This window comes from Ambystoma mexicanum, chromosome 7p (assembly GCF_040938575.1).
Source record: "Ambystoma mexicanum isolate Mex_15411 chromosome 7p, UKY_AmexF1_1, whole genome shotgun sequence".
Lineage (NCBI taxonomy): Eukaryota > Metazoa > Chordata > Amphibia > Caudata > Ambystomatidae > Ambystoma > Ambystoma mexicanum.
The window spans coordinates 917537313-917681491 of record NC_090939.1 but is presented as its reverse complement, the minus strand read 5'-3'; the positions used below and the strand labels follow the sequence as shown (position 1 = coordinate 917681491).

Here is a 144179-nt window from a genome sequence, read left to right as displayed (position 1 = left end):
CTCAGGCTTTTCACACAACCCATTCGAGTCCTCTCTTGGCCCACTATGGACCCAGGTTGAAACGTTTAGCATTTGAATTGGAGAACAGGGGCATAATTCCGGGAGGGGCAGTCTGCATCTTGAAATGTCCCACTTGTCATGATATTTGGGCGTTCATAGGTCCCACATTCCCTTGCTGATATTGCCTTTGAAGTCTAATTGGACATTAGTTCTTCCAATGACCCTCCTGTTTACAGTAATTGCAGAATAAGGTGTTCGGTGCCATGGCTGTTGGAGCTGGTTGCTTCTGCCACCCTCCAGCCCCTGCTGATCATGTGTTCCCCATGCCCAGTGCTGGTCAAACTGCCCCCACGGTCGTTGTTGTTGCTGCAGTCCAATATATCCTCCTTGCTGATTCTGCTGCACCTGTTGTCCCGACTGGCCTCCACCCCTGTCCCGGTTCCTCTATGTGCCCCCCTTTCGTGCCTGGTTCACAGTGTTTTGTGCCATTTCCTGAAGCTGTCCCTGCACTTGTCCCTGAAGGCATTTGTAGCATCATAGGTTTATTCCAAAACTTATTTCTTCTGCTCCTAGCACATGACTCAATGACTCAATGGTTTGCCACTGCCACCAGATCAGTCAATGGCCTGGTCTGCCAGCTTATACACACGTTTTTTGAGCTGTGCTTGGACCTTAGTTAAGAGGTCTGGTTTGGTAATACAAGAGTGTTGAGTGTATACCACCTGTAACCTGTCTACGTAATCAGCGGGAGATTTGCCTTTATTCAGTTTATAGATTGATATTTTAGCCAAATCCATCTTTCTGGGACATACCTCTGTAACCGCCATCACTATTCTTTCTCTTGCCTGAACCAGGTCATCCCTTCTGCCTGGTTCGAGACTGGCTATGCCACTCATTCCATCAACCGATGCCTCACCTCCAGTGGGATCACTATTCTCATACGTTTAATTATATCTGCCCGCAATGGGTTAGAACACTGCAGACCTGTCTGCAGGTCCTCCACAAATCATTGGGGCTCTTCCCTGATATTAGGGAACTCTTTTGTCAATGACTTGAGGTCACCGGGTGTCCAGGGAACATGCACAGTAGTTGTTGCTCTCCTTCATCATGACCAGATGGTACCTGCCTGAGGGGGAGCAAGAACATTTAACGAATCCTTTCCAAACACTGTACCTCCTCTCATAATAGAAGGAGCATATGAGGGAGGTGCACAGACAGGCACCTTCCCTATTGTATGAACCTGCTCACTCGGTGTCCACGGGTGGAGAGTACTTGAGGTGACATCTCTACAAGGAGTGCTTCTCCTTATCCTAAATCCTATCTTGCTCCCGCAAGTGGTCTTATACTTGTGAAAAAAATTTAAGTATATCTTCCGGCGTTTCACTATTCTGATTTGCCTGCTCACCACCTCCTTCTCTTTTCCTGCCGCTGCTTCCTCGGGTATCTGGGGGCACAAGTGAATTACCTTATCTATTTCCCTTTTGGTTTCTCTTATTTTTCTCCTCAATCGGTCACTAACGTTCCACAGTTCCTTAATTTTACTGTCATTTCTCCTAGACGTTGCTTGATCCAGCCACATGCAAATGTTCCCCACTGTTCTGGCAATATCTTTGTAGCCTCTGCATACAGAGCACTGAGCTTATGCCCCTTGGAACGTGCATTTGATTTCTGAGTCCAAATAACCGGACAAACTCAAGAAGATGGCAAGTTACTGTTTTATTAACAATGATCTAAAACAAGGAGGTTACAACGAACATCAACTGACGTACGCTCAGTCTCTCAAAGATGTCCACACAAAATACCCTTCATATACTCCATTATACATCAGAGTGACGTCATACTATGTGGCAATAGTGAAAAACCAATCAAGGGTCGGGATAGGTTAATGGAAACATCTAGATATACAATCAAATAGGAGCTAGGATTGTTATTGGCTTACCTTTATCAGGTGGACAACTTATGCCTACCTCTTCAAACATGTCATTTAAGAAAAAATAGTTACACCAGTTTCATTGGTCTTCTAAGCTATAAAGGTCCTTTGTTATACAGACGAATACAATTGGTTGGCGCAATTGTGCCATGTCTGTAACATTTGGTACATTTAGCAGCACTGAGCTTATGGCCCTTTAGTAATGTGCATGCAATGGATGGGATCGCAGAGTAATTCTGAGTCCAAATAATCGAACCAACTCAGGGAGATGGCAAAGATACCGTTTTATTAACAATTATCTACAACAGGGAGGTTACAATGGACATCAACGGACGTTACTCAGGCTCTTGACGATTTTCTCCTAAAAACATCTGTATATGCAAAAAATACATCAAAAGCGATGTCATACTGCGTGGCAAATAATAGAAAACGTATCAAGGGTTGGGTTTGGCTAAGGGAACCATCTAAATATACTTTCTAAAGGGACAAGGATTGTGATTGGCTGCTCACTGTCAGGTAGACAACTTATGCGTACCTCTAAAACATGTCATCTTTAACACTGTTAAGTACACAGTTCATCATTAGTCTTCACACTTCGTTATATGGCCATCTACAATTGGTTAGCATGCTCGTGCCATGACTGGAACATTCGGTTCACTTAGCAGCATGTAAGCTCAGACTCAGGTGCCAGGAGGTGGACTTGACTTTACCGCCCCACCCAATTAGCCCAACATCTCTCATTACCCATTCCTTCTGCCATGAAGATTGTCTTTGAACTTGGCCTTGTAAAGTATCCTTGTCTGTGGGAATATATGGGAGCGCAGGAGTGCAGGCTCTCACTGTGGTTGTTCTAGAACTCCAAGCTCAGCTCTATTTTCATCCTTGGCTCACGTGACAGGAGACCACGATTTGGTCCATTTATTTAACAAGGGATGATTCATCCTTTGCACATTCACTGCTTTCAAGAATAGATAACCGACCTTGGATGCTTCAGTTTTGATACCAGGCCAGACAGCCTCGGCAGGCGCTTACATGATCTCAGCTTATTCTTGCTGCGACACAGTTGTCGGCCTTTCCTCTCCATGGGTCTGGGCTTATTGAATTCATGACACCGACGTCCAGCTCCTATACAATGGCGGCTTCGCCTGCAGTCTATTCACTACATATATATCCAGCTTCTATGATGACTTAGTCTACTTGCGTTTCAGCATCTGCACACTTATTGATTGGTTGATTCTCTGCAGCACTTCGCATACACGCAATCTTCTTTTCACATATGAAAGTGTACTCGATTCTTAGCTTTGTCATCAGTTTCTGTAAGATCCATGCATTCTCCTCAGCCAGTATTCTCAGGGCATCACGCATGTTTCGTGTGACATCACTAGCTTTTGTCTTCGCTGTTTTTCATATTCCTTCAGGCAGTTCCTCCTTCAGATTGTTGTCTCTTCGGGAATACATTCGACAGGATTTTCTCAGTGGATACCTTCTTTCGAATATCCGCTGCTGTATTGGCACAACTGCTGGTGTCAAACATGGCACGATCTCAGAACTCCAACATATCGGATGTAGGGGGGGGCAGACTTTCCTTCAGAAGCATCTAACTGCTCCTCTACAGCATGTAAGCCAAGACTCAGGTGCAGGGAGCTAGAACTTGAAGCTACATCACCACCCAATTAGCCCAGCATCTCTCATCACCCATGCTTTCTGCCATGCAATTGTCTTTGTACTTGGCCTTGCAGAGTATTCTCGTCATGGGAATGCACAGGAGTGAAGGCACTTGCTATCGTTTCTCGAACTCCAACTTCAAACTCTATTTCCATTCTTGTTCACGTGACAAGAGACCATGATTTGGTCCATTCTGCAGCTTTTAAATGCTTTAAACAAATCAAATTTGGCATCCTTTGCATTCTTTCTTACTCTTTAATGTGGGAGCATTCATCCTCTGCACACTCGTTCTTCTCCAGAGTAGATAGCTGACCTCCATTTCTAGGATCCTGACTTCAGGCCAGACAGCCTACCACGCAGCTCCACTAGCCTGCTATTCTACTGTGACACAGTTTCTCGTTCATTCTTAATGATTCCTTGGCTTATTATTTCATGATACCAATGTCCAGTTTCTATACAATGATGGCTTTCCCTGCATTCTATTGACTACTCATAGCTAGCCTATACAATGACTTGATCTATCTTGTGTTTCAGCATCTGTACATTTATCAAGCTTCCTTTTTCTGCTGCACTTTGTTAACGTGTAATCTTCTTCTTTTCCATTCTACTTTGATAGTTCACTCAATTCTGTACTTCGTCATTTGTCCTCTCGAACCCATACATTATCTTCATTCAGTATCTCAGGATGTCGTGCACACTTTCTTATGGTGTCATCAGTTCATTTTTCTTAGCTCTTTCTCATATTCCTTCAGGGAGTTACTCCTGTAGGCTGTCATCAACTCAAGGGGACATTCAATAGGGTTGTCTCAATGGATATTTCAATGCTTGCTGCGTTATTGGCACGACAGCTGGTGTCAGACAAGGCACAGTCTTATGTATCCAATACATAGGAGGTAGGGGGCGGGATCTCCAGCAGATGTTTACATCTGCTCCTGTACAGCCCTTCTGAGGGCTCCCAGTTTGTCAAAATTGATCGTCCCTTCAATCAGGAATTTAGTATGCTTGCTACATTGTGTCACAAAATGCCAAGACTCCAGTTAATAATGAGTTCTACTACTGAATTGTTTAAACATATAATGAGTGGGGGACCCCATTGGGGGTTCCTCCACCTGTTTGGATTGCCATTTCCCCATTTTCCTTTCCATATTTAGTTCAGCATTTGCACATCACTTGCCTTGTTACCCGGGTGCCCCTGTTCCACTTGTTCTTTGACTCTACTCCTTTGCAGTCCTGAGAAGGGAGGTATTTACTTTTAACAACCAGAAATACTGCAGAGTGGTCCTGGCAGGGATAAGGACTCTCACCATCCAATTACTCGTATTTCCCTATTTATTTTTGGGCTTCAACCCTATTTACCTATATCCTTTATACCCCACATGTGTTACCTCCTTTTTCCTAACTGTAACCAGCACTCGTGTGTCATACACATTCTAGGGGTCTCGTACTCTGTTAAGTATCCTCCCCACTAGGCTCAGTACCTACCCACGATATTTTACCATATTACTCTCATGGTAAAAGAAAGACATTACTAAACGACCCACTGCAATAACACAGGAAATTTGTGATGACCAGTGCCAAATACCCTGCCCAGAACCACCATCCCATTTCAGAGTATATCCCAAAAATGCCCCACTCCGAGTTGTCCATCCTCTTAACTGAAACAGGACACTCAAATCCCTGTGCAGTCCTGCATGCACATGCATCAGCCTCAGTATCCTCCTCTGGGCAAAAACCCTTTGATATTTTTAAATGTAGGTCTCCTACCTTTGTATCCTGAATGCTCATAGGGGTGCTCGAAGGAGGCCCTGGGGAACCGTGGGCTCGCAGCACTGGCCGACAGTCTGAGTCACGGTCACCATCTATCCAACCGAGAAAAGAAAAGACTTAGAAGTCTTGTAAAGAATAGACCAATTTGGTTCCATTTATTAGACTTGCAGGTGAGCATATAGACAGCATCCCTTCCTGTCCAACCACCCAAGCCAGCTCACTTGCCCTTGTATTTCCTCAGTAGTCAGACCCCATCCAGAACAGATGTCTGTAAAGATTATCTAAGAAATCAGATTTGGTATTTATTAGAGCACCAACTCTGAAACATAAGCTATGTCCTTCTTTCCTCAAACCTGTTGAGAGACCAGAAATGTGGCTTAGGTATAAACTGAAGGGGTTTTTCAAATGTGGTAAATGTAGGATGTGCAAGTTTGCGAGAGAATGTAAAGAGGTGAAGATTAACATCAAACAATTGCTGGTGATTAATAGATTCATTAATTGCAAGAGTAAATGTGTTGTGTATGCAATTATATGTCCTTGTGGACTGTACTATACTGGAGGCACAATCCGAGAATGTAGGGTTCGGATTAGGGAACATCTGTTTGCCTTGAACAAGGAAGACCCAAGGTTACCACTATCGGCACATTGTGTTCGGCATCACCAGTTGGAGAGTAAAGAAGATCTGAGATTCATGGGCTTTCTAACTATACCTGGCAATCCAAGAAGGGGTGATAGAGAGAATGTACTCAGGAAAGCAGAAGCACAACTTATTTGTAAACATAGAACAGTCACACATGGTCTTAATTTATTTATTTATTTGTATATAGTTCTAAAAGAACTTTTACAAAACATTTAATCACAGTTCAACCATATACAATACTCATTAAAATCATAAATATGAAATATTTTCTTAATAAAATCACATATCACAAATACTCAATAGTATGCATCAACAGTGACGGAAATAATTTCAGAAATCATTTTTCAGTTTCTACCTGCAATTTTGGCCATTTGCAGGAGGCCATCGCCAGTTGCAAATGAAAATTTATCACATACCATAAAACATCTTTCCATAAAATAATAAATAGTATACAAATTAAAATCCTTTAAAAGTACATTTGATATAGCAAAGTATGGGTGGGTTTTCTCCACACTTACAGTATATTATTTTCATTACCCTAAGTACGGGTTAACAGGAGGTAAACGCTCTCAGACTATACACCAAAAACTATAGACTGCAATATGTGCACTTTCAGTTTCCGTATTCAGACAATAATTCCACAAGGTGTCTTCTTTAATTGAATCGTCACGTGATACCATATGTCCTATTACATTCATATAATCCGTACTCATGGTTGGGCACTCTGTTAGCAGATGTTTAGCCATCTCCAACATCCCTGATAGTTTACAGAGACGACAGATTCTATCCTCAAGTGGAATGCCCAAAAATGCACCCAATACAGCCAGCGTAGGCAGATGATTGGTTCTCAGCCTTAAACTGAAACTCTGTACCGATAAGTTTGGTGGGCATTGTCTCAGATATCTCTGAGGTTTCAAATAATTATGTACCACCAATGACACCTCACAGTGGCTTCTAATCGTGGCCAAATGTGTATAATTATTAACCCAGTTGCGTTGACTAACTTTATGCCTAAGAATACGTCTCAGGCATTAAAAGGTAGTCCCTCAAGAGAAATCGGGGTACCAATTAATAGCCCCATATGTTCTACGTACCAATATGTCAAACTAGCATTTCCCACTGGATTGGGCAGAAATACTGAGCCCCAGCAGTGTAAGTAGGTGGCATTTAGGAAGCGCATACATTTTAATGTGAAAAACACCCCTTCTAATGAGCAACTTGCTCTTGAGAGACTCAAGCCCTAATTCTAGTCTAAGATATTCCATAGGGATGGTCTTGCGCAATCTCAGTATGGATTTCCAAAATGCTCCCTCTAATACTCCCAACCATCGAAGATCTCTCATGGCCAGGGGTTCTAGCCCATAGAGAACCATAGGGTAGAAGCATTGCTTATAGAGGGTAAGGATTCCCACCATAGAAAGTCCTGGAGTATTTCTAGCGAAATTACAAATTAGATGGGTCATATGCTTAGCCTTAACTGTATTCATATACACTATGTAGGCATAAGCCCTGCTGGGGCTCATGTCAAGGCACAAGTATGGATATGATGCCACATATTTGAGCTTCTCCAAAGAGGTCTGAAAATCAAGGAAGTGCACCTTTTTTGATGTAACAGCCATAATCTTTGTTTTCCCCATATTTACGTGCCTCTCATTTACAGTTGTATATCTTATAAGAGATTCAAACATAGCTTTAGCTCCCATGAACGTATAATTAAACATAACCAAATCATCGGCATACAGAGTGCAGGAGATGGAGCCACCCCGCACCATTGGGCAGCATCCCCTGACGGCCGCAAGCCAAGACGGGAGATTGGCTGTAAAAAGGTTATAGAGCAATGGTGCAATAGTGCAGCCCTGCTTCACACCTTTCATAATGGGGACTGGCTTAGATAGACCCCCCCCTCTTCATTCATCCTAACTCAGGCTTGGGTATTTTGGTGCAGACCTCTTAAAACCTCAAAAATCCAAGACGGCACTCATATTCAAGTAATTTCTCCCACAGCCTGGATCTGTTGACTCCATCAAAAGCTGCTTTGAAGTCCACAAACATAATATACAACGTACACCCACCTGTTTTCAGGGTCCTGCTAATCAAGTAATACAGAATTCTTAGGTTATGATTGGTACAGCGATCAGGTCTAAACTCGGTCTGCATAAAAGGTCATATATTTTCCTTGTCTACCCAGGCTTGCAACTCCCTAAGGGCCAATGTTGAGAAGATTTTCCCCGAAAAGTCCAACAATGATAAAAGCCTATAATTTTCTGGCAAAAGATGGTCGCCTTTCTTATAAAAAGGCAAAAGAATCGAGTGTTGGCACGACTCGGGAATCATTTGCATCTGACACACCCTCTCAAATAAAATTCTTAATATACAGGCCCAGATGACAGGGTCATGCTTCAAAGTAATTTTTGCAAGGCCATTTGGGGCCGGATTCCCTAGAATTCCTAAGGCTCAGGATTAGCCGATATATATCCTCTTCATCAAATATCAAGGGCCAACACCCCGACACAAGCACTGGGGGTATTGCTGGCTCAACCTCAACACTTTGCTTATGAATATAGAGCAGCCAATCATTCTCTCGGATGGGGTTGAGCCAGTGTGTATTTCTATCCTCCTTTGCCATTGCTAGCACATCCCATATTTTCTTATGGATCGCCCCACTGAGTGCAATAAACATTTCTTGCCAGCTGGCATTAAGGGTAGAATGTTTCCACCTTTTGAGCCAACCTACCGTTTCTTAACCATGAAGGTACGCCTAGCCAACTCCCGGCCTAATAGCCTGGAGTTGCGTGCTTGCCGTATTTATCTTCGCATAACTCTTTTAGCATCTCTAATAGTGATATCATACTGGTCTATAACATACATATTTCTGCCCTTTATTACTAGCAGCAGCGACTTCGGGTGCCATAGTACCAATCCACTGCTCAATTTCAGTGCCACTCATGCGTTCCATTATTAGAAAATTGGATTCACACAGTCCGGCCAGACTTACATCTATTCGCTGTAAATTCCTTCCAGACCACCAGATACAATTACCGGCATGATTTTTGTAAAAGTTAGTACAATGACTTCCCACAAGTCTAGCATACTGCAAGTCAATACACAATGCTAAAATATCATGATCACTAATCTCCATATGGTGCACTTTTAATTCTGTGATCACAAGCAAAAGGCATTATTGCCAAAGTAATAGTCTAAAGTGGCTTTGCACTTGTTTCCCCGCCAAGTAGAACGCCCCGTTATGTAGCAGACAGTTCTGCCATTCAACATAAACAAACCCAATTGGTGGAAGAACTCCGCCCAGATCTTCCCCTTATGGTTACCACAACCATGGGTCATAACACCATTTTTAAAAACGTTGCTATATGATTCACATGCATTTACATCTGTACACTTTGCATTCAAATCCCCGCCCAATATAATCATATAACCGGTATTTTCCCCTGCACTGGCCAAGAAGACTCCAGGGCTAATTGAACTTCGTCCAACACTTTAGTAGTGGGAGGTATATAAACATTAGCCACCAATGTTTTCCAGCCTGTCTCCGGCCCATCTTGCCACACCTCAACAGCCAATAGGTTTTCTACAGCTGTGGTACATACCATCTGGCAAGAGTGGAAACAATGGGTGACTCCAATTATAAGACCCCCAAAGGGTCTACCCTTGGGACTCTTTTTCGCCATCACTTGGTATATGTGATAACCCTATACATGTAGGGCACTGTTCAACCAAATTTCTTGGAGCATAAAAATGTCATAGCACATAAGAGTTGCCAGTGAGCCATTCTTACAAAAAAGGTGGATAAAGCCCAGTGTTTTCCAACTGGCAATGTTAATCGGTCACTGTGTCCTGTCTTGTAGTAGCTCAGCGGGCACTTCCATGCCCCCCCCCCAAGTAGCTGTTTTATATTCCAATCTTTGGACCTCCTGACACTTAATAATTATCTGCGATTCTCTTGGTAGGTCATGCCACAAGGCCTTCTCCTTATTTGTGGGACACCACCTCTGGTGGCACACTGTTCATTTCAGGCCCATATTGAATAGAACTTTTGAATTAGCATATAGTAAGGAAACAGTTGAAGGAGAGGTAAATTCTATCAATGCCCAGTTTGTACTGCTCCCCCATGTCGGGAGTGTTATTTTAAGCATATCATCTGATGTGATGGCAGACAACCAGGGTACTGCAGCTGAAAGCTTCAATAAAGCCAACCTAATTAAGAATGGGCTAGATTCTGTAGGGTTAATCTCATCTAACCTTATCATTGCCCCCAGTCTAAGTTGGCCTATGGTACCAATGTGGTTAACCGCTGTCGGAGCTCCAATGTCTTCTCCCCTCCTTTATCCACCAAACTTGGTTATCCCAGGGCCCACCAGGGTCACACAGTCAGTGGGTGGGAAATTCAAAGCTTCTGATCTGGCATTCCCACTGATTTTATTAAATTGTCCACCAGATCCTGGAATTGATGCTTCTCCCAAATAGTATAACTCACAAGGACAGAGTCAGTTATGTGGCTCTTTATATGTTTAGAAGGCCCTAGGACCTGAACACCCCGTTCCTGGGTCAGATCCAAACTTTTTGACTTCACAGCTCCTGAGCGCGCCCACTTATCAATTGGGCCATGGAGGGCCACCACACGTTAGATCCATCACCCTGTATTCTAGTAATCAGGGTAGGCATTTTCAAAGTTTTCAATATTCCACCAGTTGGAGGCAGACCTCGCAACCCAGGTGGAGTAAAGGGGCCGTCCTATTATTAGGTTGTAGAGCATTCTCTTGAACCTCAGTAATAGGTGATTTAATCACTGAAATTTCAGCGCATATGGCATCCAGTGCATCATCCTCAGATACAGGTACAATGTTTACTGAATCCTGAGACTTCCATGTAACGTCTAAGCTATCAGGAATCTGAATTGCCCCGCTTGAAATATCCAGTGGCATGTCAAGCTTAGCCTTAGCCGACTGTTTTGTGCTCCTGTTTAATCTTCGATGCTCAGAATTCCTTATAGGCACAAGCATTGCCAAAGATGGAGTAGTTATTGGTTGATTTATCTGAGGCCGTAATAGGCCATTAGGCTCCAATACTCTACACTTCATGGTGTGTAGTATACGTTGGTCAGAGGTGACTACTGTACATAAGGCAAACACTGCTTCGGTTTTTGCATGTAACTCTGGTAATAAATCAGAATGTGGTCCCTCTTCTTCTGGTTCCCTGGGGGATGAGAAATAAGCTTGGCGGGCACTACCTTGTGCTCAAATCTCATCACCGGGTGACATCAGGGCATCTAAATTAGGACTGGCAGAGATATTTAAAGGTGTTGCAGTTTCCTTGCTGTAAGAGTCACTCCCAGTGATTTCCATCTTATGCTTTTGCAAAGATTTAGCAAAGACCCATTGTTATCCAGCGAATGCTGTGACCGGGAAAGCAGAAGGTCTTGAACAGACTTCATAGGAGCCTCATCCACAGGCAAAGCACTCGGTACTAAATCAGAACCCTGATCCTTATCAGGTTTAACTGTAGGGTTCTGAAAATGTTTAATTGAAGTATCGTTATATACAAAATAGGATTGGATGTGGAGCCCCACCAACTGGCAGCTGCATCATATGGTTGTCCTATGAATCCCGCAATTGTTGTTCCTCGCGCTGAGCACGTCTCCTGCGTTCCAGGAGTTGGCACTGATGCAGGCTGCATCTCGTGGCTGGGTCCGGTGACAGTAGGGAGAGATATGTACATAATGCACATACTACACATCTCCCCTCCTTAACTTTCCCTTTTAGTAACAAAAGGTCTACATTGAGGTCTTTCCACATGCTCCATGTTCCCACACAAAATCTCTCATGTGGCGAGGATTGCAAATGATCCTTCCTCCCTTTGACTTGCATGAAGAATCTGGTTTAGGTTTTGGCAAGGAGGTTTTTGACAAGCTTTTCTCATGTATCACATCTCTGACACACTCCTCATTATCTCCAACACCCTCACCACTACCCACATTTCTTAGATGTCCATGTCCATGATATTTTGGTGTACTTACTCCATGTGATTTCACCACCTATACTCTCTCCATGTTCTAGATCCTTCCATCCTCAACCCTTACTGCATGCCTGAAAACTTCAACCACACCAAAAGGTTTTGACCATTTGCACGGACCATCCCTCAAAACAGGTGGAAGTTTGATCCTCACAAATCCTCCAACTGTCGGATATGCTCCTTTATTTTTACCACTTATGGATTTGTCATGAGCTCTTTTGTTTTTTCACTGCATTGTCCTAATGTTCTCACATGCATCCCCAAAATCCTTCCTCACAACAGTCATTCTTTTCATCCAGGGTGGAGTCAACTTGGTGTTAGCCTTGTGACCTCTACTCAATTCGAAAGGGGATAACCCTGTTGTACAATGTGGTGTGAAACGGTGAGCATTTATTTTCTGCTTGACAGCTTCTTCCCATTTCAACCCATTGGCCCATGCCTATCGTATGGCATTGTAGGGGAGGACTGGTCCAAGAGACCCCCCTCGCCTGCGTCTTCTCCCCAGGTGAGGGCTATGGCTCATTAGGCGTCCCCTCATGCCACCCGGGCCCAGGTGGTAGAGGGTTCACCTGTTGAAGACATTGCCCACACGTATTGATGCCCACATATATTGAATTTAGCTAGGCCCAGAAACCATTTTGTCCATCAAAGATGGTGTGAGCTCAGCGCACTGTAGCGCGGCCCCCACCCTTGGAAAGTTTCAATTATCCCTGTTGCCGCAGCTCCCTGGCAGATCCGCTGTAAGCACGTTCCCACGAGCAGGACGGACATGAGCTAGCATAAAATACTAACACTGTAACATTTCACCGTCCGCAGCGTATAACTGCTCCCAGAATGACCCGGTCGGCAAGGCCTGGGTGGTGGGAAGGTCTGTAGAATGATCATCCGATGGAAGCAGAAAGGTACTCAAATATAAATGTAAAAACTACTTGGTGTATCCTCTCCATACAAACCACTCATACTAAAGAAACCTGTAGAATTGTCCTGTTGGTGCACATAACACCAGCCATGAAGGACCCGCACCCCTGCAGGGGTGTGCAAATGACAAAAGCATTCCGGGGGAATGGCCCTTAGATGTATCATTAGAAACCGTACACCCCGCGGTCCCGCGCCATAACTGAACTAATGCTGCTAGAGTACACAAGAAAACGAGTGTAACCATACAGGGGGCACATGTGAAGGGTGTGCGAGAAGGCACTCGTCACGCGTGTATGTTTAAAGCCCCCTGCGTGCCGCCACCGTCATACGGTGGCGGTTCATTTTTTGTGTGCTTCACCAACCGTAATGCTACCTCACTTACTGCAAGATATATATGCATATGTTAAATACCGTAATTGTTGAAATATAGTGTACTAATAAGGTGCTCAGACTGAATATAATTGAAATGCCTTCAGCGAAGTGAAATGTGTGTTCTCAAGTGATTCAAACAAACATTATAAAGTGTTCTAGTGATTGTGATGTTTTCACCTCCAAAAACCGGCAACACGCGAGGAAGATACCTTTGCAAATATGTGCAAGGCCATTCCCCTCCCACCCTGCGAAGACTGCCAAAAATATGAGAACAGAGGCCCGCGCCGCGCTGCCCCACCTCCCCCAACTAGACTGGAGCCACTTCATAGATGCATAGCCCCCTTCTGCAGCACCCAAGGCCACGGGCCGCCACCTGCATTATTTACAGCACAGCAGTAAACCTCTGCCTGAACCCACACTTCCAAAGGCGCCCCCTCGTAAACCCCACAACCCACCAGATCATCCTAGACTTATGGCCCTGTGCAATCAGGACACCCAACACTGTGGCAACACACAGTGGCACATTTATAACCACATCTAACAAGACAGAGAGGCTTGTACCGCCCGTCCCATGCCCCGAAGCTTAGCCCCTCAACCTATGGCTCCGGTCAACAGGACGCTGGTAACCATGCCCTGATGAATGACCATTAGACCCCTCACAAGGTGCATTCCTCCCGTGTTGCATTAACCTGTAGAATAACCTATTGGAAGATTTACTAAAAGAAGATAATATCGCAATGACTGAATGACTGCGGTGTGCATGGCCTAGGGCAAATAAGTCAGGAAAAGACATTCATCTCTGACACTAGCCGCGATGGCATGACAACACCGCCCGGATGAACTCTGCCAACCTGCCTGGCCCAGCCCAACCCACGAGGCTGACCAGTGACGTTCTTCAGCCACGGCCAACCACATCGCAGCAGCACCTATAGCTAGTCATCGCCACCCAATCCCATTGAACTTGTGCCCCCTATAGTATGTAGGTTCTTATGACGTTTTTTGTAAATATATACGCCTGTCTTTGCTATTGTCAGACAGAGCGCTCTCGAAGTTTGCAGAGTTCTTTGCATGCCATATTCTGATTGATAAACTCCCATTTAAGCTCACCCGCACTCTGTCTTGGCCTTATTCCCTACTTGGGAGAGTCCTTCATTGTCTCTCATTGCGGGGAGGATCGTGCCTGCTGGGGGACGCTTGCCTTCAATGGTGACCCCGAAAGCGTGATTATTACTATTATTTTTTTCCTGATCTAACGTTACCGTCCCCTTTTGGCACGAGAATCTCCGGTCGAAAAGGGATACGCACGGTGAGCCGGCTCCGGGAGGCTGGCCGCCAACGGCGACCGGTACACTAAGAAGTGCGCACTCAAAAGAGAGGGGGTACGGGATCCCAGTTGAAAAATCCCCTTTGAGTACCGCTCGCCGGAGCCGGGACTGACTGTTGAGCTGACGCCGACACTGCCTGGACGGACCCAGTTTCGGAGACTATCGGTTCAAGACGGGCACGTGAGTACCGAGTGCGAGCGATTGTAAAGGGAGTGGGGTAAGAAGTGTAGGACAGGGAACAAAGAGGGGGTACGCAGATCTACTAAGGATCATTCTAAAATTTCCTTGCTTTTTCTTTGCATATGGCCATTAGGATTAAGAGGTGAATAAGAGATAAAAGTGACGGGAACCTAGCTCCGAAAGGGGGTGGAAGGCAGCGCCGCATAGTGCTATCTTGACTAGTACTGGGAATATATGAATAAGTGGAATATAAGATAAAAAGTGTCCAGCAAAAGGGGGCACTGAGAATATATTAGAGACCGCTATTACTTCTTTTCTTTTCTTTAAGGTTAGGGGGAAAATAAAAGTGAGATTAGTACAAAACTCAGGGGGAAAGTAAAAGGGAGAGAGTTCTACTACATGAGGGAACAGCAGACCAATACACATATATATATATACGCATCCATATATCGGAATAAGAAGGATAGGGACATCCGGCTAGGGAGGAAAGGGAGGGCAGCTTGAATTGTGAACAGAGTGTTACTGGGAGGTGTGTGCACCTCGTATGTGTCAGACGACAAGTTGACGTTGTAAATGTGTAAAATGGCTATAACTGTATAAAAATGGAATGGTCATGGTAAGTGTGACCGGATAAGACCTTTTTTTTTAAGAGAAAAACGACAAGGGGGAGTGAGTGTGTGTCTATTTGATTTCCGGATTGATGTGGTCAACATAACTGATGGTTTGCTCTTGTATGTGCCCCCCAAAGAGAAGAGAATAGCGACTGTGTACAGCCAGTGTGTATTGCGCAGGGAGGGAGTACACACACAGATAGAAACAAGCATTAGGAGAATACACAAGATGGGGGCCGAAACACCCTTATCGCACATTTGTAAGAACTTACCAGGCTACGCGGAGCGAATTAAGAAATATCATGACCAATGGGTAACTGAGTTAAAGGGAGAGGGGTTACCTCAGATTTGGCCCGAGGGAGGGTCATTTGATAAAAGTGTTCTGGATACGGTGGCCACATGCATTTTTCTAAGGTACAAGGGGAAGCAGTTGCAAAATAGGAGAGAAGTATTAGATCTTTGGAGGTTATTTGAGGAGATACCACCACCTAAAGCGCCAGTGTTAAATCCTGACCTCCCGTCCACCACCGACAATCCACTGATGATACAGAAAGATGTTAACGAATTATCAAGTGTAACGCCACCAATAGAGGTAATAAGTTTGTACCCGATATTAAACAAGCCTGTGCCCGCAGAAGGGTACAGTGACCCCGCTTACGTACCTCCCCCGACAACTACTACACCCCACCGGCCCACGGCACCCCCGCCATATGAAAGCACAAGGGAGCGAGCCCAGGCAGGTACACAAAGGGTGGACATAGAGAAGCTCACAGACGATTTACAATCAAGACTTTCCATAGCAAAAGATGAGCTCTCAAGGATAAAAGATATATGCGAGCAAACAGCATTGAGTGCAATTAGATCAGGGCGCACGTCTAGAGCGCAAGGTGAAAACAGAAAAGCCGAAGAGGGGTGGAAAAAGGGCGAGATCCTGTTCAGAATTGAAGTAGAGCCGACACGAATAATAGAAGTAGGGACACGAGAGGGAGATGTTGATAATGAAGAAAGGCTTGTGGGGGACAGAGAGGAATTACTATGTGATATAAGGGACGATTTAGAAGAAAGCGACAGGTTGAGTATGGCAATGGGAGGGGGAAGCGAGGGGGGGGAAGGTACAGGTTCAATGAGAACGTTGGACGATGAGTGGACGGGGCGATTAAGGAACAGGGTGGGGAAAATGGCATCACTGGGAACATCAGCAGCTAAAACGGGTCCAGATGGAACAACAAAAGGAAGGCTACAGCTCCCATTCTTACATAGGGGAGGAGGGAGGCCTAACTATATCCCATGGGCCCAAATGGATAAAGCCAATTTATTAAAGCTATTGCCCCCGTTGTCAGGAGGAGCGAGTAAGTGGATATACGCCTTTGAGAAGCACACTGCCGGGGTACCCCTAGCAATAGGAGACGTGAAGAGCTTGCTCGTATCAGCAGTGGGGGATCAGGCCGAGAGAGTATGGGTCAAGGCCGGTTTCCCGGGAGTAACATTAGACTGCGACCGCCATGACGGAGCCTCCTTTAACACAGTGCGTGCAAGGGTGTGGGATGCCTTGCGGGAAACATTTCCAGATACGCCAGACTTACAGTCAGTAATGCAGTGTACAATGAATGATGGGGAGGAGGCTATGGATTACATTTTTCGGGTCCAAGAGATGTGGAGAGCAGAAACGGGCACGCCCTGGTACCAATCGACGTCTTTATTTTATTTTATTATAAAAAGAGGGCTCCCCAAAGAAGTGCAAAAGGCGCTCGATAAGATAGCTGGTATTGAAGCAAAGGGGTGGCCTGAGATCCAAAGCATAATAGTACACCATTGTAAGAGAATAAAAGAACGGGAGAAGGAGGTGGCGCAGAAGAGATTGGCAGACGAAGCAAAACTAGTGCAGACCAAGTTGGTGAAGGTCGCAGCGGCTGTAGCCGCACTCCCCCACAGCAGGGAGGGAGACGAGGAGGAGGAGGGGCTGACGGCAATACAAGGAAGAGTGGCAACTAATTGGGTAGGAGCAGGACAGCGGCAGTGGAACGAGCAGGAACAAGGTGGAGGTCCGCAGTGGCAAGAGTGGACCCCTCGAGGGGGACGAGGTGGGTACAGGGGTCGAAGAGGAGGTGGACCGGGATACGGAGGAATGGGGGGAAATGGATGGCAGGGCCCTAGAGGTGCACAAGGGAGTTACTGGAACTGCGGAAGATGGGGGCATTACTCTAGGGAGTGCAGAGCCAGACCCAACAATGGGTTCCAAGAGGCAGAACAATACGGGCACCCCCACCCGGGGAGCCCATATGGTCTTCCAATGGGACAGCAACAACAGAGAAACCCAGGCCAAGGTAATAATGAGCAGCAGCAGGGGCATCAGTATAGAACACAGACCCACCCACAAAATAATGACAATATGCAGTACACGCCAGGCAACCCTTTCGCTACAACAACGAACGGGGCCCCCGCACCAGCACCCTACAATGGCATGTCAGTAGTTTCCGGAAGTGTCTTCAATCAGGGGGGGGCGATGAGACACCCCGCATAGGACAGCCCACAGAGAACACTTGCGTGTCCAGTTCTATCTACAACCTACAATGCAGCAGAGGAACCATTGGTAGGGGCGCAGATAGGAGACAAGCAGTTCATATTCATGGTTGATTCGGGAGCGGAGAAATCATGTATCAGGGAGGGCCGGTTCCCGTTATCTAACAGGAAGTTAGAGACGCAGGGGTTCTCTGGGGCTGTAATTGAAGTTCCTTACACAGAAGCATTGGATGTAACAGTGGGGGGTAAAACTGTAAAGACACCCTTACTGTATTACGAACATTCACCAATACATTTATTAGGAAGAGATCTCCTGAGTAAACTTAACATGACCATATCATTCACTGAGAGAGGTATAGTGTGCTCTACGCCCGGGATATGCCCCTTGCGTGCAATGTTGGTAGTGCAAGCCTACACAACCACACTGGAAGTACGAGGATTGCCAGTAGATGAGGAAATGTTCATCGAAGGGCTAAAGACATTGGCCCTCATAATCCCAGAGCTAAGAAGAATGGACTGGAGGATTCCAGCGGAGTTCCTCTTCTGCCCCATAGTGTGCCCCGACACAGCACCAGGATCAGTGGTATCATTAGACTTGCACGCTGTACAGGTATCAACAAAAAGGATCGCGGTGATTGGAGTGGATAGGGAAGGATGTGAGTGGCGTACAGTACTCTGTACAAATGCCAACATCGCCCTACGAGAGGTAACAGATGAGGATCTGTTTTCAGACACAGAAGGGGATGGTGAGATAGTAATGGAAATAGCGATGCCCTGTGACATTTCGATTCAAGCCAGGGAAACCCCCGTCCAACTGATGGCAGTGGTAGGAGCACCGCCGTCATTCTTTGATGACGACATGAGGCTCGTACCAAATACTTTGTGGACAACAGGCCCCATGATGTAGGGCTGTTGCATGGAGTACAACCTGTGGTAATAAAACTAAAGCAAGGAGCGATTTTGCCCCGAGTGAAACAGTATCCATTGTCCCGTGAGGCTGAAGAAGGGATAAAAGAGACCATCGATGCACTACTAGCACAAGGGATAATAGTGCCTTCAACCTCCCCATGTAACACATGTATTTATCCAATCAAAAAAGCAAAAGGAGGGTCTTGGAGGATGATACAGGACTTACGCCCCCTAAACGATGTAATTCAGAAAGAGTTCCCTCTGGTCCCGAACCCTGCATCCATATTATGCAGCATCCCGAAGCAGGCATCACATTTCACAGTAGTAGACTTGAAAAACGCTTTTTTCTCAATACCCCTGGCTGAAGAGAGTAGATACCTTACAGCATTCACACTGGGGGGTAAAAGGTATGAACACTGCAGACTACCACAGGGATACTGTGAGAGCCCGAGCATATTCAACCGCATACTGCATGAAGACTTGGGAAACCTATCAGTTGAGAGTACGATTATTCAGTACGTAGACGATTTGCTAGTGTGTGCACGAGACGAAGAAACATGCAGAAGGGATTCAACAACACTCCTGACTCTATTGGCCAACAAGGGGTACAAGGTAGACAAAGGGAAGCTACAGTACTGCATGACAGAGGTCTTATACTTGGGACAACTAATATCAAAAGATGGAAAGAGAATAATTCCGACAGGGTAGAAGCTATAAGATCAGTAGGAGAACCCGCAACAGTGAAAGACATGCAGAAATTCTTGGGGATGTGCAATTATTGCCGCGCATGGATATTAGACTATGAAGCATACACGAGACCCCTCCTACAAGCACTCAAGGAAGCACAACAGGAGAACAAAAAAATAGAATGATCAGAAGAAATGAGCACATCATTTCAAGCATTAAAAGAGCTAATTTCAAGCGCTCCAGTGCTAGCAAACCCTGATTATGAACGCAAATTTTACCTATTCTCACACTGCAAGGGAACACTGATGACAGCTGTACTGACACAAAAGACGTCCTTAGGACACAAGCCATTGGCTTACTATAGTGGTACTTTGGATGCCGTAATGCAAGGTCGTTTCGCGTGCGAGCAATCACTCGCTGCAGCCGCGTTCGCGATTGAGAAAAGTGCCACAATAGTAATGGGTTGCCCTGTGACATTGTTTGTGGAACATTCATTATTTGCAATACTTGAGAGGTCAAAAAGCACACTGACAACACAGCGGGCGACAGCCTACGAGATTATATTGTCTAGCGCCAACATCCATGTGGTGAGATGCAAGACAGTGAACCCAGCCACATTCATTACAGAAGCATGCACATTAGAGGACATGCAGGACCACGATTGCGCGACCTACACAGGAGAAAGAGGGGAGGACACAGTGGTGTGTGAGAATGCTCTGAGCGAGGGGGAAGTGTACTTTGTGGATGGGTCTGCATCGATTGATGTGGACACGGGAGAAAAACATGTCGGCATGGCAGTGGTGAGGCTAGAAGACGGTGAGTATGAGACATTAGTGCAGTACCGCCTCCCATCACATTACTCCGCACAAGCAGCAGGACTGATTGCGCTCATAGAAGCACTACATGCAGCAAAGGGTTGCGCAGTGACAATATACACAGGCTCAGCTTACATGACGACGACAATACATGGAGGTCTAGCAAGATGGGGGCGGAGGGGATTTCGGCGGGCAGACGGAACACCAGTACAGCATGCAGAATTGTTGAAAGAGTTAATTGAGGCCCTACAAAACCCTACTGCAGTAGCAATAGTTAAGTGCCAAGCACATACATCCAACACAGACGTTGTGTCTTTAGGAAACGCGGCAGCGGACGCTGCCGCCAAGGAGGCTTCCTATTTTCAGAAATATGAAGCAGGTGAGTACATGGTACAGCACAAGACAAACGAAGAGCCCCCAGAAGGGTACAACATGATGCCCATATCTCAAATACTAGAATTGCAGGACGAGGCTAGTGAAGACGAAAAATTGATGTGGACAAAACGTGGGTGCAGCAAGTCGGGAACAGACTTACTGTGGCGGCAAAATAACTCAGGGAAGGTAGTAATGCCAATGAAGTTACTAGAAATTGCGTTCCAACAACTACACTTCCCTGCACATAATACCAAACAGCACATTGCAGCCGAAATACAAGAAGAATGGTACGTGCCCTGTCTTCAGGAGCACATATCTCGATTAGCAATGGAATGCACAACATGTCAGATCTACAATTCAGGAATGACATTACGCACAATCCGGGGAACAATTCCAAAACCAATTGGCCCATTCAGGGAGCTGCATATTGATTATGCAGACATGGGGGAAAGGTGTAATGGCGCACGGTACATGATCGTGGTTGTGTGCCCATTCTCAAGGTGGGTGGAAGCAGGTCCGTGTGCACGACCTGATGCCAAAAGCGCTGCAAAGTTCCTAGTGAGGGAAGTGTTCCCTCGCTGGGGAATCTGTGACGTGATTCGCTCAGACAACGGCACACACTTTGTGAATGAACTTTTCAAAGAAGTGACAACATTATTGGGAATAAAACATAAATTGTGTTCGATTTACCATCCCCAAAGTAATGGCGTAGTAGAAAAGATGAACGGACTGTTAAAGGGCAGGTTATCAAAACTATGCTTTTCATTGAAGAAGAATTGGATTTACTGTCTGCCCCTTGCACTATTTGAACTAAGAAATCAGCCGAGTAAAGATCACCATTTGTCCCCGCACGAAATAGTGACTGGGAGACGAATGCACACAGCACACTCTCCACTGCGCGAACACTCAGATGGCCAAAGGAGCGCCGCGATATTGGGAGAAGAATTCACAGACTATTTGAAAAAATTGACCAGGGCAGCGCGCGCAATAGCAAAGCAGCTCTCCCCACCTTTCACTAGGGAGGAGGGGAACATAACAGGGTCTGTCACAGAGCCTGAGCAACAGCTACAGCTAATGCCGGGTGAGCTGATTTATGTCAGGAGTTTCGTGCGTCGATGGAATGCACCACGGTTCCACGGCCCATACGAAGTAGTGTTCTGCACGCCCACAGCTGTAAAAGTGAAGGGCTTGAGGTACTGGATACACTTGACAGATGTGCGAAAAGCATATAGCAATGTGCGAGAGGAGACAGATGAGGAGGCACAGACAACAGCAACAGATGCAATTGAACAGAATGTATGAAAATTAACTTGTATATGTGCGTCAGCGATGAACATAAATGGGGAAGAAACTGATAAAAGTATACCTGTATATTAGAGTTATATGTGATTAATAAAGTGATCAAATTATGACATGTCGACACCCTTATCTGTGAATACCCTTCCCTGCAACCCTCCCCGCTTCCATTACCCGTCAATATATATAGTGGCACTGATGGTGCCAACAACAATGTTTGCATACATGCACTTAATGCACTTTTATATCTCAAACAGGAACTACCATGGCATCTAACAGGCAGCCTGCAACGGATATAATTAGTAGAATGAGAGAATTAGTAACCGAGAGATGCATATATTCGTATGAATGCGGATTATCTGTGTGCATTACGCTGTTTTTTATGCTAATGTTTGGTCTAGTTACATATTGGTTTGTAACGTTCATCTCTATCGAGATGAACGAGGGGGGAGGGATCAACAGCACTGGCATTAACAGCACCACTGGGACCAATGTAACTGCAAGTGCCAATATGAGGGAAGGTGACTTTCTGGTATGGGATGGAACTAAACTTGTATGGGGTTATCACACCACACCATCCAATGCTGTCATATCTGAAAAGAAGGAGCCACACGGTGGAATGCAAAACGACACAGGGTCTCCACCAGTGATATATAGATATAATGCTCGCAGTTTAAATGACCGAAACCCATCTGCTATATCATGGTTGTACGATACCCCTACCAGTCAACCAGCCCCCGCCTTAAAAAACAACCTGCAAGATAAACTCAGGGACGAAAAAGAAAAAATGCTAGCAGCACACGAAATATTATACGATGTTTGGGCCAAGGGGGGCGGGAAGGAGAAAGGGGGGTCGATTGTTTCCCTCGCCCAGGAGGTTGGGGAATACCTGAGGAATAAGAATAACAGACGGAGAAGGGACACCGGGAGGAAAAGATATGATGAGTACTATGGATTGGGATTAGATAAAATGGAAGACCCACGACACCCCCACCAGGCAAATAAGTGGTATGCAGACATGAGTGCCACCGCAAAACAAACAACAAATGAGAGCTGCTATGTTTGCTCCCTCATTCCCCATGCTTCAGGTACACCAAAAGTATTGCTACCCAAAGAGTTGCCAATTATAGATGCCCAATGTCTACTTCATCTCACGCTATGCAGGATTAAGAACACCTTCCAGGCACATGAAGTCACTTTTAAAATGCTGCAGAACGAAAAAACGTGCTACCCAAAACCAGTAGGGGTGATATGTATATGGAACCATTTTTTGTAGTACAAGGGACATTTTTTTCAGACAACAAATGGAAGGATGAAGAAGTAATGTGTAAAGCTGAAGCACTGAGAGGTGTGGCGCCAGAGAAACTACAGTGGATAGAAGAGACGTGCACACCAGTATGGAAGGAACACATTTCAAAACTCACTTGGGTAACGGCCATTGAAAAACCCTTCAAACTACAGAGCGAAATAGACTATGAACTATGTTTCAAAGGAGAGGGGAAAACCGCCATGGGAACAAACAAAAACTGTAACAAAAGCCTCACCATCCCAGATCTGAGAAAAGGGACAGCGGCCCTAATGGACACGTACTGGGTATGTGGCAATCAAGCATACCTGCACCTTCCCCCGTCATGGAGTGGCAGCTGCTCAATGGCCACTCTACATTCAGCCCTAATGGTAATACCAGAAAGCCACATCGATGGAAGCAAAAGGACACAGGAACGCATGCAACAGAGTGCAGCCCACCAAACTGCGGAGTCACAAATGTATGTCCTGTCTCCTGGAAACAAGGGAGAGGTGCTGACCCGTACCAGAAGAGCATCAAATTACATATCAAAGGCCTCATCAGAACTGTTGGCTCAGATCCCAGACAGATATCGATTATTCAGCTCAGCAGAAACGTTTTTTGCTTCACTCATCTCAAGTGTCCAAGCAAGGGCAAACGCAAAATGGCTCCAGATAACACGGTGGGAACTGATTCAGCTGGCCAATGACACTGAAGAAGGGTTCAACGTGATCAAGGTAGAACTAAGGGCTTTACAGCTGATGACAATGCAAAACAGGTATGTCTTGGACCTGTTGACGGCGATGGATGGAGGTGTTTGCCGAAAAATCGGAAGTGCCTGCTGCACTTTCGTACCTTCCGAATATGCCGAAAACGGCTCCCTGTCCCATGTGATCGAAGCAGTACACAACCTAGGAGAGAAAATGAAGATGGAAGGTGGAGCAGAGGCCAGCACATGGTTCGATAACATCTTCTCCTGGGTCCCCTCATGGCTTGGAACAACTGTGAAATTTTTGATGCCAGCTGTGGTGTTCTTCCTCTTTATTTTTTGCCTGTGCCCGGTGGGTCTTCGATGTTGTGCTAACGCAGTGCCTAATGGTGCAATGATGATGGTGACAATGGGCAACACCCGGGGTACAATACAAACTATGCAGGAAGTACAGGTGCAAACAGGAACTGATGACACACCCAGGTATCAACTAGTGCCTAGGTACCACGACAAGGATATTGTAGACAAATTATGGCACACCACCATCAGAGAACCATGCATACTAGAATGGTATGAGGAGGTATGGGTAGACTTGGAAGGAGACAGCGGATGTATATACCTGACCTGTACCCCAGATGAATATGCTAGGAGGGGTGAGAGCTTAAGGGGGGTGTGCAGAGCCTGGATGCCCATAAAAGGCACACCAGCATGGGATGAGGCAGTTATGGACGAAGAAGAATGTAGGAGATTGAATGAGTTAAAGAATTTGTTACTTAAGTAACGAAAGGGGGGAAATGTAGGGGAGGACTGGTCCAAGAGACCCCCCTCGCCTGCGTCTTCTCCCCAGGTGAGGGCTATGGCTCATTAGGCGTCCCCTCATGCCACCCGGGCCCAGGTGGTAGAGGGTTCACCTGTTGAAGACATTGCCCACACGTATTGATGCCCACATATATTGAATTTAGCTAGGCCCAGAAACCATTTTGTCCATCAAAGATGGTGTGAGCTCAGCGCACTGTAGCGCGGCCCCCACCCTTGGAAAGTTTCAATTATCCCTGTTGCCGCAGCTCCCTGGCAGATCCGCTGTAAGCACGTTCCCACGAGCAGGACGGACATGAGTTAGCATAAAATACTAACACTGTAACATTTCACCGTCCGCAGCGTATAACTGCTCCCAGAATGACCCGGTCGGCAAGGCCTGGGTGGTGGGAAGGTCTGTAGAATGATCATCCGATGGAAGCAGAAAGGTACTCAAATATAAATGTAAAAACTACTTGGTGTATCCTCTCCATACAAACCACTCATACTAAAGAAACCGGTAAAATTGTCCTGTTGGTGCACATAACACCAGCCATGAAGGACCTGCACCCCTGCAGAGGTGTGCAAATGACAAAAGCATTCCGGGGGAATGGCCCTTAGATGTATCATTAGAAACCGTACACCCCGCGGTCCTGCGCCATAACTGAACTAATGCTGCTAGAGTACACAAGAAAACGAGTGTAACCATACAGGGGGCACATGTGAAGGGTGTGCGAGAAGGCACTCGTCACGCGTGTATGTTTAAAGCCCCCTGCGTGCCGCCACCGTCACATACGGTGGCGGTTCATTTTTTGTGTGCTTCACCAACCGTAATGCTACCTCACTTACTGCAAGATATATATGCATATGTTAAATACCGTAATTGTTGAAATATAGTGTACTAATAAGGTGCTCAGACTGAATATAATTGAAATGCCTTCAGCGAAGTGAAATGTGTGTTCTCAAGTGATTCAAACAAACATTATAAAGTGTTCTAATGATTGTGATGTTTTCACCTCCAAAAACCGGCAACACGCGAGGAAGATACCTTTGCAAATATGTGCAAGGCCATTCCCCTCCCACCCTGCGAAGACTGCCAAAAATATGAGAACAGAGGCCGCGCTGCCCCACCTCCCCCAACTAGACTGGAGCCGCTTCATAGATGCATAGCCCCCTTCTGCAGCACCCAAGGCCACGGGCCGCCACCTGCATTATTTACAGCACAGCAGTAAACCTCTGCCTGAACCCACACTTCCAAAGGCGCCCCCTCGTAAACCCCACAACCCACCAGATCATCCTAGACTTATGGTCCTGTGCAATCAGGACACCCAACACTGTGGCAACACACAGTGGCACATTTATAACCACATCTAACAAGACAGAGAGGCTTGTACCGCCTGTCCCATGCCCCGAAGCTTAGCCCCTCAACCTATGGCTCCGGTCAACAGGACGCTGATAACCATGCCCTGATGAATGACCATTAGACCCCTCACAAGGTGCATTCCTCCCGTGTTGCATTAACCTGTAGAATAACCTATTGGAAGATTTACTAAAAGAAGATAATATTGCAATGACTGAATGACTGCGGTGTGCATGGCCTAGGGCAAATAAGTCAGGAAAAGACATTCATCTCTGACACTGGCCGCGATGGCACAACAACACCGCCCGGATGAACTCTGCCAACCTGCCTGGCCCAGCCCAACCCACGAGGCTGACCAGTGACGTTCTTCAGCCACGGCCAACCACATCGCAGCAGCACCTATAGCTAGTCATCGCCACCCAATCCCATTGAACTTGTGCCCACTATAGTATGTAGGTTCTTATGACGTTTTTTGTAAATATATACGCCTGTCTTTGCTATTGTCAGACAGAGCGCTCTCGGAGTTTGCAGAGTTCTTTGCATGCCATATTCTGATTGATAAACTCCCATTTAAGCTCACCCGCACTCTGTCTTGGCCTTATTCCCTACTTGGGAGAGTCCTTCATTGTCTCTCATTGCGGGGAGGATCGTGCTGGCTGGGGGACGCTTGCCTTCAGCATCCTTCAGTACCCTGTTGAAACGCTCAACCACTCCATTGCTCTGTGGGTGATATATGGCACTTCTTTTGTGTATAATGGAATTCTCTGCGCAGAATGTCTGCATTTCTTTTGAGCGGAATTGAACCCCATTATCTGTCAATATATTCTTCGGTAAACCTTCCCTTCCACAAATTTCAGATAGGAATTCAACAACCATTTTAGCAGTCATACATGGTTTAATCATAATCTCCACCCACCTAGTTAAAAGATCAATAACTACTAAGCAGTACTGTTGCTTACCATCACTATAAATTGGGCCTAATATATCGATACCAAGATCATCCCAGATTTTTCCTGGAATGTCTGTCACTACCATAGGATATCTCACATTCAAGCAACCTCTATCACTTTCCTTGCAAAGGATACATTCTCGTATGACTCTCTCGATCTGCAGGTCACATCCTGGCCACCAGAATTCATCACGTATCCTCTGCTTCGTCTTCACTACTCCCTGGTGACCCTCATGACCCAATTCGATGATTATTTGGCGCAAGCTTGTAGGTGGAATAATTCTTACACTCCTCATAATTCTGTTATTCTCTATCTTGAGTTCATTAGCAACTCTCCAATATTCTGTGAGAGTACTCTCCTCGTATTTGATTTTCATTAAAGAGTTTCCACTTTGAATGAACTGTTTCAACTGCATTAACAAATTATCTGACTATTCTGCTTCCTCTCATTCTTTCTCCGATATAGAAAGAGCTTCGACATTCAAAACAACTTCAGAACCCGTTTCATCACCATCGTCTATCTCAGAGATGTTGGTAAGGTGTGATAGACAGTCAGCAGCGTGATTCCTTATGCCTGGTACATATCTCACCGTACCATTATATTCTTGTAGAAGTATCACCCATCTTCTTATTCGATTGGACACATTGTCTAAGCCTTTGTTCATGATGACATGGACCAACGGTTTGTGATCTGTGTGAAATTCTACTTCCACACCCCAAATGAAATTCCGGAACTTTTCTGCTGCCCACTTAATGGCTAATGTTTCCTTTTCTATGGCAACATAGGAATTTTCTGCACCCTTCAATAGTCTAGATGCAAAGGCAATCAACATTTCGTTCCCATCAATCTCCTGCGTGACAACTGCCCCAAGACCCACATTACTGGCACCTGTGATAATCACGGTTTTCTTGCCACTCCTGAAATTCCTCAAAGACGGTGCCTGACTCAATTCCCGTTTGATCCATCCAAATTCCTCTTCACACTCCACGTTCCATTCAAACATTTTCTTCTTTAAGAGTTCACGTAGCGGAATGGTGTGGGGGGCAAAATCTCACATGAATTTCGAGTAGTATTCCGCCATACCAATGAAGGTACTCACTTCTTCTTTGGATTTGGGTATTGGCATGTTTTCTATAGCATCCACTAATTGTTTCTTTGGCCGTATGCCTTCGGCTGATATTGTATGTCCCAAATATTCAATCTAATGACAACTAATGTTGCATTTCTCTCTACTTAAGGTCATGCCTGCCTCATATAACTTTCTGCACACATACTGTAGTCTTTCATCATGTAATCTTTGATTGGTGGCATGCACCAAAATGTCATCCTGAAAACAGATAATGCCTTGGTCCCCTTCAAACAGTTTGTGCATAATCTTCTGAAAAACAGACGCAGCAGATATCAACCCAAAAGGTAATCTTTTATATTGGTACAACCCATCTGGTATAATAAACGCCGTCATACTCCTAGAGTCCTTATGTAACTTCACCTGGTGGTATGCTGCTGAAGTTAAGTCAAGAGTGGAAAAATGTTTTGAAGGACCTATAGTGGACACAATTTCCTGAATATTAGGAAGCGGGTGTCTGTCAGGGATCACACAATTATTGAGTTCCCGCATGTCCACACATATTCTTAATTTCCCAGATATTTATCTCAGAACAACTAATGGAGACACCCACTCGCTGGCATCAATACTTTCTATGACACCCTGGTCTTCCAAATTGTTAATCTCTTTCTTTACTTCTTCCCTCATAGAAAGAGGAATATTGCATAATTTCTGTGCCACAGGAATATATCCTAGTTTCATTTTGATTTCATGTGCAAAACCTCGTAGGCAACCAATTTCATTCTTGAAAACGCCTTTCATTACTTCATCAATGTTCTTGGTCTTCTTGCCCATCTGAGATTTAATTGTATTACTTTCAATATTCAATACTGACTCATCAGCACTGGCATCCAATTTTACCTTGAGTTTACTTTGATGAGTCCAACTCAATAGGTGTGTCCTACCAGCTTTCGTGATGTATACTTTTCCACTAGCTTTTCTATTTTTGAATTTTAGTGTACTCCAAAACCACCCAATGACATCTATTTTAAATCCGCCATAAGCTTTGGGCTTTATGTCAGGTTCATGCAGGTATTCATGTTTGTCCTTGTCCCACATAGTCTGTGGTATGAGAGTGTACTTGGCAGCAGAGTCAATCATCATGTGCATGTTTACTCCATCCACGCATACTGTGGCCTTGGGACTCTCCATCTCTTCCTCATTCTCTTCTTCCGATATGACAAATACACATTCTTCCTCATCTCCATCGCTGTGGTTATCGTCACCTATCCAATTCGCAGAGGCATTCTGTACTCTACAACATCTGGCATAGTGTCCTTTACATTTGCCACATATAATTTTTAAAGCTGGGCATTCTGGGTTGTCTGCCCAGTGATCTGTACCATCACATCTGCCAGTGTTCCTCCTTCTTGGACTGTTTCTCTGTCTGCGTGGGCTTCTCTTCCTTGCATATGTTCTGGACGCCTCTATACTCTTCCTGTCCTCGTTCCATGGTGGTCTGCTAGTCCTTTCAAACTTGCCTCTCCCACTTGTTATTTCTGCCACCTGGGCTATTAATTCATTACTCTTATTAGTATTCGTTATCGTGATATTACTTTTCGGGACATCATGTTTAATCTCAGCAGTATGCATCCTATTCTCCAATTCTTTAACACATTTCTCAGTGTGTTCAGCCTCCTTGGCTAGGCGTAGAACAGTGTCCAGAGGCGGGTCATCCTCGGCCCATAATCTTTCTCTTACTTTACTACTCCTGCACTCCAACATGAACTGGTCACGCAATCTCACATCTAACTGTACATTCAAATTACATGTTCTAGCCAATTTTCTCAATTCAGTTATGTATTGCTCAACACTCTCTCCCTCTTCCTGCACTCTTTTCCCAAATTTGTAACGTTCAAGAATAGTGCCCATTTTCTTTACAGAGCATTCATAGTCATTCAAGTCTGCACCTTCCTCAGGAGGCAAATCAGGCAAGTCTTCAAATTTTTCTTGTCCAGCCGGGCCGAGACAGTGTAATAATAGTTATTTTCTTTTTTCCACACTACAGTTCTGGCCACACACAACGCCTGCATAATGTTCAAAGGCCTTGATCCACCTTTTCCACAGAATGGTCGGTTCTCCCACCTCCGACAAGAAAAACAGGGGTGGAGGAACACCACTGAAAGACATGGTGGAATGATTTCGAATTCACTGTGGCAGTGGTGTATGGGAATGGATTGCAGTGTTATATATCTTCTGTACAAATCACAAATCTTTCCTCTTTTTTTTCTGGCATATATATATATATATACACATAGTGTGTTTTCTGAGCCAATAGAGGGCCAGCAATGTAGGTAAAGAGGCTCTTGCAGGCTCACTGTTGCAGGAAGTGCTTCATCTTTCAACTCCGCCCCAATGCACTATGTAGTATCTCCTCAGTTACGGGATCAGAGTCAGAGGTACGTTTAAACACTTTATTTATGCCAACGACCCTGCACTCCCACCGCATCCACTCTCAACCGTCCTATCACTCCTTTCTCGAGCCACTCGTTCCACTCAACCTCCACACTCCACATTCCATTCAACATGCATACCGGAGCGGAGCGCAGGCACTAGAAGAAGAACAAAGCACAATAACTTTGCTAACCTGCCGAAACTCGCCATTGTGGACACCTCCCCCTTGAGCCATAACCTTGCTTGACGTAATGGTTAAGCCAGCCTACTTTTGTTGGCAAAAAAATAATTGCAGCGCGTACCAAGTGTTTCAGCGGCGTGCAAGCTGCAGTTCCCCAGGTTGTGGAGCACCAGCCTGCCACTGTCCCAATTGGTATCAGTGCCCCCATAAGAGAGGACCAGTAAGTAAAAAGAAAGTGTTTGTGCTCTTTGTGTGCACATGCACAAGGGAGAGAGTTTTGCGTGAGTGTATGTCCGAGGTCGTGGGCCTCAAATTGAATTAATAAAGTTAAAGGTAAGCTTGAGGCAGGCGCTGAGCTGGTGTTTATTCTGTGTATAACACGTGCACTTCAAAATTCTGGCGGTAGTAGCGCCAGTTGACCGGACAAAGGTTATTTAATTGAATATTGTTCCCGCTACTTGGTGGTAGGAGCCATTTCGGGAGGAGGAGAGTGCTGAAATCTTTTGTCATTTGCCTTACTTTGATGTTTGTGTTTACTTCATGAAATGTTGGTTGAGGTGCAGAAACGTTGCAGTGTTTGTTCCTGTCACGGTACTCTGAATGGAGCAGCGCAGGTAGATGTGTATGCGTGTGTCTAGGGAGAGCCATCACTTCTGCCGTGACATCAAAGCAACTATTTGACATCTTTAGATCTGTAATGGTGTGTCTGTGGTACGAGTCTGTGGTTATTTGCCTGGTTATGTGTGTGTGGTGTGAATGCAATTAATGGATTGTGAGCATGTGTTTGCATGGCGTGAGGGGCTGTTTGGGATGAATTGATTGCTAGCATGTCTTTTTGGGGTGCGATGCAGACAGCAATCTTCCATGGCCAGAGGGATCTATGATTACTGCCCTTGACGAAAATGCTGACTTTGGTTGTTTTTTTCCGAACCCCTTTTCAAAGCATAGATATGCAAGGCAGACCCCTGCTACCCCCCTAAACTCCCCAACATTTATGAGTTACTGTACCCCATCCCCCACATATATGTGCTGAGAAAAGGGGGTAAAAAAAGTCGTAATTTTCGTCTGGCGGAGTAACCGCGGCGCAGTAAGGATATGATCCCTGGCCAGAGTACTGACATTAATAAGTAACTCCATGTGGCAACAAAAGATATTTTCGAGTGCTGTATTCTACAGCATAGCTATAAATGGGTAAATAATGATTTAGAATAGGCATGCCCCTGCTCTTTCCTCACGGATCACGTGTGTCTGGTTCCACAGAGGCACTAACCGTGGGCTGTACTAGCAGTCTACTGGCCTTCACTGTACCATTCATACGCTAGAGAGTCTGGGAGAAATCAGGCTTTTGCACTCAGCAGAAAATGTCATGAACACAAGCTGTCAATGCCCCTAACAAAGAAACAATGGTATGCATATGTGTAACAAGATAAGGTATTTTCTAATTGGACTGGGTTGTTAAGGCATGCACATTTTGTAAAACACTTTTTAGAATAGTGTCACACCTGAGGGCAAGATGCCTGTGTGTTTACTGTGAGGCTGTCTCCTTTTCCACTTTGAATGGAGGCTGGGTTTGCAAGTTGACTCACTCACCAAAGAAGGCTGTGGTACAACAGTGAGCTCAGACACAATGAGTCATTGAGGCTGTTATACATTTAGCACCTGCAGAAAGGATTAATAAAAGCAATACATCTCAAAGTAACAGATGTGCACCATTCAAAAATCCGCAACATTAGAAAATCAACTGCAGGGAAGACAGTGAGTGGTGTGGCAACAGCTTCATGTGAGTGAAACAAGTGTTCAGTGATGGCATAAAATGGGGTGCCAGCTTCAGGATGTGACTTCCAGCAGCCATTACTGGCATAGAATGAGGTGGCAACTGCAGGAGGTGGCATCGAATGAAGTGGCAATTTCAGGAGGTGATTTACAGTAGTCATTATTGGCAAAGAATGAAGTGACAGGTGCAGGAGGTGACTTACAGTGGTCATTACTTGCATAGAATGAAGTGGCAGCTGCAGGAGGTGACTTACAGTGGTCATAACTGGCATAGAATGAGGCGGCAGCTGCAAGAGGTGACTTCTAGTGGCCATTGCTGGCATGGAATGAGGTGGCAGCTTCAGGAGGTGATTTCCAGCAGCCATTTATGGCATAGAACGAGGTGGCAGCTTCAGGAGGTGATTTCCAGCAGCCATTACTGGCATAGAATGAGGTGGCAGTTTCATGAAGTGTTTTCCAGCAGCCATTTCTGGCATGTAGCGAAGTTATTTATAGTCACCTTTATTTGCACTTTTTTCAGGTATTTACAATGAATGTTCGGGTGGAGTTGCACAATCACACCTCCCCCGTTCCACACCACGCATTAGCAGTCCGGTCCACAGTAAGCAACTTGCAAGGCACATTCGGCCCCAAGGTAAAACCAGTTGTGTGCCCGTGCCCTAGACCCTCACACCACCCTTTCACTGCCCATGGCCATGCTAATCCCTATGGCCATTTCCACCTAGTTCCTTCCCCTCCTCCTCCAAAACACCACCTCATGGTTACTCTTTGAGCTTGCTTTAATCAAGCCTTGTCATCAAACTTTACACTAAAAGTGCCTCTCTGTGTAATCTCAAAGCAGTCTGCTAAGAGTTAATGACTTATTTGCACCTCCTACCATCAATAGCAAGTGCCTTTCACATGCCTGAACAAAGCCCACACTGTTGGCATTGCCAATGTTTGTTCATTTGTCAATGTTTGTTCATTTTGGCATTTAGGTGGAGCTTTAAGTCATTGGATTGGAGTGTTGCTAGAAAGGAGATGAGATGTGAGGAAGTACCCACATCTTGAGGGCGTTTGCGTACTTACCCACCCATTGACTGGTCAAGGCCATAATAATCCTGATGTCCATTTCCACCCGCCCCACCCAGAATACACCCTCCTGGGATCTCTTCGAGTTAGCCTTATCTAGCAATAAAAAGTGCATGCCACCGTTATTTTGATGCGGTCTTCAGAAACTGAATGGCTTAAATGCAGCTATATATGTGCTGCAGGTGTAATAAAAAAATGCCTTAAGGTTGTGCCTTCAGCCTCTTTACAAGCAGCATGCATTTCCTTGTGTGTAGGTACTAAATGGGCATTTGCCAGGTAAAGCTATCATATGCCCCATACTCACAATTGTTCAGGCTTCATACTTGCCAACATTCTGTGACCAAAAAGATGTAGTATTTTTCAAGCTTCAAAATTAATGCTGACATCACAGGAAAATTCAAAACATACATTGTTGCCAACCCTGGAGCATTCTACAATACACAACCCTTAAGACAACACATATGGAACGATATACAAATGTTTAAAATGTATACTTCTGAATGGCAAGTAAACACCAAACTCAATTACCTAACTTCACAGAAGATAATCACACAGAGCTGGTAGGCAACGTTTGCTACTGCTCTGTTGCAGGAGCCTGGGAGTACATAAATATTCCTGCAGTGCAAGTTGAATACTGAAAGACAGACTGGTACCATACATGCCAACATTCAGATGCACCTTGGAGGGAGATTTCCACAAGGAAATTGGGAGACGCACATTTCCCCATAGGAATGCATTGGGGCTAAAGTTATTTTAGGCGGGAGACCGTGAAAAATAGCAATATTTTTCACCAAAAAATCGCGAGTCTCCCACCCAAATCGGAAGGGTTGGCATGTATGTGATACCCTCCTCAAACTGATAGGCAGATGCTGTGTTATGGTGGTATGCTCTGCCACTTGTCTTCACTGGTGGTTCACCAAAAGTCTATCCCGGCAAGTTGAATACTGAAAGACAGACTGATACCATACATGCCAACATTCAGATGCACCTTGGAGGGAGATTTCCACAAGGAAATTGGGAGACGCACATTTCCCCATAGGAATGCATTGGGGCTAAAGTTATTTTAGGCGGGAGACCGTGAAAAATAGCAATATTTTTCACCAAAAAATCGCGAGTCTCCCACCCAAATCGGAAGGGTTGGCATGTATGCGATACCCTCCTCAAACTGATAGGCAGATGCTGTGTTATGGTGGTACGTTCTGCCACTTGTCTTCACTGGTGGTTCACCAAAAGTCTATCCCGGCAAGACTGCAGGGCTCTGCTACTTGTCTTCACTGGATTTTCACCGAAAGTCTGTCCCAGTAAGAGTGCAGGGCAGAGACACATAGCTGTCCGGTCAATGGATTGATCTGAGCTGATCACTCAAAGTCATCACTTACCCGCCCAGTGAACAGACAGACAAATTAATGTGTTGCATGCTATATCCTAGGCCCGGTCTCAAGTAGCCTGCCTTAGAGTCACATAAATAACCTGTCACTGGAAAACGCTGTAAGGATCTGTCAGCAAAATCTGTAGTCAGTAGGACTGCTTAAAAAGCTGTAGTCTACTACCTAAATCAGTGGGGTCGAGTGCTGCCTGACCCTAAGATGGACGGCTGTCATATGGTGCCCGCCCATCCATGCGCAGAACGATCTGCGCAGTGTAGCATTTCCGCCAGTCCATGCTGGTTTCTTTCTGACAGCTCAGTCTGAGGTTCGCTGTCACCGGCTACCCATGTCCCTCTTAAGGGTGAGCGCTTCGGGGGCGCTATTCGCCCCATGCTGCCGAAGCCTATGCGGAGGGCATTGGTCGGCAGTAGCAGCAGCAGCCCCCTCCGCTCGGTGGCGGGCATGCACGCCGGTTCCTGTGCCCCACAGGTCCTTCTCGGCGGCTGCAGGACCGGGGAGTAGCGACAGTGGAGATGGCGGAGCAGGGCGGCTCCGAGGCGGCAGGTGGCTGCGGGCCGGGGCGGCGTTGTTGGCGTCAGGTGCGCTCCTGGGCAGTGGTCTTCGGCGGGCTCACTTAGCTCGCCGAGAAGGGCCGGGGGAGGAGGAGGCGCTGCTGGACCGCCTGGCAGGCTTCATGGCGCCGCCCGTGTCTCCTCTCTCGGTCCTGCTCGCCGCTCCCCGGGACATGAAGACCCGCATGGAGGTGTTGATCCTGGACACGCAGGCTCAGGTGTGCCGAGCCCTTCAAGAAGCCGATGGGGGCGCAGAGTTCATTGTACACAGCTGGCAGCGGGAAGAAGGTATGGACTCGAGACGGCCAGGTGCAAAGTCCACCAGGTGGCCTTTTTGTTAACTCGTGCATGTTAACTTGCAGCTGTGCGTGTCCGTATTGTGAGCCCACTAACTCCTTTTCCATAACTACTTAGTCGCTCCCCCAGTGAAATGTCTGTCTCCTAATTGCAGAATTGGACCTGCAATCCATGTTCCGCGTTTGTTAAATATATCTTATTTCTTATTTTGTCAGTCCAAAATATTCCCGCAATCGAATGCCTTGTAATGAGCCATTTGAAGATGCTCCTGCATTTCTATTTCACGAGGCACTTATAACTTTGTATGGTTAAGTGCTATACATCCCATGTCACCTGCTGCCCCCCCCACCCCCCCCCCAATATTCTTTCATGGCTATTCGCTCCCTTGTCCATTGTGTTGCCTTTCTTCCCATGCGCTTGATTTGGTGTGACGTTGCAGAGCTCCCCACTCAAATAAGCTAAGCACCCAGGGTACACGTTTAAACCGCCTTATGTCATGTTAAGAATTGTACCGTTTGTTGGAGCACAGTCGTTATAATATATACATATCATCGGTTCCGACATCGTTATACAAAACATGATATGCACTATTGTTGTAACCTCCAACGCACCCTTCCTTTAACATAAACGGAACCTGGTTTTACCGGGAACTGCTAGAAAGACTTCACTTTCACCTATCATCTCTTGTGCTGTCTCAAGCTGAACAAGATGTTTTCCACTTCCACTCACCGACTCCCCCACCCCACCCCGACCAATAGTTCCTTGCGATATGTTTAGAATTTGACCTATACAGGAGGAGGCCTTGCAATATTAACTGCTGTTTATTCAGCACCTTGTCTGCTGTTTATCTTCCACGCTATAGTTTGCACCTTCTGGTTTTATATTTTACTCGCGCCGTTAGATATTTATTTGCTGGTACTTTGTATTCTGCACCCCTGACTGTTCCTCGTGATCTTTGCCGATGTTTGCGCTCTGGTCAATCTTTACAGTTAGCCCGAGACTTTTAATGCATGGCGCCTGCATTACTTTAAACGTGGACGGCAACTCGCGATATTGGGCTCTTGCTCCAGAAGCGTTTTGTTTGGACCCTGTGATGTTTTCTCCTGAAGTGGACCCTCTGTTATCCTGCTCCTCATGTAATGTTTTCCTTTTTGCTGCACCATGTGAGAGTAGCTCCAGACGGATGTTTTGCTCCTGGAGTGTGCCATGTGATGCTTTATATCTCATTGATGTTTAGCTCCTGATTTGATATTTTGCTCCTTGACTGCATCCGGTATTACAACTCCTCTTTTATTTTGAGACCGTCTTACTGCACCCTGTGATAATGTGCTTCTGGTTGATCTTTGGTACCTAAATTACACCCTACTAACACTTTCACCGACATTTTCAGTAAACATCATATCACCACACCACTTCAGACCTCCACAAAGCAGAGATCGGCCATGTGTGAACCGATGTGTATGCCACCACACTAAAAGCAAAGGCACTCGCCTTGTCTGTCCTACACGTCTATAACACTTGTAAATTACTAGACCAGACTTACAAATTACGTGTCCACCAAATGTTATACTCAGGCAGTCTAGACGTGTACTCTGCACACATCCTAGTTCCAGCTGGTGAGGGCGGATGTTTACTAACATAATTATGCAGGTACTTCTGTTTCTGAAAGGAAGGTATACTAATCAGACCCGCGCGTCATAATGCTTGTGCCAAAAACACAGTGCACTATTTTCTGCAACAATCTCATGACATGGCTAGCACCAGCTCTGCATTGGTAGCAGGGCAGGCTCAAAGGTCACATGTGCATTCCTGACAGGTGCTCGAACACAAGGTGGCAGCAGGCAGAGGTGCTGTTTTAAAAACATTTTTTTAAATTATTAAAATGTCTTAGTAAGTACATTGATTTTTTCATATATGTTAGAAGATCACAATCCTGTGAAAAGAAGAGATTTAGTGAGACCCAATGACTGGAAATTTATTTGTGAAAAGCGGATGCACATTTTTGGCCAGAGACTCCTCTGACAATTCTATACCCCCATCTCTAGAGCGATGTGACTTTCTGGCCAAATTCTTTATCCATAAAATTGCATATCCTGTCCGACCATGATCCTCTGGGGGTCATTTTTTTTTTTTTTTTTTTTTTTACCTCATTTTCAGGGACTATGTCACCTCTTGATGCATGCTGGGATTCTTTCCCGTTGTTTACGGCTGCAGATCTGACTTCAGCAGTTGCAGCTATGAAGTCAGCTTCTCCAACTGACGCTATTCCACTGTACATGGTGAGACATTTTCCTAGTGCTCCTGCCTCAGATTACAACTGCTAATCTTTCATGCTCATCTGGGATGATTCCTTCTGTCATTAAGTGTGCCACAGTAATTCCCCTTCTGAAAAATCCAGACCTTGACCCACTTCTTCGTGCTAATTTTCATCCTATTTCTCTTTTGCCATTCTTCATGAAGCTGCTTGAATCTTTGGTGTCCCCTCTGCTGCTGCAGTTCTGCAAGTCTAGGTCTTTGCTTTACGTTTTCCAGTAAGGTTTTTGTCAGGGCCGGGGTACTGACTGTTTTGGTCTCAGTGCTTGATGATCTGACACTTATTGCGGATCAGGGTGGATTGGCAGCATGGATCCTTTTGGATGTTTTGGCCGCATTTGATACCATCAATCATGCCATCCTGATCAGCCTATTTCAGCTGCCAGTATGTCAGTTCCTGTTCCGCTCTGCTCTTTTCTATCTCATCGCTCTCAGCAGCTGCTACTTCAACCTTTTCTTTCCCCGTGTGCGGCTTTGCTGTGTGGAGTCCCGCAAGGTTCAGCCCTGTCTCCCACATTGTTCAATATCTATATTCAGTCTCTGATCTGCTCCCCCAGCTTTAGATGCTACTCGTATGCTGATGATAGCCAGATCTTGGTTCGTTTGGATTTACTTTATCCTGCCCATGCCACTCAGCTGTGAGATTGTCTATCAGCGGTGGGATGCTGGATAAGTGAAAATTGACTTAAACTCAATGGTGATTAGACCGAGGTTATAGTTGTGGGCTCTGACACTGTTCCTTCTCTTTGGACTCTGTCTTTTTGGCCTTCTGCTCTTGGTACTTTTCCAGCTGCGGTTTTGATGGTAGAAAATGTGGGTGTTAAGCTATCAGCCTCTCTCTCCATGGCTTCTCAGATTGGCTCGGTCTGTAGCTGCCCATTTTCAATTGAAAATACTTAGATGGGTCCTGCAATTTATTCTGTTCCATCTGCGAACCCCGGTGGTCTCTGCTCTGGTTCTTAGCAGGATTATTGTAACTCCTTATATTTGGCTCAACCTGACTATTTGTTACATCGTTTACATGTGCTTCAAAATTCTGCTGCCCGCCTTGCCCCTGGTACTCTGTATCAGGAGCATATTTCATCTGTTCTCAGATCCCTCAATTGGCTCCCAGTGGCAAGGTGTTTGCATTTTTTTAAGTCTTTGTTTGGTGCATAGGGCCTTTTATGGTGCTGGTCCGTAGTATCTGCAGTTGAAATTTCGACCTTATGTTCCTCCGCGTGCAGTGTGCTCTGCGGACCGCTCTCTTTTGGCTGTCCTGAGAATTTGTTGTGCTAGAATTTGGAGGCTGTTGCTTTTCGGTCAGAGCTGCCATTTTGTGCAATGCCCTTCCGGTTGCCTTTCGTGCTTGTCCGATTCACATTTCAGGAAGGCTTTGAAAACTCTTTCTTCCAGTCTTCTGGTCCTTTTTGAGACTTGTGTTTTCAGTCATCGTGCCAGGTTGACTTTTTGGTGTTGGTTGCGTTGTACAGCGGTATGAAAATCTACAACATAACATGTCCTGGTTTGCAACTGTGTGTATTTACAGATGCAGAATTCAATCTAACGAGAAAGAGACATTTTCTTAGTTGAAAAAATGATAAAAACTAGTTTGGTCTATTTTATTTGAATTCAGCTGAGAAAACTCAACTTTTTCAAAACATTTTATCATTACACAAATATTAATTTCACGAAACAAGGGAATACGACAATCAATAAAAATTACATAAAAGGAATTACAAGGAATTACAAAAGCAGATGAAAGTCACAAAAAACCTGCCTCACATAGGGAAATTCATTCTTTACATAAAGTTTGAACAGATAAAACAAATGAACCGAATAAAAAGAGAGGATCAAGAGCAGCGATTAGCCAATAATAGATAACATAGCCGATTTCGTGAAACAAACTCCAATAAAACATAATTAAACAAATATATCGAAGGCAGGGACATCGCACATAAAAGTTTCATCTGATTCTCTAATCAACCTCAGTATCTTTGATTGCATCTAATTTCAAAGAATTAAGAAAGTTAAAGGTGGCTATTCGGATACTCATGATTTTAGTCTTCAAAATAGTAGACCATCGATTCTCGAGACATTAAACCAAAATAAGTTAAATGCTTTTTGAAAAATCTTACTCTTAGGTTTACAAGAGCTGGACATTCAGCAATGATGTGTTTCAAGGTTTCCTTTGCGTCTCGGTGGCCACAGAATCTACACTGCTTGGCTTTCGGATCGATGAGATTTCGTCTAACAAGAATATCCCGTGCTGGATACAAATTGAATCGTAAACGCAGTATTACAAATCTGAGCTGACGAGAAGGCGCTCTGCACAAAAATGGTTCTAATATATTAAGTTTTTTTTTTTTTTTTTTTTTTATCAAAGCCATGTGCTTTAAATTCCCTGTATGTTAACATCTGGCTCTTGTCTCTATCCAATCCTTATCATAAATCTAAGCCTTTGCTCGATCTGGATTAGTCACCAACGTCTCAATTAACACATCAGCCTTTGCCAACACTTCAAATATGCATGCAGACCAAGTATGAACAAACACATGTGGAGACGTTGGCATATAACCAGCCAGACATGTGTAGGTGCCTTTCCCTGGCTTACTACGTGTGAGAGAAAATAAAATAGCCCACACAACCCCTTGTCGGGGAAAGAGGCACTGAGACCCGGCTGCAAGAGTTCAAAGGATGGTTTTTCTCCAGCTAGGAAATAATCCAAAAAACCCCTCCCTCAACATTACATCAACCTTGTATATATATCAATTGAAGTAATTCTAACAAAAAATGCTAAATGGACCCGATCGGCCAGGCGGTGTGGTGCTGTAGGTGTGGGTGGCATCTCTTCCTTCTGGTTGGCTGAGTGGCTGACGAGATGACGGACGTCAAATATCTTGTGCTCCATGCAGGTCAGGGTCCGGTCACTGTGGTCACTACCTAAGCTAATATGTTACACATTAAATAACAAATTATCTAAAACATTTTATGCTACTTTTCACATTTCTACATAAGTCACACACAATGATTATTGTCAGTACAATTGGGTCATTCGTGGCTTGTAATTGAAGGCCTTGACCCTTATTGTGCATGTAAAAGAATCAGGCTGTGTTTCGCATCTTTCCTAGGTTTCAAACTTATTAGTACAAGTAAAAACATATATAGTAGTAAAATGCTAAGGTTAGTAATGGGTGTGTTGGGTGGGTTTCGCAGCACAGGCGAGGGTCTGGCACTTGAAAGAAATACCTTACAGGGATCGCAGGGTCAAGATGGCAATAAATTGTTCCTAATGGGGGTGGGTGGCTTGCATGTTTATGGGGACGAACAAGGAGAAAGTGCTTAGTTCATCTTGGTTCACATGCTGGTTCTCATGCTAACGGTGATCTCAGAGGAAGAAAACTGTAGCATATTGATTGTTGTAACTTTCTCCAGCTTCAGCGTGAGAAATGGAAGCGCAGCGCTTTGCTTCGCAGGGGGAGTGCAAGGGTGGGGCCAGCCAGCTGCCTGTGCGCCTTGTGTGTGTGTGTCTCTGTCCTTGGCTGCTGCGGTGGAAGGGGAGCTGAGCATTGCTGTACTATCGCAGTGAGGCCTGTTTACCCAAGATGGAGTCCAAAGGGGGCACAAAAGATGGATGCCCCATGTCCTGCTCAGTAGTCCCATCTATGTAGCAGTCAACCGTGGTTTACTTTACATAAGGGCAAGGGGCAATCCCACTACCGGAGGCACGTGGTCCAAGCCTTGTACTGAGGAGTGTACGGTGCGAGGGGGCCTGGGGACCCCTCACTCCCATACATTCCCCCCTTTCGTTACATCTAAAGTAACAAACTACTTGTCTCGTTCTTGCTTCGGTAGCGCTCAGCTTCAGTCACAGCCTCATCCCAAGCGGGTGTACCCTTATTGGCATCCATGCTTTGCACACACTTCTTAAGCTGTTTCCTCTTCTTGCTTACTCTTCTGGGGTGACCATTAAGTATATCCCACCATCCCCGTCTAAATCTATCCAAACCTCGTTATACCACAGCAAGTTCTTTGGTTCTTTAATGGTAGTGTGATGTAGACTATCGACCACGTCCCCATACTACCTATAGATGGCAGTCATTCTATACTGCGGTGTGGTGTATTCTCCAGTTTGTACTTGGGCATCTATCATGGTAGCCACCGTTGTCTGTCGGCCCACTGTTACCATCATCATCGCTGAATTAGGCATATTATTTTCACAGCATCTTAGTCCCAGTTGGCACACACAGAATATTAGGAGAAGAAAGACAATAATGGGAATGAGTATCTTCGCTGCTATGTTCACCCATGATGGTATCCAGCTGAACAGATTGTCGAACCATGTGTTATCTGCTCCACCTTCTGCTCTCATTCTTTCTCCTAAATTATGCACTGCTGTTATCACGTGTGACAGTGTCCCGTTATCAGCATCTGAAGTTGGTACGAACGTGCAACGCGCCCCCCAATTTTTTTGCAAACACCGCCGTCCATCGCCGTGATAAGATCTAAGGCATATCTGTTTTGCATCGTCATCAGGCACAGTGCATGGAGCTCTATTTTTATGATGTTGAATCCTTCTTCAGTGTCGTTAGCCAGCTGGATGAGCTCCCAGCGTGTTATCTGCAGCCATTTCGCATTTGTCCTTGCTTGAACGCCTGGTGCTAGAAATTATGCAAAAGATGTCTCTGCAGATGAGAAAAGCTTGTACTGTTGTGGAATTTCAGCAGGGAGTTCTGACGATTTGGACGAAATATAGTTGGATCTTTTGCTGCGTGACAACTTGGTTCTCAATGTTTCTTCTGACAATAGTTCGTATGCTGGGGGCTCCGTGATTGTCTTATTGGGCGCTGTTGATGGTTCAGCCGATTGGCCTGCTGCCGATTTGTCAGCCGATTGGCCTGCTGTCGAACTGTCAGCCGAAGGCCTTGCTGTAAACTGAACGTGGCTCTCTGGTATCACCATTAGTGCTGAGTGGAGTGTGGCTAGGGCACAAGTGCCCCTCCAGGATGCTGGGAAATGCAGGTAAGCTTGTTTTCCACAGATCCCGTATATGTCCATTAATGCAGCAGTGCCTTTTTCATATCTGGTATTATTAAAGTCTTATTGCACTGCTGTGCGGTTCCCATATTCTCCTCCCCTTCTCCATGGAAGCAGAGTTTGTGCCGTATTTCTCTTTGAATCTTTATGGGCCTCTCCAGGGGTGTGACCCATGTCAGCTTGGTGATATGCTGTGACCAGATGGGGATGCACGTTTCTTTTGCCCACTCGTATATTTCGTCTGGCAGCCCTCGAAGCCCCTCAGCTTTGCATTTAATCGTTTCATCATGCCACTTGTCTGCATACCTTGTCCCTTTTATGATGAAAGATGGCTCTTGGAGGCAGATTACGCCTTGTCGTCTGCTGGTGCAAGTTTGTTTGTTTTCCAATTTTTCCATGGCGACTGTGTGCCTGAAATGTCTTTTGTATTCTACACAGCATCAGATGAATCAAACATTGGGCCTCAGACAAGGGTACTTCCTGTGGGATTAACATTTTTGGGGTTCCAGTTGCATGAGGAATAAGTGAGCACACATAGCAACTTTCATTACTTGCTTGCTTTGCTGCGACGCTCATGTCTGAATACCATTTATTTGATTGGTCAGGGTGTCGGGGGGTCCTTTATTTCATCTAACCCCAGGTTATGATAAATATCGTATCTGTTTTTTCCCACCCCCCTTTTTCTCCTCCTTTGTTTTTTAATTGGGTACCAACTCGTTGATATTGCAGTGGGAATATTCTGGACCATGCATCATCTGTTGTTCATGGTAACGTGTGTGTTCAGTAGTGGTTTCTGGTGCCGTGTGTGGGTGTATGTTTGTATTTCTGGAGTTAGTCAACCAATAGTAATCGTCATTTACATTCCATCCAAGCTCTATTTCCTTGGCCATAGTATTACTCAACAATGGAATAGCAGTTTTGTTTACATGCAATTGTTCATAGGGTGACATTTGTCTTTATACTATTCGATTCAGTGTTATAAGTGTCCTTCAAAATAGTTGTTGCTCCAGTCCATATTAGTTTAGACCCTGGTTTTGTCATTTTAGCCCGTTCCCCCCCCCCTTTGTTCATTTCATTTGCCACAAATAAAACAATGTTATACCAAATAAAATAAAACATCATTATTGCAAATAGTATGGCAGCATATTTTATAATACATTCCACATTATTTAATCTACTGGCCCTATTGGCATCCCTATTTCTATCTAACATCTCAGCCTGCTCAGCTGTGTCGTCGCATTGGCTCATGTTGAACCTATGTGGGCGAGACAAAAGTCATCATGAAAAGAAACATTTGTAATTGTTCATTATTTTTCATCTCTTTGCGCAATTAGGCATTTAACAATTTCTTTTCATTTATCATAAAAATAATGAAGAAAAATAGAAAAAAACAACATGATTTACATGAGAAGAAAAGAAAGAAACAGAGGGAGAGAGAGACAAAATATGTAAAAACATTTTGCTTTTCCACTATACTTTCCCTGTTTAAGTTGCAATTTTCATGTCAAACTGTGCTAGCGATGGCATCCACATAGTCGGTTTCATTTTGGGGAAGTGCGACGCTGTGCGCCCTTCTCACATCTGAGAGGTGCACCAAGTATTTCAACCCCTTCACTTTAACTGCAGTTGGGGTGCTGTACACCACTGTGTATGGACCATGAAATCTTGGTGAATTCCACCTTCTTACAAAATTTCTAACATAGATGTATTCCCCTGGCATTAATGGCCCCTCTGGGCTATCTGCTGCCGGTATGTAGGTGTCTGTTGCTACATCTTCAGTAAATGGCGGAGCAATTTGTTTTGCTATGCTGCGTACTGCACGCGTTAGCTGTGCTAGGTATTCCTTACACTCTTCCCCCGGCACTGTGGCAGCCCTGTGTGCATCAGACGCCCTCCTAACAGGAGAGAGAGGCGTGTGCATTCTTAACCCTGTCACAATTTCGTGCGGGCTTAAATGGTGATCCTTGCATGGTTGATTTCTGAGTTGGAACAGTGCTAGGGGCAGACAATATACCCAATCTTTTTTCAACGTGCTGCATAGTTTCGATAAATTGCTTTTGAGCAGTCCGTTGATCCTCTCCACAACTTCATTGGCCATTGGATGATAAATCGAACATAGTTTATGTTTCACCCCCAGAAGGGAGGTTACTTCTTTGAAGAGATCATTCACAAAGTGCGTGCCGTTGTCTGAACGGATCACGTCACAGATTCCCCACCGCGAGAATACTTCTCGCACAAGGAACTTGGCAGCACATTTTGCATCCGGATGGGGACAGGGGCCCGCTTCCACCCACCGTGAAAAAGGGCATACTACCACAATCAAGTATCTCGCTCCATTACATCTTTCTCCCATATTGGCGTAGTCGATATGTAATTCTCTGAATGGACCTGTAGGGCGTGGCAAAGTGCCACGCAGAGTTCGTAATGTCATTCCTGAATTGTAAGTTTGGCATGTAGTACATTCAATCACAAATTTAGACAAGTATTTGTGCAGATTGGGAACAAACCAATCCTCCTGAATGTCTGAGGCGATGTGCTGCTTTGCAACGTGAGCTGGGAAATGCAGTTGTTGGAACGCTACTTCTAATAATTCTACAGACATCACTACCTTGCCTGTCGTTTCCTGTCTCCAAATGAGATCTCTGGCTGATTGTTTACATCCTCGCTTGCCCCACAACTCCTGCTCTTTCGGTGGGGCCCTTCTCTGGAGTTCTATCAATTGTGCTATGGGCGTGTTACTGTATGCTTCTGCTGGTGGTTCTGCTGTGGCTGTTTTTACAACGTACTCTGATGTTGGTGTCTTATTGAAGTACGAGGCTTCCTTCGCTGCTGTGTCGGCTGCCGCGTTCCCCAATGAGACAGCGTCTGTGTTATTGGTATGGGCTTGGCATTTAACCACTGCCACTACCGATGGCTCTGCCAAAGCTTCTATTCATTTAGTAACGTGGCATGTTGTACGGGGGACCCGTCTGCTCTTCTGAACCCTCTCCTTCGCCAGCGTGATAGCCCTGAGTGAACTGTGGTGGTGACATAAGCTGAGTCTGAATATATTGTTATGGCACAATCTTTGGCTGTGTGTAACGCACTGATTAGTGCGGTCCGTTCGGCTGCTTGAGCAGAGTAATGTGAGGGGAGGCGCTTTTGAACAATCACTTCGTATGTGTCTTCTTCCATGTGCACTACTGCCATCCCCACATGTTTTCTCCTGTCTCTGAGTTTATGGATGCTGACCCGTCTATGAAATAAATTTCTCCTTCTGTAAGGGCATTTTCTCTTGCTTTGGGAATGTCATCGCCCTCTCCCTCATACTTGCTACAATCGTGTTCCTGTAAATCCTCTGTTGTGCATGGCTCTGTAATGAATGTGGCTGGGTTCACTGTCTTGCATCTGACCACATGTACATTTGGACTTGATATTATTATTTCATAAACAGAGGCTCTCTGTGTTGTGAGAGTAGATTTTGATCTTTCCAAGATAGCAAATAATGAGTGTTCCGCATATAGCGTCACTGAATATCCCATTACGATCGTGGCACTTTTCTCAATGGCGAAGGCCGCTGCAGAGAGGGCCTGTTCACAAGCGAAATGTCCCTGCATTACTGGGTCTAATATTCCACTGTAATACGCTAATGGTTTGTGGTCTAGCGGTGTCTTTTGTGTCAATACTGCTGTCATTAATGTTCCATTGCTGTGTGAAAACGCGAACAATTCCCTTTCATAATCTGGATTTGCAAGGACTGGGGCGTCTGAAATAAGGTCTTTTAATCGAGAGAATTGGGCAATTGTCTCCTGTGTCCATTTTATTGGGGCTCTGTTCTTGTGCTTCTTTCAGTGCTTGTAGCATTGGCCGTGTGTGTGCTGCGTAATCGAGGATCCACGCTCGGCAATAGTTACATATGCCAAGACATTTCTGCATGTCCTTCATTGTTTTTGGTATGATAATGTGTCGAATGGCAGCAGCTCTGCCTGGTAGTATTCTTTTTCCATCTTTAGATATTTGCTGACCGAGATATACAACGTCTGCAAGGCAGTATTGTAACTTTCCTTTGTCCACCTTGTATCCCTTGGCAGCCAATACGTTAAGCAGTGTTATTGAGTCTTTTCTACACTCTTCTTCTGTTTTCCTGCAGACAAGTAAATCGTCTACGTACTTTATAATGGTGCTCCCTACATCTATGTTGCCGATGTCTTCTCGCAGTACTCTGTTAAAAATGCTTGGGCTCTCGCAACTCCCCTGTGGGAGTCTGCGGTGTTCATATCTGCTGTTTCCTAATGTAAAAGCTGTGAGGTACTGCGATTCTGGTGCAAGTGGCACAGAGAAAAAGGCATTTTTCAGATCAATGACAGTGAAGCAAGTTGCCTCTTTTGGTATACTGCACAATATTGATGCCAGGTAGGCACTAATGGGAACTCTTTTTGGATGACGTCATTGAGTGGGCGGAGGTCCTGAACCATTCTCCACGCCCCTACTTTCGCTTTTTTAATCGGAAAAATCGCTGTGTTGCATGGGGAAGTTGATGGCACTAAGATACCTTGGCTTAGGAGTGCATTCACTGTTTCTCTAATACCTTCCTCTGCTTCTTTGGATATTGGGTATTGTTTCACTCTGGGTGGGAGGGCACCTGGTTTCAGTTTTATCTTTATGGGGGACACCTCATGCAACAATCCCACATTGTGTGGTCCTGTAGTCCAAGTTTCAGGTGCTACCCTGGTCATGTCTTCCTCAAATATTGTCAGTGGGGCCTTTATGTTAGTGGGTTGTGTATTTCTCTGTATTGGATCATAATGTCACATGGTATGCTTATTTCCATTATTATTTCTCCACCCCCCTTGTAATCGGTAAACAATTCTTCATCAGTTATATCTTTTAGCATTATGTTTGGCTCTATGCATAGCACACTTCTCCAATCGCGTCCCTGCGTGTCCAGGCCTATGACCACAATGCGTTTGTTGGAAACTTGAACTGCCTCAATGTCTATAGATATAATTGTGCCTGGCACTACATCTGTTGGTGTGATTGGGCGAAATATGAAGTCTGATGGTATTCTCCACTCTTTTTGTGTTATTTCAGGCACTACTCGGGCTAATACCTGTATTCCATAGACAAACATGTCCATGTCAATGGGGATCCCTCTTACTGCAATTTCCTTTGCAATCATGCTTATTATCAGGAGTGCTCATACGGGGCATACCCCTGGCCTCGAGCACACTATTCCTCCTTCAGTAAAGGCTATGGTCATGTTTAACTTACTGAGCAAGTCTCGTCCCATCAAATTGATTGGTGCGTCTTCGTAATACAATAAGGCTGCGCGCACGGTTTTTCCCCCTACTGTTACATCAATATCTTTTGTATAAGGAACTTTTTAAAATAGCCCCAGAGAACCCCTGCGTCTCCAAATTTCTTCCCGAGAGCTGAAACCGCCCTTCTGTGAGGCATGATTTTTCTGCTCCAGAGTCTACCATAAAGATAAACTGCTTGTTTCCTATCTCTGCCGCCACTAGTGGTTCCTCATTTGCACTTTGTGTGGTGGATAGGACTGGACAGGCAAGTACTCCCTGTGGGCTGTCCTAGTCTTGGTATCTTTGCTGACCTGGCAATGAAAAAACGTCACCCACGACCGTTACGCCATGGAATGGTGCAGGGGCACCGTTTGCGGCCGCTGCAAAAGGGTTATTGTTTATGTTCCCTACTGGGTTTTGTCTTGCCATGGGCTGTAGTGCGTTTTGCTGTTGTGGCTGCTGCTGTTGTGGGGCTGGCTGTCTTTGTTGCATTTGGGGGTCATAGCAGTACTGATCTTGTTGCCCCCCCTCCCCATTGGAGCTCTACAAGGGCTACCTGGGTGTGGGCAGCCCCACCCCCATTGTTCATGGGCTGCTGCTGCCCTAGAAAATACCCTGATGGTCGCATTCTACAATCTTGTGAATAATGTCCCCATCTTCCACAATTCCAACATGACCCCTGTTGTCCTCCTCTTGGACCTTGCCCACCATACCCTCTGTTTCCCATTCCTCCATATCCTCCCCTCTGCCCACGGTACCCACCTCTTCCTTGGGCCTGCCTGTTCTGCCACTGTGATCCTTGGCATGGTTGTTCTTCTCCGTTCCGCTCTCCTTGGTCCTCTCCAACCCACTGCACTGCTATCCCAACGGGTCTTCCTCCCGCGTTTTCCTCTCCTTAGTTTCCTCTGTCTGCTGTTACACTAGCAGTAATGGTGGCGACCTTCACTAATTTTGTCTGCACTAATTTTGATTCGTCGGCCAGCCTCTTTTGCGTGACCTCCTTTTCCTTCTCTTTGATCCTCCTCCAGTGGTGTACAATTATGCTCTGAATTTCAGGCCACCCTTTGGCTTCGATCCCAGTTATTTTGTCCAAGGCCTTCTGCACCTCTTTCGGCAACCCCTTTTTAATGATAAAATAGAATAAAGCTGTTCATTGATTCCATGCCGTACCAGTTTCGCCTCTCCATAAATCTTGCACTCGCAAAATGAATTGCGCAGGATCCTCGTTCTCCTCCATCGTGCACTGCATCACTGCATGTAAATCTGGAACGTCTGGAAATGCACGCCGCAATGCATCCCACACTTGTGCTCGAACATTGTTGAATGGTGATCCATCGCATCAATCACAGCTCATTATTACTCCCGGGAACCCTGCCATTTCCCAGATTGTGTCTGCTTGGTCCCCGATTGCTGATACTAATGAGCTTTTTACATCACCTATAGCTAACCGCACACCTGCCGTTTTCTTCTCAAATACATGTATCCACTTACCTCCCCCTCCCGTCAGCGGGGGGAGGAGTTTTAACAGGTTGGTTTTGTCCATTTGGGCCCACGGAATATAGTTTGGCCTACCTGCTCCTTTATGCATCAGTGGCATTTGTAGTTTCTGTTTCTTTCCCGTTTTGCTCGTTCTCCCTTTTTTTCGTTTTACTTACCAGTATGTTCCCTGTCCTCCCTGTTCGCTGTCTTAATCTACCTTGCCATAATGGTGGTGATAGTGTGTCTGGGTAACGGCAGTTTGGCAGTGGGGAACCCTCTGCGGCAGCTGCCTCTTTGTATTCATCTAAATCATCCCATATTTCTTCTATTTCTGACTCTAGCTCGTTATTATCCTCCCAGTTTCCTTGGGTTCACTTCCTTGTCTTTCACCCTGATCTCCACTTTGTTGACTCTCCGGTGTATCTGGGCGTATAATTCTCACTGGTTTGTTATTCAATTGGAACAGGAACTGTCCTGACTGCCACTCTTGTTCTTGTCTTTGCTGCAATGACGTCCTTTGCGATGCTATAGACTGCCCTGATACCGAGGCTGCTGGGGTTGCATTGCTTGCTGCCCCTATCGGGGGTGTGAGATCTGCCAGTGACGGCAGGGGTACCTCCCCTACCCCTGGCAGCATTTGTCCTTTGTCACATAAAGCTCTTAACTGTGTTATTTCCATTTGTGCGTGTGCTAACTGGCGTCTAAATCACCTGTTAAACGTGCTATGTCCACAGGAGGTGCACTCGTGGGGCCATACAGGCCTCCTTTGTCGTATGGTGGAGGTTCGGAGGCTGTTGCCCTGCCCTGAGCAGTGGCGGTGGGTGGTATATACAGGGGTTCACTAAACCCTACCGCTGGCCTAGTCATTAAGGGATAGATTTGTTACTTCGTTTTCAGTTGTAGTTGTTGAGCATTCCCCTTTTGGTGTCCCGCCTTCACGTTTTTTCTGTCATTCGGCTTGTACCTACCTCTGCCGTGGGGGCAACTTCTTCGAACATTCGCCATAAATCTAATACTTCTCTTCGGTTCTGTAACTGTTTCCCTTTGTATCGTGCTAGTAAATGTGTTGATACTAGGTCCAACACTCTTTTGTCAAATGACCCTCCTTCTGGCCAAATTGGTGTAACCCCGTCACCTTTTATCTCAGTGATCCACTGATCGTGATACTTCTGTATCCTGTCGCTATATAGTGGAAGGTGCTGGCAAATATGTGCCAGTGGTGTTACCCCCCCTCGCCCCCCCCCATGGTAATGTTTCTTTTCCTTTCTTGTGTATTCTGGTACCCTTGAATCTCTTCCCACCTCTCACTTGGTATGTCAGTTATAATATGTGGAAATAATATGTTCTTTATCAATGCTCACAATTACCATATGTCGCATTAGCTTTCTGAGAGGTGTTACCTGGTCACCTCTCACAATTTATTTCTTTGCTTTATCTTATATCAATCACAAATTACTTATACTGAAATACTTTAGCGTGGTCAACAAGACATATACACAAAAGCAGACCGACAAACATATAATCATGCAACATACACATGCACTGCCTGCGCGCGTTTGTTCTTTCCCTATTCCAGTTACTGTCCCTGGCTTTTCTTCTTCCCTATTCTACCTACTATTTCGCATTCACTCCCCACCTCTTTCACTTTTATTATGTCTCAAGATTTCTTACCTCCATGGAAAAAGAATATTCTAAAACTACTCCGAGTCTACTCAATATACGAGACCCCTACTATTTTCTCTTTATCTCTATTGTGCACTTGGTCGGGACAAATGCTATGCGGCGCCGCCTTCTACCCCGTACGGGATAGGATACCACTTCTCTTCTTCTCACTTCTTACAACACCTAATGGCCTAATAAAGGATAGATTAGAAAAGCCTCACCGTCACTCACGCAGACCCTATTCTTAACTACCTTCCCTTTGTTGCTCATTCCCTTCGTCCCGCATTTCCCCTTACCTTCCTTTGGGGTCCTTGCAACCGGGACTCAACGTGTTCAGTCAGGTACTCCGAGGGTCGCCGCTCTCGGCCGGACCTCGCTCAGGACCGTCCCCCAACCAAGCCATGGCCTGCCTTGGCAAGCAGCTTTTTCGATCGGGTATTCGTCAACCGGGAACCCTTGACCCTTTCTTCTTGGTGTGCACAGTCTGGTCAACCGCAGAGGCGATGGTTTTGCTGGGGGCGCCCTGGATCTCGCTGCCGGGCGGTGCAGGCCTCGAGGCACCTCTCTAAATCACGTCACGGGGGTCACCAAAAATGTAGGTGCCTTTCCCCGGCTTACTACGTGTGAGAGAAAATAAAATGGCCGACACAACCCCTTGTCGCGGAAAGAGGCGCTGAGACCCGGCTGCAAGAGTTCAAGGGATGGTTCATTTCTCCAGCTAGGAAATAATCCAGAAAAACCCTCCCTCAACATTACATCAACCATGTGTATATATATCAATTGAAGTAACTCTAACATAAAATGCTAAATGGACCCGATTGGCCAGGCGGTGTGGTGCTGTAGGTGTGGGTGACATCTCTTCCTTCTGGTCGGCTGAGTGGCCGAGATGACGGACGTCAAATATCTTGTGCTCCACGCAGGTCAGGGTCTGGTCACTGTGGTCACTACCTAAGCTAATATGTTACACATTAAATAACAAATTATCTAAAACATTTTATGCTACTTTTCACATTTCTACACGAGTCACACACAATGATTATTGTCAGTACAATTGGGTCATTTGTGGCTTGTAATTGAAGGCCTTGACCCTTATTGTGCATGTAAAAGAATCGGGCTGTGTTTCACATCTTTCCTAGGTTTCAAACTCATTAGTACAAGTAAAAACATATATAGTAGTAAAATGCTTAAGTTTAGTAGTGGGTGTGTTGGGTGGGTTTCGCAGCACAGGCGAGGGTCTGGCACTTGAAAGAAATACCTTACAGGGAGCGCAGGGTCAAGATGGCAATAAATTGTTCTTAATGGGGGTGGGTGGCTTGCATGTTTATGGGGACAAACGAGCAGAAAGTGCTTAGTTCATCTTGGTTCTCATGCTAACGGTGATCTCAGAGGAAGAAAACTGTAGCATATTGATTGTTGCAACTTTCTCCGGCTTCAGCTTGAGAAATGGAAGCACATAGCTTTCCTTCGCAGGGGGAGTGAAAGGGTGGGGGCCAGCCAGCTGCCTGTGCGCCTTGTGTGTGTGTGTGTCTCTGTCCTTGGCTGCTGCAGTGGAAGGGGAGCTGAGCATTGCTGTACTATCGCAGTGAGGCCTGTTTACCCAAGATGGAGTCGAAAGGGGGCACAAAAGATGGATGCCTCGTGTGCTGCTCATTAGTCCCATCTATGTAGCAGTCAACCGTGGTTAACTTTACATAAGGGCAAGGGGCAATTCCACTACCGGAGGCACGTTGTCCAAGCCTTGTACTGAAGAGTGTACGGTGCGAGGGGGGGGGGCCTGGGGACCCCTCACTCCCATACACATGCTAAGAGCACACAAAGACGCCACTTGTAAATGGATACTAATGAAGAAAGAGCCAATTCATGACACAGCCACGGCCCTGGAATACATACCGGAAGGTGAAGCACACTCTCCAATATTTTGCCTCTAATTTGTGCAAAAATGAAGCCTGCAAATTTGTTTTGGTCTCTAATCCATAGAGAATTGTACGAATCTCCTTTTGACGCCAGTATGTCACAGCAGGACAAATAGAAAATGTGCCATATTTATACAAGTAAGCCGTGTCTGCGAGATGGCTGAAATTACGTTTTTGAGTGATCATATTTAAATCAGTCAATAAGACACAAACCATCAAATAGTGCGCCCAGATAGAGTTGTTGGAACAATATCAACACTCGCGTTGTTAACCTTCGAGTCCATTTTGGCTCTATGATTTAACCTAGGAGCAAAAAGCACAATTTGTGTTTTCGTTAAATTGATGGATCAACTCGTTCTTATCGAGATAGGTGCTTAAAGTTGACGATAGAATCTGTAAACCTATAGGGGATTTAGAAATTAAAACCAGGTTATCAGCATACCACAATGCTTTAACAGCCATACCTTTAATCTTTGGCGAATCTGAACAAACCTGGGCAAATGCATACATCACATTAAGTATGAAAGAGGGCTGAAGCAAGTATCCATCCTTGCTTCAACCCTCTGTGTTACAATTTCCGCAGACAACAATCCCATTATCGATAGCCTAACCTTAATGAAGGTGTCTGAATGCAAGGCATGAATAATGTCACACAAGGTGGCTGGGCACTTAGCATTTAGCAATTTCGACATAAGCTTAACTCTTGAAACTGAGTCGAAGGTTGAGTGCAAGTCAACGAAAGCGAAGTAAAGTGGTTGTTTAGATGTTTTTGCGTGAGCTTTCAAAGCATTCAACGTGAGAAGATTGACTGCTGTGCCCAGTCCCGCGACAAAACCTTTTTGATTGGGATCACGTTATTCACATAAGCGTGTCCATTGAACAAAATCTAGTGTGGTCTCATTGGGGTTCATAGCCTATGACATTGACAGATGGTTTCCCCTCTTTAAATTAAACTGTTTCTCTTTCCAAGCACAGAAATTACTTACCCTGCCTTTTTAGGTGCAGGTGATTCAAAAGATAACCAATATTTTCAATTGTGTTGCTATATCCGTAACAAGTTGTCAATTTCAGAAAAGTGGAAGTTTGAAAAAAGAATATGTTCAGTCCAATCATCAATTTGAGATGGCAAATATAAACATGAGATAGACTGGCGGGACAAATGGTGAAAAATATCAATTTTTTTTCTCTATTCCTGATCCAATGTTACCATTGTGTCTATTAGCGCTAGCTTACCTGAGAGAAGATAATTGTCCCCACAAGTTTGGCTGCCAGCAGAGTTATAAATCTGGCACCCACTGTTCAAGAGACACTGTGACATCATTGCGTTTGGGATTAACGCATCAATGACATCACGCCCGCGTCTTATCTGATGCAGAAAGCAGTTACAGCTGGTGGGGGAAATGCGCGTGTCAGCATCACACTTAGGAAGGCGTGCTGTTGACACTTTGCACTATTTCTTTTATATTTTTTTTTTTTGGGGCGAAGTTAATTCCAAAAATAACCTCGCATTTGAAAAAGTAAGTCCATCTAAACATAGGACCCTTCTTATTTGTCCCTAACTTCATGATATTAATCTTGCCAGAATGAATCACCATTTCGTTTTTATACGCATACTCACTTATTGCTGACCATACGTGATCCGATTTTGGGGCTTGCAAAGGCATGGCTGCTTAAACCTTTGTTCAAATCAGCCAAATCTAGGTTAAAGAGGTAGGGAGCAAGCATGTATAACCCTGCCTCACCCCCCTCTCCTTGTGTATTGGTCGTGAGAGATGGCCCAGCGTGTCCAATCTAATTTTTAAATAGTAGTGTGCAAGTGTGTGTATGAAAATTGCTAGTAGTCCCGGAGCGATGCCCGAAGCTTTTAGTTTTCCCTACAAGCGGTTTCTGTTCACGGTGTCGAAGGCTTTGCGAAGATCTATTAGGGCTTCGTATTGGGGCCGGGGGGTACTAGACTGCCATGTGTGAACTCTTAGCCTGTCACCACTAGCCCATTTAAAGTCGTTGATTGGCCTTGCCAAAAATCTATTTGAGCCCTGTCCAGAATGCTGCTACTTTCTGCCCAGGATTCGAACTCCAATAATACTGCACCCGCAAAAGTCTTGCTGTCTGTGTCAAGAAGGAAGATCGGGCGATAGTTATTCCAATCTGCTCGATCGCCCTTCTTGTAAATGGCTGTCACTACCGCAGACTTCCAGCTATCCGGACGTTCTCTGTTCAATAATGTTTTCAAAGAGAGAGCATAAGATTACAGTCCAAGATTTCTCTTCAGCTTTCAGAATGGCATTGGATAAGCCATTTGGCCCAGCCGTGCTTTTAAGTTGAGTGTTTTATTAATTTTCCCACTACAGCCGGTTGACACATTTGGCCCGTGGCACATTTAAAAATGGTCCTGCTAATATAATTATGCAGGTAATTCTGTTTCTGAAAGGAAAGTGTGCTAATCAGATCTATGTGTCATAATGCTTCGTGCCAAGAAACCTAGTGCACTTGGGTGCCATTGCTGGAAGAATCTCCTGACATCCCCAGCACTGCATTGGTATCAGGGAAGGCTCAAAGGTCACGTGCATTACTGACCAGTGCTGGAACACAAGGTGACAGCAGGCAGAAGTGCTGTTTTAATCAAGATAATTGTGTAACCTAGTCAGCCTGGTGGCATTAAGTCTTGTATGGTTATGACATGTGGCTACTAGGATCACATGGATATACAGCAGCATCTGCATAACTTTGTCAACTTTGGTGAGCAGTGCCTTGGCCATGAAAGGACTGATGTGCATTAGGGTGTCTGATCTGGCTGTCGACACAACAGCAATGTTAGACGATGCTCAGCAAGCTGTCTTTGATTCCCCTGTGGAAGGCCAACACCTTCCTCTCCTCTGGGAACTGGTGCTTCAAAGGCAGTCTCTCAGCGCCGACTCAAACCCTGTTAAAGCAGCATACTCGCCGCATCACGAGAGCCGATTCGACGTCGACCCAGAGGGAGCCCTATTTGGCCACTGGATCCGTGCAACTCGAGAGTCTGAACACTGGCTCAACCACAGTAAAGCACACGCAAGCCTAGCTCAACGCCATCTAAGGCATAATGACAAAGGTATTAAAAGAAGCCCTGTCCCCTGGTTTGCATTAAAGGACCATTGTTACTTTTAAGCCCACCTTTTAAAAACATTTTATAACGACTATGATTTGAACGTTGAAATTGGTGCTGCAATTTCTTTGTGTGAACATCACTGTCTATCAACCCAGAGTGGCCTTTATTATCGAACGTCAGGGCTGGATCTTTAGTTAGTTGTGTGCATTACTAGTTTTATTGAAGTTCCTATTATGCAGAGCCTTGGTTGGACATTTTTCTTTTGTCACTGTACTCTATATTGTTTTTGTTGCAAATGTCAGCTCACCTCCCGCCCCCCAGCCATCCTTGTTCCTTGACAATATCTTGGTCTCAGCCTGCACTTCCAAGAGGTGAAGAAGGTACCTGGCATGATGTGCCTGTTTGACATTTGTGATTTAGATCACTGTTGGTTTTAGTAGTAGTGTGGGGCTGCATAGGCGGTGTAGGCACTACTTATCCCTGTACTCTTGCAGTACAGGAGTCCTTTCATCACATCCATCTGTATGTGTCGGGACACAGCAAAGACATATTGTTCTTCTCTTTTATTAAGTAAACCCACCCCACTTCCAGAAGATCCCAAAGTGTCGTTCATGAAAATGGCAGCACATGCGGAATTTAAAACAAAAATATAAAAGTTTGCCTTTTCACTCCTGGGCACTGTAGTTCATATTTCTGAGACTTGCCATTATTACTGTGCTGCATTACACAGACATTGCCCGTTAGATTTGTGTGCTATGAATTAATTAGCTCATTTAAGCAAGCTAAAGTGGGGTGGGGGTTTTTGATCACGTCTGTAGTTACAGGTTTAAACATTTTAAATTTAGCAGGTAGTGTCGTATTGGAGGACAAACTGGGACACACTGCTTGTCTACACCGTGCCTTCCATTTGGCTGTAGCTACAATTTTTGTTGTTTTTGTTGTGTAAATGTCCTTTAGCTTCTAAGAACCCATGCATTCTGTCAATTGAACTCTTTGTCCGTTTCTACTCGCCCTTTTAAAAGAAAAATGTACAGCATGATTGGCATGAGTGGGTGGCGGAATTAAGCTCCTGCATCTTTTTAGTTATGGCTTTAACCTATAAGCAGACACTATTGCATTGGGTACAGAAAGAAGAGAGATTGGCTATGGGAAGGGACATCTGGCTTACGGGTGTTTGGCTATTGATCCACCCACTGACCAGTGCCACTTCCTGCCCCAAAATCCATCTCTTTGATCTAGTGCGTTTAGGCCATCCAAATAGCAGAAAAGACACCTAATAATATAAATGACAATTACTACTACTTCTAGCTCTGTCATGGCGTAACATGAAGCATTGAGCTATATAGGGCCTGACAGTGTGGGTTCTAAGCAGTCTTCTGTTAGTTAATGGCCTGAACAGAGCTGTAAACAAGCTTCCAGTGTAATAAAAATGTCTGAACCTAGCGTGCCTTCAGTAACTTGATTTATAAGCAATAGTGCCTAACAGTTTTGGCTTGAGTGCATGTTTGGTATTTGCCAGCACAATCGCTCTGCAAATGCTTAAACCTATAGATGTAAAGTTATGGGGACCCGTTTGCCAGGCATTGACATCTTATGCCCACATACTCCCACTATTTTTCATCTGTTCCAGGCACTAATCTGCTTCCAGGTGCTCTCACAAATTATCAGCCTTGACATCTTTTCCCAGGTTGTAAGCTGTCCGTGCCTGGGAAATGCGAAATGTCCACACAAAAGCCACATTGGTTGTCTTTGCCATTACTTACCATATTTTGCCAACGGTATGGATGCTTGGTAGCAAATGCGTATGAATACACATCCAGCTTGGTGGTCGCATTATTCCCCCATTTTGTATGTTTTGCTTTGTTCGCCAATTGCTGAAAGTGCATATTGTGTATGTTACTTGGATGCCTCTACTGCTAGCTTTTGAACCTGCTCTTGCTCCTGTGCCGAGGAGGGGCGCTGGTATCCCTTCGCACGTAACTGATATGAATCCAGCACTAGTTGCCTTACACCTTCACAGCATTCGTAGTCGTGAAAATTACACGATGCAGCCCATGGAAACGCCTATTTCCAATGTTTTATGAAGGACCGAACAGGGGAGTAGGGATGTAACGGTATACCGTTAAAGATACCGTGAACCACTTAATTGAACAATAATAACCGTCACATTGTTTATACCGTTCATACCGTAAAGTGTGCTTTTCAATCTGATTTGGAAAGGCTGCAGTAAGCAAGTGCTGCGCAGTCTTGGTCTTGCGCTGTTGGATGTGCCGTCTGCCAAGTAGTTTCAGTTGGAGCAGTTTTTAATGCCATTCCATAAACCACACGTGCCTGACACAAAATCAATATGTTAGCAATAGGAAGAATAGATACAGTGCCAAGAAGGAAAAGGGTTTACTTTGGGTTGGCGGCTTTGGGGTTTATATATTTATAATGGATAATGTTCTCTAAACATATGGCAACGGGGGATTTCCCTGGTTCTATCATTGAATTTACATATAACAAGTCATACTGCGAAATTCACTCATCTCTGTGGATATTCCCTGCTGCCATACCAAAGGGTGACATGTCCGTGATTACTGAACACCTTTTGGCCCGCAAGTAAACTAAAGGCTGTAACGTAAAGAGTGTGCGTCTGTGTGTGTGTGTGTGTGTGTCTGTGTGTGTATATGCGCACAAGCGTATACTACCATCAGCCTCCATTGATCGGTGGCATGCAGGTTATCAAGATGGCAACATGTTCATCTTCACCAGTAGCCAGTGGGGGAGTATAAAGCCTAAATGACCACTTAAGAAAAGCTATTCAGTTTGCTTTGCCAATTGCAGCAGCCCCCCGACACTCCTCCTCTCCACACGTGTGTTTGTGTTTGGTGGAAGCAAGGCATTTCAGTGGAAAGTATGTTGAAAAGCCCAATTCTGGCCCTGGGTGCCTGGTTTTGTTTGTGATGCTAAATCTGTCAATTTATGACCTTTTAGAAAATATTTGTTAAAATTATTTAACTCCACCTGCTATACCACGATAACATGATATACCGTCATTTGGCAAGAAGGTTATCGTACCGTCATAAAACTAATACCGTGACACCCCTACAGGGGAGTAACTGCGACTGATGTGGATCTTCAGATTCTTTGTATGATGTGGATTGGGAGGTTATGAGGCTGCACTTGAAGAGGTACAGTTGCCACCTATTGGCTTTGCCTGTGCTGGCGATCTAATTGTGTTTTAGTATATGGTGTATTAGCTTAGATATGGAAACGTGATTGTGCTTTAAAGAAGTAACTGTCCAGGAGGTTATATGTTCAAATTCTATTTTGTACGTAGCTAGTCACAGGTACAATCAAAAACAAGTCACCCGTTTTGGCTTTTGTGTTGGGATACAATAGGCATTTGCCATAATGGTACTACCTGACCATAAGATGGTAACGGGTGGAAAATGATGAGTCTTTGGGCGGCTTATAGCAGTGCCTGGCAAATGCCTTTTAGTACTTTGACAAAGCCAGCAATGGTGGCTTGTTTATGTACTTGCTTTTACAGAAGGTTGGTGTAAGGAACAGATAGGTCAAGTGTCTGAAGGCACACTTGGCTGTTGCAGCTGTACCTTTACTACTGATGCAACAGTCATTAACTTTCAGCAGATTGCTTAGAAATAACTTGCAGGCCAGTGTTGTTAATGCTTGAAAGAGCTAACTCGGAGATCCCAGAATATTTTTTGGGGTGTGATGGGGCATGTAATGGGTAGGAATGGCCATAGGTATTAGCATGGCCTTGGGCAGTCAATCAGTGGGTAAATGACCAAACTCCAAAAAGCTGCGTCCTTCCTCCATGTGGCCTCTCCCTTTTGGCTATACTCCAGTGTAATAGTTTCAGGTAATAGGTTGTGCTTAATCGCCCTTTTTTATTGGCAATACTGAAAAGTAGTTGGCACAAGTACTAAAAATGAACAAGTAGGTGGACTAACTAGTGTAAACATGTGGTAACTGACTGCGGCATGAATGATGGGTCGAGAGTTCTAACAAGTGCAAATGTCTCCTATTTTCATGTCAGATCCCCCTCTGGTAAGGGCTCTAACTCTAACGGTACGAACACTTAAAAAGGGAAGTCTCACCTGCAGCACTTAGCATCAGAGTGGGACCCTCTCACTGGCACAAGGCGATCTTCTTCTCCGAGTCAGCGCTCCAGGCCAGCATACTCAAGATGGTATCAGGCTTGCAAAAGACTAGACCATTGTGAAGCAATCTGGCAACCAAGTTGGGTACATACGCAGTGAAGGGGCACATTCAAACAAACTGAAAGGGGGACACGGGGAAGGACTACACAGAGGTGCAAAAATCGCTTGTAGCTTAGTGACCGTGCACAAAGGGAAACTTGAAATGCAGCTTCACGCCAGAGCCCATATTCCAAGCTTCTGGGTGGTGGACTAATGAAGATTTTCCAAGAGAGCTTGCTGGAAAGTCTTGATTCTTTTAGACGCAGAGGTGAACGTTATGCGTCTTTCTTTATTTTAATTCGAGCAGTGAACGTTTAAAAAAACAGTAACGTTCAATTATTATCCCATAAAACTAGGGAAAACAAATTACTAACGTGTATCTAGGTCCTCTCCGTGCTAGACCTGGTCATCTTTTCTTATCTTTCTTCGATGCAAATCTGTACTCTCTGTCCCTCATTCTCCGGGCTTGCGACCACTTTTGTTGATGCCTTCTTATCCTAGGCCGGCTTCCCATCAGTCCAAAGATAAAGGCTTAATAATGTTAGATACACTTGGGCTACTGTTTTGGCATACATTACTTATGCATATATCTCAAATTAATAGACTAAGTACTACTTTCTGTATGTTATGTTGCACATCCTGTTCTGCATTGTTCACTATCTAAAGATATCCCTGATAGCTGTGTATCAGTCGCATGTCGTTGTGCGAAGGGGTAGGATAATGTTTGCCTCTGTGTCTTTGCATCTGTGTCTTTAATAGAATCAAGACTTTCCAGCAACCTCTCAAGGAAAATCTTCATTCTATGTCAAGACAGGATGGGAGCATTATGCATGTTTAAAGCTTACTTGCTACTAATGAAGCTGACTGATCGATTGGTTTGAGATGCAGATCGCTGAAGACCGATTCGCCTGACCATTCGGCCATCTTTATAATGTCCTCCTTTCAAACACCTATGTGGAAAGCTTTAGAAGCGCTAGCCCCTCCTGCTGATGGTGCACCAAAACGACTCATATCGATGCCTGCTTGCGCCAACGTCCTGAGAGAGACCGAGCTGAATCCCTCCTTTGATTGTGTTTATTTTCTGTTATGTAGCTTGAGCGCTGTTTGTATCGCGAAGCCCATAAATTCCATTGATTTGAGACTACTAGGTCTGACTTCACCCAATTTATGAGAAATCCTAAGCTCTGAAGCAGGCAACATCACAGAACAAACTGCAGTACACATGCAGGTTTACAGTGTACTCTTCACAGTGGAAGATAGCTCAAAGCTGAGGCTTTTGTAGCGAAGTGTGGAGAAGGTAGTTGTATAGCGAGAGACCGGGTGCAGCTCAAGTTGGTGGTAACCTTTATTCAAATCTAATTTGGAGAAACCGTTTGCACCCCGTAGCAAGTGCATCATATCAGTCATTATTGGGGACATGTCTAATTCTCTTTCAATCGCGACATTAGGCGCGCTCATGTCCACACAGATGGAAATGCTTTTGTTTCCTTTGTAGGTACAGGCACTATGGGCGACAGCCAGGGCATAGGCCCCATTGCATGTTCTATGATGTCCTGGTTTAAAAGCAACATTATTTCATCTTCCACTTGTCTTTGGATGTTGAGTGGTATTCCACGATGTGTTTCTCTTTTTAATTTCCCTATGCCTTTGAATAAAGTCAGGAACACTTTTGTCATCCTGTCCTTTGGACTGGTCATCTAGGCTGTCACGATTTGGTACATCACATGCACCAGTCCCATTTGTTTGGCCGACCTGATGCTGAGGATGCTACCTCCTGGAACTATCCCTTTGACCACATATATTATGGCCTTCGTTTTCTTGTTCTTGTAAGTGCAAGTAGTCTTGAACATTCCTTTGCAATTTAACAGTGTGTTTGTGCTGTATGGATATATGTCTATCTGCCAGCTTTAGTGGTTTCTTGTTGTCAAGGGACCTGTATGTCTCTTCATTAATCACGTTGACTGTGGCTCCTGTATCTATTAGAAATTCCCGACTGTGTCCATTTTTTTGTAGCCGCAAAGTCAGGCTGTATTGGGTTGCTGTGGCATTACCTCTGTGTACGTAGCTTCTTTTGTGGTCGACGCTTGATGATGAGGAATCCAATTCATTGTGGGCGCCTCAGTGAGGCCTCTAAATATCTTATTTTCTGCTGTGTTGACCTCCTTTTGGGTTCTTCTGGGCAGCCTGTGTGCGTGTAGTCTTCCCTTCTTTCTCTGTGTTGTCTGTCCCTGTGCAACAACTCTCTGTTTCTGCTATTTGAGCGATGTCGACTGGAGATCGCCATGTTCTGGGACGGGGGATTTGTCGCCTTCTGGTTTCCTCGTGATTTTCCGTTTTCTGGAAATATTTGATGTTCTTGCACACTGATTGGAAGTGATTTTCACCTCTGCATTTTGTCAAATCCACAGGCTTATGTGGGGAAAATTGTATCCACAGCGATAGGACCATTTCATTTGGTCCTGATTATGTTCAGACAATCGCACTTGACACAGGGATGCCGGGTGGCTGTCTGTGTTATTGCTCAACGATTCAGTCTGCATGGATAGTGCCGTGTCTGCTCTGGTGAGTTGTAGAATTTCTTCGAATGTCCTGCACTTCTGCAGTAATTTCTTCCTAAATTCGGCTGACTCTCATCCTGCAGTCGCTTGGGATTTCAGGGCCTCGTTTGTAGAGTAGCAGTCAAAGTGTAGTATTTTGCTCTTTTGCGTAACCTCATGACGAAGTTGTCCAACGTTTCTCCTTTGTCATGTGTGGAATATGTGACGTTCATACATTTTAGGGGAGCGAAATAATTGTTCAATGAATCAATGATGCCTTGAAATGTGTCATTTTGAGTCTTCTGGCATTTCAAACACGAGGTCTCTCTTACAATTGGACCTAGTGAGTGCATTATTATGCCTCTGAGATGGCGGTCCTCCCTGACTCCTGTTGGATCAATGTAGATATTGAGTTCTTCGAGCCACCTATTCCACCAGGGTGCCAGAATACTAGTGTCTGAAATGTCAAATGGCTGTACTGCCTGTAGTTCATATCCCCCATCATCCTGGGCCGCAGGTTGCGAGTGGAGTAGCTTAACTATGGGCTTGAGGAGCAACTAACTCATTCATTATCTTACATGATGGCCGTGTACTGTGGCATGGCTGTGGGGAGGGGCCTGGTTTTTTTGCACTCCACTTTTATTTTGTGGTCCAAATGCCACCTTTCTGCGAGCAGCAGCGTTTGGTGCTGGCTAGTGAGGTGGTGCCTTCAGGCCAAGTGCTCTTTCCCTTGCACCTTGAGATTGCTCACGTGGAGATGCAGCTGGGCACACTTCATGTGCTAGATGAAACAGCTGGAGCAGAAGTATGGGCAAGGGGGCAGGGCATGCTTACTGTTGGGCGGTTGCACCTCCGTGCCCTTTCAGTGGGCTTCCAAATGCCTGTTTCAGGCTTTCCGACATCCGAGAATTTTCTCGGTTGTCAGCGTCGTTATTGAGCCCCAACACTCGGCTTGCAGCAGAGCGGGGGGACGAGCAGCAGCAGCAACGATGGTGCAGCGCACATGGATGGCGCCCCCGCACTTGTTGGAGTCCTTGATGCGGCGGGTGGCAGGTTACCTCGGACGCGATCTCTACCAGCGCAGGGTTCAGCTTTATGATCCTCGTCGCCATTGTTGGATCCGCGCTTGGCAGATGACATTAATAAAACAAAACACGCAATGAAGCACAGGAGCCAGATCGTTGTAATGGCACCTTCTTTATTAATCTGGCACAGACTGGTGACTTTGGCAGTAACCCCACCTACCAATACGTGGTCGGCTACGTTCCCAACAAACAGTGAAAGGGGACAGGCGATCGCCTGTCCCCGCAATACATGCATGGGCATAAACATAGGACATTACATCTCATACAGTTCGCTGTCGAGTCCAGCAGATTATCAGAATGTTACAGGTTTGTTTGTATAAGCAACAGCCATGCGATTGACGTAAAGTGGTGGTTGAACACTCATTCGGAAATCATTCCCCCATGCACAATTTCACTATTGCTCTTGTGACTGTAGATGACCGGACAAAACATTTGGAGTTCTGTCGCTTGTCCTCGCAATCTTGTCATGCACTGGCCATGCTTCACTTTATTTCTTAGCCGTGTACTGCTGCGGCTGCCATCACGTTCAAATACGGTAGCCCCGATTTTAAATTGTAGTGACCGTTTTGATCAGAACACCATTCTTTTATTCGCACATAACCGCTAACACAACTCAATGGGTTTATTTATTTGTTAACCCAGTCCATTGAACATGCAGACATGCCTTCTTGGCTCGTTAATTCGAGAGGGGTTGGTGGCTTTTTTTTTTTTTTTCTTTTTTATGCTGACCGGGTTCAGCGTAAGAAAGTCCTGCAGCTCAAGTCCATCAATGGACTGTGGGCAAATGGGTACCTGTTAATTGACCAGCTCAATTGTCACTGCTATAAGTTCGCCTTTGCTCTTGTGAATAGCTAAAGTGCAACCATGCTAGAGACGGTCATATCTATGGTCTTTTTTTTAAATGAAAGGAAGGACCGGCTGACTTATCTTTTTTTCTTTTTCCCTCAATTTTTGACAGGTGGTGGTGGAATCAGTTGCGTGCTTCAAGATGGAAACGTTTTTGAGAAAGCTGGAGTCAATGTTTCTGTCGTTCACGGGCACCTTAGTGAGGAGTCCATACAGCAGATGAAAAGCCGAGGGAAATCCCTCAAGACCAAAGATGGTAATGTATTGAAAATGCATGAACGATGTGAATTAAAATGTGGTTTGTTTTTTCTCTTGTGTTGCTCGTATGTCATTCCTCTTTCTGCTACATCTCACAAAACATCCCCCTTCATATTGTCTGTTACTGAAGGTGATCTGGTTACAGGTGATGGCACGGACATAGTTGGGGTATGGCTTCTAGTGGTTAGCCTGAAACGGGTAATGGCTGCCTTTACTGTTTCTGCCTAAATGGTATTTGTTGGACAGTTTCCCCTACATCTCTTACAGAGACTGGCATCGGTATACTGCACTTTTCCTTTGCACCCTGTGTTGTGGCATTGGACTGGATGCCGCTGCGGTTTGGCACAGGGTTACTGTTTATTTCACCTCTAGATATGTTCAAAGTAGCCCGGTTTGGAAAATCTCAAAAGCAGGGAAGTCATTTGGGGTTTGTCAGGTGTCGCAACTGCGACCCCTGAGGTCTCCCTTGCTACCCCATCTCCCCCTTTTTTTTAAATGTTGTTGTTGTTATTATTATTATTTTTGTTTTTGTGTTTTTATGTTTTGGTATTGAAATTGAAGCTCCTGGGCTGTGGCCAGTGCCATGTAGCTCTTTGTTTCTGGGTTGGATGGCTTTCTTGATCAGGCTTTCCCCAAACAAAAAAAAACAGGGGGGGTCCCACAAGCAGAACACTTGAGCAGTAACCCTAAACACGAAAGAATAGGAATAACAAATAGTCTTTCTATAAAATCATTTCTAAGGTTTAGGCACACTTCAGGGTGTGAGTCACTGATTTAGCCTGATTGTGGCTGTTCAACACCTCAAATTCACAATGCAGACAAAACCTTATGTATTTTGCTTTTCGCAAGATGCAGTTATAGCATTTTTTTTTTTATTTTTTCTGCCGTTGTCTTTGTTAGATCATCACAAGACATTCCATCTCGGTGTCCTCAGTGACTTGACAAAATCTTTGTGCCTAAAAGCTTGTCTACAGTGTAGAAATGTTTGACCATAGCACATAAAGTGGCCCATGATGTACCCCAATGAATACTTTATTGTAACGTGTCTATCTTTCCTTTCTCCCTGGCATGTTGTTCACGATGTGTGTTTGCATGCATGAGGTAACGTGTGCCCAGAGTATGGGATGCCCTGTGAGTGCGCTGCTTTCCCTGTTTTACTCTAAATTATTTAATACACAGTAATGAACACTCCCAATGGTATGTATTTTGCCAACCTCTGAAGCCTGACATGTGGCCAACTTTGCACCAGACCTGCAGAGGAACTTGCCTGCTGTTAAATCTCAGTTACCAGTTTATTGGTATCCACTACAGAGTGTAATTTACTTTCTGACTTTGATAACATTCAGACATATAATTGCTCATTTTACTACAGCTGGTAAGATAGCTATAGCTGGTAAGATAGCTCAGTGGGTTGAGCAGTCGCTGCTGCGATGTGTGTGTGTGTGTGTGTGTGATCTGCATGTTGCAGGTTCGAATCCCAGCAAGGCCAACTCTGCCTTTCATCCTTCTGAGGTCTATAAAGGAGTACCAACACAGGTTGGGTGATATAGTATGTATATTTGTTCTATATAAACCTTAAGCGTAAGTGCTATATAATAACACATCATTATAATTTGGCCTTGGACGTCTGCTTGCATTCTAATTTGGTAATATGGGCCTATACACACTGATATTAATGATATATATGGTGATTCATTCTTGTAGGAAATGTATTTCACTACAGTGATATCGTAACCGTATTTATCGTAGTGTACTTAGGAACAATGCTATGTGATGCCACTTCCTGTTTTGTCAAGGGGTGAACGATTGTGTTCCATCGCTTCCCATAATGTCACTTCGGGATGGGTCAAATGACATCACGTCCTGTGATGTCATCAGAGGTCAAGAGTCCCGTAATGTCACTTCCCCTACCCCTGGCATTTTGGTGAAATGACGTCTCTGCTCAAAAGGAGTTCAGTTTGCATGTGTCCGGGTGGCAAAGTCTACCTTAATTTCAACACTTTTGCACCCTTGTTCCAAGGCTCAATTGAACATACATTGACCTCCAAGCTCTCTCCAGCCTGTTCTGTGGAGGTTCTGAGTTTTAATGTGAGGTATTATTGTTCAGCTTGCACTCTCTTGGAGAGCCTTTAACTTCGGTGCTCTCCATGCAATTGTTCACATGCCCCCGAATAAACGTAACTTTTAAACGGATGCTCTGTTTAATATAAAAACTATTCTAATTACAATCTCCCCAAATGGTCCCATGGTGGAAAAGTCGAGGCAGTGTGTGTCCCATTTTACAACACTTGACCTCCTTGTTTGTGTTCTACGTTCTAAGCTGTAGGAATCTAAAGCACAGTCATGATGACTAAGGGATGACTTGGCGCAGAACAAGACTGTGCTGTGCTCTGGCAAAGCTTGTCTTGCAGGAGCGCGGTTCTGTGTCGACCCGAGGCCCAAACCCTCCTTTCCAGCATTGAGGATGACGTTGCATGATGGGACACTGAAATGGCGGCTTACAGCGATTTGCACATATTTCAATTCCTTCGTAAAGCTTTGACGAGCAGGCCAAAGGAGTGGAAATCAACCGGTTCTTTAGGAGGGTGACTGGGGGGGGAAGGGGTGTCCCAAGAGTTGGACGCTATGTGTCCAAGTACTGCAGACAGAAAGACTGTAGTTTCTGTATAACGACCAGAACAAAAACACTTGAAACTTTTGTTTCCATCCTCGTACATCGCTTCCAAGAGTGGACTGGAACAAAAACAAACCTTGGCAAACCAACCAACAGTTGTGACTTGTGTGAAGGTATTAGATGGACATTTGCCCGGGTACTCGTGCCATTTTATAGGCAGGTCTGACAGTTCTGGTAGTACTTGGCAACTACCTGTTTCATGCCTACACCAAAGCCCAAACTGTTGTTTTAGCCAGTTCTTGTTTGTATTTTATCGGCACCCATGCCCTCCTGTGACCTACTTGATTTGTCATGAAGGGGAGAGTGATCCGATAATGTTGTAATCACAATCCCAGTAACCCCAAGGGAAGGTGCCCATTGCTGGGCATTTCCCCTCTCCGCTCATTTACAAGCAAACTTATTCCAACAAGGTGTCTGAGATCAGTTCTGCAAGCCATTGTGCCTTTTTTTTGCTGCTGGGTTTTCATGTAATCTTTTCCTCCTTAGCCGTGGCACCTGGCAATGTTGAGGCAAAAAATGGTTCTGATCACGGGCTAAGGTTTAAAACGAAGCTTTGGCTTTTGTGTGGCCATGGGATGGGCATTTGTCAGGCACTGGCGCAATTGTACAGCCTGGCCACAAGATAGTGACGGCTGTAAAATGATTTGATTGCTTCGGCATGTGATAGAAGAGCCTGGCAAATGCCTGTCTGTTACCTACATACAAGCCAGCACTGTTGGCTTTGTCAGTGTTTATTTTTAACAAGGCTATTGTGCACGAAACCGATCTGAATCAAGTGGCTGAAGGCACATTTACAGCTGCAGGTAAGTCATTAACTCCCAGACTGCTTACAAATAACTCTGGCCCTACAAAACAAAGGTTGATTTATATGGCTTGATGGTTGGCTCAAAGATATCCCATGAGTGTGTATATTGGGCTGGGAGGGGCAGGTAGTGGATAGGAATGGCCACATGGTTTAGAATGGCCCTGGGCAGCCAGCTGTTTCTCACTCCTCACACGTCCCCTCCCTTCTAGCTATGCACAGCCTGATAGCCAAAACTAAAAATGGGTCATCAATAAGTGACTCCCAAATTGCCAATGTTACTTTTGCGTTAAACTGTTTTGAGTAGTACTTTGGTAAAATGTCACCGTGCATTTTAATGCACATTGGGTCAATAACCTTGATCAGAACTAACTTGAGCACCGTGCAGTAACGCAGCAGCCCGATTCATCCTAGCCTGCCTTTGTGCATGGCTGTGCAGCTCTTTAGGCTAGTCCTTTCCCGATCACTGTTGTTGGTGCAAGTACAAACTTGAGTTTGTTTCAGGCTAAGGATCATTTTTATTTTTTTAAATCTTTCCTTAGGTAAATTGCCTTTTTGTGCGATGGGGGTGAGCTCTGTTATCCATCCCAAGAATCCTCACGTTCCCACGATCCACTTCAACTACAGATACTTTGAAATCGAAGATGCAGATGGTAAGAATTCCGTGCTTATGGGAGAAGGTGGGTGGAAGGCGTAGATGCATTTTAAAACCGAAGTTAATAGGGACGGAATAATCTCTTGCCGTTATTTTGTCCGGGGTTTAACCCATGAAATAAAATTTGGTCACGTCTCTCCATGGCAGTGGTTGAGGTAATTTGAGCATACCATTGGTTTTTAAGTATTCCATCATTTAAAAAAAATATATATATTAATACGTTTCTGGAGACGCATCCTACATGCATTGCAGACAATAGAGTGGCCGATACGCCAATTACTCTTACTTACTCGAAGTGCAGTGAATTGTGATAGAAGTTAATGATCTACAGCTAGCCTTTCTGCAGTTTGTTTGAATATATCTCTTGCAATTATCCTTTAGGAGATTAAATGACTTGGGGGAATGCTTAAGTGATCTTTTGGCTTCTAACCGTCTCGAACAAAATGAGAATATGCTAAGTGGCCTTTTTTGTGCCATACGTGACTCCTTTAATCACTTGTTGAATTTTGTTGAAAGTGGCATTGTATTGGGATGTTTAGTATTATGGAATAAAAGTCTTATGTTAGACCATCATGTCCTCTGTCTGTTCACCAAAAGGCGTGTTTTGTTAGCAGTGCTTTCGAGGATTACTAGACTGAAGGACATGAGGGCCAACACGGAGCCCGACATTCTTCTAATCACACCATACCAATACATCCCCTCTCGTAGGTAATAAGCAATGGTGGTTTGGTGGTGGAACAGACCTCACTCCGACATACTTGAATGAAGAGGATGCCATTCATTTTCATAAAACATTAAAGGAAGCGTGTGATGAACATGGACCTGAACTATATCCCAAGTTTAAGAAATGGTGGGTATTGTATGCTGTACTTATTTATTTGTGAGTAGTACCTGGAAAAATCTTTTTTTCTCCATCCGAAGTTCAAAATGACCTGCCATTCAACAGTACTAATGGGTGCATGAGAGTGACAAAAGTAATGTTCGAAATTGATCAACCTGTTAGCTATTGGTTCAGATGGCTTAAATAAGTTGAAGGCTTCTGATGACTTGGAGAATTGAACCTTCCGGTACCCCCAGCTTCCCAGCCACAAGACCCAGCCTCCGCCAAGCTTTAGTACTTAGTTTAACGGATACATTTCTGGTTGGAATTTTTTTCAAAAGATATTTTGTGATTATATGGTTTTGAATTGGAACGTGTCTATTCGATTCATTTTATATTCATAATATGTTGCTAATTTTGGAAAGGATTTGGTTTGTTTTGAGACCTGTTACCCACGCTGGCAGTCATGGCTTGCTTCCATGCCACCTTATAATGCAGTGGTCTTCAAACTTTGGGGTATCCAAAGGCTGCCCGTTTGGGGTTACAGTGACACATTGTAATAGGGAATAAAAGTAGTTGTAGGTTTTCATGGGGCCCGGAAGAAATATTTTTACTCGGAGGGCGGATCTTTACAGGTTCGGCCTGGCCAGAGTGGGTAATATTTACTTTACCACCTACGACCATGAGGCGCTGGTCCTAAAGCTTATTTTCATATTAAAAAAAGAAAACTTACCCTTAGTATCTGTGGCGCCTGGCTTCACTGAAGAGCATTTTCTGATTGGATGCACTCCACACAGAAAATGGACTTCAACTGACCAAGCAGTGAAGGTAAGTTTAATTTTGTTTTCCTTTTTAAAAAGCAGATTTTAGCACCTACATATTTGGAGTGGCGTGGCGTGCATGCTTAGCACTGCGCTGGTGTTTTGCCTTCACAGTGGGTTCAATCACTCTATATACAGGTGTTTTAATTCAGCCGTCTGCAGTTTTCTTCAAACACGACGATGTTAAAGGACTTGTGCTGCTGTATTTTTCTCCCGAGTGCTGTACTCGTGTGTACCGTGGGAGACCGTTGTATTAAAATATTTTTAAACAATCCGGCTAGGACCAAAGACGCACACCAGATGAAAACGTGTGCTTAAGTCTAAATGACGACGACCCCTTAATCAAAATGATATAAGCAATGTGAATTTAAAGGCGGTAAAAAATGCCTGCTTCAAACCAAGGCCGACTTGCAAGAAGTTCATTAGGAAGCTGCTTCCTGTGTCCTAATCTCGCGTGGGCAGGAATGTTCTTTCTTTCATCGATAAGACGGCTGCTGTAATTTCTCAGATAAAATAGGCGGTTCCGTGAAATGGCTGCCCATGCGGTAGGACACTCCCTCCAGCCATCACTGTTATCTAAAGGAGTCTGTGGGGCGAGACCAGTGACCTATCTTTGCGTGCCCCCCGCCGCCCTTTTGCACTAGTCCATCTGTGTTCACGCTAGTGAATTGTGAAATAGTTATAATTTGTAAAATTGATGGATAGTAAGTAAGAGTTGAACAACCAGGCATTAAACACTGCATAGTGGTGCTGAGGGCGACATGTCTACGCGCATTATGTCGCGGTTTTAGCTGGACGAGAGACTCTTTTCCTGCTATCTTACTATTTTGTATTTGTATTTTCTTACCTCAGAATGACATAATTATTTGAAATACTGCAGCGTTGTAGTCCATATGAATGCTTGTTTTTCATCGGTTAAACTGGCTTGTTTGGTAAACACGCCGTAAAAGCGATAGACTTGTGCTTCTTAATTTGGGCTTTTAGGTGTTATAAGGCAAAACCATTGCGTACAGCTGCAGCATATGCGGAGGCACGAGCTCGTGGGTATTTGCCCACCCATTGACGGCACATGGCCATGCTAATCCCTATGGTAATTCCGTCCTAGTATCTGCTCCTTGCTGCCCAAAACACCACCTAGTGGGAACTTTTTGAGCTCCCTTTACTTAAGCTGTACCATCAAACTTTGCTCTTGGAAGTGCCTGCCATTGTTGTTTCAAAGCAGTCTTTTGAGAGTTAATGGATTAATTGGAGTTGTAAATTCACTACTCCTATAATGAAAATGTCAACCAGTTCTGCCATCAGTGACTCGATTTAGAAGCACACTGCATGTCCTTCACCAAGTACTGGTAAAAACAAGCATTGGCAAAGCCAACAGTTTTGGTTTGTGTCTAGTATTAGGCATTTGCCAGGCACTGCTATTAGATGCTCGGTACTCCCACCATTTTGCACCTTCTACCATCAATGGGCAGTTTACACAACTATGCCGTGCCTGGCAAGTGCCTTTTTCCATTCCTACACAAACGCCCAAACTGTTGGCATTGACAATGCTAGTTTGATTTTTTTTGTTTTGCTTTGTTTCCATGTTTAACTCTTTCATCAATTTACGTAATCCAGTATTTAAAGCGAGGAAATCATACGTTATTAAATAGAAGTTTCATTTATAAAATGGCAAACTCTGAACTAGTGGTATTTTATTTTTATAGAAACACATTAATAATCTTACTGTTCAGCATTTATGTATAGCGTTTATCTTCTAGAGCGAGATATGAGCATTACAATAAGAGTAGCCAAGCAATATACAGTTTCTAATGATGGAATTGAGTTGTAGTGAGTAGATACCCAGCACCCTTCTATTCTAAATTGTTCTACCTACTACAAATCACAGCTGTGTATGTAGCCACCCTGGCACAGTAAAACGTATCATACTCACAATTGTGATGCTCTGGATTGGCACGCCAGGGCACTGGTGGTGTTATGAAGATCGCCCTCTGGAGAATACATTAGGTGGAAAGGTTTACACATTCTGTCAATGTCAGTTGCTTCCTTTGGGTAGTTAACGAAAAGCCATAGATAAAAAAAATTACAGGTAAAAGGTAACACATTTCAAATCCCCCTGCAAGAAATTCCTCTCGCCCATCGTTTGTGCTTTGATGGTGTCCAAAGAAGTATTGGAGGGGGTGGGGGGTGGGTGGCGGGGGGAATCGTGCAAGTTATATAAATGGTCTGCCAACATTTGTACCATGCTGAACGTATTTCACCAGCACAGTGAAAGGTGAAAGGCTACACTAGCAAAAATTAATCATAGTGTGTCTTAATGGTGCGACCATGGGAAAGAAAGTCTATGTTGGAAAAAATTATAACATTGCTTATTTCAGCCCCCACATATTGAGTGTCAGTTCACACCCAAAGACTAGAATTACAGCCTTGGCCCACTCATTAAATGTGCTTGCTTTTCGTACACAGGCAGGCCAAGATCTTCTTGCTTCTTCATGGTTAGCGTGGAATAGCTTTCAGTGAAATCATAGGGATTCCTGTAGGCTGCTAAACCCGCTTCCTTTTAAAGGCTAAGTCCCACCCTTGTTTCGCAACTAGCCGAACACATTGTAAAAGATAGTGATGTCAGTGCTTTATCTTTTTTAACTGTGGTGAATGATTGTGAATTTTTGTACTCTTTGCTGCTTATGTTTTAAAAATGGTGCCAGAAAGTTACTGTGCGCACTTCAGTAACAATGCTGACTAAGTGACCACACGCCCATTAAAGCAAATACAAATTAGTTTTGAAAACCAATGCACCATCATGTACAGGCTGGAGGATAAACGTGTTGGTTAGGCTATCTTGTATATGCTACGTATAAATGTATTTTCTAAACGTGCCAAGCTTTTTGGTTTCCATTGCAAATATTAAAGCCATAATGCATTCATAAATTTCAGTATTGTTCTGTGTATTCTCAATTGTGTTTGAGAATGCTCGCAAAGTCAATTGTTGGAATGCACATTTGTGCAATGTATCTCTGTCGGAGCTAGCAGGAATGTTTATTTGGCCACATGCTGATGTGGTCTGGCTTGCAGTTTAGAACTGTTCAAATTATAGGCATACAATGCAATTCTATTACAATTTATTATGAGGAATATCTTGATTTTAACCATTGTGACAAATTTACTTCTGCTCTGCAGGATTATAAGGATGAGTAGTGGCTAAACCACCTACAGTCTTCACACTTATACAAACCAACAGTGATCACAATCATAAAGGTAAAACGTACACAGTGAGATACCGCCTTCTCCTTTTGTGGTAGTGTGGGTCGAGGGAAGGCGATCCTCTTGAAGGGTGTGAATGTGATTCAGTAGCAACCCAGACAGCAAATTATAATAGTAAAAAGTAAAGCAAGTATACAATCAAAGTTCTAAACAATATATGTATTTTTAACACCACACCTGAAAGAATAACTAAATAGAAAACACTGTACAAGACCCACTCCTGTGGAAAGAATCGAGAATATGCAAAGAAAGATGCAGCACTCTGGGTAAGAATAAAGGGGTGAAAGGCAATTCGGGATTCGCAATGTTACTTGGAAAAGGTATTTATTTTCTTGAAAAAGGTGCACAAATTACTCACAAGTCTCTAGGGCCCAGCATGGACCACGGGGGCAGTGATGGGTCACTGGTACCTTTTTCAGGTCTTTGGCAGCTCAACAGCATTGAAACGGGCATCAAGTTGTTGTGCGAGTGGATAAAACCCAGTTCAGGTGTGGCACATTGTGTTGGCCCAAGCAGAGAGCTTCCGTTGAGTGGGTTAGAATGTGGTGGTTCAGAGCGGTTCGACGGCTGCATTCAAACAATACAGGTTGGAGTGCTTACTAGTATCTGTTTGGAGACGAGCCAGTTCAAGATTTGTAGTAACTGCTGGGATGGTTGATGAGAGATGCTCCAGCAGTTATTAGGTCGGTGGTGGTTCGAAGAGGTGATCCTGATGATGTGGTGTACGATTCATGCTCGGTCAAGTCATTCGATAAATGCTGGTTTGAGTTGATGTATCAAACTCCAGCCTTTTGAGTTCAGTCTGACTATAAGATGTGGATTCCTGCCGAGGTTGTTACTGGCTGTGCAAGGACACGAGGCAGCGTTGAGCTGGTTCAAGGTTGCCTGCACTTGGTTCAAAGGTTTGGTTGAGTGCGAAAAGCAGCACCGTCCGGTCCTTCTGGTTTGAGGTTGGTGAATGCAGTTTGACCGGTTTAATATGGCAGAACAGGGGGCCTTAGCTGGTTTGGTCCCCCAGCTGTTGTGAGACCCTCTAGGACAGGATGATTCAGTTCAGGCTCTGCTCTCCCAGGCTATGGAGGTTTGGTGCAGAATAGTGGGTCCTGGTTCACAGCAAGAGTTGCCTCCAATGTTCTGATGAGACTGGGTAGGGACCAGAGCTTGCCTTTTCCTTCGGCTGCTTCTTCACTTTGGAAAGATCAACACTATCAAAAGAGGTCGAATTGTTGTGAAATTCAATAAAAAAGAGGTTAAAAAAAAAAGAGGTCAAATGAATTCTCCCTCAGGGTTTGTCCAACAGTGAATCAAAGGAGGGGTGGGAGACCCCTGTTTTAAAGGTAAGTCTATAGATAATTGTACTAAAGCAAGCCAGCTTTAGGGGTTCAAACCCTGTCCTTCAGACAAGTAGACTTTGCCTTCCACAAACTCCTTTCTCTTAGAAAGTGGATGGAACAGGAAGGAAGAGCGGTATAGAGAAAACAAGATGGTGGAATCTTCCTCCAGCTGGTCTAAGCTCCCCCGGTCTACACTTACTCTGCCCCCTCACTTGTCAATATTATCAAATGCCCTTTTGGTACTGTGGCGACAAGGAATGAAGAGACTGACCAAGTGGTGCTGTAGTGTTTGCTATAGACTTTTATTAACTGAATATACCGAAACTATCTATCCCTAACTGTAAGGGGATTTCCAGATCTGAACTAAAACTGGTGCTCGTCAGGAAGTCTGTGTGAGTCCAAACAAAAAGGCACCATCCCATTTACAAAGGCTCCTACTCTATCGCTCTCACTACAACAAAACGCCATACATTTCAGCTTCTGTTTATGACACTGTTCTACTGAATGTAAAGCATCCAAATGCCTTTCAGGTTGTTCAAAGCAGAAGTTCCAGGTTCTCTGTGTTCTCTGTAACCCAACAGACAATTAAACAAAGTTCTTCAGAGGGTCTAGGAGAATGACTCCCTTCTTTTAGCAGGTTCCCCAATGTTTTTCAGAGTTCTTAATAAGGTTTGTGGTTCCCTTTAGAGAGGTTTTCACAATCTCTAGGATTTGCACAATTCTTAGTTGTTCCCACAAAGTCCCTTCCGACTCTCCAGCACCATACACCCGTAGAACTGTACTGGTAACTGTATCACAAAAAGGTTTACGGTTTTCTTTTTTTTTCTTAAGGTTTACAGTCTCAAAGGGTTTTCTATTTTCCTGGCTTTTCAAGCGTAAAGAAAATGACAATGACAATAAGGGTTATCTTCTCTTGAGGAAGGCAAGGTAAAGCTCATGAGCTGAAAAGACTGGACTCTTGGCAGGACCTGTTTTTAAATCTTTGTGCTTGTTCAGCTAACAGTTCTTTACACGCCCTCCTGATGTTATGGATGCCCTCGAAGGTTCGGTTTCCCTTGGCCCTCTCCCGTTCCTGTTAACCGTTACCTGGTACTTGGTGTCGGTAGTCTTCAACGGTTCTGGCTGGGTTTTCATGATGGGCAATCTCCTTTTCCCACTCTCGTTACGGCTCGCCTCCTGGTCCCTGTACAGTTAGCTGTCGGGAAGCAGACTAGGTACTCGACCGACTTTCCCTGTATAGAACGTCCAGCCACCACCTCTTGGGATAGTGTTCAGGTCTGTGTAGGTAGCTGTGCAAATGGGTAGGGTTAGCGGTTTCATCAGTTGTTGGTCTGCCTGGTCTACCCACTACAGGTCACGCCACCACAACCTATTCGCTGTCCTTCCGTAGGGCCGACTCTCAGTCGTTTTCCCTGCGTCTTATGAACAATGTACCTCTGGTTAACAGGGGTGTTATGGCACTTCTTTTCTTCGGCTTGCCACTCTCCCAGCAGCCACCAACTTTCTGTTGTAAAGGGTTTGGCGTTCTGCCTCCATGCAGGACGCCTATTCCCTTCTTGGTTTTGGCTTTCTTTATGGCCATCACCCTGTCGGCCTGCAAGACGTCCTTGTTTGTTCCCTTGAATCACACCCTCCACGTCTTTTGCTCGAGCTTCTCGGGCCTGACTTTAGTTGTTCTCTTGGCTTTGATGTCTCTGGCTCTCAATCTATTTCTCCATCTCGACTGCTTTCTCATTTTCTCTTTTCGGTACTCTCCTTGGTACCCTTCCGCCTTTCTTTGTTTCTGACGCCCTGATATGGTAGGGCCCATCCTGACGTAATGTTTGTTCTATTGACTACAGATGTTCTGGTGTTTTTCCATCGCTTGTAGCATTCTCAAGATCATCTTCATCTCAGTACCTAAACCATCAAGGTTGCTTGGAGAGGTGTTACTAAACCTAAAAGGATGCCTGACCTGTCATTTGGCAGGGTCTTGCTGTTTTACAGAATATACATGGCCCTTCCTCAGCTGAGCTCACTGTGCTGACATCTCTTTGATATCAAATGGATGTGGCTGTAATAAGTATGAGGGATGCTAGAAACCATACCGTAAACCCACGTATGGCTTATATTTAAAGTTTACAACTGCTCCCAGGATGGGACCTCTCAATAGTTATGTAGTTTGGGAACACAGGTGCATATCTTCAACATAGCCCCTGGGCTGTAGTGACTTGGCTGTCACTGTCAAGAAGGCACCTCTGATCTGAACCTGCTCTGTCACGGGAAAGCAAGTGCTGCAGACTGGATCGTGATTCAGCAGGGCAAAGGTGTACGCTATATTTTTGGCATGGAGTTTGTGGAAAGGGGTGCATGCTTAGCAGGCCACCTTTCCTGAGATGGCATTACGAGCATCATTTTATTGTTACTATAAATCAACCATAGGGCTTCTACGCTCTTGCTAGATGACAATCCTTCACAAGCCAAATCTAAGCAAAATACATGTACTGATGAATTTTGTATGAAACGGTCAGTTGTTTTTTTTAACCCTCAAATCAGCTAGTGCTCCAATACTCCTCAATTTTTTTTTTGTCACTGTTCTGAAGTCATATATCCATTCACTAATGCAAATAGATTTGCATTTGTCTCGTTTCTACCTAGTGACTGCTTCCCATGATGCTGCTGTTTCCCATTGCATGTTTTACTGTGTTTCCTGTACAGATCAAAATCAGACCCAAACCAACTTCCCTTTTGAAGAATTTCAGATGGGAATAGTTTGTGAAAGAAACTGAGGCTAGCCCACACAATATTATTTGAAGTCTACGAAGGAACAGAGCAAATGTATTACTTAAGCAATATGCCCCGAGCCACGTGGGCATTACCGAAATGCCCTGGGGCCCATAGTTACGATACATTCTTTTCGAAAACCACTTCTAACTGCAGAGAACTTCAACTCGACACTTGCTCACTGTCAGGAACACTGCAACCGACTGCTGTATTAGAACCTGGGTTGAACCGCACAAACGCCCAAGAAATCCTAGTTTGATGCTGTTGAATCGCCTGAGAAAATGAAGAAGGTATTTTTGACTCCCAACTGCCTATCTGGTCCAACATTAGGCTCTAGAGACTGGTAAAGTCACTTTTTATCCCTTTTCTCGTGCAAGACTTGTCCTTTAGCAAACATTGCGATGATTGATTGGGTGTTAAACAAGTGAAAGGCAGCGTGCTGCATCCTTCTATCTCTTGCATAATCTGTGTTCTTTCCATGGAGTGTGATGTGTAGCGTTGTTCTATGTAGTTGCTTTTGCATACAGTGTGTTTTTTTAAAGTATGTCTTTTTGTAGAACCTTGATTGGACATAATTGTATTTTGGGCTGTTGTACTTAGTTGTTTGGGTTGCTCCTGGTTCACTCCCACACCCCTCGGGAGAGAATTGCCTGCCCACATTACCACAAAAGGCAAAGGAGGTAGATTTCTTACCTGTTTTACCTTTATAATTGAGATCACTCTTGTTTATTTGAGTGCTGAGTATGGTGTTTAGCCACTACTCCTTGTACTACTGTAGAGCAGAAGTCATTTAGTCACAGTGGTGCTTTAGCGCCACCTCCAAGCTGAAACTATTGTGCGAAATTCGACCATCCGCGTGCTAGATGAGTGCTCGTCTGGGCTTCTTTTGTTGTCTTTTTTTTATTTTTATTAAATGGAATTATGGTAGACTGACCTTAAGAAAATTAGTGGGGCTAAACCACACATTTTCCTATGCTCACACCACGACAAAGCTTAGACCTGTGTGTACTCCAGGCTAGATGCCAACAGGCACAGTCTACCCCTGTAATATTTAGTTGGAATGTGACGGTGAAGGAGTGCACAATGCCATCCCCAAGAAGGGTAGTACCAACCTTCCCGCTACCATGGTCAGCCTGATTAACTGACAAAGGCTCAATGGAAACACCCTGCTCTTTTGTTAGGCTCTGCAGATGGTAGCATCAATTATCATAGAAAAGGGGGTATTTCAAACGGGCCCACAAGGGGCCTGGCTGCAGAGGATAACAAAGACTGAAAACCCAACCACCTTTCATATGTAACTGTGTCAACCTGAAGCCAGCTCCCGCCTCAGTATCCATGGACGTGAACTGTCCTGCCTGGGTCTGCTGCTCCAGTATGCCACCCCGCTATGGAGACCCCATTCCTAAGGTAGAAGAATGGAACCAGAGAGTTTGGTCTCTCAGCAGCTTCATCTAATACCTGCGGCTTTAACAGGAACCCCACAGGGAGGACCATTAACCAGAGAGACTCTTTGAACACAACAGACAGAAAGATGGGTGGGGACTTGGTAGCACAAGGGAGTGAGCCCAGAGCACTTTCTGTTGACAGAAGGGTTCTGCTATATTCGTTCTGGGGCACACCTTGTTCCTGTTTTCACCACTTTACCTTTCCTGTTGCACAGCACTCTGCTTATGACCTAATGCAGAAGATTGTTGACACGCACCCCAGGATTGGTTCACTATGGTAGGCTTAGTGTATTATCACTGTGGCCCACTTGGCATTAAAAGAGGGCTGAACCCCTCTTTTGGCATATCTGAAGACTTCCCAAGAAAGAAGAACTCAACCTTAGACCCTGGCCGAAGGTACAGTCTGCCTTACATCTTCTGCCAGTGAAGGAAGGCATGGATATCCAAAAAGGGAAGCAAGATCCCTCCCCTAAACTTCTCCTAGGGAACAGAGGGAGAAAAGAACTCTGAGGACCCTCCAGCCGCCCCTGAACCAGTACTCAGCCAGCACACAGCGTGTCCTGCTGGGCTATACAGTAAGCTTCCTGGATAGGAAGTGCCAGACGGTCTCTGAAACCGAAATGAAGGACTAGGCAGCTGCCTCCACAGCTTTGGGCCATCCGTCTTAAAGGACGACAAGCCCATTAAAGGAGCTGGGAGAAGTGCCTCGACGAGCATCTACCGCTGTCTGCCTTGCAGAACTTTTTTAGAGCAAGTCGAGTTCCTTGATCAGCAACCGACTGCAACGCTGACCGTTGTCAAGCCCCAGTTGCTTATAGACATCCAAGATGTCTGAACCAGTGCTTCACAGCCAATCAGCACTGAGACAACAATTCCTGACCCTGCGTCACTGTGTAAGCCAGCCTGCAGCCATTTGTCTAGCTTTGCTTGCCGAACCGTACCCGCAGCTGACTGCCATCTCATACTCTGTTGCAGAAGTCGAAGCCTGAAATGTGCCCAGAAGCTGACTCGACCCTGTTGAGCACCAAGAACACCAACAACACAAGGTACATTGCCTTTTTGTCCCCCTGGTCCTTCCCAAAAGGCCCCTGGAGACATTGTAAGACCCTTTGCTCCCTTTGTGCTGAAGCCAAGAAACCTTAAACTCTTGTGGTTAACTATACCGACTACCCTCCTGTCAGTATCCATAGTGCATCCCTTTTCCTTCTTTGAAACTGTCTGTCCTCTGCATTCCTTTACAAGGTGAGTGTTGTTAGAATGTACGTGATAATAATAAAGTAGATATTTTTATACATCCTTGACTGGACACTCCTTCTATCATTGGGTAATTATTTTCGCTGTTTTGCAACAAACCACCGATCCACAACCTTTAGAGGTGATAAACCTGCCATTAGTCAATGTTACCAATGTTGAACAAAAAGGTTTATGATTTTAATTGTATGCTTGTTTATTTCTATCTGTTCGGATCTATTCTGGTGTATTAGAGGCGTGGGGTTGATTGATGGTTTAGAAACTGATAATTCACCCCTGGACCTCAGGTACCCTGGAATTAGATTAATCACATTTGTATTGGAGTACAGGTGTGAGGCATGCACAGTCTGTGGGTCTTGTTTGGTTATTTACCCACACTTTGACCTTCAGTGGTCATGGTAACCCCTAAAGCCATTCCCACCTACTTCCTCCCTGCCCAAAATATTCTCCTTGGATCTCCTTGGGCTAGCTCTTTCATGCAGTGACATCAAATCACTGCATGAAAGGCCTCCCACTGTTGTTTCAGAGCAGGCAGTTGATGGCTTTATTTGCACTATAAATGTCTGTGTACCCCCAGCCACTTAACCTATAAGCAATATGTCTGTCCTTGCATTTGATCCTCGCTTTGAAGTCCTGTTATAACCAGCATTGGCCATGCTACTGGTTTGGCTTATGTTGGGTATTGGATGGACACTTGCCTGACACTGACATTTAACAAAGTAGTAGTACAATTTTTACAGCTTCTATCTCATGGCAAGATAGTGCCTTGCAAATGCTGTCACCCCAATTAGGGTCCCTGTCATGTGTTCAGCTCCGCCTCTTCTACTCTCCCTTACATTGCCATTCACAGCCATTTACTAGCCCCCTGCTATTCCTTCTATCCAGCCTTCCCCAGGTTTCTTAATCGCTGGCGTTGTCGATGAACGAGAACATCACCTGTTTTTTCCTGTTGGGGCCTGGACGGGCCCAAAGGCCAGAACCCCTACCTTTTTATTCAGCATTCTGAAGACGTTACAACATGTTTCCTATAGTCCGAGACCATTTCCACACTAGCATGGGCTTGTCAATTCTTAACTGAACTCCTGCTCTGCGAATCATTGGAAACTCATACTTCTCATCACCCCTCGCCACCTTCACCCTGCTGCAATTTCTGACGCCATCCCCAACTGCTCCCATGTCTTTGATGCCATCCCACCCTTGTACAGCATCCAACATGCCGACTGCACAGGCACAGAGTGGTGTGGCAGTCTTTCACATAGCCAACTGGATCTGCATCGTGCTCAACTCTGTGCTTATGAACTCCATGGAGCTCACCAATTTCTCAGACTGCAACTTTCCATCTCTTCTATTCCCACCTCACAGGCGTGGGTAATTACTTGATGATATCTCTCTCTCTCTCATATCGGCGTCAGTCGAACATTCAACAAACCTCTTCATTGGATTATGAATAGAACTTGAACTACTAAAAGCCCCTCTAGTATCTCTCGTCACGGAATTTGTGAACCTAAAATATGTACTGAATTCCACCCATGTCAGATTAAACTTACTCAACCTCCTCTTACCTGGTAAAATGCCTCGGCCTGATCCCACTTGATTGGACAGATCAGACTGCCATCCCAATCTTCATTGCACATACCCTTCTGACTAGTAAGGACAGCGGAATCCCACTGTCTTCCCCATGCTCCCTCAACTAATTCCCCTTGGAAGCACTAGAAGACAGCTTTACAAAGCTATGCAGCCCAGAAAACCCTATAGTTTGACTCCTTGTTTCCAACCTTCAACCAAGCCATGAAGTAACTGGTAGACCCACTGCAATCCCCCCAAGAACTCTGTGACCATAAACTCACTAATCGAACACAAGAGAAGCGACTGGCACAAAACGCACAAGGACCTCCTCACCTGAAAGGTGTTACTTGTGCTTGCTAGTTGCTCCTTGTTATGTTATTTGAACTTTTTACAGCGCACGATCACCAGAGGTATTTTGACGCTATGGGAGAGAAAAAGGACCACCAACTATCAGCCACTGCTTGCTAGAATAAGAGTTTTTAGGGACTTTCTAAAGGCCAAATGATTTGATAAGGCCTTAACATTCGGGCAGCCAACCGAAAAAGCCTGACCTCCAATACGTTCACAGCGATAGGAGGGCACTACCAACAGGCCCGCCGAGCGCAACGAGCGGCAGGGCAAGTAGTGAACAAACTTGGACTGAAGGTATTCTGCCCCTAATCCATGTAGCGCCCAAAGCACAATACAGAGTGTCTTGAACTCAATTCTCCAACTTACAGGGAGCCAGTGCAAGGCACCGGGGAGATGTGAGCTCCATACAGTGACTCGGTGGCTACACGGGCGGCCAGATTTTGTAGGCGGTGAAGCCGTTGGATCAGACCTTTAGGCTGTGCAAGATATAACAAGTTGCAGTAATCCAGCCGGCTAAGCACCAAGGCAGCAACTACCGGTGGAAGGAGAGAAGCCGGCAAGAATGGGAGAACCCTTTTCAATGTCTTAAGATGAAAGTGACCCACTTTGCACACGGCAGAGACTTGGTCATTCATGGACAGAGAAGCAGAGAGGGTCACACCGAGATTCTTCACCTTCCTCACTTGAACAGGGAGAGAACCCAAGGAGGAGGGCCAGAAAGAAGATGCCCACAGTGAAGGATCAGGGGGGTGCCTACTACCATCAAACCATCATATCTCTTTTCCCCATTCAACTTTTTTTGGCCCATTCACACTCCTATGGCAGCCAGGCACTGATGGAAACGCGACTACACCTCAGCAGGATCAAGATCGAGGTGGATCAAAAACTGGGTGTCGTCTGCATAAGAGTAGCACCTGATGCCGTGTGAGCGGATGAGAGTAATTAGGGGCCAGATGTATATGTTGAAGAGAATGGGCGACAAGGCAGAACCCTGTGGAACACCACAGGTGAGGTGGTAGCAGCGAGAAAAGAAAGGAAGAAGAGGGAGCACCTGAGTGCGTCAGCCAGGAATGACAAGAACAGGCTAGAACCTGACCCGCAATCCCCATTTTTTCCAGAAGGGGAATCACAGTGGCGATCTTAGTTATGCTGGAATGAACCCCGTCTGACAGAAGGTATTTACTGCCGTAGTAAGTTCCATAAGTACATCACCAGAGATCTTTTCCATGACTACTAACGGAACCACATCAGAGGGGGAACCAGATTTAATGCGCTGTGCCTTACTGAGGCTACTGCTGCCTATGACTCCTCGACGATCATGGCTGTTTGTCACAGGAGACAAATCAAATGCTGCTTGAAGCTGTTGCCCTACAGTCATTTCCAAGTCCACGGGAAAATGTAATGTAATATTAATGAGTTCATTTATTACAACAAAACATCTAACTTCTTGCAGAATTTGGGGGTTGACATAGACCGTTCATTGAATATGTAATACAAAAAAATGTACATGGTGTATGGGTGGTGTTCTTACACTGCCGTTGTAATGTGCCTGTGAAGAAAAATACATAGTTATATATTTTACCTGGATGTATTTATGTGCCTGGGTTGTTTTATCTTGTGTATACATGCCAGTTGCGTAAATAATGTACAAGTATGTTTTTGTGTGCTTTCTCTATAAACTTAGCAGCTTTCTTCCATTTTGATTAGTCGGGCAGCATTTTATTTTTGTTTTGTTTGGGGACCGAGATTGCCAACTTGCAGTCTTTGGTATGGACCGCCAACAGAGGGACTGCGTGGGTTGCTGAGGTGATTCTACCTCGGTCGAGATTGAGACACCCCTCTGGGAGTCTGGGGGTTGAAGGTCCCATGGGTCCGTTAGGATGAAAGGAACGGTGGGGAAGGAGCGGTGGAAAAAGAGAGGGGAGAGAGGAATCACAACGGGTGCTGTTTTGCAGTGTGGCAGCCTACTGTTAGCCGGCCTCTCCAGCCTGTTTTAGGGTTACGCTCTGATTTGGAGCCGAGCCACATGTACATCCGACAGCAGGGCGGTGGTGCCGCATTCCCTGGGCTGTTTCAGTCGATTAAGGCCCCACCAGTCTTGTACCCCCATTTCATTTCCTGTTTCCAAGGCAAGGTAGGGGAAAGGGGAAGTTGTTTCAGGCTGGGTGTTTGCCTAGCCCCTACACTTGTATGCCGAAGCGCAGTGAGCAGCCAGCCCATCTGATCACTGGCTGTCCAGTGTAGTTTGTTGGCAGTAATTACATGTTTAAACTGTCTCCCCTCAGCAGATAAGAATATTTGTGTACAGGATCTCTGGAAAGTAGGAAGGGGTGGGCATATTTGTCAGGAAAGAGTTTTGGAGCCCAGCCTCCATTACGAAGATAGACCTGTAAGAAATGTTGTTTTATTGGGGTAAATTCATTTTCCTTACCGTAAATGTTTGGTGGTTAATTGGCAGTAAACTGGCCTTACATTTAGAGTGGGTTGGGTATTGCTCTATTTTGATGATTATATATTGTTGGCTTGTAATGGTGGTAATTTTAGTTGTATTTTACGTTGTGGTATTTTCAGAATTATCTTATTCTTGTGGTATAGTGGTGAGCATGTATTTAAAAAAAAAAAAAGTTTTAATACTACAACCCCATCAGAAAACCTTTCCTTTCTATTAGAATGTATTTTAGTCACCTGTAGAGAACCCCCAGACTTATGACACTTCAGTGAACCGAATGAGTATATTCAGGACGCCACCTATGGTTTGTGGCTGGTATTACTGGCTTATGTACATCAAGTAATCTATGTACCTAATCTGACACTCCTTCCCTTCAGCATGCAAGGAAGGAATCACTCATTACACTTACACACACACCTTCCTACCTTGCAGATATTTACTCACTTTCTCTTGTTTGCTATTTTAATTACAGTGGTAAATTGGTAAATGCACTACTGCTCTGATATAAACATCACCTCTGTGCTTCCCCTATATGAATGATTCACAGATGAATTAATGACACCAGTCTCAGGTTTTTTTTATGCACTCTGCATCAAATGACAATTACAAACAGCAAAACATCTTACCACATGATCATTACAGCATCACCTGCAAGATATAAAAGAAAAACAGAAACAAGCAGGCATATTGCAAAAACGAATTTAGGTTCACACACCTTGAACAAATAGAGAAAAATAAGCATACAATTTATTTATTTTTCTAAACTCCCTGCACTGCTAGTAATAACACACATTTAGAAATCAGTTTTTCCTCACTTGGTACTAACTCAACAAGGTCGGTGAAATCTGAAATCCCTGCACGACCTCGCTGTCTTCGCAGACCCAGTGCCAAATTCCTTCGTATGTATGGGAAGCTGCCAGCTGATTAGATTCGTAGCCAGCGCTCAACCCACATGGAGTTCAACAGATATGGCACTGTCCGTCTCCTGGTCCCAGCACGAACTTCCACCTCCCTTCCCTTCTCTTCATGCCTTAAGTAAACTCTAATTCAGGCCTCTGTTGACGTGGCGTATCCACCTACAATCCCATCAGAACAAGAATGTGCCATGTGCCAGCCTTCGTTTTCAAAGACCATGAACACATCATTTTCAAAGCAACCGTTTCTTTTTCCTTTCCTGCATTTTACATATTTCTGTTCTCCACAAGATGAAGAAAATAAAACTCTAGTGTGCACCGGAAAAATTAATTTCAAACTGTGAGACTGCATTAAATTGTGCACAGAAAACTGCATTATAATGTTAGAGAGGTTGAAATTAGTATTAGTACAGAGTTAATCAGTTATGTATTCTAATGCAGTTTTCACACATGAAACATCCAATATAAAATTGTGCACCTCTTTATTTTAACCTGGCACACACTATGTTAAAATGTTGTTTTTCTTTTTATTATATTTTTTTTTTACTAAGTATTCTGAAAGCTTGCCTGCTGGCTGTTACTCGCTGTTACTGAAATAATGCCTGCAGTAAACTGGGCCTAGCTGTATTTCTATGCTGTATATTGTGTTCTGGCAATAAAATTCCATATATGTCCTTACAGACCGTAGGGATCGGTTAAATATGACAGAATCCTAATGCAAGGTTAGTGGAGGATGTGTGCCTGGGGTATTCTGGTGCATGGCATGGACTTAACCCCTTCAGTCAAGCCTTCTGGGAATGTTTTTTATTTTTCCTGCTGGGCTTGCTCATGTGTTTGGGGTCAGAGCCCTTCCTGGGTTGGGGTTGTTTAATGTGGTGTGTGTTGTCATTGTATTGTGGAAACTGTGTGTGATTCAATGTATACGTGATAGACTGCAGCTACCCAGGTCTGATCAAGATAATGACATTCTAAAGCTCCATGTTACGTCCCGCTGCAAACATTTGGGATTGTTGAAGGTACCTGTGTCAGCAGGGAAGTTAACAGTATATGCACACCTTACTGAGTGGAGGATAAGGTGTTTCATGGTAACATTTACTGAGGTTAGGAGACGGCAGCTTATACTCCACTGGACAACTCTGGGTTTGTGCAGTTTCCCCAGCTAAATTGTGTTGCCTATAAGACAGTGTCATTTAGCTAATCTCTACAGAGCTATATGTGAATGAATTGATGTTATGTAATTATCTATTTATTCTATGTCTGAAATTCAAGCGCCCAACCACCCCTCATCAAATGGTAATGAATTGATGCTATTTATTTATTGTATATCTGAATTGCAAGTCATTCATTCTGTGGGGTACATTTGCCAGCCCCAACAGAAATTCCCTACACCTAAAATGGACTGGGCTTTTGTTTGCTGAACACATATGGGGCGAGAGTTGAACACTGCCACCCCAAGAATAGCTACATTTTGTTTGCCTTCATTTGAATCCAGAGAAACAACTTAAAGGCAGAAGGGCTCTGCACTGCTGTTTTGGCATTTAAACATTCAAGTTTGCACAAGAAAATGACCTACATTTAAAACGACATCGCATTGGTGCTACTTTCATTTCAAACATCACACAGTTGTATTCCAGTAAAATACGGCCCTGTCAGGGTATTTCATTTTGAACACCATCCAATAAAGCCATCCCTCCCAGAACGGCATTGTTCATAAGTAAAGTCCATGAAAAGCAAAAGAATTCTGCTTCAAGTCCGCACAGCTTGGATTTACTTTTTGAAATAAATAAACACACACAAAGTACTTGAAAGGAAAGATGCTCTCTCTTGCCTTGTGTCAATTACCAAGAATTATTTTCAAGCATATCTCTGTGTCCAGAAACTGAGCAGATCTATAAAAACACTTTCTGAAGGTAATGCAAAGTAAACTGTGTGCAGCAAAAAAAATGCATTATGTGAAATCAACATTTAAGAAAATGAACACATGTAATTTATTTTCAAATTTCTTTATTGGGATTTGTGTAATAAAACAGTGCCTCACTGGATCGCACAGTCACAGTAGTAATAGTCAGGACTACACAAAATAGGCCATTCGTGAATTAACGATTAAACAGAAATAACAAAACAATAACAATGTTAACAACATGAACAAGTCTCCATATGGTCGATGATCTAAGCAACAAGGGGGGGGTCAAGCAGCAAGCGAGCACAGGTTAGGTACTGTGCCAGTGTTCCGTTCCAGATATCGTGTGTCAACAGGGGTCAGTAGCTCAAGGGGGTTTATCGTCGTTGGAGGGGTTGAGTAAGGCCCAAGTAAGAGTTTTCCAGGCAGCAAGTCCCAAGCTCGTGTTTTCAGGGGATGTGGTGAGGCCGTTCTCCCAAGCTGAGGTTTCTGCCCCTATCCAGCGCTCCAGTTCGTTGTGCCACACCTGATATTGTGGGCCTCCAGGTCGCTTCCAAGCCATAGCAATGGTCCTTTTGACCAGAATGCATGCCAGGTCCATGAGCTTGACTGAGTGTTTGAACTTGGCCAGTCTGGGGTATGTTCCAAGAAGGCACTCCTTCGGGGTCCATTCATATCTGGTCATGCCTGCCTCGCTACATAAGAGTTCCACTCTCGCCCATAGTCGCCGGACCTGGACACATCCCCAGAACATGTGTAAGAGATTTGCTTCGTCTCTGCCACACCATGGGCAGTTATGGTGGGGTAGCTTATATATTTTGGCTATTCTGAGTGGTGTCAAGTAAGATCGGTATAACATGTTGAGTTGTATCAGTTTAAATCTAGAATTTCTGGATACCGCATTAGGGAACGCTAGTGCTCTACCCCATTCGGCTTCAGACAGTTCGTGACCCAGGTCCCTCTCCCATTTGGTTTTGAGGTCCTGACTGCGGGGGTTGGGCCTGTCTATTAGGTGACTATATATGCGGGACACAGGCCTCCATCCATCCGCCAAGCTGTATAGGTGTGTTATGAAGGAGTCGGTTTCGGGCTCCTCAGGCCATGTGTCCCATTTAGTCCTAGCCAATTTGCGGATCTTTATGTACCAAAGGAATTGACCAGCCGGGATGCCAACGTCAGATTGCAAGGAGGGGAAATCCCGGAAGGTGCCCTCATTGTATAGATCCCCCCAAGTGTATACTCCCAGCCTTTCCCAGTGTCGGATGGAGGCGAGGTCCACCGAGTTCTGACATAGGTCGGCTAAGAGCGGTATGTCCGGGTTGTAACTGTGTTTCAGGTGATGAAGGCTCATAACCCTTTGCCATACCCGACGACCCAGGGTAGCTAAGAAAGGAATCCCGTCCATAAGACGTTGAGGGGCCCAAATGAGTTCATTTAACCGGATTGGAGCAATCGGGTGCTGTAAAAGCAGAGTTTCGGGGGTAACATCATCGGCTAGCCATTTAGCCACAAAGCTTAGTTGGGCAGCCAGGTAGTAACGTTCCAGGTCAGGGAGCCGAATGCCTCCTTGTTCGTAGGGGAGGGTCAGCGTGGATAATGCAAATTTGTGCCTACTGGTTCCCCACAGGAAGTCTTTAAGTATCCTCCCTAAGAGACTGAAGAAGGGAGTTCTAATGTAGTAAAAAATATTTTGAAACCCATAGAGAAATCTGGGGAGAACAATCATCTTAATGATGGAAGCCCTACCCATCATGGATAGGGGGAGGCGAGCCCAAAACCCAATTGACTTGCGCAAGGGAGGCAGCGCCGCTACCGTGTTGTTGGCATGCATGAGTTCAGGCGTATGATAAATATTGATGCCTAGATAGCGGAACGTGGTGGGGCACCAACCTATGCCTAGTGAGGGGAGGTCATCTACGTGTATATTCCGGAGGGCGCCCAACGGAAACAGACAAGACTTGTGTCTGCTAAAGTGTATGCCTGATACCTTGGCAAAGTTGCCGAGGACCTCCAACATGGTTGGGACATTCAACTGTGGGTCCCTCACATAAAGGAGAACATCGTCCGCATATAGGGAAATTATATGATCGACCCCGTCAATCCTTATGCCAGCGTCAAAAAATTGTTTTCTAAAGAAAATGGCAATGGGTTCAAGCCCGATTATATATAGCATGGGGGAGAGCGGGCAGCCCTGCCTTGTGCCCCTTTGTATGTCCCATTCCTTGGAGATGAGCCGACCAGTTTTCACCCGAGCTCGCGGCTTGGTGTAGAGGATTTGTGATCCATCGAATGAATCGTTCTCCGAAACCAAACTCCCTAAGTACCGCAATCAGCCATTCCCAGAAAATTGAATCGAACGCTTTGATGGCGTCCAAAGAAAGCAAAGCGTGGGATTTCCCTGTATGAGTGGGATGTGACAGTACGTGTTGTAATCTACGTAGATTGGCAGTGGTGTTACGGCCCGGCACAAAGCCGCTTTGGTCGGGGTGTACCACCTCTCCAATCACCTTGGACAGCCGCTTGGCCAGAATGGTTGTGAGGATTTTAACATCATAATTGAGCATAGCGAGAGGGCGATAGGAGTCACAGTCATCTGCAGGCTTACCAGGCTTGAGGAGCGGAACCACCAAGGTCTCACGCATGCTCCCGGGCAGGATGCCCGACTCATAGGCTTCTAGGAACACCTCGTGCAGCAGCGGGGACAGTTCCGGCTCGTAGGTTTTGTAAAATTCGGCGGGTAGCCCATCACTACCCGGAGCCTTGCAGGTGGCCAGGGACTCGATGGCGTCTTTTATGTCATCTATGTTGATTTCAGCATCTAGAGCCTCCTTGCATGGCAACGGGAGTGGGGGCAGTCCAATTTCGTCCAGGGTGTTTGAGATTTCCTCGGAGGGCACCATATCAGTATGGGAGTATAGTCGGGTATAGAACTGCCCGAAGGTGTTATTAATTCCCTGTTGGGACCGTTGTAGCGTGCCATCAGCATCCCTTAGGGCTGTGGTCGAGTGCTTAGGGTGTTCTTTCCTGCACAGCCAGGCGAGTAGTCTACCAGGTTTGTCAGCGTGGGCGTGTGTTTTATTGGTTCTGGTAATGTAATCAAATTTGGCAAGTCTGTCCCAGGCTTCCTTGCAGGCGGCCCTGGTACTGGCCAGCCTGTCCTCCTGTGGTTGGGGGTCCAGGGTATTGGATTCTAGCTGTTCTATTTCAGATTCCAATAATTCAAGTTCGGTTCTTAGGTGTTTCCTCATGCCTCCAGCCTTTGCTATGACCTCTCCCCTTACAACCACTTTGAGAGCGTCCCAGACCGTGCTTAGGTGGTCAACACTGTCTTTGTTCTCACAGATGTAGTTCTCTAGAGATTCTCTAAGGCTTTCCCTGAACTCTGAGTCTTTAAGTGCCTCAGTGGGCATCCTCCATGTGGGTATGGGAGAACTGGGTCCAGTGATGTTCCATTCAATTATCAGGGGAGAGTGGTCGGAGATGGTGCGACCCAGTTAGTTAGAAGAGTCAATCTGGGGGAAGCTCTCTCTGCCGGTGAAGAGATAATCGATTCTGGTGTGAAGATTGTGTGGCGAGGAGTAAAAGGAGTAGCCCCGATCCCCGGGGTATTGTTCCCGCCAGATGTCTACCAGGTCTAGACGATTTAGCATGGTGTTCATGGCGGTGGTAGCGGTTGACGTGCCCGCCAAGGGGGGAGCCGACCTGTCAAGCACAGGGTCGCTGACGCAATTAAAGTCGCCACCCCAAATAAGGAATGCATCTCTATAGGGTGCAATCTTTGTGTATAACATGGTGAGGTGCGCGGGGATGTTGTTGTTGGGGAGGTATGAATTGACAATACATATCTCTGTTTGTTCGATGTGGCCCAAGAGTATAACATACCTTCCATCAGGGTCCATTTCAGCTTTGGTAAGCTGGAAGGGGATGTGAGGACTGATCCAGGTGAATACCCCTCTAGCGAATTTGGAGTATGTGGACCCGAACCCCTGTCCACCCCAATATGATTTGAGTGCCGCCATGGATTCCTTGGTTAAGTGGGTTTCTTGTAATAGGGCCAACTCTATCCTTTTTCTGTGCAGATAAGATTTTATTCTGTTCCGGCGTAGATAAGTACCCAGACCCCTCACATTCCAGGTGGCGACTTTAAGGCGTGTGGGCATGATGGTGGCGAAGGAGCCGGGGCGATGGGCCCGAGGCAGTTTCAACCCTCCACGAGCCGGCTCCATGTGCTGAGCGGCTGCCCCCTGGGTCTGTGCATTGCAATCTCCCTGCCGACCTTGATTGTTGCGTTGATGTGTTAATCGGAGACTTGTGAACAAATTTAACTTCCACTCGAACAGGTGGATTGAACAAGAAAGTTAACTGTGTGTTGCCCCCAGCAGCTGTTCTGGGAGGACAACGCTCGGGGGCTACCGCTACCCATCGGCCTGTCCAGGTCATGTGGTGCGGTTGTGGTGTTGGCCTTGGGCCAGCCATGCTTGGGGTGGGGTGGGTTGTGACGATGTCTGTGGGGTGGTCCGTAGGGCTCCCGTCCTTAAAAGAGCCAATCAATCGTTGCTGTAAGAAGATCTATTTGGGTTCAGCCGTTGGGTGTCAAGATGTGATCCTCTCCCTCAGCCAAATTGTTGTGCTCCATCCACATAGTGGCTGCTGCCGGGGTCTCCATGTAGATGGCTTTGCCTTTGTATAGTATTTTGAGGCGCGAGGGATACAGGAGCATGTATTTGAGGGCGAGCTTCCGCAGTTGGGCTTTGACAGGTATGAATGAGTTCCTGGCTCGCTGCACTTGTGGGGTATAGTCGGGATAGATTGCGATCTTGGAGCCATCGCGTCTGATCTCGCCTCCGTCCCTCGAGAATTTGAGGATCGTCTCCCTGTCGCGAAAGTTTAAGATCTTGGCGATCATCGGGCGAGGGTGTGATCCCGGAGGGGGTCGCTTTTGTAGGGCACGGTGGGCTCTCTCGACAGAGAAGCCCTGTGTGAGCTTGCCAGCTCCGATTTCCTGCATTAGTAAGGACTCAATAAATTCTGTGGGGTCGGTGCCTTCCATCCCCTCAGGAACGCCGAGGACTCTGATGTTATTGCGGCGAGCCCTCCCCTCTGCTTCCTCCGATCTCGCTTCAAGATGTGCCACTTGTCTCTCAAGTGTGATGACTTTTTGCTTTAAGTCCTTGGCAGTGTCTGTGGTGTCCTGTAGGTTTATTTCCACCTTATCTATTCTTTCCGCTAGGTTGCGGGCGTCCTGACGGATGAGCTGTATGTCCACCTTGAGTTCATCTATCCTAGTCTCCATGCACGTCTGGAGTGCTGCGATAGCCTGTAGCACTTGGGCGTTGCTGGGGTCGGCAGCGTTTGTTGGGGGTTCTGTCTGTGTGGGGATCTCGTGTTGGCCGGGCTGTTTGGATTTAGCCCCCGAGAACGAGTCCATGATTGATGTACCCCTGTTCTTGTTGCGTGAGGTAGACATTTGTCCTTCCTGGTATTGTGACGGCAGGGATGAGCCACCAAACGGCCCCTAGGCAGTGTAAAAACAATGTGAGCCACACCGAACTGCGCGTTTCAGAGAAGTTCGGTGGTATTCTTTTGTAGCGCCGGAGGGCGCAAGGGGGTGTAGGTAGTTGTGTGGCCCAATGCAGGATATTCCCTCAGCAGGACAACGGGGTGCTCTGCGATCCCCTGGCACACCGGGCCGCTATCCCGCAGCCCCACTGGGCCCTGCCGTCTGTGGCTCAGGCGTGTTCCGGCTCCCAAGCGTTGGGTCAGGGTTTACAGTCTTACCGGTGCTTCTGTGCCTGTGCTGTTCGCTCCCCAGCCGCCCGGCTATCTATTCAGGATGAGAGGAGGAGGGACCCGCGTAGCTCGCCGCGGTGACAGGGGCCTGCTTAGGTCTCCGCCGCCCCGACACACGGAGCTCCTCGCCGACGGGGTCTCCCACGTGGTGGCCGCTGTCCGTTCGCACTCCGTGTCTCCTCCGCGGCGATCCCGGAGCCGCGAATATGGCTCCGTCCGCTCCCCCGGGCAATGCGGAGGTTCTTTCGGGTGTTCGGGGGCCCCCAGCAGCAGGGTGCAAAGGTGTCCGGTCTTTCCACTCCGAGACAGGGGGGGCGGCGCCCGATGGATTATCTCCCCGCTGCCTCGCTGCCAGCTTGGCCCGTCTCTCCGTCAGGCCTCGCCGCCGTCCGCCATCTTGTTTCACCCGGGGGCAGCAGTACGAAGGCTGCGTTTTCGGGAACGCCGGTTCCGATTCCTCTCGTTTCAGCGCCGAGCGGGGTCGGAATCGCCTCCCCCTCCTGGGTGTGAGTTTGGCTCTTGGTTGGGTCGGGAATATAGGTCGAGTAAAGGATCTGGGCCAGGATCGAGACGGGAGCTCCACACAGTCACGTCTTTACGCCATCAGCGCTGGCCACGCCCCTCTACTTCCAAAATGAACACATGTAAATCTGCTTTTGCGAAGCAGAAAACTGATATTTGAAAGCTAAATGTAAAATAATCCTGTGGCTCGCAAGAAAACACAATTGTAAATGTTGGGAGAGGGGCTGCAAAGAAAGGTATATTGTGCTCTGTTCCCCCCGCCCTCCCCTGGAAAAAAAAGGACTTCCAACAGCCTGGCTGAGGTCCAGGCATTTCCTGTCAAACCAGTTTGGCTGAAAGGATAATTTCGCATCTACCCGTGACTAAGGCTGCGAGGGCATGTGCTCTGACCTCCTGACACTGACAGTGTGATAATTGCAGGGTCTACCAGAGTGACCGGCAGGCCTGCCATCAAATACAATGGAGATGACTGGGCCATGTGTTCTGGCCGGGTGGTGAGATTTCCTCTTCATTCACCCCAGCACCCACTGGAGGTCTTCTAAAGCGGAGTCATGGAAACCCTTGTCCAAGCTGACCTAGGAGGAACACAGTTTGACTGGGGGTTGGGAAAACCGCCCACAGTTGGGACACATCCAGCCCATTTGATTTAAAGACCTTTTCATATTAAGACATTTCTCCCAATGCCATGAATGAGCAGTAATATGATATGTCAGTTTTAATGTGATTTTTGGGACAAGCACAATAAAACTATGTGCATTTCTCTGGCATGTGGTAAATTGAAGTGGCAGGAAAAATCCATTTCTGGGGGAAGCATAAATGGCACAGATATTACATTTGGGGGAAACTATACCAAATACTAGTATGCATAAGTTTATCCATTTGCAGAATTTTAGATAGTATGTTTCTCCTGAAAACAGCGAAATTGTGCCCAAGGAGGAGGCAACCTCGCCAGAATTGGCTTTTGAACAGGCATATTCCTTGTGGAATATGGGATCTGCCTATCTGATTTTTATGATGGTGACTATTGTAAATATGAGGTTTTCGTGCCATAACTTATTTTTGATAAAGTAACTGGTGAGACAAAGCAAGTCATAAAACGCACACACTTAAACTGAGGTCATGTCCCCCAAACCAATCAGCTCGGAGGGAGGTGGGAGGACCGATAGCCTGGCCGATCCCCTTTGAGGGTTAAGTCCAGAGAACTTCCACCCACATTGTAAAAGTCTCCGTCACTCTGGATATATAAGCAGGAGGCAGAGAGACGCAAGGGACTGACTGCACTGACTGAACTTCCTGGCTTGCTTGCTTACTTTCTTCCTGACTGACTTCCTGACCTGCTGACTCAGACCCAAAACCAGATCCAGAGACAAACTACTGATCCAGGTCCAGGCAGAACCATCTATCTAGACCCAGGCATATGCAATAATCCAGGGAGAAAAGAGGAGGGGCCACTGATGCCCTTTAGGAGAATCCAGTAACCAGACCCTTTGCCCAGCTGATTTATCCCGCTGTCCACAGTGACCAGACTTTGCCCAGCTGTTCCCATCCAAGTGAGCCCAGCCGTCCCTGTGACCAGATCTCTTGACCCCGCTGCCCAGATCCCTGGCCCCACTGTCCAGAGACCTGGATGGCTGTCCAAACTACCCAATTCAAGTGTATTTTGTAAGTATCAACATCCCCCCCGCACCCTAAAACCACATATCCCGCTTTTTAACTTGCATTCTGTCCAAATCCTATAAAAACCATAGTCATTTCCCAAACTGTTAGTATTCTCGGTTTACCCTTTCCCTAGAAGAATCCGTGTTAGTTCTTATTTGTTAGCATCTTTCTTTTCCATTTCTTTCAATTATTTGTGTAAATCCTTAGTATTATATAAAATAAATTAATTAATTCCCCTATAATGAGGTACGCGGCACGAGCTGGTCAAAATTGCAAATTAACCCTCTTGCGTGCAGTGGCTTTCTTTAATATAGCAATTAAAATAAAGTCTTAGATTTTTGGTGCAGGATGACTAGTTTTACTAATTTGCCAGTTTCTTGGCTTTTCTTTAAAATCCGATTTGCATTTCCTCTAGAAAAACCCATACTAGCATCCTCTAACCAGTCACCCTTTACCTTCACAATCCTATCTGTTCTATGTTTTGTTTCCCTTCCCAAAAAACGATTTCTGATTTTGATTGCAAAGCCCAGTTACTCAGCTGTTTGCCAGTTAAAGCCCGTATGAAATAAGAAATTGCAATTCTGCCTCGTGTGATTTTGCTGCATTGTTTTCCTTCCCAAAGTCGATTTTCTCACCTGTGTTCCCGTTGATAGCGCCCTGCTCAGTTGCCTGTAAGCTTCTTTGCCTCTTTAGTACAGCCACACAAATTTCTGTCCTACGGACCATGCCGCAAGTGCAAACTGATTTACAAGTAACCAGTAAATCCGAATATGCCATTTTGCTCCTTTTTTGAAGGTTTTCCTTTCTGTTTTTGCCTCCCATTCTGGGGTGGTGGACTCCATTTAAAAAAAAAAAAAACGATATTCCCTCTGATTTCTGATTCCTTGCCACTGCTTTCAATCCACACAGAATTTAGTGAGCAACTGTTTGGGGAAAGTGTTGCAGGGGGAGTGCATAACCTATCTGCCATCTGATTTAAAGGAAAGTGATTTTATTTCTATTTCTCTTAAAGGTGAATGTACATTGTTTTAGAAGTGAATTAACTGTATATCAGATTTTGCATCTGTATTGCCACACCGTGGTGGCTGCTGACCAACGTTTTGTTTTGCTTTAATTTCCTTTGAATTCTAAAAATAAATATCTTATTGTTACACACCATCCTGGTTCATGGTCCATTGCGACACAGGGCGTTTGTTAAGGTCGATGTGAGAACGGTTGGGTGCCTTCTCAAAATGAATCTAGGGTTCAAATAAAGATAAAAGGGTGTGTTTTATTGTGCGCCACCTTCATTGTCAGGGGAAGAAGTCTCTGGCTGAGGTGTGCCGTGTGATAATCCGCCACAATATAAGGCCTGTATAGGGTTGTTCACTGAGTATACCCCTTGGGTTTCACTTTGCACATGGGGGCGTTAAGGTTTAAAGGCCCCAACTCCGGTTTACCTACAGGTTGCGGTTTACTCCTTAATAAAGAATTAAGGATGCATTTCTGCGAAGAGCAGTTCTCTCCAGAGCAGTTATTGCAGCAAGCCGCTTGGAATCCACTCTGTGTAACTTAGTTGGACAAACTCTTAGTGTTTCGTTTTTAGGACTGAATTGGATTTTGTGGCTTTCACCTGGAAATTAAGTGCTCGAATTCCGTCCCCGTTTCCCAGGATTCTTTTTAGTTCTAATGCACGCGCATTTGCCTGCGCACATTTCTGCGAAGAGCAGTTCTGTCAAGGGCAGTTATTGCAGGTGAGGCGGGAGCGTGGGCTATTTTGAATGTGCTAATGTTTTTATTTCATAGTTTTTAGTTGATTTTATAACCTATAATTCTTTGTGTGGTTACAGTGAAAGTGGATTTGCCTATTGTGCACTTCCTGTTAGTTTTTCTTCTTGTTTTTTTGTGCACGTTTTACTTTGTCATTTTTCTTATTGCGTGCGAACATGCCGGGCACTTATACTTTAGTGACGGGCATCCCGCTTTAAAAAGACTGGGTAAACCTGTTAATGTTGTAACAACTCTCAAACGCTTGAAGCACAAAAAATTGACTCTTAGTTAACTCGAATCAGAAGATTCGTAAAGTGGCCGCTGCGGCGATTAGCGACTTACGTCGGTACTACCTGCTGGAACCCTGTATAACAAACTAAGCAGTCGCCTCTAGTGGGCTAGTGAAAAACGCTCCGTACGACTCTATAATCGGCAGGGTTTGAATTGGAAACGGTTCTAGCTGGAGCCCCAGAGCCTGATGACAGTACATGAGGTTGAGCATTGTCTATCTAGTGATAATGATTGCATTATTAAGCGCGACGGGGGCCCACTTGTCATGACCCCTATCCCTGACCCCCCTCAGTGTCAACGGCCCCCTGACAACAGTGAGGTTACAGCTCCCGACAGTGACTCCAAGGGTCTTAAAAACCCATCAACAGCAGACATGGAGACAGTCCTGGCACCTTTGGCGCCAGGCTCATTATCAAGAATAAGACAAGCCCACTTGGGCCTTAATCCAACATGGAGGCCCTTCCTACAGCTCAGTTCCATGAATTGAAGCATGCAGGCTAGTGTTTTGGGTGTGGTCGAGTCTTCAGGTGTGGCTGGCTATATAAGGTACGCCCAAACTGGGATTCATGCTTTGCGTTATTCTGCACTCCTGCAGGATAAAGCTCACCATGTCCAGCTCCAGCTCATCTGCTTCTCTTGGCGACTTGAATCTGCAGCATCAACCTGGATTCCACCGGCAACCTACAAGAACAGCATTACCAAGAAACACTTACCTGTGAGTAGCAGCTCCAACATCCATCCACGCATCTGTCCGTGCTCGGTAGCTCACCCATCTCTGGAGCACTCCGCAACTTGCAAGAACAAGAACAGCATTAATGAGGGACAATTACCTGTGAGTAACAGCTTCTGCAGACGTCCGTGCTCGGTGGCCTCGCCATCTCCGGAGTGCTCCGCAACCTGCAAAAGGACAGCATTAACAGTGGGTTCTAACATTGCGCTATGCTGATTTGCAATGGTGACGGAGAGACGAGCAAAACACCATTAACCACTTACCTTCACACTCGGTCACCGAACAAACTGCATTCCGGATCATCAGCGTGCTGCCTCCTGCGTGAAGGAGAGAAAGGAATACAGGTTAGCAACTGGCTCACGTTGTGCAGTGCCGCGCTTCGCGCTAAACTACTTACCTCAGCCTTAACCATCCGGCGCTGCGGCTCCGCAACAGCAATAATCCCTGTGGAAGACAGAAAGACATTAAGAGCAAAAAGGGCAAAAGAACACCGAAAAGCACAGGGAACGAAAAGAAGACAGGAGAGGGAATAAAGACTGAAAGACTCGCCTGAGCACATTAAACAAGTCGGTGTCACAGCCGGACTGGACCCGACACACACAAGGGCACAGGACCAGTGAAGTAACTAGGCCCTCAGAACGCCCACAACTCACACGCGCCCCTGCACTGAGACGCAGGACGGAGAGCTTTAACGCACAAGAAAATAAGGTGAGGCATAACCCTAAGGGAAGGGACTTGGTCAGTGGGAGGTGGGAACCCCCATCACAGGCTCTGTATCTAAACCCCATAGTCCTGTCATAGGACCTGCCACCAACCAACCAACATACATACAAATAAGCACAAAGGGGTCCAGGACAGCGCACAACCTCCCATCCAGTATTGTGTGGAGTCCCCGTGGATATCGGGTGAGCGTAACACTCTCCACAGTGCGTAGAAACTGAAAAGTCCCACCCAGTCAGCTTAGCCTTTGAAGCATAATGTAACCCAAAGGGATGAAAATGAGGAAGAGGGGCTTTGTGATGAAACTTCTGGCGCTCCAGCCCCGTCCCCGTCATTCACAGTAAATCCCTTCCCATAATGATTTATCCCAATCTCCCATTATGTTCTTACCATCGACACGAGACTCCCCAGCACTCTCGTTGTCCTTTATTGAGCCGACGCCTAGGAGGGGAAACTAGACCCTGCCATCTGTCGGAGGCAATAACATCCAAAATACATTACAGGCTATGAATATGGCATTATTTTCCCTAGCCAAACTATATGAATGTTTAGATTCAAAATGAACATTACATTCTGACCTGCTTCTCCAGGTATTGCAAAGGCAAAAAGACAGTGGTTTTGGCGACGGACAGAAAGAATGAAAGGGGGGGGAGGGTTAGACATGCTTAAAATGCCGAAAGAAATTAGTGGGATCATCAAGGACGATTTCAGCTCAAATGATGTGAAATGTATTGAGAAGGCGATTAAGTCCAAGCCCATCCATGTTGCGAAAGGAAGGGAGGGGGGGGGGGAAATCAAGGAAAAATTGGAGAAAAGAATGTAGAAGTAGTCATCCAACATGAATCGGTGCAAATATTGCATAGTGAGGAATGCCCCTGAAACAGGTTCCAAAAATGCTGGAAAAACACACCCCAAATGTGGAGGAAAAAACAAACACCTATGATATGTTGTTTGTCTATCTGAGGAAACCTCTTTTAAATTGTTGTACTTTTATTGTTTAGGGAATGGCTTCAAGTTAGACCTTCCATCCTCAACACCTTTCACCCAAGGCAAGGACTTTAAGTTTATATTCTTCACTGCACCACTTGATTTAGCTATTCTGACAACTTGCTTTCAAGGAACTTCTGATTCAGGTAACCTATTTTAAGTTAAAGGATTAGTTGTGACAGGAATGTTTACTTTAGGGATTTCAGTACTTTGGGGTACCTTTCTACTTAATAGGCAAAGTACACCTTCAGTTTACGTTATTCACACAGGGATGGACTTTAAGTCACTTGTGATTGAACACTTTGCTTTATTCTTGAAACCCTGTTTTGGTTACACCTGCTTAATTAAGTATTTCCTTTAAGAAAACCCAAAGTCTTAGACCCTTCTGTACGCCATGTTGTCACAGAAAGCAAACCCTGAAGGGAAACATCCAGCTGACTGGGCCTGGCAGCAGCCAGAGATCCAGACCAGTCGAAGCTCCTTGTTCTACCGCACTGAACCAGTCGCTCCGTGTTCACTGCATCTAGAACAAGAGGGAAGATGCTGGCACTGACGTTTGCACTCCTCCACCAATCCAAACTATTGCTTGCACTTCAAACCAGCTTGACGCTGCTTCGTGCCCTAGATGAGCCCATCGCCTGCTAGGCCCGAATCAACTGCTCGAACCGGGACCCGAACCGAATTGCTGGGGAGTCATATCGATACTGACCAGGGGTTACAACCATCGCTCGATTTGGCTAGCCCTTGAATGGCCAATCCACTGACCTGCACATAAACACTGCCAAGAACACCACGCATCAACCCCACACCACCTCCCAGCGGTTAAAGCTCGGCTGTGCTGTGAATTCTTGGGACTGCCTGACCTGCATCGTGGATAGCCCCCTTTCACTGCATCCAACTTACCCAAACTGAGCTTGATCCGCTCATATCAACCCTTGGCATCTGGCCTGACTTTGTCATCTCACCAAGAACCGAATCCAGGTAGTGTATACCGCAAACTGGGTCCTTGGTCCACTTGGGCCCTAGAGACTAGTTAGGTCACAATCTCATCTGTTTTCAACATGGACTTATCCTTTTCGTGGCTAGTAACTAATCTACCACCCCTGGAACTACGCTCTGAGTGCTACTTGTCTGTGGCATCTTCTCTGTTCTTCCTTCGGGATGGGTTTTTGTACAGTATTTTCTATTTGTTCTATTGCAGATGGTGTTTAAATAAAGTGTATATATTTGTTTAGAACCTTGATTGGATGGACGTTCCCTTTATTTTGGATTGTTACTGTGTTTGGGTCACCACTGTTTCACCTTCACACCGCTCTTAAGAGCATAGCCTTTCCTTTGCCCACTTTACTGCAAAGGAGGTCTATCTCTTAACTGTCCCGGTTTTACTTTTATGATTGCATTGTGTTTAGGTTTGTAGAAGTGAGGGTGGAGTGGGCCATTTTACCCCTACTCATGCTTGTTCTCCCGCGTAGAGGAATCCAGTTAGTCACACCACATAAGATGCAAACCTAACATTTTGTCCATTATTTATGACCTCCCTTATACTTTGAGTGTCCTATAGAAGTCAGAATGCTTAGTTTTAGATTGTCCCAAAGACAGAGAGTTGGTGTCATGTAGGCATGTTTGTTCTCCCTACGGATCTTGGGGAGCTAAAAGTAGGTCCTAGTAGCTTTTGCTGTCAAGCTAATAAGGATTCTATTCTAGGCTGCAAGTAGGAGCTAAATGGCTCTCGTTCATTTCGAACTTGGACTTGCGTTCGATAATTCAGAGCAAAGGTGATTATTGCATTATCACAGATGTGCTTTTGTTTATTTAATTGAAAATGAGCTTCTGGTTAGCTAAAGTTTGGGAAACCAATAATTGAACCCAAGTTGTGCTTGCAGTAAAGACTTGATATAATAATCATTTCTCGTGGTGATGGCAATATAGATTTCAGTGCTTATCTAGCATTAAGGGGGACAACGCTGCTGCCACGGGCTGTACCAGGTGAAGTCACACCGCCCGAGGGGAGACAGGCCCTCGGGCAGCAGTGCTTTTAATGAAGTATAATGGCCGTTGCGACCTGGTACGGCCCTCGGGCGGCAGTGAGTAAAGCCACCCGCATCACGGCATAACATGCAGGGAGTTCAATGCTTTGTTTTTCCAAAATTGAAATGGAGAGACCACCCTTTTTCTCAAGGCAAAAAAATAAGTCAAAGCCATGGAAATGGGCAAGAGAACATTGCCTTCTCCTTTTTGCTCTAGTAATTTGTTACCTTCTGCTAATGGAGACCATGAGTTGGTGAGGTTCAGGGTGTGGCACAGAGGCGGAACGAAGAGGCTGATGAAGGCGGTACTGGTACCATGCACATTTGAGGGGATGGGGACATGTTGGAGATTTGAATGCGGGACAGCAGGACCTCGACCCACTTTTCCTGCATTATGTTGTATGGTAGGCATGTGCAGGGTGCTAATAAGGTTTGAGGGATTCTCTATTTCACAAGTTTATGCTCCGATTGGCACGGTTTTACAGTGAATGGCCGCTGATTCATTTGCATATTTTGCAGTCGCATAGCATTGAACCCTTTTGTGTGTCTTGAGTAAACATTTCTGAGTCCCCTGGATTTGGGGTGAGGAGGAACAAAGCTACGTCATCTCTCAAACAGGTTTTTTGTGTGTGTATATACTTGAGTGCCATAGGGCATTCAAAGCAGTTAATGATTAAATGCTGCATTCATCCATAAATGCCACTGTCACTTGTTTCCCTGCAGGTGTGATGAGTATTTTGTCATAAGGCACCGGGGCGAGCGACGGGGACTGGGTGGCATTTTCTTCGATGACCTAGATTCGCCTTCAAAAGAAGAAGTCTTTCAGTTTGTCCAGAGTTGCACTAAAGCCATTGTGCCTTGCTATATTCCTATTGTCAACAAACATCGCAACGACTCCTTCACACCAGAAGAAAAGCTATGGCAGCAGCTTCGGCGTGGGAGGTAAGGGCCATTGGAGCCGTTTTAAAATGCAGTTCATGCTTGCTTCGTATTGCCTAAAGTATGACCGTTTTCAAATACTGTAATGTGAACCTGTTTCAAGTATTGTATGCAGGAGACCAATAAAATCACCATTATCTCAGGTTTGGTTTTTAATCATTACATATAGAAACCGTTTATGCAAATGTTATAAAAGTAAATATTTTAATTAAATCGTTCTGTTCACTGCCTTTTCCTGGGCATGCGTGAGTGACATCCGTGACTGTATATTTGGGGGGGGGGGGTTCGCAAAGCGCTATAGTAGAGGCTGGTAGAACTAAGCAAAAAGTGCCACGCGAGATGTCCTTTGCTCACCCAAGAGTATCCACAGATAGATAAATCTGCGCTTGGGGGGGGGGAAGGGGGGAGAGTATTGGTCTAAGCCCTCTGTAATAACATCTGCCTCTAAGGAAGCGATTAAGAGGGCAGCGGTGGATAAGGCCCAGCGTGAAATCCTGGCAAAATCCAGGGTCTCAGAGCAACTTGCCCGAGACCTTGCTATTAAACGGGTTGGTTGTGAAGAGTACCTGGATTACGTCACCGCCAGGTGGGAAAGGGCTGTGTATTTAAACTTCTGCATTAGAGTCCCGCCCACAGCTGCTCTCCGGCACCGATGGAATGATGCTGTTCCCGCAACATGTATTCTCTGTGGTGAGGCAGAGGACACTGCAACATTGCTTTACCCAGTGACTAAGCCTTTGAGGGAGCGTTTTTTGAAGCCCTTGTTTTTAGATTGCAGTTACTAAGCAAAGCAATGGCTGAGTGTTTGGATACTGCTAACGTATTGGCCGTCACTGCCTCTAGCAACTACCTGAGCTGGAAAAATCCTTTTAAGAAAGGCCAAGATATTCGCTTTAGGTTCTGATGAAGAGGAACCAACTGAATTTGTTTTAAACTGTAAGCTCCTATCTGCCAAGTGATTATGATGTTGATGTACCTTTTATTGTGTACTGCTTTTATGACTTTCTTGTCGAAATAAAGCTGTTGATGATCCAAGCCAAACTTCTTGGAATGGAGGCAGGTGAAGCAATTTGAGACTGTATTATTATCTCCATGAACCCAACCTATTGGCGCGCCTGATGATTCCCATAGAGTTCTTAAGTGAGAACATAAAGTATGAAAATGTAGGGTGATCAGGCATCACATTCAGTTGATGCCCGGCAGGGTTAACTTACCACAGCTGTTGGGTGGCTCACATGGCTTTGGGATAGTTGAATTTTGATGGTTCAATTCAGTCCTTTCATAAAGAACTGATTCACAAAGTTGAAATGTGGTGAAAGAAACCATATTTGAGTCAAGTACAATGGTTTACCATGCAGACAAGGCCCTTCTACTCTTGCCTGGTTTCATCTGTGAAATGTTAAGGTAGTTGTGTCACTACTAGCTTCTAACGCCTTTCAAGCATGAGCTGTGAGGATGCAGTCCCCTGGTGTCGAACTGTCGGATCTCTATGTACAAGGCCTTGGCACTCATGGTTCAGTGTTGCAGGTCTTCAGCTATGTCAGCTTCATGGTGTTTGGTCCTCTACTAGCAGTATGATGACCCCGGGCCTAGTGTACAAGGAAGGAGCTGGTAGTATAAACCTAGTTCTTGCTGGTCCCATCCCGAAGAAGCCCAATTGCATAAATGTCACCCTGTAATGTAGAATAGCCGGTAGCCCAAAGGTACCAGGTGTAGCCTTGCCATTAGTTGGCCATGGGTGTCTTTGAGGTTCCCTCCTACTGTCAGTTCTTCAGATATTTTACTACACATTCGGACATACACCTGGTGTAGGCCATACAAATGTATCGGCAATTGGGTTTGAATGTCCAATCCCAGCTATCATTTGCATTCACTCTGACAATACGATGGCGCCCATATTGGGGGTTAGGGGGGAGGCAACCACATGAATTGTTCAGATGTAAGGGGCAGACTTTCAGGATGAGCCTCCAGTACATCAGTTTAGGATTTTTCACCAGGCTCGAGGTTAAAGCTTAGATTAAGTTCACGACCTTGAGAAATAGCGCTCCTTTTTATTGATTTAGTATTTTTAGCACATTTTTCACCATAACATATCTTTGTGCTGAAGAGATACAAAGGAACTGGACAAAAGAATTCGACCATGGATGGGATTGTGCAGCAAGGATGTTCCAGAGATTGCTGGCCTGAATGGAAAAAGTATGACCGCCTAGCCTGCGGTTGCTTTTGGGCAGGGCCAATTGTCCTTTTGTTAGCTGAGCACAGTTTGCTAAGAGTGTTTGTTTTTTTAATTTGTCAGTGATGAAATAGGGCCTGTGCCATTGTATGCACGATGGTTGATGCATAGGGATTTGAGCTTTGTCTTTGGCAGAATGGGCAGCCTTTGAAGTGTTCTGATTGCTGGCTCATGTGATCGTGGCCTTTTTGGCTGAAGGTGCTTCTGACTGAAAGGATATGTGCTAATGTGCAGAGATCCTCTGGATAACGGGTCAGATGCTTTTAAGGGAATCGTCCCTAAGACAGCCAGACACCTGCAGCTGTTGACTACTCGTCTAGCAATTGATTATTGGTTAAGAGGTGTGAATGACGTCGAGTTGTGGGCATTAGGAGTCATGGTGGTGATTCTTGTGGAGGAAAATATGCTCGTTTGTTGCATAGCTGTACTGTTGCTCGGATGGAATTGGCTAAGCTGTTGATTAATCAGAGGTAATTGAGGACTTTGAAAATAAAAGTAAGTTGTTTGGTGCAGATAAGAACAGCAACAAATAGTATTTTGGCTCAGAGGGTTTGGTTTTTACAGCAAGGTTGGTCTGCTGACCGTATTGGTGAAGCCCTTTTTTATCCGGTTGACATTCTAACTTTGAGCAGGTGAGATTAATACCATTCTTGCGACAGGTGTTTGGCTTTACATTGTTTAGGGAGTAAAAGTTGCTCCTAGACACTTTATCTGTAGGGCTGTGATCAACTGAGGCATAACCAATGTGATACGAATCATGGGCAGTGAACAAGTACTGTATGGCTATAAATCGGCATGTACAGCGTGCAGTGTTTGAGTCCATTGATTGCAGGGCGGTAAAGCCCATTTCCAAAATGGCTGCCATTTGTATCTCTCTTGTCCTCTTTCAAAGCTGAAAGATGTCCCTGGCATCAGGGCTGTGCACATCCGAACATCAGAATGGAATGCTCAAGCAATCAAAGAGCTGGGCTCCTGGTAGCTGACCAAATTCTTGCATTGGCTGTTAAACAAGCAAGTTGTGCTTGGAGGGATCTAGTTGGCTAATTATGATAGTATATTAATGCTGCAAGAAGTGCTCTAGATAAGATGTATTTTACTCTCTATTTTTTAAAACTTCCATGGAGCTGCAAGGGTGAAAGCAGGGGCACAAGATTCTACATGTCTTTTTCTCATTTTTTGTTGGAGTATTTTTCTCCCCAATTTTATTTTCTGGGAGTCTTTGCCAATTTATAGGGATTAAAAGTGTCTGATACACATCTTATCTGTAGGGCTGGCTGCAAGGCTTCACCTCTTCTCGGATGCCATACTTGCTTTCTTCCTTCATCTCTTCTTGTTGGCAGTGGTGGTTGAGCAGTTAGGCATTGTTTTCTTGAGTGCATTTGGCTTTTTCAGAGTAACCAAGTAGCAAAATGAATAAAAGAAATGTCCAGACAGTTTTAAGTAAGTATTATTTATTTTTAATGTAGGTCCTATGCACGTACCCTTGAAATGTACATTGAAAGGTGGAGTCAACCGGTGAAGGAGTTAATGGTCATGGCCAGGCTTAAGCTCATAGTAGTTGGTTCATGGGCTCACAGAAAATCTGAGTAATGAATATGCAGTTACAGGGGCACCACACACAAACGGTCCAACTGTGGTGGTGGACTTGCTCAAGCACCATTGTGTTTGCTCCATAATGGTCGTTAAGGAAGCTTTCTTGATATGTGATTAGACTGGGTCTCGGTGGCGAAGTACCAGCTTGTGATTCTGGTCCATATTTTTAGAAAAATTCCCTGGCAGCCTTGTTTCCCCCTGACGCACACCACTCGCCCTCTCTCATCTCCCTTCAGTTAGGTTCAGGAGACTAGAATGCAGAAATGGTCCAAAGAAGCCGAGTTCAGATCAAAAGCAGGTTCAACAATGCAAATGGTACATTAGCATTGGTTCCCTATAACTGTTGTCTGGCCTAGGGACCAAATATTCGGATTTTCTTGGAGGAACCTCGTGTCATTTCATTTTCTTGCGTTAGACTCTGTTTAGGGGATGCCAGTCACTGGGTTTAAGTTGAATAGTTTGTGATGCTGAAGGGATCCACAGGTATCTACATTGGTGTGTACAATGTATATTCAATCAGGTGGCACAAAATTTACACTCGCAACTAACCGTTGGCTATTGATGTTGGACTCTTGGCGAGTGAGAAATGGTGGGCATGTATAGAATTGAGGTTGCAAGTGACTTTAAGGCTGGCTAGTAGCCTGCATCTGGAATTTTGTTCCTATTGTAGATGTGAGTAGCCATAGAGTGCAGTCAGTCAGAGCAGTGCAGACCATCCTTTTGGAACTTGGGTCTTGTGATGGTCGATGAAAACCAGGTAAGGATATTCCTTGAAGATGGGTCTAAGCCTCGTAGCTGCAGATATCTAGCTCAATCAGCTGCGGGTGTCTCATATCTATGCTATACTCTCAGCAGTTCGTTCAAATCCTTTAGGTAATCTGGGTGGTGGCAGTTGTTGACAATGCCTCCACATCGGTTGACAATGCCTCCCCATCGGTTCAGCTGAGACCAGGAAGAGCTAGTTTCCTCCTGGAAGGTAGGAAGTCTGGTCCCACAAGATTGTGAGGAGAGCTTAACCGTCCTGATGAATCTTGTAACTTCTTCGGCTGGGCCTCTGTTTACTTTCCTTTTTGTAGCTCTATTCAGCTCTTCGACAAGGCAATGCAGTACGAGGACGCATTTATATAGAAATGGGGCATATAGGAAATTATAGGAAATGGGGTGTACAGGCCCCACATCATTGGTGGTTGGTACATTCCTCTTTCACTGGCTTTTTCTGGGACGCTTGGAAGTACATCGTATGAAGCCTATGTTTGAGGACCTAATTTCATTCCTGGCGCACAGCAGGATTGGCATGCTCTTAAGCTTACTTGTCGGAGCATGCAGGGAGTAATCCTTCAAGTCAGAGAAAATTGAAAAATGTACAGGGTAGCTGCAAAAGGGACTCTTGCTTCATTGCACCCGTTAAAGGGGCAGGCCTGGCTGATGTTCACCATCCTCCTGACAATCCCAGGCAGAGTATGTCTCGCACACTGTTGGAACTCATTACTGGAGTTTTAACCAAGTGGGCTCCTCTCTGACAGCCAGACTAGGAAACTGGTTTGGGGATAGCTAGGGACATTGTGCAACCCTTTCCCTTGGGAACCCATGATTCCCTTTGAGTTCACATCTGGTTTTGCGTTCTTGGTCAGATGTAGCGATTAAAGCTTCAAGAAAAAGTTTACAACACAGTGACCCAAAAGGGAGAAAACCACAAATCCAACGTTGCTTTGGTTAGGACGTTCAGTTTTGCAATGCAGAGTTTGACTGAAAAACAGTTCTGTGGACGTTTTTGTTTGATGCTCATGTCCAAGAAAGGTCGCTTCAGAAACCAAAAAGGTGATTGGATACTTATGATTGATTCCTCAGCAGCTTTTATTACATTGGTTTCTGTTGAAATGGAGTTGGTATTCAGCAGCTGAAGGTAGTTGCTGGGGAGTAGGATATGGCCCAGTGAGCGTAACGGACTAACTTCAGGCAGAGGTCTAAGCTAGCCAGACTCTCCTAAATTACAAGCATGAGCCAAATGGCTCCCAGTTATTGATCCCTGAAATCCATATACAAATCAATCTAAAGGGAGTCCATAGCGAACTGCTAGTTGTTGCCTGTACCGCGCAGGTCCAGAGACAACCCATGTAATGTTTCTGCCACATCAGTGGAGCCTAACTTGTAACGGCAGAGATGAAATGCTGCCCAAAGCATTACAGTCAAGGCAAGCCCAGTGAGGCTGTGAGATCTGGGTTTCTGTAGTTTAATATTTGGCAGAACAGCCAAGCATTGTAAGCATCTCAGCTTCCATGTACCTTTCCAGGTGCAATCCAGGATAGTTTCTGCAAGGAGATGGCAAGATAGTGACCAATACAGGCATTGCAATGAGGGCAATACGTTTTGGCTTTATTCCATAGACCTGCAGGATGCTTACTTTTGCATACCTTTTTATATTAAGAATACAAGCCTTTCATTGGGCTTGTGATTGGGCATCCCATCAGTGCCATTAGTACGTGCACTGTTCCTATCTTGACAACTTTGGTGAGAGTTCGACACCTCTGTTCCCCTTACGTTGTCTTTAACTTCTGTTTGTGTGTAATATTTAAATACGTGTTTGTGCTTGGCTTTACTCCCTCCGGAGTGGTCGGCCCAAAGTATTGCCAGTCCTCGAGGCTTGCAGGACCGCGTAAGCTGTGTGGCTTCAGAGGGGCCTGCTGCTGAATGACCCAGCCATGCCACATCCACCCTTGTTCTGTCACCTCAACCCCATGTAAACGATCCTCTGGATTTGCATCAGCATTGTCCCAAAACTGTCTTTATAGTAGAATAAAGGGTGAAAGAGCGTGCTAAGAACCCTAGCTTCACTCTTGTCATGTTTGGGCTATTTGGTGAAGTGCTTTGTAATTTCTTGTAACTGTTTTGCTGAGTATTTTATTGTTTTACTTACCATCACCTTAGGGCAGGGTTCTGTAGTGGTTATACGTTGGCATATTCACTTCATAGAGGCCTTGTGGCATGTTGGGAACATTTTATTACCGTTTGCTCGCCTACATTTAGTGTCCCCTACATTGAATACACTTCCAGCAGACCCACCTGAGCTAGGGACACAGCACGCTGAGAGCATGTTGTACTCCTGTGACCCACAGGCATAACAGGTCCGCGTTAGCAGAACGCTTGTTTTTCCTGCTGTACCTGGAGGCCGCGTAACTACGTTTTATCGTTTTCATAGGTAAGTTCCTAAGCCCTTAACATATTTTCTTATCTAGGCTTACTCACTTTTTCTATCTTTGCCCATTATATGGGCCTTCAAGACCTTGCTTTACATTTACGCTTTTAGGCACACTGTCGTCTCTTCACAAAAATCACAAATACAAATTGAGGTTTGTATGAGGATGGTTTGCAATCTACCATTTCTCAGTCAGCAATATCAGTCTTAACATTGCTTCCTCAGTCACATGATTGTCAACCCATTACTTGAGCCGTTGACAAATCCAATGGATGCCAACCAATTTCCCTGAATTGCAATGGGTCTGAGGATTTAACAACCAGTATGAAAGAAACATGTGCCTCCAAAATGGGTTTATCGTGTTTATCTTACATGCAATCTGAATGTAAAAAATGTCACCTCCCTTCCCGTGGTGACCCCTGGCCCACTCATGATCCTCCCATTCCTATCAGCACTTGGAACATGCACGATTTCAAATTCAATTAAGGTACTAAAAATGAGCAGGGCGGTGTGCCTAATACTAAAGTAATGCTTTACCTCCAGCCTTAGCAGAAGCTGGTTGGTCTTTATCCTTGCCCGACGAAGTGCCCCTTTGCACGGCTAGTTCACGTTGGGCACTTAAACATCAGATCTGTCCCCTGTCATTGCATGGAGATACACAACCCCATTTTTCAGTATAGCCTTGGTTATATGGCTATTACAGAAACGTGGTTAAAGGATTTCCCTGGTCCTATTATCTAACCTTCAAGAGGGCTACGAACTACTAACTACATATAGGAAGCACAAAAGACCACCAAAGTCAACTCTCATGTCGATAACCCAGATTTTGAAGTTTTAATTATTGATATCTGTTCTTCTAGGTCATCCACTGTTCAGCTCCTACTATGTTATCACCCCCCTCATGCTTGTTACTTCCACTTGAAATTAATTTATCCCATATGAAAACAACAAACCCGCTCACCCAGTTATATTTTAATACTTATTTTACTTACCCCGATGAGGCCATAGCCCCTTTGTTCTGCACTTTCCTTCAAGAGAAGGAATTTCTCTTCATGCTCATGCAGCCCACATATATTACATTTTTGATTACTCATCTCCAATGTTATTCCCAATAAATATTACACTAACAATTTACTGTTCGGATCACGCTTTGGTGCTTTTTCCAACTGGCCTTGCTCTCCGTCTCTCCCCATTCTTGAAACCACATCAATTCCATCTCCTATTGAAATACTAACTATTGTCTCGGACCGAGACTAATCAAATTAGATGTCAAGATAAGAGGGTACTGCAGAAGTAATGGCCAACAAGTATTATGATGGTCATTTTTATCAAATGCAAATCAATTGGCCTAGACTTTGACAAAATGAAAACTAGAAAATGAGTGGTACATGGCCAACCATATATAAATTACCCTTCGGATGGAGCAACAAAAATATAAATTCACTATAAATTAAGGTTTCTTTTCACGACACATTGTGCAGCAAACTCAACTAGAGAATTTTTAGAGAGACAAAAAAATTCCAAACATCAGCGATACACACTCTGGCCTGGTGCAATTTGTCCCATTTCCCTTTCTCTAATAAGCTAATAAAAATAAGAAATTGCATCCCTGAGCAATTACAGAATATGGCTTGATGTACTGTACCAAGAGACTGGACTACAGCTCAAACTCGCTTCATTTTTCTCAGTAACCTTCCTTTTTTTTCGGGTATTGTTTCCCTAGAGGATATCAAATCGTTCCTCTTCAGCGTTTATCCATCCTACTGTACAGGGGATCCGTGTCCTATTGCTAGTATCAAAAATTGTTTGGCCCTGCGTAACAAATTGGCTTCTGCCGTGCAGGAGTACAAGGATGAGTAGAGGCTAAAGCACCCACTCTGCCCTCACACTTCTACCAACCAAGAGCCAGAACAATCATTGAGGTAAAACCACACGTTTGAGAGATATACCGCCTTCACCTTTTTGTAGTCGCATGGGCCGAGGGAAGCTATACCCTCGAGGGGTGTGAATGTGGTTCAGTATTTTATTTCTATAGCGCCTACAGCCCACAGACATCAGGGCACTAACAAAGGAGACAAACATAAAAAACAAGACAGAGGGCATTACTAGTATACCCTTACTGAGAATGGGTGCATCCTAGATCGACCTGATCATTTTAATTAACAAGGTATGTCTTCAAAGCTTTCCTTTAGCAACCCAAATGGGGGAGAATAGCAGCCCAAAATAAAAGATTGCCCAATCAAGATTCTATTAAAATGTTTACCGTATAACTAGCTAAAAAAGCCTACCCTTGTAGAACATGGAATATTCAAAGATGGAGAAGAAGCAGCACTCTGGGTAATGAGACGGGGGGGGGGGAGTATAAAAGGCAATTAAGAATAAAATGTTGAAAAAGATATTTCCTGGGGTTGCAAAATGTATTAAAATGACCTCTCCAGTCTCTAGTGCCGAAAGATGGACAAGGGGGCAGATATTGAGTAACACTACCTTTGCAAAATTCTTCATGGTTCAATGGTGTCAGACCAGGCTTCTAGGCATCTTTCACAGGTTTGCCTCCAATTGAGGATGCGGCAGTCGCAGTGGTCCAGCAGCAAGCTGATGTTGAGTCTGGGTCAAATGGAAGGTAAGCTGCAGTCTCGAAGTATCTACTGTAGCTGTGCAGATTGGGTGGTTACCAGGTTTGGTTCGACGGTCGAGTATCATATGCTGACAAACTGGTACCATGATGCGCGCGTGAGTCAATTAGATGCAGAGGTCACTGTTCGGGAGACACCAGGGTCGGGTTGAACAATGAATGCCAAAGGCATCTTCAAAGGGTTTTGGAGTTTTGCTCGGTGTCGAACAAGCTCTAGTGACAGCAGTTCGGCGTCAGACACAGGGATTTTGGCTGTTTGGGCTGCCAGGAGCTGTAGTCCCTCTCCAATATGTCTAGGGCTGAGATTAGTCCTTTTATCAGGCTACCGAGCACTGGGAGGCTGGCACACACCTCCAGGGATCCTACAACCCAATGAGGTCCTAGGCAACAGGATGGCTGGCAGAGATGCAGGGCTTGGCTCAGAAGCAGGGCTCACCCCCAATGTCCCGTGTGGGTGGTTGGGAGCAGAGAGAGGCAAGTGTTCCAAGGGTCTGCCTTGGAACACTTGCCTTCACCTCACAACTGGAGGTCTTTACTTCTCTCGGCAGGGTCCATCGAATAATCTTCTAGGGTGGCGTCCCAAGATGATTCAAAGAGGTGGTGTGAGACCCCTTTGCTTTAAAGGTAAAAGACCACAGGTGATCGGACTAGCTTTAGTCCAATCTCAGAAGACCTGGGCTTTGCCCTTCTGACATCACACCCAAAGTGCTCTAGAGGAAGTGGAGGGGACAGGAAGCGGGGGGAGGTGCTGAGGGGGGGCAGAGAGAAACTAAATGGTGAGTCTTCCTCCACAGTACAAATAGCTCCCTGGCTACACCAACTCTGCCCCTTCCCGATAGAATCAAAGGTCTTTAGAAATTCAGTACCCTGATGTGAGGACTAGCCCTCTGTGAATGGGTGTGCCTGTGGATTCCTGTTACCAAGGGAACATATATATTACAGATTGACTACCCCTCTCTTCAAGTCCTGTATGTCACAGGTAAGGGTAAAGGTTAACCTGTTTAATTCATTAGCAGGGTAAACACCTTATAGGGGAAATTACTGAAGCAAAGCAACTTTGCAAAATATAAATCTCTTCAATTATTTTTCATAAAAACACATTAAAAGACATTACAGACATTTTCTAATCGTCAATCATACCATTCAATCACCATGCTCCTATTCTAACAAAGGGGTACTCTAACTTAAAGAATCTCTAACGTTGGTAGAAGTCACGTGAGGTTCAATACATCACCTGACATCTTTTAAATACGTTAGAACTGACAAGTAGAAGTTGCTGCCGGCGACGCGGTTTCAACTTCGATACAAGCACGTAACTGATGAAGGTGAGCAAAGAATGTGCTCGAGTAATGGAATGCTGCCGAACAATGTTTAAATAACATGCGTACCATGTATCATTGGCGTTCCTGGACGCGAGACGGCACACATGCACGCTCGATAATTGATGCGAATATCACGCTAGGTGCCAAACGAGGTTTGAATAATTAACAAGCAAAACGTAGCACTGGCGTTCGTCTGAGTGAGACGATGCACACGCGGGCGCTATAATTGATGCAAACACCACGCTAAGTGTTTTCGTTTGAATGAGAACACTACCATATTGCGTAGAATACATTGCTCGCGGTCATTGAAGTTGGGAAATAGCGTGCTAGTTATTATAATGAATTGTGGTTTCCGTCTTCAGCATCTGATAAAATAGATACTCGATATAGATCCAATAACATGTGCAGACTGCATAGGAACTAAACGCTGTTAAAGGGACAGTACATTGATTGAATAATCACCTAGTAGGTGTCGATGACCATGGGTAATTATACCCTTCCCGCTAAATACCAAATGCAAGCGGTCAAAATAACTAAAACACTAGAGTGTAAATGTTCTGAATCTGTAATAATTAGTTTCAGTAACTAATTCGGCCTTCCTTACATTCGGCCTTCCTTACAACCTGCGTTACATACAGGACTTGAAGAGAGGGGTAGTCAATCTGTAATATATATTTTCCCTGTGTAAGTTTCTCCCTTCCAACAGATTTGACCCCCCGTAAACAAAACATTAGAAACTTCCTGTTACCAAGCCAGCTCCCTGGGGGAAAAGGGGTTACTTGCCCTTACAAAGAATTAGAGAGGGACAATCCCCCATGGCTACCGTCCTGCCCATAGGCAGGGGGAGCCATGTCTAAAAGTACACAACCCTTCCATAGCTGAACTGGACCTTCATGGCTGTCACGTGTGATATTAATATATTGTGGCTGGGCTGAGATGCTTGTCACCATAGCCGAACTCTGATATGGCTTATATTTACAGTTTACCATGCCACCAGGACAGAATCCTGAGAGTTGTGCAGTTTTTGGAACATTGACGCAGGTCTTAAATGCAGCCTCTGCACTGTAGAAACTTGGCTCGGCCTGCAGCTGTCAAGAGGGAGCCTGTGACCTGAACCTGCTCTGTGCCAGTGTAGGGGAGGTGTTGCCATCAGGTTACCTGGCAGAGGCAGCCGTGCACAGGTATATACTGTTTTTGGTATAGTTTTATGAAGTTCAGCAGATTTTCCTTCCTGAAATGGAATTTCTTGCATCATTTTATTTACTAATGCAAATCAAGAAAGCCAGGGCTTTCTATCTTGCCAGATGACAATTCCTCACAACCTAATTTGGCCCATGTGTTAATGCATCGTTTGTGGAAGGAGTTGTTCTCGACAATTGGAAACCTCTATGGTCACCCCTTTATCGAAGATGCCCAATTTAGATCCATAGGACTGTGCCAATTACTGTCCAATTTCCAATTCTCCTTTTTTGATGAAAGTGGTAAAGTGGGCCACTAGTCAATTGCAGACGTATCGAGAAACTAGGTCCTTAATGGGTGATGAAGAATAGATTTTGTTCCAAAGGGGTACAGAACAAGCACTTTTCTATAGGTTGGGCTTTTTACTATGCATTATGGAACAAGGATTCCCAGGCCTCTTGATGCTGTTAGATCGGTCAACAGCCTTTAACAACCTGAACGTGAATATTCTTCTCCAGGCTTTTCGGGATATAATTGGCACTTTGTATAAGGTTGGTTCATGACTATCCTCCTTTCTTAAAAACAGAGCATTGCATGCGAAATTGAGCACCTCTGTATCCAACGCAGTAGTGGAGAGTATGGAGTATCTCAGGGAGCCTGCAACTGACCAATCGTATTCATTCTCCACCTTAAACCACTCTGCTACAATCTTGCTAGATCTGAGTGGAATTCCAGAATTCTGCAGACGATATCCAGATATGAGCTGGAGAATGTTCCTCAGTCCAGTCACAGTAAGATTCAACATTTTCAAAACTGGGATTAAATGAAGCACAGACAGCAGGTATATAAATTATTTCAGCTTCTCTGCTATCCCAAAGTATTGGCGCTTTATCCTAAGTGCAACCTAGATGGCCACATAACTAAACCTCAACAAACCAGTAAGTCCCTTGGTGTCTTTCTTGATTCAGCACACCGTGTTGTCACAGATAACTTGCACATTGCTTTAGTTCAACTTAAAGTAGCTGATGCTTCAGTAGATGAGGCCACTATGTCTGAGTCCAATTGTGGCCAGGGCCATTTGGGTTCTTCAGTGGACTATTGTAACGCCCTTTATGCAGGTGCTACTGATTCTTGCCTCTACCGCCTACAGCTGCTACAAAGTACTGCAGTTTGTATTGTTGCGAAAAATGCACCCATGTTTTGCCCAGCCTTAAATCGCCTCACTGGCTCGCTTGTATAGCCAGAATATCCTTCAAGTTGCTAACGCGCATGAACCACTGTTTAGTAAATCTCCTCTCTATTTAAAGAAACATTGAAAAATTGCATATTTCCCGCCGTCCTGTGAGTGCTCCTTACAAGTACACCTTGTGTGGTTTTTGTTTGACAATGGAATGCAGTTCATCTTGGAAGCCACAGCGCTTTTGGATCCATGTAATGTTTGCTTGCCGGGGGGGCTCCGTCTGTCCGCAAACATGTTTTGGTGAATACTGTGTTCGCACATGGGGTCAATATCCCCCACCTGCTCTGTTCGGGGGGACATCCATGAAAAACATGATGGCACCCCCTACACCGCAATCCTCCACACCCCTTCCCTCATGCATAGGACATTTACACAACACCTGGTGTCCTCTGGACTCTGTCCATCACTTTATGACTCTCCACCACAACCCAGCCTCTTCATCCTGCTTACACCACTCCTCTGCTATGCCTACCACCACTGCCCGCTCCTTGCCTGCCGCTTCTGCTCCATCCGCCTCTGTAGAGGTATCTTGATTGTGGGCATGCACGGGTCCGGACAGGCCTCTGTTTGGAAAAGGTGGTCTCTGGAATTTGGGCGCCTGGGTGCTTTTTGGTGGATTGCAGCATTAATAACTACAACCTGCTTATTCAACTGAGAATGAATAGTTAAGGGTGTGATGCAGTAGGGAATCCCACACGTGGTGCCACCCAAAGATGCTTCGCAGAGTGTGCTGTTGGCATGCAGAACCATTCAATAACTAGTGTTACCATTTTGAGTTGTGAAGTATGTGTGAGGCCTGACTTGTGTCGCGTGGGAATGGTACGTATGCATATGTGCAAGTATGGAAGGGTAAATCTGCTGAGTGTGGAGGATATGCATCCACGTAGGAGTTGGAAATTCGATGTTGTACAATCTCTTCATGTGAGTGCATTATGCATGCAACAGTCGGGCATGTTTTTATTTGGATTAGGGTAAAATAACAAGGTATCTCTTGGGAATTGTCAAGTAACAATCATGTGGTAATTTCATGTATTGGTTATTTGTAATGTGCACTATACACAACGTGTTTCATTGGTAAGGGTGAAAGTGATCTGTTTTCAGTGTTTGACAAAAAAATACAATTTCGCTTCGAATGAGGACTTCATGAAGCACAGGGAGGGATGCTTTGTATTCCACTTTTGCATGATGATACCCAGATACTTATTCCAATCACGGGCAATAAAGATCTGGATACCATTGACATAAAACATGTCTACTCCCTTATCCAGAACTGGATGGCTGCCAATAGCCTTTGCCTCAATGGTGAAAAGACCGAGATTCTTATCGTCGGCTCACCAGCCCAATTGAAAAAATTGCCCCGAGATTATACCTCCTCATCGAGGACACACCCATTCCTATCTCCAACCGAGTGAAAACGTTAGTCTATTTAGACTCTAATCTCTCAATGACTAAACATATGAACTCCCTAGGTTCCTCTACAGCCTACACGACTACACTCATCTCCCTCAGTCGGTAATTCCTCTCCACCCCAAACTGCATCACTCTCGCCAGAGCACTTATTTTGTCCAAACTCGATTATTGCAACATTCTCCTACTAGGCTCAACCAAAGAATCTCAACAAACTACAATTACTAAAAAACAAAGCGCTGAGAGCAGCCTTAGGAATGAAAAAAAAAAAAAAGTGATCACTTCACAAACCAGGAAAGATAGTCACTGGCTACCCATTCAAGCTAGGATTCTCTTTAAAACACTAACTACCATTCACAAATGTATTTCCCAAAATGCCCCAACATATCTGAATGCCTGCCTAAAATGTAAAACCTCACATAGGCTCCTTAGATCTAATAACGACTCTTTACTAAGTGTCCCACAATTTAAGAGCTCAAGATCCTGCTTCTATGTTGCAGCCCTCAGGCTAAGGAATACACTCCCAACCAATATCCGTAGCGAACTGTCCCACACCCAATTCAAGATACTCATAAAAACCTGGCTTTTCAATAAATTCTAAATACTCCCGCCAGGCCAGGGCGCTACATCAAAAGGCCTATAACCGGATCCTGTTGTATATATTGTAACCCAACATTAACGAACGTGACCATGTATTTAGAACTTCAAACTCATGACTAAATGTGACTTCATCTTGTAGTTGGTAAATCTGCATTATTCATCACGTAATGTTTTGCTTTGCACCTTGTGCTGGTGCTACTTCTTTGTAACCAGCAGGTTTAAGCCTTCTTCTTGTAACATACGCCATTATACCTAAGGGTTTGGGCCTATCTTTAAATACAATAAATAAAATAAATACATAAAATGAGGGATGGGAGTATGAAATGTGGGTTGTTCAGTCGACTGAGGCAATGCCGGAGAAAAGTGTGGAGGCCAGCAGCCTAGGTGGTCTGGGCTCTCCAAGGATGGTGTGTGGTGTTGATGATAGCAGCTGTTTTGAGCAATGGCGGTGTTCCCGCGAGGTTTACTACATACCCTGTACTGCATGATATGATAGTTTATTTATATAGTGCCTATACACCATGTGTTTCAAAGCGCTTCAAGGCAAGGGAGGGAACAAGGGAAAATACAATGACATTCTAACAGGCCATGAACAGTAAGGATGTGAAATTAACTATCGCACTCAGCCTGACGACATTTCAGATGGTGCAAGAGCCAAGACCTAGATAAGGAATGGAGGAAGAGAGTGGGAAGGAAATGGAGACAGACGGGAGACTACCATACTAGGCCTGATGACATTTCTGGTAAAACCGGAGAAAAACAAGAGGTGAGGGAGAGGGGTGCAGAAAGGTAGGGGAGGAACAAAACAAGCGACTATCATACTAGGCCTGACAACATTTCAGATAGTGCTGGAGGGGTGTGGGGAGGAAACAAACAGTAAGGGGAGTGCAACAGAAAAGATTGCTATCATACTAGGTCCAGGGACAATTCTGATAGAGCAAGTGCATAGAAGAAAGTAAGGGGAGGAGCTAGGAAAAGGAGGAGAGAACAGAGTTAGCAGTCAAGAGTGGAGAAGCAAGAGGGGAGAGTGAATACAATTGCAGAAGTCAGTAGTAACACACAATGTTGCAAGCCAGGATACAAGATGAAGATGAGAACAGCATGATTCGGGCCACTATGAGTACAAGATGCAAAGGAAGCAGAGCATGAGAGTTGAGAAAAGGTGACACGCTGTGAATGAAGTCCATAAAAGTCAAATCCAGCATTGGCCACAAGACTGGGATGGTGAAACCAGAATTTATCAAGTAGGCTTGGGGGGGGTAGAGGGGAGCAGGGTAGAAGAATCAAGCCAAACAGGCAACACCTGTGTGCGAAAATGGTGGGGGCACAAGGGAACATCACAGGGGGACCAGAGGGGGTGGGGTTGGCCTGTGGGGACACAGGGAGTAACACATGTTGATGCATGCGTACCTGCTGTCTGAGCAAGGGGTCGGGCCCTGGGTCCTTCTGGTCCGAACAGGTCCAAACAGGAATTGCCCTTTTCTTCGGCTGCCCTTGATCTAATAGTTAAGAGCGGGAAGGAAGAGGCAGGGATAAGAAGGTGGGTGGTGCTTAGGCCAGGTGACCTAGATCCACATGCACTTGCTCCCCATTTGCAAAGGAAAAGAGGCTGGAGGGCTCCTAGAGTAGGGAAAAAGAGCAGCAAGCAGGAAGGCACCAGGTGGGCTTGGCTTGCTAAGTGGTGAAAGAGCGGCAGGCAGGAAGGCACCAGGTGGGCGGGGCTTGCTAAGTGGTGAAAGAGCGGCAGGCAGGAAGGCGCCAGGTGGGCGGGGCTTGCAAAGTGGAGAAAAGAGCGGTTGCCAGCCTTTCCACCACTCCTTCCCTTCAAATCTAGAAATCTTTCTAGTGACTTCAAGGAAAGTGTTTTTAGTACAATATGAATACAACTATATGCCTTCAAACGTTTATGTATTACCATTGTTCAGTCACTTGGAATGTACGACGCCAAGCTCGATTTTTCATAACTAAATTGTTGATAGTGGAAGTGTGCTTTAAAAAATTAGGCATGTGTTCCTCATCTCAGAACCATTATTTTAATACTTTCACATCTGTTCTTGTTGAAGTGCCGCAGTACGTTCCCCGGGTGATGAGACATGAAACTCATTTAGCTAATTTAAACCGGGATTCTTCATTTTCTTTTAAATGTCCCCAAAGATTTGTTTTTCCGCTCATGCGCATTCAGAATATGGCCACTTATGTGCTTTTTTTTTTTTTTTTAAGGTTCTAGGCAAAATATTTTGTGCATGCATTTTGTGGCACAGGGCTTGACGGCAAATCCTACTCTCATTCCCAGGTACGTCGAGTTTAATCTGGTCTATGACCGAGGCACGAAGTTTGGCCTTGCCACTCCAGGGTCGAGGATAGAAAGCATACTTATGTCTTTGCCACTGACTGCAAGGTAAGAATTTGTTTTCCGTCATCCTACCTGTACACATTGGACGTGCTCTTCATATTGTGTTAATCTTGTGTCCAATGATATTCATGGTCTAGCCAGGCGTTTCTTTTTAGATGTAATTGTGCACTGAATGAAATGTGAACACACAGGAAATACAACTGTCTTTTAGGCATTAATTGTTTACCTTACATGCTCATTTGGATTATGCTTGCATTGGCACAGCCCCTGAAAGCTGAACTACAAGCCAATACAAACTTGGAAAGAAATGACCGCATCTAGCGATACTGACACAAAGTCCTTACTGAGTTCTTAAATGGTCTTACTTTACTGTACACTTTACTTTCTTATGCTGGTGCCCATGCCCACTATTTCCCTTTCCTACTTCTCTTGCTAGATAGAGCCTCTCATATTAGTGTTAAGATGGATCTCTGAACACCCACTCTTTCTAGGTCATTTATTTTCATTGAAACTGACAGGGTGAGGTTAGTATATTGGCAAAACTGAATCAACTCTAACTTCACTCGTGTCAAAATAAGTGTACCTTAGTGTGACGAAATGACTATTACTCTGCAGGTGTACAGGATGATTAGTGGTTAAAGCACCTGCTCAGTCCCACACTACCACAAAGGCAGCAGTGATACCAATCATAAAGGTGAAACGGGCACAGACTGACAGATGTATCTGCTTTGTCTTCCTTGGTAAAGTGGGCCAAGAGTGCGAGGGATGTGAGCTGGTACAGCAGCAATCGAAGAAGTAGTATAGTGTGGCCAAAATAAAAGAATTTCCAGCAAAGGTTCTACAAAAAAACGAAAAGAAATGCACACAACTAATGAAGGCACTACTGGCCCTAACCTGTAAGGGAAAGCAGATTTTAAAATAAAGGGGTGCTCTGCCAATGATTTATGCCGCAAAATGTCAAGGTTAGTGAATGCCTTTCAAAGGGTAGAGAAGGGATGAGCTTAAGGGTCAGGGGGACAAAGCCGCCTTAGATCTTTGTTCATTATCGTTTGGGCTTGGACGTGTCCATCCAGGCTTCTAGGTGCTTTACTGCGATTGAGACTGTAATTGACTATCGCATTGGGAAGTCTGAGAGGGAGATGGTTCGGGGGAGGGGAGGTGGAGGTTCCCAGTGGATCGAAACAGCATTCAAGTCTGGTCGAGTCGATGTCTTTTAGCTGGAATCAAGATAATGCTTCCATTAGATGGAGTTGGGCAGTCGAGACATAATAAGTCTGTTGCTTCCATGGAGTCTAGCCGGCTATATGCTTCAATGGGTCTAGTCGCTGTCTGGACGGCTCAAAGAGCAAGTAATCTCTTCGAAGTACTTGGAGTGCTAAAGGCAGCACTGCAGTTCCTGTAGCGGTAGGTAAGTGAATATATCAGGGTTATGCTGCTTCAAAAGCATCTTAACACAGTAAACAGCTTCGGGATGCCATCTGGGCTTTGCAGTTTCTAGGAAACTCCATCCAGGGCATATACTGTCAGTTAGAGTAGACCTTGTTCCCCCAGCTGGTCCTCCCAATTTGGACCTTGCGATGGTTAACCATCTAGCCCCAACAGAGTAACAGGTGAATCTTTGTTTAAAAGTGTTCCAAATATGAGTCGATTTAGGCAAGGGTCCTCCCCAAGCCCCCTTATATTGGTAAAATGCTACTCTAGATTAGTCCAGTCAAGCCTGCTGTTGAGGGTCCAATCCTGCCACCACCTGGGCCTTTGCTGTCTGTAAGCCCCCCCCTCCACCTAGGCCCTTCCAGACCGCTGACTGCCTGCCACCACCTGTGCCCCCTGGCCTACACCGGCACCTGGCTGCATTCTCTTTGGTCGGATAGCTACCTCCTGGGTCCCAGACCTACTTAAGCCCTCTCCTCCAGACTCTGCAGACCTTCTCCACCCTGCACTGCCTCCTACGAACTGCTCTACTTTCACATTGCTTGCTACTGGGATCCAGACCTCCTCTGGCCCTCTCGCCAGGGCTCCTCACCCCTAAGGTCTGCTTTCTCCTTCTTAGGTCTCACTACTTCCGAACTGTTTTTCTCATCCTCTGCCTGCTCCTGGGATCCTCACCACCTCAAGCCCTCTCCACCCTGCTCTACCTCCTACGAACAACTCTTCTCCTCCATTTCCTGCCCCAGGGACCTGGTCCTACTGCACTCTATATCTCACTGCTACCACTGATCCTATACAGCCCCTCGCCTTCCTTGTCTGCTTACCTTCTGCCGATTGCTTCTTCATCATTGCAGGTCATTGTTCGCCCACCTCCTACAGCCTGCCTCTTCATCAACATAGTCCTACCGTTTTAGTGCACGTGACTGGGTCTAGCACTATCACTCTGCCCGCTGACGCCCTCTTCCTCCCCTTCACTCTCTTCATCACAGCACTCTCTTCTCCCCTCTGTCATGTGCCTTGCCAGACTCCACTCTCCTCGTCCTCCTTAATCTTCACCATCTTCACCCCTTCTTCCCCCGCCCCTCCCTCTTCTGTCCCTCCCCTTTATCCTAATGTCCATTCCCTTGCTCAACCCCCTCCCCCGTGCACCCCATCCCCTTCCAACCCTCCCTCATTGTCCTAACCTCATCTACCCCCCCTATTGTCCAACCCTCCAGTCTCATCAACATTGCTCTCTGGAATGCTAGATCCCTCTGCAATAAGACCGCAGCTGTCTAGGACATGTTCTTCCAACTCAACCTTCATTTCCTCTGTATAACCGAAACTTGGATCCTTCTTCACACCTTCACTGTTCCTGCCTCTTCCTTCTCATTCTCGCATGTCTCTCATTCTTCTGGTCCTGGCAGTGGCATTGGTCTCCTCTTCCACCCTAAATACCTTTCTTCTACCTCCTCATTGCCTCTTCCTACCTTCCCATCCTTCGAATACCTGTACAACTTATTTACTTCCCCTCACCCTATTTCCTTTCTAATTATCTACAGACCTCCTGCCCCTCTCCTCCTTTTTATGATGACCTTGACCACCTCCTCTCATCTCCCCCTATCCCCTCACTGTACTCAGTGACTTCAACCTTCACCTCCCTACTTCCCCTCAACCTTACCCTCTTCTTTCCATCCTTGACTCCTACCTCCTCTCTCTCCTCTCTTCTCCTACTCACTCTTCTGGCTCCACTCTTGATCTTATCTTTAATTCAACCTACTCCTTCTCCCCCGTCTCTACCTTACCCAACTATCTCTCTGATCATGTGTTACTCTCCTTCCTTACTCCCCCCGCTCCCTCCATCCACTCCTTTACCCTCCCCTATTTCCTTCTCTTGACGAGATCACCGTAACTTTAGCTCTTCTCTCTCGGCTAATGAAGCTCTAGTCTCTCACCTCCTCTCTATTCCACTCTCGATCAATTTTACCCCCTCTCTTCCTTCTGTCGTACTCGCACACCTTCTCAACCCTGGCTTTCCCCTCACCTTCTGTCCATGCGTCTCCTCCGTCGCTCGAGCGACGCTGGCTCAAATTCCCCTCTATTTAATAAAACCTCCTATTTCTCTTAACACACTCTGACTCCTACCTCAGCTAAACGTTCCAATTATTCTAACCGTTCCAATCCCAAGCCTCTCATCCAATCGCCTTATCTTTCAAACCCTTTCTCATCTAGTCTCCCCGCCCACTCCTAACCCCCCTCAGCTAAGTCTTCCCTCTCTCCTTCTGACTTCTTCTCTGCCAAAATTCTCTTCGCCAAAACATTAATTGCTCCCCTTCCTATTCCCCTCCTCCCCTTCCCTTCAGCTTGCATGTCTGACCTCTCTCCTGTCACTTCTTCCGACGTTTTCCTCCTCCTGTCCAAATCTCATCCTACTGCTGCCCCGTCAGATCTCCTCCCCACCCTCCTTATTCAGAAGATTTACCCTCTTCTCATTCCCTACGTAACCTCCATCTTCAATATCTGTCTCTCCTCTGCTACCTTCCCCTCCCCCTTCAAGCACACTACTATCATCCCTATTCTGAAGAAACCTTCTGCTAATCCCCTTTTGCATCCAACTTCCGTCCAATCTTGCTTCTTTCATTGCTCTCTAGAATACTTGAACGTTTAGTCTATTCTCAGCTTTCACCTTTTTGTCACCAATCTTTCTCTCCTCCCCCCTTCCCCCCACCCTCTCTCAATCTGGTTACCCTAAACACTCCTTTGAGACCGCTCTCACTTATGTTCTCAACTCCCTCCTCACTGCTCGCTACTCTAAGCAATTCTCGGTCCTCATCCTCCTTGACCTCTCTGCTGCCTTTGATACCATAGATCACCCCATCTTCTCAATACTCTTTCCACCTTTGGTTTCAAAGGCTCTGTTCTCAAATGGCTCTCCTCTTACCTCTCCTACTGCTCGTTTGCTGTCTCTTGGGGCAGTCGTATCTCCTCTACTCTCCCCTTGGACTGTAGTGTACCCCAAGTGTTCTCTGCCCTTTTCTATAGTCTCTTTACACCTCCCTTCTCGCCCCCATCATCTCTTCCTTTGGAACTTCTCACCATTTCTATGCCGGCGACACCCAGCTCTTCTCTTCCTTCACTCTTGACCTCCACATTAATCTCTCTTCCTGTCTTACTACCATTAAAAACTGAGTGTCATCCCACTTTCTCCTTCTCAACACTGATGAGACTGAAGTCTTATTCTTCCCATCCAACATGCTTCTCCTCCCTCTCCCCCTCCTTTTTTTACCCCCCTCCCCCCTCTAATCTTCGCATCTCTGCCCATGCTCGCAATCTAGGCATTCGCTTTGACTCCTTCCTCTACTTTACCCACCATATTTCTCTTACCTCTCGCGTCTGTCGCTACCACCTTTTCAATATTCGTAAAGTCTTCTCCTCTCGCACAGTCCATGCCACTAAACTTTTAATCTCCTCCCTCATCTTCTCTCGTCTTTTCTATTGTTCTTCTCTCCTCTTTGGACTCCCTGCTCCTCCTTTCGCCCCCCACAAATCCCCCTACCACTCTGCCATCCGTACCCTCTGTCTGTCTTTTTGCTCCTCCCGACTCAATTTCCTCTTCGCTTTCTTACCTTGGCTGGCTTCCCTTTCACTCCCAACTTAAATTTCACTTCCTCTGTCTTGTCTTTAAATCTTTTCACGATCTTGCTCCCCCATATCTCTCCTCTCTCATTCTACACCCCTTCCCGCTCCCTCCGATCTGCCGAACTCTTCCTACTACTCACTGTTCCCCCATCCCCATGTGCCTCTTCTCGTTTCCGCTCCTTTCAGCTCCTTGCCCCCCTACACTGGAACTCCCTACATCCTTTCTATCTGCCCCATCCCCACCTATTCCTCCTTGGTGCTTCCTTGAAATCTCTTCTCCATTCCCCACCCTGACACCCTTATCCCCTCCTTTCACCTCTCTCCCCTCATGTCTTCCCTTACTTACCTCTTCCTACTTGCTCCTTTTCCTCTTACGCTTCCTCCCCTACTCTTGCATCTTCATTCTATTCCCCATCCTGTCTCCCTCCTCCTTCCACTTCACCCCCTCCTTTTCTCATGTATCTTCATAGGCAAATTGTTCTACATACTGTTTTATTGGTTTGATTCATTTTTTGTAATTTGCTTCTACTGTTATCTTCTATGCATTCTTGTTATAATGTAAAGTGCTTTGGCCTAAAGCGCTATATAAACCTAATAAATACAAATCTTAGCTGCTGTATCAAGTTTCCTTTTCCTGCTGATGCCTCTGGATTGTCCAATTTGTTTTCATTGTAGTGAGATTATACAACCTCTGGCTTGAGGTCCTGCGTCAGAGTAGCATTTGTACTTGAAAGTCTAAGATTGACGTTTGCCATTTAGATGGCGAAGTGCCTGATAATTTATTACTGCTCTGCAGGCCTACAGGGATGAGCAGTGAATAAGACTCCTCATCTAGTTAAGCAATATTACCCAAACAGGGGGAGGGGTGCATTACTGGGCCAGGTAGATGCCTGTTCAAAGCGAGGCAATGGCCCCCTGCGAGGGTGATGTTGCTATTAGTACCCTGGCATGTTGTCCCGGGGTACTAATGGCGTGTTGTTGTCTTTTTTAAGTTTAGAAACTGTGTTTGCTCTTTCTCAACTTAAAAAAAAAAAAAAAAAATACAAAATAAGATGGCCACCATGGATCGGGGAGAAGGGAACGAAACGTCCCTTCTCCCTTTGCATGGCTGCTAGTTTCATGTCGGGCCATGCCAGGAGCACTACTGTTCCTGCCACCGGCAACGTAAAGTAGTGCAAGGTAAGTACGGCGTGGGTGTGAGGGGTGCGGCTAAATGTGGAAAATGAGGGGTTGCAGGATGCAGAGGCGGCGGGGGAACACTTAACTGATTATCCGGCAGGGGAAGATGGCAGCCTCCAGCTCCGGGGATGCTTAGAGCGGGGGCTTTACCATCTGGGAAAAAGCCCCCATGCTGACCCTCATTTGCTGGAGTCCAAAACTACGTCCCCGCCGAGTACTAATACATCCTGAGTGATGTCAATCATCATAAAGGTGCAATCGGCCAGCCTGGGAGGCCTACCACCTTTTAGGGCAAGCTATAATATTCAGCAGGGATGAGAGCTAGTACAGAAGCAGATCAAGAATAATATTATGGTACCAAAATATGAGTGTCCCAACGTGCTATAATAGTAGGATACTTTAATTAAAATAACATCGCAAACTAGTCAAAAACATTGTAATCCACCTCTGTAAAGGAAAACGCATAGCATGTAGATTTGGGAATAAAAAGGGGCACACTAGGTTTGAAGGTAGGAGTGCAGTCATTTTCAGCAGCAGCGTCAGTCACTGAAGAAGGCTTTAAAAAGGTAGAGTGGGGTTTCACAAGCCATTAGGGCCATTTAAGGCAGGAATGGGGCCAGAGACACTTCATATAATTAAAAAAATAAATAAAACAATTTCTTGCTTTGTAGGCTTTTCGCTGTGTAACTGGAGTCTAGGAATGTTAGACACTGAGCAATGAACGTTGTCCATGGGATCCAACTATGCTGTGCAGTCTAAGATGCCAGTCTTCAGTTTCCTTTCAGCAGCTTGGATGCAGTCAAGTCTCCTAAACCGGGGCTAAAGTGCGCTCAGATGCAGGGAGAGCCTTGGTTCACTTTCTTGGTTCCTGGTTGTTTGTGGACCCTGCCAAGGGTCTCCACAGAGAAGGATGGTCCTTGCACTGCCCTTCCAAATTAGGATTGTTCCAGAGAGCACTTAGTGACTGCTGCCTCTAGCGGGTATCTGTGTTGTTGCAAGCAGTCCTTGTCCACCAGCTGGTCATCCCAAATGTTCCCTTGTAATGTATGAGAGGAAAAGCTTGCCTCTTTCTTGGAAATCTTGATCTTAACCGCTATGGCTGTGGACTTTGGAGCAGATTGTACTCCTCGTGTTTTCAGATAAATTCTTTCTGTCCAAAAACAATTCAACATAGGGGCGATTCTACCCTATTCGTCCCCTTTTTGTAGGCAAAATACATCAAATGGGCTCCCTTGTAGTTTCCTTTTAAAGGGACCAATCCAGGCTGCTGTTTAGAATCCTCTAACCTGGTGATATCCTACCCAAATTGCTTTGTCTGCAGGAAATGGGGAGGCGGACATGAAGTTTGGTAGCCCAGGAAAATCCAAAATGGAGGTCGGGGGGGGGGATGTAAACTATAACTGGAAATTCATCTCCGGGTCTACTCTTTTCCGACCCTTCCTCAGTCTGCTTATTCAAAGGGGCTCTGTCAGTTAACACCCTGGTATGACTTCCTTTAGCCCAGCAGTGTTTGGCCTTTGTAGAACTGGACCACACCCTGCACCGGGGGCAGATACTGCCTTCTAGGAGGGTGACAGCCATTTCCTAGGAAAGATGAGGGCTTTTGCTTGGACAAAGACCAAATGTCTGTTTTGGGCAACTCCTTTCCAGACAGTTTATATGCAGGAACCCCTGACCAAGAAGTTCACAAGTAACCAAGCCGATAATAAAATGACATCAACAGTTTTTGGCCAATATAATTGGGAAGTCCCATAGAACACCATTTCCTAACCAGATATTGCTAACATTTAGATTTGTCACCTGCCACCAGATTCTAAGGCCCACAGTTGCATAATCTAATTTGAATATGGATTGCCTAATTTCGATAAAGATTTCCACAATTATGAACGTGCTGGACTTCTTGCTTCCAACTGCTGCTGCCTGGAATACACTTGTCGCTTTGTAACCGTGATGTTGCCACACCATAAAGCAGTTGTTTAGAGGTGTCCGTAGACAAGCTCATCAAAGTTACATACATGAACTATGCTTTTCAAGCATGCAGCATTATAAATGGGGAGTCTGTTAAGCAGATTTCACTTTCAAAGGGAGAGCTGCCAGCATGTTTTATTGATAAAAAATAAAAAATCTGGACTATTCCGTTCTCACAGTTGGCATCCTGTCGGTTATTGGAGTACTTTTTTGTCATCCACAACTTTGGAGTTGTTCTCCGTATCCTCATTCAAGTATTTCTAGTTCGAGAGATATGAGGTAGATCTATTGAGCTCCATTGGATTTATTTCTCTTTTAAGCTTCTATTGCATTTGCGCATGACCAGCACTGTATTGATGCACTTGAGAGAGGGATTAAGAGGAAGCCTGTTGAGGATGTAGCTTGGTGATCTTGTTTCTGTGCAAATAGACCATGTGAGGTTCTCGTTGTCCCAATGGTAGGCACTGGGAGGGGGGAATGGGGTGCCAGGGGTAGGGGCAGTGGGAGACAGGATAGCATGGACTGTAACGTTTAGATTAGGGTGAGGTTGGGATTCTAGAGGGGGAAGGTCCATCGAGGCTTTATTTACAGGAAGGAATTGGAATAGGGGGAGATTTTGCATGGATCGCTTCCCCATGTGAAGGCACTGTACAGCAATTGGCAAGAGCCATGTACGGTTGTGGAGGGTTTGGTTTCAATATTGCAATACCTTACTGAGGAGCTAAGAAGGTTGAATAAGTAATCCAGGATATTTGGATTGGTGTTTTGTGGTCATAACTGGTTCTTTTTGATGAAGCTATGTGCTTCTGTTACATGTTTCTTCTTTTTTTGGCAAACTACAAAAATTGTATTCTTATCTGAATACATGTGCGGATGCTCTACCCGTTCGCAGACCTCTTGGCCATAGATCGTTGCCCCCTCTGTGGCATTAATGGAGACAGTTTTACTTTATGCAGATCACTGTGGCTCCTTTGGGTAAAAGGTTAGGGTCAGTGGATTGGACCGGTAAGAGTTGCTATGTAAACCGGAAAGTGTTAGAAGTCAGTGTATGAAACATGGAACATGAAATTCCATCAAACGCACAGCATTAATAAAAGCCATACAGTTACAAGCATTAAGAACCAGCTGTGGTAACATGCAACGGTGAGATTTCAGATAATTGCGTCATGAAAACGCTTTCTCAACATAGGAAATAAGTGCACTGCGCCACAAGCAAGTCTGGGGCTGAGAGGAGGAGCCTCAAGGCAGCTTGACCATGCCTCACTCCCTGTGCCCTCAACAATGGAAGAAATCTTTCTTGGAGCACGAATATAGGGCAAAAAAATAAGAAATGCTGTAATTCATGTGCATTAAGCCAAGAGCATGTACATTTCTGTGCAGCAATGCCATTATTCAGTGGCCGAAATGCTAGTTCCTTCACAAGAAGCTGATTTGTCAAACCGGGAATGATTCCCCTTTTCCTAGGGTTTGTGAACCAGTGGGCATAACTTTCCCTGGGAACTATGAGGATAGCATTCTTATAATAAAATTGCACACTTTGTTTTTGCAGTTCCATTTCCCTTCTAGCAGTTTCTAGGCAAGAGATGTAACTGCGCACACACTCCCTTTCTTCAGCCTTACCAAGCGCCGTTTCCTCAGCCAAAAAATATGTGCAACCAAGTTTATGAAAGGAAGTCTTGATGTAATGTAACCAGGATGAAAGGCCAACAACATTTGAGGCCATTACGTCTTTCACCAGAGTTCAAATTGGGGTTAAACTGGGATTTCCCCATAGGCCTAACCAATGAATTAACGGTTGGGAAGTCGTTATGGTTAAGTAGGGGAGATTGGGCCAACGCACTGTTACTCCTCTCATTCTTGCATACAACATTTCATTCCTATTTTCTATTATCCATGAACACTTTTAACTTGTGTGCAAATACTTCTTTGGTGGTTAAACAGTTTATTTTTCATAACCCCCACATGCCCCTTCATGCTTTCTATAGGCTCTGGCTCATGCCTAATAGAGGGAGATTAACAAACATTAACACACGTTCATTATTCCCTTACGTGCATAACAAATAGTGCCCCTAAACCTAAATTCCATTGATTTTCTGTGATTACACAAAGTTTCCACATTCCGAGACGTGCTTTTGAAATGATAAGAATGATCCATGCGACTGAGCTCTTTGCGGCACTTCGACACAACATTAATTCATTGTTCTCCGATATTCCTTTGGAATTGCCCAGATTGTAGAAGGCCGTTTGCACTTTGCGCTAAATTTTCACAGGGCCCAAAAAACTGAGTGATGCCTCAGAAGATATCCTCTAATTGCAGACTTTACTCCCCAAAATAGCTTGTTCCTATCTGTGCTGACCTTCTGTTATCCACTGAACTGAGGATTTCTTGCGCCTGGCTGTTGCCATGGGTGCCCATGACCCAGAGCCCAGGGAGGTGGTGCCAATTGCAGTGTAGTCTCCAGAGGACTCAAGGAGCTCATTCATGGCCACACATAAGATGATTGCAGCGATGTAGTCCAAGTGCAAGGACCCTTGGGTAATGTAGGCGCATTGTTTTTTTTTCCTGTTGTATTGTGCTCCATTGTTTCGTTCAGACATGCCCCGCGGCAGTGGGGGCATATTAACACCCTAGGCCTGCATAGTGCCACCGATGCTGCTGTTTTGCCTGGGCATTGCCCCCCCGCCAATAAGCAGACTAATTTAAAACTTTAATTGTAGTTGGATGCACTTGATCAGTGTACATTTTCTTCAGCTTCCTACCAATTCCTACAGCTTAACAGTGGTCCCCTATCTGCCTTGGCACACTGTGCAGTGAACATTAATGGAGAGTCCGTTCCAAGGCACACTCGCTTACTTACTCTCTGCTCCTAGATGCTTCCTTTTGAAATGTGGTGATATGTTGGTTAGTGCTCACAGTAGATGTTGATGCTGCCCCCAACTACAATTCTGCCTCTCCCAACTCTACCGGGAAAGCCAAAGCGAAGTGTGTCAACCACATGCAAGCAGTGCTTCTTTGCTACTACCAGTTGCTATGTTTCTTTGCTGCATATGTTTTATTTTAGTACTGGACTTTGGAGGAAATGAGGTTCCCTCTGTTTACCTCTGTTCATGGGTAGCCTCCCCTTAAAACAGGAAATTAATTTGATAGGGTGGTTGGTTGGTTCTTTATGAAATGCCTCTGCAAACAATTTTTGTGATGACAAACTGTTATCGAATCGTACAAATTGGCAGAATTCAGCAGCTGTGGTGTAATTCTGTAAATTGTGCCTCTAATGCAATTTCTGCGCCTACTGTAAGACCCTGACTGCTAATGGTATAGCCACTTGCAGTGGAGGATCATTCTAAAAATAAAACTCTCTTGATCCACTCATTTAAAAAAGAGTTGCCACAGTGTTTCTTCTTTCTTGGTTTTAGTTCTCTGCGAATTGACTCTGCCGTAATAGACTTTAGTACAGCTTTGTCCTTTTTTAGTTTGGGCTATTGGGTGAGGCTTGCATTAGGTGTTTATGTGCCCACACATTGGCTGCCCAGGGTCCTAATAATTCCTATGACAATTACCACCTAGTTCCTGCCCACCCAACCCCTCCTCCCCATCATGGGAACTCTATAAGCTTGCTTTAATCAAGCCTTACCATTAAACTTTGCACTCAAAGTGCTTGCCAGTGTTATTTTCAAAGCAGTCTTCTGAGAGTTAATGGCTTAGAGTTGTAAACCTGCTACTGGTGTAATAAAAATGTCTTACCAGGTCTGCCTTTAGAAGCATGAAGTGTCAATCAGTGAATTTTGGAGCGTCTATACGTGTTTGGCATGTGCCAGACACTGCTATTAGATGGCCAAGTACTCGCACCATGTTGAACCTGGTACCATGAATTGGCAGTTAATGCCACTATGGTGGTGCCTGGCAAGTGCCTTTCCCATGTCTACACAAAAGTACAAACTGTTGGCATTGTCTGATTGTTTAGCTTTGGCTCTTAGTGCTTTAGTGCGGTCAGAAAGGAGCCAAGACTAATTTAGTAAGATGCGTTTATTTTTTAATGTACGTCTGCTGCGTACATTATTTTTTGCATGCCAAGCAAAAGCACTAGTCTGAACATCAGTCTCCCCCCCCCCCCCCCCCCACCCCCACCCCCCACTCCCTTGCTGTCTACCATGACAGGCTTGTAGTAGGCCTCTTTCAATCATGTTATGGAAAGCAACTCCACACTAAAAGCTGCTCCTAATAAAAGTTCTGAACAACGTGTTTCTACTGTTTCTCGCATATTGGGAGATCGAGGGATAGAAAGACTGCCTCCGAGAACAAGTGTCAAAAGTTGGGCTTCCTGTCCATCATGCCTTTTTCTCTTGGATCCCACAGGGGGAGGCTACAGGAGGTAAGAGGGTAGAGGGGAGAGCACTGTTTGCACCAATGACTGCATCCTGGCCCTCTGTCAGTGTTGGGGATGCGTCCTCTTACTCAGCCAATGTCCCTCCCACTGTGGAGAGGCGATGGATAGAGGAGCCATGCATCTGTGCTTTGCCCATGCCCAGCCTTTGTACAGCTCTTCTGTGCACACTTTGGATACTTGATGCATGGTGAGCGGTTAAGCGTATGCTGATGCCTGTCAGTTGGTGCAAGGACATATGCATATAGGTCAATAACTGGCAAATGGGCGGGGTACAGGGCATATGATGAACATACTTGCCAAATGGTCGGATTAGTTGGCCTAAGATCGTGTTACTTAAAATGTGGTGTTCTTGATGGTTAAAATGTGTAGTATAGTGTGTGTTCCTGGGCATATATAACAATACTATCGAAATGGTGCGAGTCCCTTAATACGTGAAGGGAATACTTGGCATATGATGGGAATCCCTAGTAAATCATGGTGGTGCCTTGGCATTTGGTCATGTAACCCATTGGGGGCCTTCCTCAAATTCGCCTACTTAAATTGCTGGTACTTACCAGAGTATATAATGACAATATCTGGTAAATGTCAGTTGCTAGACTTATCCTGCAGATTCTGGCTAGTGGTGCGAGTTCTCCAGCATTGCATCTTTCACAGATATGAACTATTCCCTGTTGTCAGCCTGCTAATCACCAGTGCATAATAACAGTTTCAATTGTAAATAACTGCCCTCAGATTAGTGTTCTAACACACGTTTTGGTCATTTGACCTTTGGCCAATAGGCACACTCTCCCTTAGATCCACCCCTGAGTCTTTACTGCATGCTTGGGTACTCTCTTAAGAGTTCTTCTAATGTTTTTTCAAACCCATTTTAAACACTGCGTTAAGTTTTCATATTTGTGAAGTTTGGGAACCTTTGCCACTCAGGGGATCTCCACAGAAGGGAGAGATAGTACAATCCATCTCCAGACAGGTTTGATCCCTCTGAAGTGTTTCTACACCCCATGGCTGAAGTGACGATCACAAACTGCCTCCTCAAGACCTGCTTTACATGCCATCTCAAAAACCTCTTTGTAGAGGACAAGCTTGTACTGCTTGTAACCTGACCATGATATGTCCTCCTGTTCAATTTGCTAGTCTATATCTAAATAGATCTTAAGAGATTGTTGCAAGAGAGCATTTTCTTGGTTGGCTGAGGGGTACCATTGATTCATAATCCACCTCAATCAGAAGCAGGCCATTGGAAAAAGCATACCTCATCAAAGAGAGGGATATCTTATGAGCCTTCTGTGAATAAAAGGATGAGGCATGAAGAACCTCTCCAGTTTTAGGAAGGTACACACAAGCCCTCCCTGTCGAACGAATCCTCTCCTTCAACGAAAAAGACTCACAGGTCAGCGATTGCAGATATAAATGTATTGGAACTCTGGGCAATGTTCTGGACCCTGCAGTCTTTCTTTCTCCAGTTGAAAGGAAAGGTGGTTAGAGTTCTCACACACTATATGTATTTTACATCTGTAAGGCACATGGGGAATGGGGGATAACCAATCTTTTCCACTAAGGAACAAAAGTTCTAGAAATTAGTACTGAAACTAGGAATGTTTCTTGCCCCCTTTCACCAAGTCAGCAACTCGATAGCAATCTCTTTATGCAGGAGGAGCGGTCCTGCCAGACCCAGGATGTAAATAGAGACCTAATAGACACTAAATTGCAAGTCTCAGGACGACCAGAAATGCACTGACTTTTTTGCAACTCTGGGAAAATTCAGTGATTCGCCAGCAGATTTACAGTCAAAATGCCTCCGAGAGGCTTTCTCCATCCCTTGGCGAGACCAGTTACTTTACACAATCCTACCTTCCTGTGGGTCCTGCATTTGGTAAGAATTTGACCATGCAAACTGATCTGAATATTACCAGCATGGGCCAGACTGCACTGGCTCGTGGATCTGTTCTCCCTTTCCAAGCAAAGCCTATCACTTTTCCATTGACTTTGAACATGTTGTCCTGGAAATGAGGCATGTATCCACAAAATTGCATCCCTGAACCTCAATGATTGGCTCCAGAACCCATGGAGTTTAGATAAGTAGACCTGTCTCAGGAAATCGGGAAAATCGTGGCATCGGCTAGGGTGCTGTCCACCTTCAAATGCTACTGTAAAAAAAAAAAAAAGAAAATGGTGGAAATTCACTATTTGGAGCGCCGGTCAAGGAGTCAATCGACTCGGTTTCCAAACTCATCAGATACTTTTCTGCTGCTGCACCTGGCCACGAGAGGCTTGGCCCTTTCCTCCATCATGGTCCATTAAGCAGCCATTTTTTGATACATGCATGTCGTGCTTGTGCTTTCAGAGGCTAATGAAAGGTCTTTTCACCACATTTCCCATGGTGCCAAATACTTCTTCCTTGTGGCAGCTGAATATAATCCTTAGAGAATTGATGTGCCAGAAGTTTGAAATCACATAAGTATGTTTCCTGGAAAGCAGCCTTCTGGGTCACTGTCACTTCGACTAGGAGCACAAGTGAGCTTCAGGCTCTGTGTTGGTGCCTTACCTCCCAAGTCCTCCACAAAACGAATCCCAAATTCATACCAATGGTCCTTTCTTTGTTTCACTGGAATGAACCATTGGTATTTCCTGCTTTCTTTTTGCTTTAATTCTCCTTCAACGTCTGCAGAGATGTCTCTACATTATTTTGTTAGTGCTCAAGTAGTACGTGGACCGGACCAAGTGTTTCCGCCAATCCAAACAACTGTTCATAGCCTTTGGTCCTAATGGTACTGTAAACATTTCTCAAAGGCTACATTTGCAAGATGGCAGTTAGCCTGCATCACCTTTGTCACATGAAGGCTGGAAAATCACTCCCTGGCAAGCCAAGTTTGCACTCCACAAGGACTATGTAAGCTACACCGGCCTACTTTGTGGGGTTGCTATTCCAAGATATCTGCAGAGCAGCTACATGGAGAACCCTGCAAACCTTTTCAAAATTTGACTCCATCTACAAGAAGACAGCATAGGAGACTACTGTCGGACAAGTGGTCTTTCGTAAACTGTTCACTTGAGATTGAGCCCCTTTCATTTGCTCTTCCTTGTGTTATATGACAGTTTTTGTAATTTATTCAACAGCATGCCAATCTTTGAAAGATCCAATGCTGGAGATGGAAAATGTTACTTACCTGGAACTACGTCTCTCCGGCATTATCTGTCATAGATTTGAATGCAACTCTGATGGTGGTATTTGACGATGCTTGCTGGTACAGTCTTGATTTCTAAGTCTCTGTCCAGAATCCTAGTATATCTACTCTTGCCTAAACCTCTCGTTACATGTAATTTAAATGGATGGCTCTTTTTTATTATAGAAATTCTGAATTTCTTAAGCTTTCCTTCATTGAATGAACAGCATGTCTCTTTGATTAGTAAGTGTTTCCTTTTTATTGTATTAAACCACAACTAGATTTCTAGCACAGCACTCTTTTCTTTCCTTTTTTGGGGGATCCTAAAGAACCTGGGCCCTAATTACTTGTGCACTAAAATACTGTTTTAATTTGCTGGGCCACAATCCTTCGATCAAATCTTGGTTTTACTGTTGGTTCCCTAAACTGAAATATTGTAAGGAATGTAATTGCTCATTACATAACAAAGTAGCTAATTTGTGATTTCTTAACTTATTTGTTGATTTTTAAATATTTATTTTGGGGGGGGGGGGAGGTTTGTTGTTGTTAGGATTGCATGAATGATTGACTCATTTTCTTTGTTTACTTCTCTGTGTAGATGGGAGTACATGCATACACCACCAAAGGATTCAAAGGAAGCCGAAATCCTCGAAGTCCTGCGTCATCCCAAAGACTGGGTGCATTGATCAGGCCCAAGGTCCTGGCAGGCTAGAGCATGGCAGCCAACTTCTATTAAGGAACTTTAAATCCTATTAGCAACTTCTATTGCATCGGTGGTAGTCTGCACATTGGCTTCGAACGTTTACGTGCCTTCAAGTGATTACATAGAAAGAAGACCTACACTTTATTTTATATCCCTTATAATGTCCTTTTTACTGTTACATTATTACATTTACAACTGGTGTTTTTGATATGCACTATTTTTGGGAGAAAAAATGTTTTACCGTCCACCTCCTAAAAGCTATGCAAATGTAACCATGGACGCTTGCCCCTGAATCATAATGTCTATATATCTGAGCCGGAAGCTTCGTGGTATAGAAGCATGACCCATTACGACGGGGGTATCACCATGTTTCGCTGCCATTGTGCATGCTAGTGATGAGGTTAATATTGATACTGGTGAAGATGTTGCTAGCATATGTTCTCCAAGTACACTGTGTCAGTGGGACTTGACAATGTCCCTTAGCTTACATGGCACAGCTTTATGCTTCCATGGCGTATTGGAAGGACCTTTGTGCTGCTTACATTTTGAGGCTTTAACATTTTTAAGAGCCACTAGTTTCTTAGTTTGCAATCGCTGTCTTTTTGTAAAGCCCTTTTAAATATGAAATGTTGTCATTTTGTAGAGAATTTTCTAATCATTTAAATGGGTATGGGCAGGCCACAATCTTAAAATTTCAATATTTGTACTATAATTGTATTAGTTGTATGCAAACATTTGCAACAGAGAAATGCAAATATATTTTTCTACGTGCCTAGCTTTCAACCATTGTATTCTTCTTTTTAAGTGACTCTATGAAACTGCTATCATTGTAAGCTGTAATGATAATCAGCTTTGTTTAGATTATTTGACCAATGTGGCTTGAACATTAAGATAATCTGGATAGGTCTGTTCATTTTATGAAATATGCAAGCATTCTACTGTTTGAGATGTAAATTGTGTCAGCCATTTTTATGTGTAAATTAAAGTGGAGTATGTATGTGCCACATGATTTTGTGTATGGTTTTCAATATTTGGTGTGGCCAGGAAATATTAGTTTTCCATTCCAATTACAGAATTACGCCAATTTTGAGTTATCGGCTAGATTGAACATGAAATGAAAGAAGATGTTTGTTCAACGTCTTCACCTAAAAGCCCAAACTATTGCTTTGGAGAACTGATGTGTGGCACACAGCTTGTGGGTGTTTGGCATTTACCCACCCATTGACCATCCGTGTGGCCATGCACGACCACTACAAACCTTACCAAAACCTACCCTCCTACAATGGCATTGAGCTAGCTCTCACACAGTAACCTCAAACTTTGTGCTGTATAGGGCGCCTCTAATTTTCTTTTTTTTCTTTCATGTCATCTTCTCAGAGTTAATGGTGTAATTGCATCTGTAAATGAGCTCCTGGTGCAAGAAGTGTCTTGAGTGTGCCAACGCCCTCTTGGTTTATAACCAGAATGTTCCTGCCATCTGGTGAGATTACCTGGGCATATGACAGCACCTGGCAAAATGTCTATCCCATGCCTACACACAAGCCAAAACAGTCGTCTTTGCCAATGCCTGATAAAGTTTGGGACACACTCAAGCCAGAAATGCATTGATGAAGTATGAATGGCATGGTAATGTGCTAGTTTGATCATACCTGTAAAATAGCAGTTATTTGCCCCGAGAGTGCACCACACTTCAATCACTTAACCTTCACTTGTTTACTAGATTTAAAAATACTCACGTTGGGAATGAAGAGAAGCAACCTGCAAGGTGCTTAAGGTCTTTCTGGAGATTGCCACCTACAAAGTACACGCAGACATGCACTTGTACTTTATGTGGTATGACTGTCAGTGGCAGGACAACATATGGATTCTGGTCCATTCCACAAATGTCTAGCATCCTTTGAAGCTTGTTAAACCTTAAGACTACTTTTGGCCCAGTTACAGATCTCTTCTGTTTGAGTTGCTTTGTAACATATTGGCGTGTGCAATAACTTTTGTAAAGTGGGGGGCAACGCTTTTTACTGTAGAGCACAATCGCACGTCTGTGAGCACATTGGCAATTACTGGTTGGGGGCCCCAGTCCTAGGAGCACAGTATTTGCTGTTGCGTGGGATTCTCACTCCTAGCAGCACTCTTACTGGGCCCTGTGACTTGGGGGTCCAGAAATAGCAAATAATGCCCTGGTGGACTTTTGGACGTTGATGGTTCTCAGGAACTCAATTCAATAGTCGTTCAGTTCTGCAAGGATGATATACCGCTTTTTAACCCCTACTGGTTGTTTACCCTGCCCCTCCATACTACACGTGTATCTTTCTTGCCACATTTACCTTTTTCTTATCTTGCTTACTTTACTATTACCTCTGTAATTGAGAAGCATAACTCCCTTTGCGTTCTTAAAACGTCAATAGGGTGATATTAATTTGGAGAGAAACCTTGGAGTTTGGGGCAGCATGTAGGACTTGTTAATCACAACCTAGATTTTCTTTTTGCATTACATTTTTTTTTAATTGACAATAAATCAAGGCAATTACTATGACGAACAGACACAAACGGATGAATACAAAGCATGGGTAAGCGCCAGTATTCCACGCAAGGTGTTTCTCTGAATGCAGTGAATCGCAATAATTATTTAAAAGATAGGATTGTCTTGGGTCAAATTCAAAATACCAGCATTAATTTGACAACGCTTTCTACAAACGAAACCTGTTGACACATGTAAGCGTTTGGTAATACCATGTTTGTTTCCAATACCATGTTTGTTTCTATTTTGCAGAACAGAATACTACAACTTCAAGGGTAGTACTTATGCATATCAAAATTGAACCACCTCACATTTCTGTAATTAAACCATAAGTAACCATGAAACAAAATTTTAAAAACATGATAAAAGTTTGTCAACTTTTATCAATCTACATTACCAAATAAATCACCTCCTATCTAGATTTCTTAGAGGTCCCCATCTCCTTTGCAATTTAATTCATGAGTCCACATTCATGACATGAATAACTGAACTGTCATCCCTGTAATGTCATTGGTGAAAGGGAGGCGAACTTGAAAGAGTGTATACTCTTAAAACTCTACTTCTTATTTCTCTACATCATTTTGTTGTGGTTAGCAATTGTACATATCTGCAATCCAATTTTCATATGAAAAAAGTGAGTTTATTTTTCGTAACGGCGGATAGTTACTTTGACGGGTACTAATGCTGCAACTAACCACTATGTTACTCTTTTTCTGCAAAGTCATGTAATGGAAACCACCTTGTGCTTCCACAGTCATCAATGCCTCTTGTGATGCCTCTTTAGTCATCAATCATGTTTTAACAATGGAGAGATTGATGCATTTGAAATCCCAATGAATTGTGGAATGTGTACCAGCGTTTCCCTGTTTTGCTCACATCTCTAGCATTTGTTGGTGTTCAGTCGAGCCTGTCGAGTCCTTTGAGGGTCAAATATCAATCATAGAAAATATTAAATTCTATGACAAGACTGGAGGCGAGCATTATGCTTTTCTTCTTTAATCACTGCTCAACAGCAATTCAAAACATTTACTATTTAAACTGTTTTCTTTTTAATGAAAGTATGCCCAACTGGCTTAAAAATGAAAATAAACAAAACATGGTACAACAGGACCACAAATCCTAAGAGTCTTAAAGGCTCTGTAGTCCTTAGCCTCATTTCAGTCCACCAATGGAAGCCCTTTGGTAAGTATAAACCCTTGTCCTTGGGTACTTTCCTCTTCTTTTTTTGCTTGTTTGACAGTTCAGTACCCCTCATTGCTTTATATCGCCTTATTAACGTGTTATCACACGTTTTAAGTTCATACTAATGAGTGCGCCTAGGAAACGATACAATATACCTTGCGCAGCGTGATGTTGCATGCGCGTTGTTTTGTTGAAGCGCAGGCAAATTATTTTCAGTGTTCGTTATAGGAGCGTTTAGCATTTAACAGCTCCGCCGATGCGCATTTTGAGAGAATGGGAATCCCGCGAGTGACTTCGCTCACTTCTGGGAGCCCATTCCCTCTCAGATAGAAGGTGTGAAATTCGTGTAACACTTCAACGACACATACACAGTGGCAGCCCAGTCAGAGCGTTCTGCGCATGCATGGATGTCTTTTCCCCTCACGGAACGTTCATTACTCGAACGTAACGGATTTCGGGCAGCACCGGAGCGAAAAGGGACCCGTTCCTAATAAGTGCGTGATCCCGAGTGGTTAAGAGGCTTTGGGGAAAAAAAAAAGAGAACATTTCGTTCGGATGCTCTGCCATTGACATACAAGCAGACGGGTCTTTAACAGACCTACAGAGTGCCAGATAACAACCCTATCTGTCAGGCAGAGATGTCCTGTGACAGGGGAGAGGAGTACTGGGAGGTGTACAGTGACCAGGAACAGGAGCTACAAAAGAAGGAAATAGACCTCTCTCAAAGCTTTAAAAAGGTTTTGGGAGATTCCCTAGTTAGAGCAGTGGCTCAAGGGGTCCAGCCTATACAGGACAGGCTTCAGGTCCTGGAAAGCATGTTGGGCACTAAAGCTGGCAGAAAGGAAGATCAGGAGAGGGGACCTCCACCATCAAGCCTCTACAAGATCAACATAGGGGGTGTAAAGTAGCCTGGAAGGACGCCTTTAAAATGCTAAATGACGCGTTCCTTGCTAGATCAGCAGTGCCCTGCCTCGTACCCCCTACCCCTGGGGTGAAAAACATAGGGGTTGTGCCTTCAATACGACGAGCAGGAGGTAGAGGAGAGAAGTCTGTCAGGTAGTAGGAGAGTGAGAGTGAATGAGAATATACCCGAGGAGGACGTCGGATATGTTTCAGCCAGAGGCTATTAGGCACCTGAGGTCCACGGACTGGATACCATCTCCAAAAGTAGCGCTATACATGTTCCAGAAAATAAGGAAACCGCTGGAGAAAGAAACCAGGTTCAGAATGTCCCAGGCCAGAGCTCTCGGGGAAAGTGGCGGAGACCCCGGAACTTGACCCCAAAATGTTGACTTTCGTCACGAAAGCCGGGAAGGACTCTACAAGAGGTATGGACCACGCATGGAGGTCCTGTCAACATAAAATACTGGATCTAACAGGCCCCATAGCTAAAATTATTGATCTTGCTGAGAGAGCAAAGGACACCGGAGAGCCGGTAGACCCGTACGTCCTAGCTAGCCGTGTGTCTCCTAGGAAATGCAAATACCACCATTTCAGCTGAGAGACGTAGGTCTATGCTTTTGAAGATGGACAACAAGCTAGGAGACTTAGCCTCGTACGAGGCAGGAGAAGGAGCACAGGGCCTACACTTTGGTGACATATTCGTCAAGGAGATTAATAAGTTCGTAGGGACTTTTGAGAAGGCACAAGCATCGATTAGGAAAGTGTTCCCTACTCAGGTTTTTGCAGGGGCCACTCGTCTGGCTGCCTTAATTACAACAAGAGACCTCAGGGGCCAAGGGCCCAATAATGGGAGTCGCGCCAACAAGACGTGTTCTTCCCGAGCAGAGGCTTCAGAGGGCGCTGAGGAAGAAGATAACTTCAGGCAGCAGAATAATTCCACAGGTGAGAGAGAGGGCAGCGAGTTATCCCCCAGTGGGGGGGGAGGACATTGCTTTTTATGAACAACTGGCGCAAATTATCAGCAGACGTGTGGGTGCTTCAAACGGCTCAGGGATTTCACCTAGATTTCATAGAGGAGCCGATTCAGTCTCAGCCCCCTCAGAGCATGCGTTCCTCAGAGGAAGAGATAGCACTATTAGATGCAGAGTTAAAAAGCACTGGCGCGAAAACAGGCGATAGAGAGGGCTGAGCTCCATTAAGAGGGTTTCCTGAGCAACATGTTTTTGGTACACCGCAAAGGAAAGCTGAGACCAGTTATCAACTTGAGGGAACTGAACGGGTGGCTAGTTAGACACTTAAAGATGGAGGGAATGCACTTATTGGCGGACCTCCTGCGAAAGAACGATTGGCTAGCACGGCCAGACTTCAAGGACGCATAC

General features: G+C 45.1%; 1 protein-coding gene across 1 annotated transcript; it reads left to right on the top strand.

Moving 5' to 3' along the window:
• The first annotated feature begins 35313 nt into the window (after nt 1-35313).
• Nucleotides 35314-138415, top strand: CPOX (coproporphyrinogen oxidase). Its single transcript, XM_069637203.1, has 7 exons — nt 35314-35887; nt 65435-65578; nt 69599-69709; nt 70420-70561; nt 103782-104000; nt 121693-121797; nt 138093-138415. Exons 1-7 carry the CDS (start codon nt 35374-35376, stop codon nt 138178-138180), a joined length of 1323 nt encoding a protein of 440 aa, XP_069493304.1. The 5' UTR covers nt 35314-35373; the 3' UTR covers nt 138181-138415.
• Nucleotides 138416-144179: the final 5764 nt, after the last annotated feature.

Bases quoted from the DNA above. Each gene is read 5' to 3' on its own strand.
- CPOX (XM_069637203.1), top strand. From the start codon at position 35,374: ATGTCCCTCTTAAGGGTGAGCGCTTCGGGGGCGCTATTCGCCCCATGC. The intron at 70,562-103,781 runs GTGGGTATTGTA...GTTTCCCTGCAG, and splicing joins TATCCCAAGTTTAAGAAATG to GTGTGATGAGTATTTTGTCA. The intron at 121,798-138,092 runs GTAAGAATTTGT...TTCTCTGTGTAG, and splicing joins TCTTTGCCACTGACTGCAAG to ATGGGAGTACATGCATACAC.